General features: G+C 35.3%; 3 protein-coding genes across 3 annotated transcripts; all 3 read right to left on the bottom strand.

Moving 5' to 3' along the window:
- Nucleotides 1–32180: 32180 nt before the first annotated feature.
- On the bottom strand, nucleotides 32181–68914 carry LOC127958430 (neuronal acetylcholine receptor subunit alpha-7-like). Its single transcript, XM_052557332.1, has 10 exons — nucleotides 68771–68914; nucleotides 58330–58469; nucleotides 50105–50149; nucleotides 45962–46071; nucleotides 40474–40553; nucleotides 39166–39333; nucleotides 35681–35875; nucleotides 35505–35591; nucleotides 35273–35382; nucleotides 32181–33489 (listed from the first exon to the last, which is right to left on the bottom strand). The coding sequence occupies exons 1-10, from the start codon at nucleotides 68841–68843 to the stop codon at nucleotides 32950–32952; spliced, it is 1548 nt and encodes a 515-aa protein (XP_052413292.1). The 5' UTR covers nucleotides 68844–68914; the 3' UTR covers nucleotides 32181–32949.
- Nucleotides 68915–73894: 4980 nt separating this feature from the next.
- On the bottom strand, nucleotides 73895–83334 carry LOC127958349 (neuronal acetylcholine receptor subunit non-alpha-3). Its single transcript, XM_052557226.1, has 6 exons — nucleotides 82989–83334; nucleotides 79331–79482; nucleotides 77967–78011; nucleotides 77781–77890; nucleotides 76151–77054; nucleotides 73895–75055 (listed from the first exon to the last, which is right to left on the bottom strand). The coding sequence occupies exons 1-6, from the start codon at nucleotides 83047–83049 to the stop codon at nucleotides 74927–74929; spliced, it is 1401 nt and encodes a 466-aa protein (XP_052413186.1). The 5' UTR covers nucleotides 83050–83334; the 3' UTR covers nucleotides 73895–74926.
- Nucleotides 83335–103977: 20643 nt separating this feature from the next.
- On the bottom strand, nucleotides 103978–118991 carry LOC127958274 (neuronal acetylcholine receptor subunit alpha-3). Its single transcript, XM_052557112.1, has 6 exons — nucleotides 118753–118991; nucleotides 110715–110854; nucleotides 109446–109490; nucleotides 108151–108260; nucleotides 106947–108006; nucleotides 103978–105112 (listed from the first exon to the last, which is right to left on the bottom strand). Exons 1-6 carry the CDS (start codon nucleotides 118808–118810, stop codon nucleotides 104987–104989), a joined length of 1539 nt encoding a protein of 512 aa, XP_052413072.1. The 5' UTR covers nucleotides 118811–118991; the 3' UTR covers nucleotides 103978–104986.
- Between the last annotated feature and the right edge of the window lie 7622 nt (nucleotides 118992–126613).

The raw sequence follows: 126613 nt of genomic DNA, 5'->3' as shown, positions 1-126613 counted from the left end.
ATTTGGGGTTTTGTTTTTTATTTTAAATATATGTAATTCATCGTATCTGTCACTAGGGGGCAGCAGAGTCTCAATGGAGCTCTGTACAGAACAGTGTTTAGTGTTTGCTGGAGGAGTCATATGTCAGAAAAATTCTGACTAGGGCTTAAAACACTCATAGACATTGTTAAATGTTTGTATTTTTTATTCTATCACCGGAACATTATTTTGCTATATAACTCCTGCAAATCATTCCTTTTCCTACGGGTTTGCTTTGGATTAGTACATGGGGGGCTGTGAGAATGGCATCCTGTGGAGCAGTATACTGTTTTTAAACAGTATGATATCAATTAATCCCTACTTAATCATATTTTCCTCCTTAATTTGTCTACAGGGTTTGGACAAAATAATGTGAACAACAGGGAAAAAAGCAATCTTACTTCATTAAGTGTTTTGCAGTTTTGTGTAATACAGTTTCCAATCTTCTTCGAATAGATTGATGCAATGTTTGAATAGTCTCCATTGAAATGTTGACGTATATCAGAACATCTGCCAGCTCCTTCAGAGATGTTGGAGGAGGGAATCCACTTATTTCTCTCTCAAAAAACTGCCCACTGTGGTTTGATCATATTCAAGTTACAGTTCGATTGATTGAATTCTGGCCTTTGTCAATATTTAAGGTGTGATATTTAAGGATAGAGATCTATCTATCTATCTATCTATCAAACTAGAGTGCCATGTTTTCAGAACACTGAGTTATGCAAAAAGAAACACTCAAAAGAAAATACTGCACAATGGAATGCAAAAATGCCTTCTGTGTTACCAGTCCCTACCTCTTATGCATTACCTTTATGTTGTTAAGTAATTTTGTGTTAAGAGGGTTCAATATTGAGTTTGCTGCAAGTGTTAAATTGCACTTGTGTGTTTAGATGATGGGGACGTTCCTCAGCGGTTTGGCTCAGTCTGGTGCTGCTTTGTTGAGTTCAATCTCATCAACTTCGAGGCGCTGTCAGTCATCGCTCAACAACTCATCACTATCAGAAATACACACGCACACACACATGCATTATCATCAGTTATACAGCAAATGTGCAGCTGCATGTGTTCAGATCGTGTTTGTGTTCTGCAGCTACCTCGGTTCATGTTTGAGGGGAGAGAGATAAAATTGGTGATGACATACGCTGGCAGAACTGAACTCCCTGACAACCTGAAAGCCCTCTTCCAAACCCATAGCCATGATGGTGTCCAACTACGCTCTTATCGCTGAGGTGTGTGATTAAACTACCTGGTCTGATCCCAGTAATGATGATAAATCACACCAGGTGAGAAGTAGAGGGGTCAGAGATGCCGCTGCTCCTCTAATGTGATGTGTACTCATTAAATGCTTTTGTTTGTTCATGTGTGTGTGTGACGGAGAGGAAACTGGCGTCCTATCGGTGAGATTACCAGTCTGTGAATTTCCATAATTGATTAGTTGTATAAAAGTATTTTAAAATGTGTGAAATTATGAAATTATTGAATAATTAGAAGTAGAGCAGAGCAGAGGTGGACATGTAGACAGAGGTGCCCAAACCTTTTACAATGAAGGGCCGAAAGTAAATATTGCATTAAATGCAACTGTATATCTGTTTAGTGCATGCTACATAGAAAAACACTGGAAATGCACTGTAGTGTCCTACTACTGTGATATGCTATTTGGAAAATCTACTTTTTACGCATACTAATAAAATAAAAAAATATTGAATAATTTGGCTCATTTAGAGCAGAAGTGCCAAAACCATTAACTACAAAGCACCAAAAATACAAGTTACTTGGTACAAAGTAAATATTGCATTATATCCAGTTAATAGTATTTTTCCTGTTTTTTTTTAAATTTTCTGTATTTTCAGTGTTTTTTTCTTTTTTTTTTTTTTTTGATTGTTCAATTTTCGAAGGCAGGGGTACATAAATACAATGAATTTACATTCTCTACATTTTAATACATTACAGTTAATAGACCAAACACAGACAGTACAGTATATACAGTACAGACCAAAAGTTTGGAAACATTACTATTTTTAATGTTTTTGAAAGAAGTTTCTTCTGCTCATCAAGCCTGCATTTATTTGATCAAAAATACAGAAAAACATTAATATTGTGAAATATTATTAAAACTTAAAGTAATTGTTTTTAAATTCATTATACTTTAAATTATCATTTATTCATGTGATGCAAAGCTGAATTTTTAGGATCATTATCACATGATCCTTTAGAAATTATTCTAATATGATGATTCATTATCAAAGTTGGAAACAGTTCTGCTGCTTAATATTTTTTCAGAACATGTGATACTTTTTTAGGATACTTTGATGAATAAAAAGTAAAAAAAAAAAAAAAAAGCTATGTTTTTAAAATTATAAATATTTTTTTTGAATAAATGCAGTTCTTTTTAACCTTTTATTGATCAAATATATTAGACAGCAAAACTGTTTCCAACACTCATAATAAATCAGAATATTAGAATGATTTCTAAATGATCATGTGATCGACTGATGTTACATGTGACACTGAAGCTGGAGGAATGATGCTGAAAATTCAGCTTTGCATCACAGGAATATTTTTTTTAAAAAGTATATTCAAATAGAAAACTATTATTTTAAGTTGTAATAATATTTCACAATATTACATTTTTTTCTGTATTTTTGATCAAATAAATGCAGGCTTGATGAGCAGAAGAAACTTCTTTCAAAAACATTAAAAATAGTAATGTTTCCAAACTTTTGCTCTGTACTGTGTGTGTGTATATATATATATATATATATATATATATATATATATATATATATATATATATTGATTAAAATTAAACAATGCCAAAAAATATTAGTAGATGAATCAATATACCAATTTGATTATTTTTTTGTTCAATGCAGACAAACACTTTTACAGCAACAAAAAATTTTTAGGGAACTGGGGAAGTGCTCTGTATTCCTCAAACAACACACAATTAACAACAAGTGGTTTGGAAAGAAGAGTAACATGAGTCCTATGAAGTCTTTCAATATTAGCTTGTCTTATCTGGCAGTTCTCCAATATCATTATCCTTAAAACCTCTCTCTCTCTCCCTGAAGGTGATCTTGTACTCTGAGGGCTTTGAGTCTAGTAAGACTCTTGTGAGAAAGATGACTCAGATGTACAAGCTCTGCAGTGAGCAGCTCTCTCAGCAGGATCACAGTGACTTTAGCATGAGAGCCGTCCAATCTGTGCTGGTCACGGCTGAGTAAGACAGATCTCTGCTCTGTTTCTACTGGACAAACACATTTTCACATTACTTAATGATTCTCTGTCCGTCTAACATACACTACCATTTAAATATTTTGAAACAAGTATCACCAAGACTGAATTTATTCAGTCAAAAGCAACAGTATTCATACTGTGATATACAATTACAGTTGAAAATAGTGTAATTTAAAATTTTATTTATTCTTGTGATGACAAAGCTGAATTATCAGCATCATTACTCCAGTCTTCAGTGTCACATGATCCTTTAGAAATGATTTCCTGCTCAAGAATAATTTCTGATTATTATCAATATTGAAAACAGTTTAGCATTTATTTGAAATAAAAATCATTTGTAGCATTATAAAATGTGTTTATTTTAACTTTTAATCAATTAAATGCATCCTACTGAATTAATAAATAAATGTTATTTTTGTTTTTAATGTTGCTGATGCCAAACCTTTGAGTGGTAGTGTATAAATGACATAAAACATAGAAACATATGCCATGTTTATAGATTAAATATATTTATATATAATATCAATTATATGCACATAAATATATACATGTAAATATTTTCTAAATATATACATGCATGTGTGTGTATTTACATATGCATATTAAATATAAACAGTATACACAGATATAGTATGTAAACAAAAACTTTTATTCTGGATGCGATTAATTGCCATTAATCATTTGCCACTGTTGTTTTCTAACAGGTTTATTGTCTTTGCTTTATAAACAAGTCTTGATTGAGAGTTGATTTGCACATGCTCAGTCACTGTCATGAATAAGCCAGTTGGCACAAAGGCCAATAAAATACAGCCCTATAAGCACATAATTTGGCACGACTGTCATGGCCGACAGCAAAGTCTTCATTAGCCCTGGTCTCAGATCAGTGGCTGTACATCTGGACCTCATTTGTATTTTTCTCAAGTGTGTGCGTGTATCACTAGCACATTTTATTAGTTCTCAAGTTTTATATGCAGCATAAATTTTCTTTAGTGTCTCTTTATTTCATCGTGTCCTTCAGTGATCCAAAATGTCTGTCTTTAAATCAATGTGATTTAGGCTGCTAAACTATTGACAACAATGTATGAACAACTGTAGGCAAGTGTGTTTAATATAGAGAGTTAATGTGAGATCCATATTCTGTGTAAAGTCCCTCCATTTGGGGATGCCCTCATTTGTATAACTGGTATAAAAAATAAAGTAAACAAAGTTTTTTTGAAATTATAAAAAATGCAGAATGTTTTCTGAGGGGTAGAGTTAGGGGTAGGGGTGGGTAAAGTGTATAACTATCTGTATATGAAAACAATAGAAGTCTGTGTAATGTAGATAGCTAAGTAAACATGTGTGTGTGTGTTCAGGTCATTAAAAAGAGAAAGCCCTCACTTGAGCGAGGATGTTGTGCTGATCAGATCTCTGCGAGACTCAAACCTGCCCAAGTTCCTCAAAGATGATGCTGTGCTTTTCAGGTGAGCATTCCCTGTGTTTACAACTCATACAGCTTTTAAAATGTTTTTGAAAGAAGTCTCTTATGCATACAAAGGTTGCATTTATTTTTTTTATCAAAAATACAGTAAAAACAGTATTACTGTGAAATATCTAAAACAGCTGCTTTCTATTTTAATATATTTAACAATGTAATTTATTCATGTGATGCAAATTCTTCAGTGTCAGGTGATTGCTCAGAAATCATTCTGCTATACTGATTTGATGCTCAAGACACATTTATTTTTATGTAATATATATATGTATGTATGTATGAATGTATGTATATATTAAATTTTTCTAAGTAGTGTAGTCATTTCACATGATCTATGATCTCCACCCTGAGGGGGAGCCATCATTATGTAAAATAGCTTTAGCCATCTCATGTGTGCATGCATTATTTTATGCATATTTCTTAAAGTATTATTCATTTCTTTAGCTATAATGATCTGGACAGGTGTTTTTACTATCCAAAAATGTATATTATAACAGCTAATTCAGTTAAATTCAGTTAAAGTCCAAATACTGTATATACATATATATGTGTTCCTGTAGCTCAAATGGTAGAGCATTGCCATTGCAAGTGCAAGGTTGGGGTTTTGAATCCCAGGGAACACATGTTAGGAAAAAATTGTTAGCCTGAATGCAATGTAAGTAGCTTTGGATAAAAGCGTCTGCTCAATGCATTAATTTAATTTAATATATATATATGTGAATCCCTGACTCCCTCTTTTTCTTCCCTAAGTGGCATCATGTCAGACCTCTTTCCATCCCATCACCATCCCAGAACATGACTACAGTGTCCTGCACTCCACTATTCACTCATCCCTCTGCTAGCGTTCCCTTTCAGCATTTCCCAAGCACCATAAGCAAGGTCATCCAACTCTATGAGACCGTGCTGGTCCGCCATGGGGTAATGCTCGTGGGGCACACTGGAAGTGTCAAAACCACTGTCTACCGTGTGCTGGCAGACACTTTGGAGACCCTGTATCATGCTGGCCAACAAAATCCCCTCTACCGCCTTGATAAGAACTATGTGCTCAACCCGAAGTCAGTAAGCATGGGCGAGCTTTACGGGTGGAACGGTCTTATGGTGCTTTGTGTGCAGGCAGCAGTCCAGGACTTCAGTGACGACCCCAAATGGGTGACCAGCAACGGCCTCATGGATGCATAATAAGATGCTCTGCTTGGTGAACAGTGAAAGGATCAAGCTCACGTCTTCCATACACATGATGCTTGAGGTGAGATGCTCAGATGTGCTCATGCTCTCCCTGTTTGTTAAATTCAACAAGCACTTTCTTATTATAATTAGGGGCTAGTCACGCAGGCATACATGCAAGATGTGGCAGTGGCATCTCCTGCCATAGTAAGCTGTTGTGGGATGGTGTGCATTGACTCAGAGGAGCTTAAGTGGTGCCATATAAGTTCAGAAGTGGCTCAGAGGTTTCGCCAAGAAGGTCAAGTCAAGTCAAGTCAACATGTTTAGTTCTTTACAGGTCTACAGCCAGAATGCTTTCATATTTTTACATAAAAAGGTAATGGTTATTTTTTTTCTGCCTAGTCCATCATAATGCTTTCTCCGTTGGCTTATACAGTAGCTATTCCTGTTAAATAACTGATGTGGATCACTGAAGACACCTCCTCTAGGCTTTGACCCTGAAACGAGCACATTGACCTGACTGAGAGGTCATCGTAAAAATTACTGGTTTGAATCTTTTTGTATAGACAGCTATGTCTTCTCTGTCTCCAGTGTCTGTTACATTCGTAAATATGACTGTGGAATATTTCATGAGAAATAGATTGAAGGAAAACAATATGTGCCAGCCATCTATATAAGGATAAAGGGAAGCTGTGGTATTTATTTCAGAAGGTCAGAATGCAGGGGAGAGTGTCATTATTAGTATTCCACAGAGCGAGAGAAAAGGGAGGAGGGAGAGTGGAAAAAAGGAGGTGGAGAATTTGAGATGAACAAGGGTGCTAGAACCAGCCCTTATAATAAAGGCTCCAGAAGAAACCTTTAATAGACTCTAGTGGGTTAACAGCATTGCTACTTATTTAAAAAACGTTTGATTGTTACATTACAGGACCCAAGTGATGTTTTGAGACCAGAATATCATACCCTAACTTTAACCCTAATCTATCTATCTATCTATCTATCTATCTATCTATCTATCTATCTATCTATCTATCTATCTATCTATCTATCTATCTATCTATCTATCTATCTATCTATCTATCTATCTATCTATCTATCTATCTATCTATCTATGACAGAGAAAAGTTCTTCTGCAAGGAGATACACGTAAGCAACAGACACTTACAGATAAAAAATGTAACCATGTGTCATGTTTCTTTCAGAGATATTAAAAGATTTGTCCTTGTTTCACTTCACTGGGTCAGAATTGGTAAACAAAAACTATTTCTTATTCATAACCTGTTTTTGGTAATATAAGGAAATAAATAAACAAAAAACATACAGTACAACCACTGTAATTCGAGTCTAATTCATGAACAAATTACTTATATAAAGCACTTTTTTCAAATAAATCTTCCTCACAAATCGATCTCAGTCCAATTAGATATTTTTGAATCAGTCTAAAGGCCCATTCACATAATTACAACGATAACTGAAAATAACTATAACAGTAAGTTTTAATAATCATTCTAATTTTAGAAAAACAGCAAAGTCCACAATGCAACCTAACTATGACGAAACAGAGGAACGATATCATTGGATATTATTTTTTTTAGTGTAAAAAACATTGACAGCCAATCAGAATCTGTCCTGCATTTGGTCTGGATGTTAAGATAAGTCCTATGCTTATTTTACTTTTGGTTTTATTGACATTGTTTTTTTTTGTCATGTCAAATCCAAAACTAACTTTATGTGTAAATCTGATTAAATAAAATGATGATATATATTTTAATACACTATATGTATATCTGTATGGTACCCACAGTTGTAGTGTTGTTTTGATATAGCACTGTATAATTAGCATTAATTATTAAGGGTCAGGGGCCAAATTGTTAAATAGAACCAGAATTTTTATTTTCCTTAAGATTCCCTTCCCTAATCCTGCACATCTGCTCTGAGATCAGTAGTTTGCGTAGAAAGCCTGATGGACTTAATTCCAATTTTATCAAGCATTTTAATCGTTAAACATTTTCTCACTTTCCTCCTCACTGTGTTTCTCTATGGCCATAGAAAATAATGTATGTTGTAACGTTTATCATATAATGAGTGGGAATAATGCTTGATGTTTGAAGTAGCTGCTCTCAATGATGCTTAACTATGTATTTTTCACAAACCAGCATCGAGTAAACCCTGTGCTCGTTGAACACACTCATACACACATACAAACGAAGATAAAAGTGCATAAAATAAACAAGGAAAATTAGGCGATTTGGCAAGGTTACAGAGAAATATGGTGATCTGAGATGTTGTAGTCAACCCCAATACTCATCCATCTCAAATATGAGTTATGATAAATAAATAAAAGACAGAAATATGATGAGAAACGAATCTGCTGAGGATTAAAAGAATGATTCGTGAGTCTCTGATGAGTTTTACCCTTGGACAAACTCATTTGGGTTAGTGTAGCTCTTTGGTGGCTGAAGATGACACTGGTTTGACTTTGACACAGCAACATTTCCTGAATGATTTTTCTGTCATTTGATGAGTAATTGGTCATTAAGTTTTCCAGCTGTCATGAATGCTCCCATTTTAATTCGGGTTTTAATCAATATTACATTCATTTCTTCTAGTAAAGATTTGATGAGATCAGTGGAAGTGTCAAAAAAAGTTAAATGATGTCCCCTTGGATATTTCATATGCACTTATTCGCCGCCTTCTCTTTCCTTTTCCTCACATTAGGATATGACCATAGCTGCATCCTGTGTGCCTCCTGGTGGAGGGTCGAAATCCGGTGACCCCTCGTTTCATCCGCCTTTTCAGCATGCTGTGCCTTCCAACGCCTTCGAGCAGAGCCTCAAACTGATTTTTAAGGTCAGCCATATGGTAGCACTCATTTTGAATGAACATTTTACTTTTAAAGTCAACTTAATAATCAAAATTGACCTATTTTCTGTATTTTCCTAATGCATGTTTTTAGTCTTATTACACTTGATTCACTGGTACATGTTATTCTAAATATAATACATATTTTGCATTAGAAACAACTTTTTTTGTTTGATAAAGTGATGATTTCCCTTGTAACCACCTGGCTATAAAACATCCAGTCACGTCCCTCTGGATGAAATCAAGTCCTGTCCTACTTTTTTCTCATTGAATTTCCTGTTTCACTCCTAATTATGTCACGTAAATGTATGACAGTCAAAGGGTTTCCAATGCTGTTTCATCATGTTGACTTTAAAGCTGATGCAGGTTGTGTCTGATGATTCTGGAGACATCAAAGACTGAATCGTCCTGTTGACTTGGAAAAGTCAATCATCTTGAGCCAATTTAAACTGTGTTCAAAAACCTGGTGAGCTGCCTACATAGACAGCATATTAAAGCTGGAAGTATGCTTCACTTGTGTTTGAAATGATGAACATAACATACGTGGATGAGCTGAGAGATATATCAATAAGCCTACTTGTATTTCATTCAACACTAAAAAGTATAGATGAAAACATAATTGGTAACACTTTATTTTAAAGACCAATTCTGACTATAACTATTAGCTGATAAAAAAACATGCACATTACTTGAAAACTGGCTGTTTATTAACACTTATAAAGCCTGTATTAATGTCTTATTCTGCATGACCATATATTACATCCCTAAATCCGACTCCATACCTAAACATAACAACTACTGCACCTTACTATTAATAAGCAGTTAATTAAGATTGTATTGAGGGAAAACTCTTAGTTAATAGTGAATATGTGTTCCCTAATCTAAAGATTTCTTTAAAATTCTTTCAGAAGTTTTATTCATCCTCAGGCCATCCAAGATTTAGATGAGTTTTTTTTCTTCATAAGAACAGTTTTTGAGAACTGTATCATCACAACAATCTACAAGTAATCTATACAAATCTGCTATCAATTTACATCTTGAAAAAGATGTGTAAGAAATAAATCCATCATTACATAAAGGCATTTTTAATGTCCTCTATCTGTAGTATTGGTCTGAATCAGCAGAGAAATATGCACACATCAAGCACTGCCCCCCCCCCCCAAAAAAAAATAAAAAAATAAAAATAAAAATAAAAAAAATATGGAATGGACTTATTTCATTGGAGGAAGGGCTATTATGGATTATGGAGTAATATTTTGGCCAGAATCAACTATTTAAATTTAAATGCCTAAGTAATGGTCTGTTACTTACAAACACAAAGCAAGTGATGGGATGCTACATTTCTCCAAATCTGTTCTGATTAAACAAACTCATCTACATATTGATAAACTGAGGGTGAATACATTTTCAGCAAATTTTCATTTTGGGGTGAACTATTCCTTAAAAGAACAGCCAGTAAAACAAGCAAAGCACAGCTTTTGTAACCACTTTTGCAATCACCTTTATAAATTAATAAATAAATTCAACACGTTTGAATATTGTTCAGTAGACATGACCTTTCATCTGAGTAATTAGGCTTCCTCATTAGGACAACCCACCAACTAGACAAGTTTTACAATCTGCAGTTTTCCACATCTCTAGGAGCTTCCTATATGGAAAGTTGGAAAGTTAATGGCAGAGTTACACATTAGTTATTGGAACGGAGCTGTCCTTGGTTCTGAAACCATTGCCTGAGAGCAGGAGCTGTCCATGGTCCTGAAATGAGAAGAGTGCAGAAACTGATTACTGCTGGAGCTGTCCATAGTACCAAAAGCCTTCAGACATTTCACACTTTGAAATATTACTCTCATAAGCTTTACATGTGCTCTGTAGACTGACTGTTTTTATATATTTGCATGTTTGTAGGCAATTGTTGGTGCATTTCTCACTGAATTCCCCATAACCGTGAAGTAGGCAGCTGACTGCATTGTGGATACTGCTGTTGAGATCTACCATGGTGTAGACCTGCTGCCCACACTAGCCAAATCTTAGTACGTTTTCAACCTTAGATACCTCTCTAAATCTGTGAAGGATAAGAAACACACAAACAAGTGAACAAAGACATACCTACAGAAACATTTCAGACATTTGGGAAGAATTTATAAAGACTGTCATTCATATATTGCATGCAAATAATTTAAAACCTGGTCAATTTCACAATGCTTTCAAAACATGTGAATCAGTCCATCATTTTTGGAGATTTCATCAAGGGAGAAGTGTTTTGGTGAAATTTCATGATGCGTCTGCATCTGACAGTCTGTCACTGTTTTATATTTTCATTGCTTTCTGTGGCATATTGTAACACATGTCTAGGTACGCAAGCATCTTGCCTTTCATCTGGTGATCACAAAAGCAGGAGTTCAGCTGACCATGCCATTCAAACTGGGCTTCTGGATCAGTTTATTGATGTAATGTTTTGATTTTCCTTCTTTTCTTGCCATTCATCCCTTCCTCTGTCAACATAATCACTCACATGATTTGGCAGGAACATGGAAATGCCCTGTTAGTTGGTTTGGGAGGCAGAGGAAAGCAATCTCTTACACATCTGGCTGCTCACATGTGTGGTTACGGCTGCTTTTAGATTGACCTGAGCTGTGGTTATAATTACGAGAGCTTCCATGAAGACCTTCGTAAACTTTACAAAATGGCAGGTGTGGAAGGCCGGGACATGGTTTTTCTCTTTACAGACACTCAGGTATAGCAAAAGAGAAGTTTGCTGATAAATAACTTCAACTAATTTGTCAAAAAAAAAGATAAAAATGTATTCGTAATATGAATAGAAACTAACAGTATCTTTATACTAAAATAACACTCCTTAAAAAAAAAATAATATATATATATATATATTATTTTTTTTTTAAGGAGTGTTATTTTAGTATAAAGATACTGTTAGTTTCTATTCATATTACGAATACATTTTTATTTTTAAATTGAAATTTTTATGTTACATTTTTAGTAATTTTATTGTGATTTTGTCATTTTTGTTTTTAATACTGTTTGTGACTTAATAGTCTTTTTTCATTTTACTACTGCTTTAGTTTTAGTTGTTTTAGTGCATCAAATTAAACTAAATTAAAATGAGAAATGTCTTGGCAACTAGCTGAAATGGCATATGTGTGTACAGGAGAAGATGAAATATGAAAATTGGCTCATTTTGTATTGCATTCAACGGTAGCATCAGTATCCATGACATTACTGCGCCATTCTTCAAGGACAACAGCCATTGTTTGTCTTCACTGTCAATTCAATGCCAGTTTACACTGTTCTTTTTAATATTTCCATTTCTTTAATGATGTGACTTGAACTAATGTTTTGTAATATGGAATGTTTATCCTATAGTCTAACCCAATAACACACCTCTCCAAAAGCCTCCTGTAACCAATTCACAAGTTATGATTTATTGATATGTGGATATGAATCTGGATGCAGAGAGGTTTTCTCTGAGCTGTGTAATAGACAGTAGGTCATTTCTGTTATGACTCCGGGCTCTCTGCCAGTACTGCCCCATGAAAGCAGAGACGGCTCCAGTTTTGTGATTCAGCATACAGGCTCTGCAGCAGTAATGACCCTCTAAATTATTTCATAAACAGTTCCTAACGAGACAGATGCAAGCTGGTTCTATAGCCAAGAGATAGGTGATGTGAGGTGTGCATTTGTGTGCCCATCTGTAAGGCTAATTACTAATGGGAACCAGTGTTTGATTGAATAGGCTGTATTAAATGCCATTTATTTGAGTGTTTGCATAGACTGAAATGAGTAAATACTCTTCAGTGTTTTCGATAGATTGTTTATTGTTTATTTATTGTTTTAAGTGCCATTAGAGGGTGTTTGACCTTTCAGTTTAAATTCTGTACCTGAAATACCCATGCGTCTCTGTGTGTGTGTGTGTGTGTGTGTGTGTGTGTGTGTGTGTGTGTGTGTGTGTGTGTGTGTGTGTGTGTGTGTGTGTGTGTGTGTGTGTGTGTGTTTTTTATTCTGGATTTAACATATGAAAGAAGAAGTAAAAGATTTTTTAAATCAAAATAATTTATTCTTGCTCACAGTATATCATAAAAGCATGCATGGAAAACAGGTCACAATATTAGGTTTTCACAATTATCATGGCCCAAAGAATTCACTATTGTGGTATATACATAAAATGCTTAAAAATAAATAAATTATGCTATCAATTTTGGCCAGTCTTTTACACTCAATATATGTATGCAGGGAGACAGGGAGAGACTGAGTTTGTAAACCTAACTGTATAAAAAGAACTGTGGACTGGGATGATTGACACCCCATCATTTTCACAAAAAAAACTCCCACATTGCTGATTTTTTTTTTAAAGTGGGTGGAGTGTCTTGCATTAGTCTTTAAGTTTCTCTCTCTGGGCTCTAACCAATTATTAAATTTTTTGACAGGTGGCGACCAGCATTAAGGTGCAGTACCATCACCTTTCAAACAGTAGTAGTATTGATCAGTGATCAGTTTTCAAAATTGCGTATCATCGATACCAGTATTTTGCAACACTTTAAATGAAGAAGCTCAAAAAAGTAGTTCTTCCAACTTTCGCACTAGTTTATGTCCTATGATAGGTTTGCATAAGGAACAGACTGAAAAATAAGACATCCTCTCTGCTTTAATATTTCATTTTCAACTCGGTGTGCTGCTTTGGTTCTTGAAAGTGATGCTGTTTGACCATGCAATTTGTTTTTCTAATCTGTTTTAGATTGTGGTGGAAGAGTTCCTGGAGGACATTAATAACATGCTGAACTCTGGTGAAGTACCAAACCTCTTTGAGAAGGGCGAACTAAAACAGTTGCTGGCTGCTGTTAGCCCCAAGGCTAAAGAGGCCGGCGTCTCAGAGGGAAACAGGGATGAGGTACATGATACAACTAGTAACCCCCCAATCTTGCCACATGACAACAACCAAGGCATTTAACCAAGTGCAAGCTACTTTATCTTTGTTTATGTCTTTGTGTCTTCAGGTCTCCAGTTCTTTATCTCTTGTGTACTTGAGAAGCTGCACATGCTGTGTATGAGCCCTGTAGGTGACTCTTTCCACTCAAGCTGATGCATGTTCCCCTCGCTAGTAAACTGCTGCACCGTAGATTGGTTTGGACAGGTCAGAATCCACCTCCTCTCTTTTAACACTCTTTGTTCCTTTCAGACAGAACATTTTCAAATCAAAGTCAGTGAGCAGTGAATTCATTAAACACGTTACTGCTAAACCGCTGCGCCTGCAAACCCGTGTTCTTTTCACGTATACAATACCCCCCGCAACCAAACCTACCCATGCAGTGAAATAGTGCTTCACTGTGCATATTTAAATTAAGTCATTGTTATTCTTTTTAGCACAAACGTTTCCTCTCTATGAAATCATTTTCATATAGAGGAAATGTGTGCATTAAAAAGAATAGCAATTACTTAATTTCAGTATGCACAGGCACAGTGCATGACAGCTTATTACAGATTGTGCATTATGCGCAAAAATCTGTGCTATTTACAGAAAGTAGGTGGTAGGCAGAGTTTTAAAGTTTTTTTTTATTTTAGTTTTTTTTTTTTTTTTTACAATGCAGTTGTGTTCAGCAATCATTGTTGGGCTTGTTTGTTTAACTTGTTTAGTGAATTTGATGTTAAATCAACAGACAGCATATGCAGACAACACCGTCATTGGGTGCAGTTAATTCTTAGTGAACTCCACTTTAAGTAACTGAAAGAAAATAGAAATTTATTGAAACCTGGAGGCATCCTAAAATACCTGCATTATTTCTAGCCAATTTTTCACCAAGGCATCCTTACTGCCACCCAACATTTTTGAATGGTAGTTTATCTCCTCAACTACTATTATTATTATTATTATTATTATTATTATTATTAAATAATCATAGACACCTAGTTCTATCCCTGTATATCTATCACACTATGTCTGTCACACACTGAATAATTGTGTGTTGCACAAAAATATACAACTGAGTTTTCAAGTGACCAGTCTAGTTTTTTTCTACATTAAGAATATGAGCACATTCTCCAGGACCAATCAGTCCAGAAATGGCATGGGACTTTGATAAGGGAAATTGCTACCCCAGTCCCTAATTTACATATTAAAGAGTCACTTATGCCATACAGGCAGCAATATACCATGATGATAAGGAGCAACTCTCATTCTTGCTCATGTATATATTTTAAAAAGACTGCTTATGCATTTCGCCCTCACTCACCCCTACCAGTCCATCACTGCAGTTCTCTGTTTTTACAGTAATCACGGTTGGGAACAGGGTTCATGTAAGTAGCTGATCTGCTTATGTCTAATAAGAACATATCAGTGTGATTTTTGACTGTTGTTGGTTTAGGCCATGAGAGAGAGAGAAAGAGAAAGGAAACAGCTAAAGAATGCAAACATGCATTGTGCTTTCTCGAGTTTACTTAATAAAATAGATTATGCAGTAGTTCTGTTCCTTGAATCTGATTGGCTGAGTGACGTTCCAAGTGTGCTGATATAGAGTAACTCCATATCAAGTTTTATGTATATGCATTAAAAACACCTGATGTAAATGTTCACTTTTCTTCATTATGCCATTTTAAATTAAAGTAATGTTTAAGTGGTGTAATGGGCAAATCACAGTTTACATATGCAGAAAATGTGTAATAATAATAAAAAAAGATTACAAATTATGTAAAAAAAAAAAAAAAAAAGATCTTCAGTGAATGGCAAAACAAATACATATTTTTAGCAAATTTATAAGCGATGCTTAAATTAAAAAACAAAAACAAATGTAAAAAATAAATTCTACACTGAAAAACTGCAGCAAACAATTTTCCCTTTATCACAATTTTTGTAATTAAATTTCAGTTATCTAACAAAGAAATGCCACTCAAATCTGCAGTCTCTGTCCCTTTTTTTCTTGACAAGAAATGCATTTATCAAACTATGCATGCATACGCAGCACATAAAAACATCTCTCAAATGCATGTACTAAAATATATTCTGTAATTCGAGATCACAATACAGTATAAGGCACAAACAGATATGTATTATTTATATGTAATTTAATGCACAAATGTGAGCACAGTGCACTTATGCAAAAAAAAAAAAAAAAAAAAAAAAAAGTGCACATAAGTGCACTGTGCTCACATTTGTGCATTAAATTACATATAAATAATACATATCTGCTTGTGCCTTATAGTGTATTGTGATGTTTTTTTTTTTTTTTTTTTTTTTTTAAACCATTTAAATGCATAAAATAATTCATTTTATATCCTGCCATTTATGTCTACTGAGAGCAAGACTTTGTGAGTTTTCAGAGGCTGAGTGACTAATAATTCTTTAATGAGCCCTTTTATTAAAATACCTGGAGGTGAGGATTAATATTATTTGAGTATTATTTGATTTAATTCACAAATATCTCAGTTACAGTTAAATAGAAATTAATTGTACTCAGTTGTGTTTTAGGTAGTAAAACAGTCCTGTACATTATAGTCAAACGTATTTTTTATTTTGAAATAATGAAGATTTCTGTGCCACCCCAGACTGGTTACTGGCCCCTCCCTGGCCACCCCTATGAACACATCCTGGCTCCGCCACTGTTTCAGTGATGTCATCGTCCAGCTCTGTGCAGTTAACTTCCAATAATGTCTTTAAAGTCAAGTTAACAATGTAGACTTGTGGCTGTTTGGTTGAGAGGGGCGTTTTGTTAATTAATCTAATGTGTGTGTGATTTGATTTGATTTTATTTGTTGTGTTGTTCGTTGTTGTGATGAGTTTGTTGGTGTGATGAATGGCTCTGTGCTGGTCAGCTGAAAGCTGCTCATTAGTGTAAAGCGGCAAGCCAGTTTGTTTGTTCACTCTTTTTGAACAAAAAAGTTTGTTTCCATCAGCGTGTGTTTGTTTATATACACACCCACAAAAACACACACTCACACTCACCCTTCATATTTCAAGGTGACCGCTATGGTTCTTGCAGAATTAAATAAAAGAATATTCTATTATAATGTCTCCAGTGCAATCTGAATGCTGTTTTTGAATTCGGTAAATTATGTTGTCATTATCATAAGCGATCTGTCAAGGGGATGAAGTATTAAAGTAATTTACCCTTCTGAGCTAGACTTGTACAGGTATGTGTGAAATGTTATGTGTTTGCCTGCATAGACTAGAGATTGTGTATAAAATGGTCTTACTAAACTACAAATTAATCTCTGTTCTTGAGCCCATACTTGAACAGAAATCGATCGAAGTCAGTGCTCTCATGGAGAATCTCACTTTGGGTCAAGGGAACGCTGACCAGGTGTGTGTATTACTCATAAATCAATCATTCCTCCTCTGTTTTCATATATGAAATCCTGATTTTACCAGATTTAGCTCCACTTTGGAAATCCCAAATCAAATTAAAACTTAGATTTTTCATGATATGAACTCAATATTACTTTGAAGAAAAAAGTAAGATAAAGGCAGAGGAGACTCAAGCCATTGCAGATGATTGACAGCGTGATTTAGACTCAACAAGACCCTGAATGCCCTTGATAAAGCTCAGTTATCAGATCCGTGTCTTCACCAAACCACCAGACCTCAACATCACTGTGATAGAGGCAGTGGTGTGCATCCTGCTCAACAACAAGTGAGATCCATCTTTATATTATATTATATTTTTACATGCAGCAGGAAGGAGTCCTAAAACCCAGAAGTGCTTTTCCATCGTCCGGAAGTCAGTGGGTTATTTGAATGGTTTTTAGTTTAATGCTTGAAAAAAAGCACTGCGCTGCCATCGCATTGAGCATGTGATAGATAATAGATAAGACTTATCTAAAGAAACCTAAATGAGCAGAAATTACTGGGGTTTTTTTTATTTATTTTTTTTTTATTTTTTTTACATCTACAATGGCACAGATTCAAAGTAGGTTGATAAAGTTTTAGTATTACATATTTTTAGGTGTCTATTCTAGCGGCTGTGCAACATCAGGGCACGTCATCAATCATCAATATTATTAACTTTATAAGAAAGCAATTTAATGGGCGTTTAAAATGTCATAGACTATAAAATCTGTGCTCCTGTTTCTCCACCTCGCTCTCTCTCTCTCTGCATTTATTTTATCCTTCTAATTGTTCAATTTGCTTATGATATTAAACCTGTGCTATATCTAAGTAGAGTCTAATCTCAATATGATATAAAAATGTACTTTTTTTTAATACATGTTCCTTACTGTGAACAATTCATAAACGTAGTCCACATTCATGATGCACTTAATTTTCAATGGATAAAATCAAGCCTTTTTGCATTAAACATCCAGTTTAACATTACAGACTGAAATGTGTTGTGGATGGCATTTCATATTGACTTAAACATAATAACTTGTAATACTAATATTACAGTGTGCAGTTCATAAGTTGTTTAAAATTAGAAACTTCTAATTGCTCTATATTAACATTTTATATGATTTTAAAATATAAACTCCAGTACATAATTAGATACACTCTCTGTATATTGCCTGTTTTTTTTTCAGGTGTTAAATATTTATGAGTTAATTGCATGTGATTTGTTTTGGTGCGACTGGAAATCACCTGTGTTAAATCATCTGTTATTCTAATCGCCTTTGTATTACAGTTTCAGCTGCGTTCTCATCCTGCTGGTGCTAAATCTAATCATGTAATTAAGGGGTCGGTGGAGAGGATCTGGAGGTGTTGTAATATGTTGAACATTCAGAGATACCCAACCATAATCATTTGTCAAAAGAAAAGACCAAGATTCACATTAAAATACCTCAGACGAGCATTGTAGGATTTGAACATTAATAAGACTTTTTTGTCATGAAACTGAATGTACATCATATTTTTCAGTTTTTACAAATAAGGCAGCTGTATGAATCACACTTTCTGAAAAATATTCAGGAATATAGATACCATTTTAATGCATTTGCAGGATTTGCAGGAGCAGCTTGAGTCCAGTGTGGCTGAGAAAGACATGCTGAGAGAGAGAGAGAGAGAGAGAGAGAGAGAGAGAGAGAGAGAGAGATGAAGAGACAGGTGTAACTGCATAATTATTGAATTTGATAAAATGTGTTACTGAGGGCACTAAATGATAATACTACAATAACAGAAAGCAAGAAATTGTGTTGGGGCCAAATAAAGGGATTTACAATGGATAATGAAATTGAGTAGATGATTGAAGAATGCTATTTTGTGGGTTACTGTACAAAGTGGAGTCAATTAGATTTACATTTAAAACAAATGAGAGTGCTCATGAATAAATGAGAGTGGATTATTCATTTTTGCAGGCCAAAACCAATGTTTTTTTGTACAGGGTTATGGTTAAATGTCAACAAACTCAAGATGTTTTTGGATTATATTCTACATGAAAACGACTTTGATTATCACCACGAATAAATCATAAACTGGCCATGTTTTTTGCAATAATCCAATGAAAAGCCAATGGAAAAAAGGGTTTTTATGTGATGCTAACTTCCCTGCAGTGTTCTGTATTCAGTGTGGGTTTAGTAATTGTGGAATTTTGTGTTTATGTCTGAATTTCTATACATATTTATGTTATTTTTAAGTATATACAAAACTGCATATTTTTTCACGTCAACAAGTTGTCAAAATAAAACTTATCCCGAACGGTGAATGGAAGTAACGTGGAGCTACACTTTGAACTTCATGTTTCGCATTTCATAGCCTCTGTGTTATCAGGACACAGTGAATGTGTCAGGTGAAGGGCTTCTCTAATAGCTGAGTGTTGTTCGGTTGGTTTGAGATGTTGTCAAAATGGTATGAAGAAACAGCCTTTGCAACTCATATAGGAAAAAAACAGCTTCCCTGCATTACCATACAAATATCTTTCTCCCATTCCAGCCTCTCCGTTTTCATTACTGTCCTCCGGTTTCAGCACATTTGCCCGCCGTTTTCCTTTTTTCCTCCTTTCTTTCTTGTCATTTGTGCTTTACTCTCTCTCCATCTGTCTGTCTCTTTAGGGAGACTTCTGTCTTCTGGAGAGACTGAAACAGACATTCAAACATCAGACTGTCACACATTTACATACACACACATAGCATGACACAAACACTCTAAACTCAACTCATCTCCGCTTTACTTCGTGGCATTGATACTTAGATTCCAAATGCACATCACACACACACACACACACACACACACACACACACACACACACACACACACCACACTTCTATATAGTACAATACTTCATTTCAGCAAAATCAGAACCCAGATTCCTTACAAAGGGATGTCTGTCTCATCCTTTCCATCTGATAAAGACGTTTTGCTTTATCTATCTGTCTTTCTAAGTCTTTCTATGTAAAGAATTGTCATTATCTTTATATTATGGCCAATGATGTGACACTATCTAATAAATGAATTACATTTATATCTTATTTTATTTATTTTAATTATCTGTTAATTTATTTACATGTGTTACTGTAAAATCCATAAGCAATGAAATTAATAAACAAGAATGGAATACAGCTCTTCTAGAATGAGCATGTAATTCATTTGTGATTTTAATATTGATATTTTATTTGGATAATTAACATTTTGGGGCATGCAACCATCATAATGAAGGAAAAAGCACGGGGCCAAAAAAAAAATAAAACAATTATAATGGTATTAATGAATCATTAAATTAGTAAAACACTTAAAATGCACAGTTTGTATTCTGTTTTCAAGGAGAAATGAAATATGCTATTGCTTTTTACAGTCATGCAGTTTTGCCTTTCACATTTTGTACCTATAGGAAAATCGTTGGATATGGTCTAAAGAGACAAAGAATGGTCTAAAGGTGATCAAACTTACCGATGCAGGTTGCAGGTGCTGACAACTGATATCTGATTGCCTTTGAATGGTTTAATAAGGTCTTGAATGATTCTGAGGTGAGTTTATTAATTCTGACTCTTGCCAGATGTGACTTTCTGACTAATCTAGTTTTGGTCATGTCTGTTTTCACTGCTGACAACTGAGGCGTATAGTTTTCCCCCAGCATCTATTATTAGATCAGTTTTAAGAAAAGATTGCATCTAAATCATACCAAGAGTTCTAACATAAAAATGAATATTTTTCATATGTGCAAAATGAACATATATCATGCATATATCATACAGCTAAAAGAAACTCTGGACCCTGCTCTGGAGCCCATTGTTCTGAAGCAGACCTTTGTGTCAGGTGGAAGAACATTGATCCGTCTGGAAGATTCTGACATTGACTATAAAAAAGCCTCAGTTTCTACATGACCACCAAAATGGCCAATCCCCACGTCCTCCCAGAGTTGAAAAAAATAAAATAAAATAAAAACAAAAAGTTATATTTACATTTTTTGTTTTGATTTCTTTAATAATATAAATTTGTTGTATGCACAAAATTCGTCTGTCACCACCAGTAAAAAAGAGAATCAAGTATGTGACTGATAATTCATTCTTCATTCCCCACAGTCTTTGTTACATTTAATTAGAATCAATGTTTCATTAGCAGCACTATGTTTAATTCATTCTCTCAAAATTGCAGGGGGGTTTTAGAAAGCATTCTGGGGTCAAGGTTGACACCTGTTTAAGCTCAACTAGATTTGGCCGTGTAGCAAAGTGGACACGGCTGGCACCAAGCCTTCACTTATCTGTTGTGACACCACCTTGCGCACCAATCCCTCGCTGGCTTCATGCCATAGCAACTCTGACTGCAAAAATTCTGGGGTGGATGCGGATCAGCGCCCACCTGCCAAGAGACAATGCCCTCGCAATCATAACAGACAGGGCCACGGGCAACAGTGCTTGCAGCAGGCAGAGAGCACAGAGACAGATACGGTTGTCTGTCAGATAAGGACGTGCGGTTATAAGCTCCAGCATTGGAGACAGGACAGACCTGTCATTTCAGCTTTTATTAAGGGAGATGATCTGTGCTGACAGACCAGTCTGGACAAAAGAAAACATTCTCACAGACAGACAGCAAATACAAAGCACACAGGACCAATGAAAGCACAAAGTGTGCCTCGAGGATTTTTAGAGATGAAAGAGAGCTGCATCTCTTGGGGGATACGTTTAGCAGATAATGCCAATCATTATTGATATGCTCCTTGAGAATACATGTTTGTGCTTTTTAGAACTAGGGGTCATTTAGAACAGCTTTCATCATTGTATCATTAATATCTGAATGATGACGAGCTGGGGGCAATCAGAAGTTATTTGTGTAGCTCGCTTTCAATTAATGTTGATGGTACGAGATATGTAGTTATATTTTGTGCCCTTTAAGCATTGCATCCATAATTGTTTTGTGATGTATTTTCTATGTCAGGTGTGGGTCAAACTTCACTTTTACCAAGTATGAACTGGAGGATCAAATCCTCAGTTAATCCTGTGCTTTAGCTATTCAGATTCAATATGAAAACATTATTTTTTGATTTTTTTTTTTTAATTAAGGTGGGAAAAAATTATCTTATGCTATATTATTGACAAATCTTGGATTCAGTCTTTTTGTCACCTTTGTTTTTGTTTTCATTTAGAACAGATTTTTGGAACTTCGGTTCATACAACTCGTTGATCTGGGCTTATGCACCGAACACACGTCGATAAAAATATTAAATCCAATATTTGAGATCTATAAGCAAATTTGTTTTTAGGCTAGTCATTTTTTACTAAAAAGTGTAACAAGAGGGGCGTATGTTTTAGACCAATGTGGTGTAAAGGTCTAAAATATTCAGCTAGGAGACAGCTGCCGAATCAGAAGTGTTTCTTTCTCTCAAAGCAAGAAGTGATAGAATAATACAGTACCATAAGTGTTGTAGATTTCTGAGTCTTTGCATTTAAATCATGCTCTGTGGATTTGAAAACCATTACCTCCATGGCACCCCTAAATTATTATAGACATTATTATTGATGTATTTTCTCCACTGTTCATCTATAGTTCAGACACTCAAAGCCATTGAGGATCAAATTCTCAAAGTGCTCTTTACCTCTGAGGGCAACATTCTCGACAATAATTTGTTCTTTACTGATTTTCAGCGTGAAGAAAGTATTTAAAGACTTAGACATCAGTAGGTCAATACTTATTATGTAAAGCAGCAGAAGATTGTGCTTGAACATGTGGTCCCTCTAAAGAAATCTGAATTCATACACTACCTTGCAAACATTTGGGGTTGGTAAGATTTCATTTTTTTTTTTTTTTTTTTGTCTAAGTCTCTTATGCTCATCAAGGATATATTTATTTGATAAAAATACAGTAAAAACTGTAATATTTTGAACTGTCATTACAATTTAAAATACTATTATTATAAGAATATAAAATACTGTTTAATAAATAGTTTTCTGTTTTAATGTATCTTAAAATGTATCCTGTTTCAAAGCCATTTGGTGCTCAAGAAATATTTTGGTTGAAAACAGTTGCGCGGTATTTTTGTGGAAACCATTATCATGTTTTCCAATTCATTCTCTGATATATAAATGCAGTTCAAAAGAACATTTATTTTTCTTCATAACAATGTAAGTCTTTATGGGCACTTTTGATCAATTTAATGCATCCTTACTGAATAAAAGTTTTCATTTCTGACAAAAAATAAAATAAAAAAATAATTGACCCCAATTGTTTTTTAACTATAATCTAAATTCACTAACATTCACTTCAATTAAAATGTATTGCAAACTAATCTGACAAAACCAAAGTTTTTTTCTGAAAAGGTCTTGCATCATTTGTTTTCAGAAGCCACTTTGTTTGATAATTTATATAATTAAATTACATTAATTCTTTTTAAGTGTCCAAACTCTTTTATGTTGCCACAGAATTGTCACAAAACCTTTTTTTCCACTATGCTAATGACTGCTGCTGCATACGAAATGGAGAGGTTTACTTCACAAACACTGCAAATGTAACAGTTAACTAAAAAGATTATGTGTTCAGTTATTATTATTATTTTGAGTGAGGGCTGACACATTTTATATCATGGCTTTTCTTCTGAGGACAGGATTTGGAAATGGAAAAAATTAAATGTCTAAATGTCACAAACAACTCGACATGAACATTTTACCATATTTTTCTATAATTTCTGTAAAATTTCACTTGATACTATAGAAACATATACTTCTATAGTTTTGCAGTACAGTAGAGTTGTGCCACGTTCATGTGTTTCAGTGTTGCTTTTTGCTTTCACTGCGCACAATTCATTTTTAGTAAGTTACCCCGACATACAGTAGTGTGTTTACGCCAGACCTGAGCAAGCTGAAGGATCAGAGGCACAGATTGCATGCCACCCACAGAAAGTAATGAAAGGCTGGAGGTTCAGATAGATTGATAGATTAACAAAAGGTTGGACTGGCAATGAATGATATATCCGTCTTAAAGACAAAAACAGCTCTGTCTCAGTCTGACACCTCTGCTACTGTCTCATGCATCTCTGTGACACTGATACTGCTGTCAATGTAAATGGCTTTACATTTCCTTTTGCATTTTAAGAGCTCTTTATAAAACACATCAATCTGTCAAGTCATTACTTTTGTCTCTGTTTGAAATATAACACTTACATTTGACATGCAACAAATCGGCTGACAATTTATATTCTATTCCTCTTGCACAGATGACATCTCATGCCATTAAGTCTCAGCTGGGGCTAAGACAGAGACGACAGAGGAGATGATCAACGCAGCCAGAGAGAAGTATCGCTCTGATGCCACACGTGGCTTCATCATGTACTTTGTCATTGCAAACCTGTCTGAGATTGACCCCCAGAGACCCCAGATCTCCCTGAAGTACTTTAAACAGGTAATTTCAATCTAGAGCAATCATTCTAAAACAGTATTTCAGGATGTTATACTATATAAAAGATGTTATACTATATAAAAGTTTTTTTTTTATTCTTTCATTTAACCCCACTGACCCAAACTGCTTGTCCAAAGGGATTTTCAGTGCTTCAATGTATACATTTTGCCAGTTTATACATTCCCTTGAAATTTCTTTGCAGTTGTTCAACAATACTAGAGAAGCACAAAGATCTGAGCATGAGATGACAGATCCTGTTGGTTCAGACTCTGCTGAGCGCCTTCACAAACGTGTCCCGTGGCCTTTTTGAGCAGCACAAGGCCATCTACAGCTTCATGCTGTGTGTGGAGATCATGATGCAGAGAGGAGAGATCTCCCAGCAGGAGTGACAGTACTTCCTGCGAGGGGCTGGAGGCTTGGAGAAGGTCAGGGAGATCGAAAGAGTATATGTGATGACAAAGAAAGAAAGAACACCTGTGTGTGTGTGTGTGTGTGTGTGTGTGTGTGTGTGAGAGAGAGAGAGAGAGAGAGAGAGAGAGAGAGAGAGAGAGTGCTTATTATAATTATGTAGAAGGCATTTATCATTCTACCAGTCATGAATGCGATTTAATTGTGTTAATTGTTAGATTGTAGAGCTGTTTTCTAATTTTTCCCTTTCCTCAGGGCCCTGCGTTATCTGTCCCCATTAAAACAGCATCTCTCAAATGCCCCATGCTGTTACTTTATATTGTTTTAGTGAAGCAATATATTTTTGCATGTTTTCCAGTAACCAGAGCCTAGTTCTGTTGCGAAGGCAAGCATCTCTGTTGTCTTTGCTCATTGGGCATGGCTTAAGCATAGGGATATCCACAAAAAACCCATTACAGGGATAGCTTTTTTCCATAATTTACTCACCCTCATGTTCTTCCCAACCTGTATAAGTTTCTTTCTTATGTTGAACATAAAAGAAGATTTTTTTGAAGAATGCTGGTGGTAATCAAACAGTTTATGGTCTCCATTGACTTCCATTGTATTTATTTGCCTACAGTAGAAGCGACTTTTGGTTCTTCAAATTCGTCAAAATAACTGTGTGTGTGTGTGTGTGTGTGTGTTCATTATAAGACTTATACAGGCTTGGAATGACATGAGGCTGAGTAAATAAAAAAAAAAAAAAAAATTGGGTGAACTATTCCTTTAAACTTGATATCTCATGCAGTACCATTGGGGACAGGAATGATATCTCAAATCATTATAGGATTTTAATATGGTTTAGACATTTAAAAAAGAGAAATCTTTGGAGAGAAATAAGAGTGTAATAATCCAATATACTGTGCATCATTGATTCTAACTGATTTTATTTGGATGATTTTTTATTTCAGTCCACTCCAATGTTTGTACTCAAATCAATAATGACTTGTTGCTTGATCAAAGTCCCTTATCTCAATTCATGCTGTTTGATGGTGTTCTTCATGCTGTTCTGACATGTATCAGCATGATGAAATATTACTTTCAGCCTTATGCAAACACACACACACATTTTCTGTTCATAACACTCATGTTTCCTACTGGAGGAAGTTCCAGAGAAGCCAGAAGTGCCGTGTATTTTTTTTTTTTTTTTTTTTTTTTTTTTTTATACCTGGGAGACTTGTTCTAACCTAAACTAGAGGACTGACTGTTATGCTTTAACGGCATTAAAAAAGAAATTATATTCACAACTAATTCTATCAAACTGGGTATATTCTTCCCATTTTATTAAAACATCACTCGCTTATACTTGAAATAAAACAATCACAAAATGGAAATCAGACAGTAACTCTTATCGTAACACTATTTTTCACTCTCTAACTCTAATACAATATGACTAACTAATATAAAACTTCAGTATGAGATATTTATTAACCCTCTGGAGTCTAAGGTTATTTTGGGGGCCTGGAGAAGTTTTGTCATGTCCTGGTTTCTTTGCTGTCCTTGTTGTCTTGCAAGAAAGGATACAATCTTCACATTCTGCACAAAACTGGGGTACCACAGGGATCAGTGCTTGGACCTCTAATCTTCTTCAGCTACACTTCACTTCTTTAAATCCCATGCTTCTTTTAACACTGCTGTGCTCATGACATTCAACAGTGTACATCACTTCCTCCTCTTGTGCATGTGCCATGTCGACATGTCATATATGATCACCTCAGCAATATTTGTGATGAGTTCTTCTTCCTTTCAGCCATGACATCCCTCACCAAATCTCTCTCTGTCTCATTCAGAGGTCACATAGTCATTGCCTCCTGGTGCGTATCACCACTTGGTGTCATCCTGGGTGATACACTCTTCTTTTAGGATCACATTATGATAGTAGCAGCCTTACTTGACCACTACTTTAATCATTTTCTTGGCTAGGTTGTCTAGAATTACATTCTTGTTTGCCAACCAGCATCTGCTATACATCTGCCATATTGCTAAACTGGCTCCAAAATCCTTTCACTCAAATGGTTTTTAACCCTCTGTAATCCTTTCATGTCATGCCTCTGCACAGATCGTTTTCTTGCAGCCAGAATATAATAGAAATAAATTCAAGACACTGTTTCGAGCTCACACTGCTGCCAATTTCCTGTACTCCCATTACTTTCAGTCTTGCAGTAAATCGTAAGCCTGAGCCTGGATGCTACTATCGGTCGCTTCTGCTTGCCAACTATGAGAACAGGTGATACATTAGTCATATTCCAACAAAGCCACAAAAATTTCGCATTCTGTCAATGATTTGTACTAGTTTTGGAAATCCAAGAACTATTCTCGAAATAGAAAGAGATCTTTAGACTGGCATGTAAAATATTTTTTATTAATTTATTGTTTGTTTGTTTATTTGTTTGTGTTGATGTGTCATTTAGGCTTGGGTGTATGTGAAATAATTGTAGTAACAATAATTGACCTGAGAAACTTTGGCAAATGCAATCTCTACAATATAAACATGGCAGATAAGTTATTGTGGTTTTCTTGTATTTCAGGGTGAAATCAGTCTCGCTGGGTCAGGGTCAGGGGTCTGTTCCTGAGAGAATGATTATGGAGGCTCTGAAGATTGGCAACTGGATCTTCCTGCAAAACTGTCACCTTGCTGTGTCCTTGATTCTGGCAATGGATGAGCTCACAAATACCTGAAAACCTGGTTGGTTTATGTGTGTGTGTGTGTGTGTGAGGTCTTCAGCAGGGACAACTACAAAGTGTAGAGTCATTCATTGTTTAATATAAAGATCCTTCTTAAATCATTTCCATATGTTGATTTGGTGCTCAAGAAACTTTTTCTTCTTCTTCTTGCCCTTATTTAAATGCTAAACATTTTTTTTCAGGATTTTATCAAGAAAAAAAAAAAAAAAAAAATAGTGAACATGCTTAAAAATCACTTTTGATAAATTTAATGAATCCTTGCTAAATAAAAATGCCATTTTCTTTCAAATATATCTTACTGACCACATATTTTTAAACTGTAGAGAATCATATTTTATTGTCTGTCCTGCATTCAAATTTATTTTTCAAATAGATAAAAAAAAATAAGCAGGGCTGAAAAATGTTTCAAACCTTGCTTAAAGAATTAAAGAATACATCTTTATGGATATTATAATTAAAGACCTGATATATGGTCATTTATAATTTCTCAAGAACCTTGTCACTGAAGCCGACACTGTCAGATTAGAATGATCTGCCAAAGAAACATGTTAAATGAATGACTAGATTCTTAAAAATTTTTTTGTATGTTTATACTTGTGTTTGTGTTCATGTATGGTTCAGTGAAAATATAATTGTTCTGTTTTTGGCAGTCTCACATGTTTTGCACCTACTTCTACCTTATATTACAGATTGTGTGTTGCACTTGTGAATCCATTGTAAAGCTATTTTGTTGTTCTATTTTCTGTTGTCCTCTTCTTGTTTGGGCTTTGCAGACACTGTTATCCACGAGGACTTCAGACTGTTCCTTAGCTCCATGCCTACCTGTGTTTCCTGTCACTGTTTTGCAAAACTCTGTCTAGGAAACTCAAGAACACACACTTACTTTCGTTTTATGTACTTACTTAAAAGCCATAGGAACTGATAAAGTGCTCACAAACAAGTACCAATTTTTCAGGAAAGCATTCACATGCATTTATCTCATTTTTTATCTTTCGGAGAGGAAAACATACATCAATGTAGAGCCTCGTCTTCACGCATCGATGGCATGCATCCATATGCTGATGACATGCACATATTTTTTACCGTTACACGTCATTCATCCTTCTAGCACTGCAATATGTCTGCATGTATATCAAATTACAATTTTAGTCACACTAACACAGTCACACACTCCTGCAAGAAGAAGATAACACTTCACAAGGAGGAGTGCTTTCATATTTTATTCTCTCTCTACCTAATAAATTAACACCCCAGTGCACACATCTCTATCACTTAAACCCCAGCTTTACCAAAACACTGAAACCAATAGTAGTTTATAAGGCCTTAAACAATGTTTCTTTATAATGCAAGTGCACTAACACGGATGTCTTTAAGCAGCTAGACTGTGTAACTCAGTTGATGAATTTTAGCAGTTTTGTCTTTGACTTTAATTTGAGTTCTGTTGTTAATATGCCTGTGTTGCCAGGAACTAATGAGCCTTTGTTTTTGTGATGGTAGGTTACTAATGAGCACCTGAAGGGTCTCAGTGCCAATGTGAGATGCACCTTTACTGAGTTCAGCAGTACGTTCTTTGAGAAACACATCTTTGGTAGGAAATGGAGGATGGTCATATTTGGAGTGTGTTTCTTTCACGCCATCTTTCATGTCAGGGTTCAAGAATAGACAAATCAGTGTGTAGCTAAATTGTGGTTCTGTTAAATTTGAAGCCTGTAGAGATTGTAAAGTTTAGAAGCCTCATGGGAAGACTTATGTTTTTTTTGCTATAAAATATGAGCAGGTCTGGTGTGGAAACCTAATGCAGTTTTAATCATTAAATAAACATTGCTTGTGCGCAGCTTATACTGCATTTTTTTTTTTTTTTTCAGGTAAATTTTTACATTTGTTTCTCTTTATTTCTTTTATCTATGATTTTATATAATAAACTACAGCTGCAAACCACTTATTTAGTGCTAATATTATTATTCCAGTCTTTAGTGTCACATGATCCTTCAGAAATCATTCTGACATCCTGATTCTAAGATCGGTGTTAAAAATGGTTGTGCAATGGTTTTGTGTAAACCTTGAGAGGATGTTTCTTTTTTCTAGTATTTTCAGATGTGTAGAAAATTCTAAAGAAAAGCATTATTATGTACTAGTTTGAAAACTAAATTGCAGAGCAGTAGATACTTAGGGCTTTATTAATTCGCATCCTCTAAATCATTCACTTATTTATTTGTCTGTGTATGTTTTTCTATGTGTGTTTGCGTATATATGAATGAATGGATTATTGATCGCACTAATCTCGCCGCTCTTGATTGTTTGTATTTATTTGTCCATGCATTTCTCTGCAGACTTCTCTCTGTACTCTACAGAAGGCAATAGCAGGTCTAGTGGTGATGTCAGAAGAAATGGAGAAGATTTATAACAGCTTCCTGAATAACCAGGTTCCTGATCACTGGTCTAATGCCGCCTGCTTTGGCAATACCTGTCAGTCAGACTAAAATCAAAATTGCATATAGCTTAGTACAATAATCATCATGTAAAAATTCATGTAAAAAGTTAAAACAGTAAATGCTGCAAAATCCATCCCTGTATGTGCTACCCTGTATTAGACTTTGAGTACACTAGTAAAAAAAAAATTCTTAGAGTTTTTATTTTTTTACTTCATTTTAGGCACTGGAAAATGTCTGACAGACACCAAATTGTTGCATTTAACTTTACATTTTACCAAATTGTCTTACAAGGGAGCATGTCCCTGAAATACCCTAGAGGGTCCACCCACTATAGTCTCACAAAATCCTGTAGAAAACACTGACACATATTTTAAAAACAAATTTTAAAAACGTGCTTGTTTAAAATGTCATACCCTTTGATGCATCTAAATCTTGACTATATTATTCCGATCTAAGGCATTAAAATAGTCTCTGGTTTAACACTCACTCACACTTTTTCCCCTCTGTATTCAGGAGGTTCACCCTCATTGTACATGGACAATTTCCTCTGGGTTGGTGAGTCCAGTAAAGGGCAGTGATGTATGAGCTTGTGTGCTGCTGGTATAATAGTTCATGAATGGAGCCGCAGGGGTTCATAGCCATTCCAAACAACACACTCAGACACTTGGAAATATCCTAATATTCGTGTTTGAGCATAGTTGGATGACAAGTGGTCAGCCCAAGTCATTTTCGATTTCTGGTTTGTTTTTAATTTTTCCTCAAGGATTCTTCACAGGTAAGTAACAAGTTTGAGTTAAATAGTTGGTTTGTGTGTCTCGCCGGTGCAGAATAACGCACGCAAATACAACCTGCCCATAGATGAGCTTAATTTTCGCTTTAACATGATATCAGTGTACAGAGACCAAACCAAACATGCAGGGATATTTCAACATATATTTTGTGATATGACTACAGCAGACACTTTAGATAGTTACCCCATGGAAGTGATCCAGAGATAAAGGGATATAAGTTACGTTTTTCTCTGAAGCCCACTGTTTTAGCACGAATAATAATCATAATTAAATTTTTCATGACCATATTCTTAATTGAAATGTTCAGGCTTGACTTATGCTCCCCTGGGCTTCATTTATTTGATAAAAAAATACAGCATTTTCAGCATCATTAATGCAGTCGTTAGTGTCACAAGACACAATTTTAATACACTTATTTACTACTCAAGGAACAGTTGGTGAGACATTCTCTAATTTTAATAAACTTAATATTAAAATTACATCACAATTGACTTCATGTTTTTATTTTGAAGCAGTAACACGCTTCCATATATTTACCTCCTGTCTGTTTTTAAACCACTAGTATCAGAGCTTTGACATCTTTTATTTTATTTTCGTATATTTTTGTTTTGTCTGTTAGGACACTCCACAAATGTTGGGGTAACTGTGAGGTTGCCATCCAACCGGCCCAGAGACTACTGGATCTCAAAATCATCTGCATTACTCTGCCAACTCAATGAATAAGCTTTACCTCTCCATGCTTTACTTCTCTCCTTTCCCAACAGAGCTTTTAGTGTTTTGAGCATAAGTAACATTAAAGCCTTTAAAAAAAACATAAAAAATGGATTATACATTTTGCAACTTTTGTGTGTGTGTGTGTGTTTGTGTGTGCATGTGTGTGTGCTCTTGTTTTTGTGTCATATCAGGACACAACTCTGTATAATGACATGGGTATGACACAGGTATTACAAGGAGAGGGTGACTTATGAGGACATAACCCATCTCCCCATTTTTCAAAACACTTATAAATCATACAGAATGAGTTTTTTTGAGAAAGTAAAAATGTACAAAGTTTCCTGTGAGGGTTAGGGTTAGGTGTAGGGTTGGTGAAGGGCCATAGAATATACAGTTTGTACAGAATAAAAACCATTACACCTATGGGATGAACACACTTTACACAAAAACAAACGTGTGTGTTTAAAGCTTTAGTAAGCTCTAGTAAGTTGTAAAAGAAACATAACTGGGCCCACAGAATATGCCTGGTACAATCTACAGAAAGTGAGAAGTAAATGCTAGAATTGTTTGTTTTTTTTCTTCTCAAAAATACACAGACTAACCTGGAACTTTCTTTATTGTTTTATTTTTTAAATCTATATTTTCTAACAAAATGACATATATCCACAGTGTTTACATGGTGTTTTTACATAAAACAACAGAGCACAGGGTCAGAATGAAGTCACAAAATAACGCCACTCTGATTATGTGGAAACAAGTGAAAGATTTGAATGTGCTAATCACTGTAATATTTATATATAAAAAAAAATAATAACAAAAAAAAAAGAAAGATGTCAGAAGGATAAAAGTGATTTTCAAAGTGTGTTAATTCTACCATTAACATATGTTATTGTTGCTTTGGTAAGTAAATGTCAGTTCGGTTCTAAAATAATATTAAATGATAAAAATATTAATAAAGCCAAGAAATTAAAAGAAACTGTGTGACTTCCAAAGGGATTCTGGGATTGATTATGCTTGATTTTTAGCACATAAATATCACAGACACATTTGTAGCTGTTGTGACTAACAGTGTTGCACACTGAGAACACATCTTTACAGAAACCAGCCCTCAGGTGCTCAATCCACATACATTATATAAAGACAAGATATCACCCGAACAGCATGTCCAAGGGTCTGTATGTTTGTTCGAAAAGTCACATTTAAAAAATACACAACTTTGTCAGTTTTCTTTTTTATCATTAGTATTGTAACAATAGTTCATGTTGCTCCCAGATCGATGAGAAGAGGAAGGAATCGACTTTGGTGGTAGACACTTCTCACACTCAATCGCGTGGTGTTTCTTCAGAAACAAAAGAAAGTGTGATGCTTTGGCAATTATGTGAAGTCCTTCGAGACTGCCTCGATGAAGTTCGGCGCAGACATGAGAATGGTAAAGGTGCAGATGATGGAGAAAAGAGAAAACGCCACCAGGCAGAGCCGGTCCACGACTGCTGCCGCAAATTTCCACTCGCTGCAGATGGCCTCGGCTTCATCCTGGTCACGGAACCGCTGAGCGATGTACATCACTTCCACTAGGATGCGATGGATCTCCTGTTCGCCTGCAAACATCCTGACTGCCTCCCGCTGTTCTTCGTTTGGTGACCCGCCGACTCGCCCACCGCTGCAGGACACACCGGAGTCACTGCTGGGAGGGCAGCATGCGCTGTCAATGGAGTGGAAGCCAAAGTACAGGTTCATGTGACCATTGGTGGAGTTGGCAGAAGGCGGCTGACCGGGCATTACTCCCATCTGAATGCTGCTGGCGCTGGCGTGGTGCTCTGGAGAGTGCTCGTATTTGTAGCTGGCTTTGCGCTCCTCACCCGGCTTCTTCATGCGCAAGAACCAGGCGCACCAGTTGAGCAGGATCACACGTACCTGAGAAGAACAGGAAGAATGTACTAAAAGATGAAGCCCGTAGATGGGTGCATCATGCATTCCTGTTTTAATAATGATGATATGCTGTATTAAGTTAGTGTATTTCATTAGCTTATGAGAGAAAGTGTCCACTGAAGGTTTCTTGTGTTTAAAGATTTAGACCTGTTTCAAGCATCAGGTACGCGTCCCACTGGACATGAACTAAATAAGAAACACCAGCAAGCTGAAGCGGAGAGCTCTTTTCTTCTCGTAAGAGCAGCAGAGGAGACATTAAACTTTAATACAAATAGACCTCATTACCTCTCCGTGATGCCAAGCCATTCTACATCTCACCTACATTTAGTAAATTCAGGGTTCAGGAAGTTTTCTTAGAGTTTTTCCAAAGCGATTTTATTTTAGTGGATTTTTATTGTAGTTTTGTTTTTGTGGATGCAGCACTGGTTGTTTGAATGGAAGCTGTATTTTAAGTTAAAGATTACACAATTGGTGATAGCTTAAAACAAATATTGCAGTAACAGCGTGCAATGATGTGAAGTGATTTCATGAACTTACACTGTTAAAAATAAAGGTCCTTTATTTGCACCTTTGGTTGCATATAAAATCTTTAACATCCATGGAAACTTTCCATTGCACAAAAGGTTCTTTACAATGGAAAAAAGCTTCTTCAAGCTAATGTTTTTTTAATGCCCTAATAATGCCATTTTAAAGGTTACTTATATTGTTTTGGCAGTGTCCTACAATAGGATTACATGCATGAAAGCAAAAAAAAAAAAAATTGCAATTCGTTCAAAGCAGTTCTAAGATTGAGTCTTTTTAAACCCCACCTTTCGGTATTTTGAACACTCAATAGAAAATATAAACATTTATTATTTACAATAGTCTCAGGTTGTGATTCAGTGGAGCCAGCTGGTCCACAAAAACAGTCAGCAGATCAAGTGTTTTGTGAATCCTGCGCTGAACTCCCCGAGATTAGAGAAGAAGTCATCAGTTAAAGTCATCGGGTCAAGTTGTTCACAGCCAGCCAATGTAGAACATATGTGGGCATTAAGCAAATGATACAGTGTGACATGTAGCTGTCACGGAAGAGGGATTTGAATTACTGTAGACTCCTTTAGGCTGTTCAGAGTCAATTCTTTCTTTTGAGAGATAACTTTATTTATTGGCTTAACAACTTTGCAGATCGTTTACATTCACATACAACTACAGTACATTACACACTGCATCAAAGGAGATATTTGAAATGTCATAATATGGGCACTTTATGAAAGATTATTTGGGGAACCCCAAATTATACAGCATCATTGCAACAACTCCCTTTCGGAAGCTTGTTTTTTTTTTTTTTTTTTAAGAGGGTAGGGTGGATGAGGAGAAAGTCTGAAGGATGGAATAAACTATACTATTTTTGTAAAGATTAAAGTCAGTTTTGTGCAATTGGAGTTGACCAGTTTTACATAAAAACATGCCATGTCTTGAATCCAGTCGGAGGATATCAAGCATGTTTTGATATTTTAGGGTCATTTTAGAACACATTTTCATTTGTGCATCTCCTGGCAATGAGGCAGATGTTTCTGTGTGAGTCTGTTTTTTCTTTTTAATTAGTTATTTTATAAAAAAATATATAAATGTTGTCTTGGCAACTAGCAGACATATTTTTTCATCTTTTCAAGGAATGAACATGTTTTCATGGTTTTAGTTTTAGTAAACAATGATAACCCTGTTCTGATGTCAAAGTCATGCAAGATCTTTTTTAATCTTAAACAATATGCTTAGAGTTTTCACTCACCCATCTTGGCATCTTTCCACCTTGTGGATCGTGATGATGAAACTGCAGAATGAGGACGGTGACAACAACCGACAAACCCACAATCATCATGGTGCTGGCAAAGTACTGAGCTACCGAGACAAAGAAGACACAAGCATTAAAACCTGCAAGCTGTACTAACACCTCATCAACAGCCAAACTGTTCTTCATGTGATTGAGTCTATAATATGAAAATCCAGCAATTTGGACTTGCCTATGAGAGGAACTGAGTCAGAGGTGGCCGGCATGATCTCAGCCACTAGCAGCATGAAGACCGTCAATGACAAGAGGACAGTGATACCTAACAGACGGGAAAGTGGAAAACTAATGTCATTCCTTCATGCATAATTGTGCATAAACTTAAAAAAGAGAAAGCTTTATGGTTCTTACCCAGTGATATCTTCTCTCCAGAATCTGCAGGCAGCAGGAAGACGAGGAGAGCCAGGCCAGAGATGAGCACACAGGGAATGAGCAGGTTCAGACCATAATACAATGTTCGCCTGCGCATCGTTACTGTAAAAGTCACGTCAGGGTACGGCTCCTTACAGCACTCATAATACAACTCATTACGCTTCCCAGGGACCCCTGACAAAACACAAAGGAACACATTCAGATTTATTTCATACCAACAGCAGGTGTTTTCCACAAATGCAGAATGCATTAAATGAAGCACTACTTGCATAAATCCTGTGTTTAGATATTGTCTTACATACTGCAATCAATGCATACTCTGTACATACTATATCTTTGATCTCACACTTAGTCTCTCCGATGTAAACCAGGTATTGCCTCATTTTATTAAAATATGATTCTGCATATGTAATAATAATAATGATTTTTCTTTATAATGACATCTCATAATAATGAGAAACTTTTTATTAATGACTAAACACCTCATAATTACGAGAAGCTTTCTTGTAATGTTATGTAAATATAATGAGAAAATAAGTCATAAATATGAGAAAGTTTATCAAGAGATGTTATTATAAGAATTTGTCATTGTGAGAAACTAAGTAAAAATTATTTAGCAATTTTTTCTCAATTTTGTAACTTATAAGCTCACCTTTTTACATTTTAAATAAACGTAAATACATTTTGTCTATTGATTTTAGATTATTTTATATAAAATGCATTTCATAATTTCAAAATATATTTTTTAAACCATATATAAATGCCTAATATTTTGGTTACAGGGTTAAAAAAGAAAAAACTGATATATAATGAATAAAGGTCAATGATCAATGTGTGTGTCAGAAAACTTTAACCTTTTGTTAAGTTTTAGACCCTACTGTATTTGTTATGCTCTCTTTGTTAAAAGCACTAGCAGATTGGTAAAAGGTCAAAGCTAAGGCAGGACTTCAAAGTAACCCTTCCGCAACAGAACTGAGATGAAGATCTTTCTGAAAACAAAGGCTGTCAGTCAAGACGGGCGTATTTGTTTCAGGACCAAATCTCAGACAGGACCTTATTGACCTTTAAAGTGCATAACTTTTAAAACTTTGTTGAATCTAAAGCAAACACAAAATCCAGCCATTATTTGTTCCGTGTCTTGTCCTTGATCCGTGCATGCACAAGACTAATATTTACTTTCCATTTTCCTAATTTTTTGCAATGCAATCCACTTAATCCTACGGTGCTCTCTAAAGTACGCATACGATTCAATAACTCGGTACTTCACAGTCAAACATGCCCAACCCTAGTTTAAATGACATTGAAACACATATATATTCCAAAATGCATGAAATAAACATTATTTCTACCAGCTGCAAGAGTCCAGGGAAACAACCACATGAGATGTTGCAAATTAGAAAGTCTTGATCTGTCAGGGTCAGACAGCCCTCCTCTCCAATTGATTAAAAATGAAATCAAAATTGTAATTAATCAAACTAGGCAGGCGGAGGAAGAGCTTTCATCAGGATTTCACGCTGGCCAGAATTGTCATGGCACTCAGAGACAATCACATCAAAGCAATTTGCTGGTTTGAGTCATTTAACTGATTACAGAAGACCTACCTGAGTGATGTGGTTTGTGTGCGTTTGCAATCATAGTAATGCAAATTTGTGAGATGAAATAAGGGAAAACAATCTAATAGATTTGTGTTACACATCATATATGTTTACACTTCTCTGCAACAGGCTGAGCAGTTGGTTTCGGCTGTGTGTGTGCAGCGTGTGACTCTCTGCGGTGTAAAAGATACCCGTTCACAGATTGCACAACCTTGGCACACAACTGGCCATTAGTGCCGGCCAGAATCAGTGTCAAATCACTGCCAACTACCATCAGGACCCCATCTGTCGAACAGACCCTGGGTCGCACTGGCATTGAAAGCGAAAAAATGAGAGACCGAGACAGAAACAGAGAGATTAAAAAGCCAAACGTGATCAGATTATGAGATTAGAAAAACTGTGCCAAATAAACATTCATCTCTAATATTAATATTTCTAACATTAGTGCAAAACATCACCTACGGTGTTGCACAACCACAAGAATTTAACACATTAACAATGTTATTTAATTAATCATGTTACTATAGACGCTGGTTTCCAACACTAAATATAGAATAAACATTTTAATTGTTTATCTTTGTATTGCTACATTTTTTCTCAGAACTGCATAAATCGCATGCAATTGTGTGATAATTGAGTTACAGAGTCAGAGTCGCATAATCACTAACTCACACTTCTGAGAAATAAATCAGAACTGCGAGTCACTAACTATCTTTTTTCCCCCTTAGTTTTGTACTTTGTAACTCGCAATAGCAATTTTACTTTATATCTCACAGATCAGAATTTCGAGATAGAAACTCGCAATTGCAAGAAAAGAAAAGTCAGAAGTGCAAATTTATATCTCACAATTGCACGTTTTTATCTTGCGATTTGACTTCATAACTTGCAAATGTGAGTTTCTAAAAAAAAGTCAGAATTGCGACATAAAAAGTCACAATGACCTTTTTTTTAATTCAGCGGCAGAACAATGAAATACAATTTTATCGAAAAGTAAATGACTTTGTTGTGATTGACAGGATGTTAAAATTCTGTATGTCTTAATCCATAAAAACAACAGAAGATATGCTCTCATGAGAATATGAGTCAAGACACTTTCTTTTCATTCTCCACCTGAGAATTGAGATAAAAAAGAAGAGTGTCTTTCATAGACCTTATGTATCGCATACTAAATTGGTGTTCCCTACAGTCCAGCAGCGAGGATGAAATGATCACCTCGGCATTCAGATGAGCCAACAACACTTTCACACTTTTCAATGAAGTAGATGCGGGGGCAGAAATTATCAATAGTTTCCCTCCAGGCAAAGAAACCATTCAAACACACAAAAACACACTAATACATTACTGACACTCATCCTCCAAATGTGTGAAAAGCAAACAGATCTATAGCATTAACAAAAGAATGTGCGAGTCACAGTGTTTGTACTCAATGCTTTCATAAAAATGGATTTGTTTCCTCACAAAATGCTCACTCTAAATCCATAAAACATTTTCATTTCTTGAAATAAAATAAACATTAGCCTAACTACAATAAAATAAAATATATAAAGACTATTTTATTTCAGCTAGATGCAAAGCAACAAAAAACAAAAGATGCAAAAAAAAAGAAAAAAAAAACATATATAAGGTATATATACATATTTTATTAATAATAAATTACAAAAACATACAACAAAAACTATGCAAACTAACGTGTATTTCTCTTGTGCTTTGCCAGTTGTTGAATGCTGCATTTGCTGTTCTTCCTGTATTTTGTTTCATTTTTTGTCACTTTATTAAACTACCTGCACACAGATCCCCGCCTCTGCTTGTTTTCTCCACCTGGTGAAAGCTCTCTGTTATCATCTCAATGGTAATGTCAGGCACTCTTACCCACTAAATCCCATTCTCCATTGGGGATGTATGTGGAGATGTCCACCGCCTGCATCTGCAGGTCCAGCAGCCAGCCGTTATAAGTCCAGGAGCCAAACTTGAGATCACATTTCTGTATATCGAACGGGAACCAGCGCACATCTATGTAACATGTACTCTTCAGAATACCTGGTGATTACATACAAACACACACGTATCAACAAAATCAATCACAGCAATAGAGAAAATTGTGTTGAACTGTTATGAAAATTCTATTAACTATACAACATATAAAACTTGTTAAATCTGCAAAACTAACTGCAGACAAACAACGAGTGTAGAAACATAAAATAATGAAGCAAGTTCTCTCTAATTGAGTTATTCAGTAAAGTACAGGTTAAAATTCTGGGTAGCACTTTAATTTAAGGGCAAATTCTCACTATAAAGCATGCATATTACAAGTGTATTGGCTATTTATTAGTACTTATAAAGCATATATTAATGTCTTATTCTGCATGAGCATATTTTGCAACTACCTTATTAACTATTAACGAGCAGCAAGTTAGGAGTTTGAGGCAAAAGTCATGTTTAATAGTTAGTTAATGCTGATAATAGGACCTTAAAGTGTGACCAATTCCAGAAAAATAGCCAATATGATTTTTTATTTTCATTTTGGCAGATAACCGCTAAATGATCGATATTAGAAACTTGACACTATTTTGTCTAAATAAAGACAAAATAAGTGCATTTTAACTGCTACATGTGAATTTACATCAAAATATTAGAATGTACAGAACGAAAATTTATATTTATTTAGATTTGCTAAAAATTATGTAGCATTGCAATTCAATGATTAGGTTTTTTAAATATGCCCATTATTATTAAGTAAAGCTTAATAAAGAAAAAGAAAATGATAAAGTGACAAAAACTAAATTGCTTTAACAAATTGAAATGAAAAACTGTAATATATGACCAAGAATTATATTATATATATTATATAATAAAAGCATATCAAGGATACTAAAATAACAGTTTAAACTAAATTGAAGTAAGTGTTAAATGTAATCTAAATGTAGAACTGGTCAAAAAAATGTATAGCCTGAATGCATTGTAAGTCACTTTGGATGAAAGCATCTGCTAAATGCATAAATGTAAATGTAAAAACATAAATTGAATTGAATATCTATTATTAACCAAGAAATACAAAAATCTCTAATATTGGTCAGTGATCAAATTAGCAGCAATAAATTGTGTATCCCTAACTAATCTCTTCAGTTTAAGACAAAGGCGTATTTGTGTGGCTGATACAGTGGCAAGAATAAATTGTACCTGGTGGTATGTACTGACAAGCACCTGATGCATTAACCAGGACGTTCGTATGAAAGGTGGCATCAAATCTCTCATCGGCACTGTCGAGAAATACAGAACAAAGTTCAGTCAGAATTTATTTTAGCAACTGCATTCTTGAAATGTTTGCTGCCTTGTAATCTTCATAAAGTAACACACACTAGCCAATCAAAAACCATTTGCTATTTACACAATGTGATCGGTTCCAAATGACCTTCAATTGTTTCAATCCAAGTAGCTCTCTATAGAATAATATATGTGTCCATGTCCTTTGTGTTACTTCTACCTCCCACAAAACTAATATTCTGTTGATTAAAATGTCCAGTTCAATTGGCACTGTGATTACAAGGAGGCAGTCCAGCACCTGTATTATTCAAAAACTTATCCATAATTAATCATACATACCAAAAGTCCCATCAGCAAATGATTATGAAATGAAATCAGGTCAAATCTGAGCAGGGACAGAGGCGTTTGATAATACCTTTGTATAATAATGTAATAAATCCTCAATGACAGTTAGGACTTTTTTGTATGTACCTGTAAGAGGTACGAAATATGGCTTTAAATATTTCATAGTAATTATACACATGTCCTGATCTTTTATTTGGCACATTTGTCATTTAATTAGTATTTGGACAGTTTTTGTAGCTTGCAGTTGTGTTTATGTGAGTGGACAGGGATGTGGGAACACAATGAGCATCACATATATATATATATATATATATATATATATATATATATATATATATATATGTGTGTGTGTGTGTGTGTGTGTGTGTGTGTGTGTGTGTTTAGTACAGTGTGTTTGTTTGTGTAGATGTACTCTAGCTTCAGGCACTGTGGATGCTAATGCAAAAATGCCGAAAAATGCATGTCATGTGTATGTATATATATATTTATATGTGTGTGTTTTGTATTTATATCTATTTATATGTATTTCAGCTTTAAAAATTTGAAATGTTCCCTTAGCAAGTAACTATATGTATATTTATGTTTTCATGTAATATTTTCTTTTATTTTAAGTTAACAAAAATTTACAATTTCTGATAGTTTTTAATAGAAAACTGATTAGTAGTTTTTATTTTTATTTTTATTTTTTTAAAGGGGGGGGTGAAATGCTATTTCATGCATACTGAGTTTTTTACACTGTTAAAGAGTTGGATTCCCATGCTAAACATGGACAAAGTTTCAAAAATTAAGTTGTACATTTGAAGGAGTATTTTTGTTCCCAAAATACTCCTTCCGGTTTGTCACAAATTTCGGAAAGTTTTTTTCGAGTCTGGCTCTGTGTGACGTTAGATGGAGCGGAATGAGCACTGTTGAGCACTGAGAGCACAACAGACTTCACTGATCAGAGCGACAGCGTCGCGAAAAGTCACAAAAGAAGTGTGTTTTTGGTTGCCAGGGCAAGAAAACCCTGCACAGATTACCAAAAAAAAAACAGCATTAAGGGACCAGTGGATGGAGTTTATTTTTACAGAGCATCAACGGAGTTGTGCAAGTGTTTTTGTTTGTTCCCTGCATTTTGAAGATGCTTGTTTTACAAACAAGGCCCAGTTTGACGACGGATTTGCGTATCGTTTATTTCTTAAGGATGATGCAATCCCAACGAAAAAGGGTCACAATCGTGTGTTGGAACCGCATGCGGTGAGTAAAACTGCTTCAAATATCTCTGCCTCCTTGTTAGTGCGTCCCCTCCCATGCCGGAGACCCGGGTTCGAGCCCCGCTCGGAGCGAGTCGTTGCTGCTGCTGCTCTCATTCAGTTTCAGCCTGGGGATCTGGTTCTGGATCATAAATAAACGGCTGAACTACTGTTAGCCATGGTTTGTTTTGGATGATGGTTTTTTCCTCAAGGTAATGTCAGCTCCCAAACGCTCTCAACTCAAAAGCCTATTCGCACTCGTGATTCTTTAGCTCCGCCCACACGTCACGCCTCCAGCTGGTCGTGTTTTTCCGGGAAAAATCGGTACAGACTATCTTTCTCTTATGAATATAATAAAACTAAAGACTTTTTGGATTTATGAAGGGTGCAGTACTACTCTATAGGTACTCAAGATTAACAGGAGATTGAGTGAAAACGAGCATTTCACCCCCCCCCCCCCCTTTAATAATGCTGGGTTTTAACCTTTCAATCTTAAAACTTGTCCTAAAAGGTTTTTTTTTTTTTTTCATAGAGAACATAATCCCATTCTAAGTTCTGTACAGAGAGATTTTAACTCTGTCACTGCTCTTTGCTGTTGGACGTCAAAGATGACCTTTCAGCAGCATTGCCAAGGTAATAATGTCTCTAATCCTTTCCATTTCTCAGAAAGCTTGTTTGACATTTGACAACCTGACAAACTGAAAGAAGGCTGCCAGCCATAGTAAAAAAAAGGGGCAATATCTCACATTATGACAAAGAATAATTATTTTGACACACAAGAACCAGCCAGCAAATTACCAATTTTGCAATACAAATCACCTGTCATGCTCACAATGATGCCTTTGCTCAACATAAAATATCCATTGTGCTTGTACAAGAGTAAGTCAATGGCAAATCTGTTAGGGATTCAAATCAAAACTACGAAAATTAGCCCGTTATTTCTGAACAATGAATACTTACACTTGGCATTAATTATTGATTTGGTTATAATTTTTATTGCATTAATTCAACATGCAGTATATAAACAAAAAATAATTTGTAATTAGTTTTGTCTTCCAGTTTAAAACTGTATTAAATGGCGTCTATGCTTCCCTTAATCAGATTTGAAATCTCACAGAGAGCAGTTTTAATAGTGAATATTCTTTAGTTTGTAGCTGACGTCTTTTTCAGTTTTAAGGTTTTCGTGAACAACAGGTGGTTCATTGTCTAGCTGAGAAAAGAAGCGTCTCTTTGACCATATCCTCTTGCCTCTCTGAGATAACGTGAAATTGACAGCTTTCCATTGTGCACGGATGCATTCTCCATCAATCTTCACTCAAGAAAATCCACACAGACACATACTAAATCATCAGATTCATCCAAATTACCAAACATCTATCTATTCTAAAACAAATAGAAGAATCAATGGATGATCACACATTCTTTATTAGCTACTGTCCTGCACTTTTACATTAGATTGCTTAATTGGCACAATGCACTGCATCCCATCCCTCATTGAATATTGCATCTTGCCTTGTCTTTAGAGGTTTATCCTCTTTTACCTCATCCTCAGAGTCAGACAGCAAAGTCAGCATCTCTTGCATGTTCTCTTAATGTATTCATCTTGATATGACCTGATGTTTTAGCTAATGTCTCCTGAAAAGAGGATCAATGTTATTGATACAAGTGGCCATGCACGGTATTTTAAGGCGTGCATGATCTGGCAGAATTCAGAAGATGCATTAAAAGCTCTTTACATCTTTTCCTCACAAAGCAAGTAAGTTGTTGTAATGCAGTTTTAGGAAGAGGTAACACCTGTCAAGATACGACAAAATAAATTTGCATAATGCAGATTTATGAAGCCTGCCCATAGAGAAGCCAATTACTGCTGTCAGTCACTGACACAAAACACAGCTCCCATTTCTCTATCACACAGACACATTTAACTGCAACTCTAATTATCCATGACAAATGTGTTCAATTAAAACCAATGTATTGGTCAGAACATAATGCTATTGTTAGGATGGTATTATTAACTAATATGGTGGAAATAAACTGTTTGCAGACCAATAGAGCAATGAATAAAGGACACATTACTAAGTCAACTGATAACTATACTAAGTTAGTAGATTTAAATATTACATTTGTTTCCTTCCTCCTACAAACTACTTGATCTTTGAGTGGCAGATGTAAGTTTCTCTTACAGAACCTTCTCTTATTTACCACTTTCAAGGATGCAAACTAGTGAAATGTTCTTAGTGACTTGCCAAATGTTTTTTTTTTTATTACATTGTCTTTCAAGCCCAGTAGTTTTCATCACTCATTAAATCACGCAGCTGTAATCTGCTTGTGTTGCACACAAAATCTGGCACACAATATGTTGCTGTAGTTCTGAACCAAAATAAAAGCTCATTTTAATTATTGTTGTACTCAATCCAGTTATAATAAGCCTGGGTTTATACCCTTTATTAATATACATTGCCAAAAAACACACAGTCACAAGCTCTTGACACACTATCATCTGATGTTAAAGGCCCAGCAAAACAAAACGAGGCACTGGCTGATATGATATAATTCAATATCTATGATTTAAATAATAATAATACATAACCCTACATCTGACATCTCTCGGCACACACAAACACGACAGCATGTATAACAGTACAGATGAGGGGCATTAAGTATGAAGTGAGAGAGTACACTACTATGCATTAATATATGTTATAATTATATATATTTCAATTATGTGCTGATTTTATATTTCCAATGAAAAGTAAGCTGCTAACACTTATTCAGCACATACTTATAATTCCACCCCTACCTGAAAAAAAAGATAATTTTACTGTGTTAAACATAAAAATGTGAGCTTTTTAATGCCCAGTATTTTTAATGCCTTTACAATTTTATCTTTAAATTGTTACTTAAAAGTTTTATTATGACACTCTTACTTAAATTCATAATTCAATATTATGATTAAACCATTCTCAGTGTAAATGTTTTAATTGTTCTGCTGCTGTTGGCAGATGGAAATGTATTAGTTTGTGAGTTATAAATTTTTTTTATTTATTTTTTTACAAATAATTAAAAAATAAAGTTGCCTCCAGTGTCCCCTAATGCCAACTTGCAATGTGTAAACTGATGTTTCACTGCCTGTCTTTATTGCCTGAGCTCTCAATTCTGTGGTAAGATCAACTAGAGTGAAGTATGATGTTATAAAACTGAGTGCATCACATAGACTTCTATTCAGATGGCACAGATGGTGACTCGAATCTACTGAGTGTTGACACGAGGCTTGAGTTTTCAAAGTCCACCCAAGATATAATAATGCCTAAAGGGATAATTCACCCAAAACTGAAATACCCTCATCATTTACACAAATTCATGTCACTGTGCAAACATGAATGACTTTCGTGTTGTGTTGAGATCTGATAAGGAATATCCATGCTGGTTTTCCTCACAGTTTCCTTGATGCACTTTAAATAAACTTGCAATAGTAGATAAAGCATAATTTCAAGCAAATACAACCCTAATTTAACTTATGTTTAGTCTTAACCCTATAGTAAGTACATGTTAATTCATATTACCCTGTGTATATTAGTCTATAATCACACTATAGGAAACCTTAAACTAAAGTGTAACCACTTGAGGTACTCATTAGTGTCTTTTATCATACTGTTGTTGCTCATGTCTTATAATAATTAGCTGGAGTTTGTTGCATGGCAAAATAACTGATCAGCCTCATGTGGCTTATTGCTTTGGTAGAGTACATTTATTAGGCAGAAAGAAGAACACACTATTGTGGGCTACAAGCAAACAAAATGATCTAAATGTGACTATGTGTCCAATACCTGTTGTACAGCAGAATATCTGGTGTCCAGATCTGATTGGACGGGAAACGCAGGGTCTGAACACCAGGGTAGTTATCAGGGTTCCAGCTCAGATAGATATCCGTCCATGACTGAATACACGAAACACACATCAGATTCAGCATCATTAAAATGCTTGATAGCTAGACAGAAACATATTCTACACACACATTCAGAAAGCACAATAACACAGTCACACAGCTGGGGTCTCCCCAGGGTACACACATGCACCTTTACCACTGGAAAATAAGAAAATAAGGACATAATACACAAATAGTATGACACAGAGCAAAGACGCATGCATATGCAATACACTAAACTGTATATAACACCACGTGTTTGCAAAAAAAAAAAATCTCTTAAATGCCAATAATTAAAGTTAAATATAGTCGGTCAAAAATTTGTTGCCTAAAGTTGCCTCTCCACTGTATTATGGGGCAGGTTAATATGTAGCGCCACACTGCATTTAGAGTCTTTTTTTAAAGCTTTATTAAGCATCACACAAGCAGTCTTTCTTTTTATAAGCAACATAAAGCACACTACTATTCTATTAAATGAGTTTAGAGATGCCCTCAACTGAGAAAAGCCGAACAAGACGTTGCATTCTGAAATTAGACTTGCTGTTTTGATAATTGGAACTATGGCTGTCACAATATTTTATTTTTCACTACAATGGCCTCAAAAATTCACAATAACAATATAACATGATATCTACAAATCTAAAAAAAGAACTGCGCTATCGGTCAAATTAATCTTTTGACCACTGAAACACATCATTGCATACAGAAAACAAACAAACCAAAAAACTATTAAACTAAACAGAAGAGACTAAGATGCTAACTGTTTTTTGTTTTTGTTTTTGTACAACAGCATCAAAGTACACTTTATGAGAATAACAACATTTTTACTCCAAACAAGTGTTTTAAATAACTTCCTTTTATGAACTGATTCTCATAGATTGAGGCTGAAATTATATTATTTTGTAGTATTCTAGTGATAAATGCCATGTTGATTAGCAATAACGTATAAATATGTATCCTCATGACAGTACCTGAGCTTGAAGAACACAGATAAACCATCTACGTACATATTGACTTTGTGTTTCATCAGATAAAACATTTCTTTCTGCTTTTTACACAATAGATGGATTCCTACAACAAGAAAAGTTTTTGGATTAATTATGCCTGTAACTCTTGGAAATTTTGGTAGAAGGCATGTGAAAAAAATGTAGTTTCTACAAAAATTTAAAATTCTGTAGTTTGGACATCTTTTTATGTTTGTCCCTCTTTAACTCTTTTATTACATATAGCTGTCATTATAATACAACCTTTCAACTATTTCTGATAACTTGTGTGTGTGTGTGTGTGTGTGTGTGTGTGTTCACTGATGCACAGTTAACTGAGTTAAAACAACAGGGAGAAAATCATGTTTGTTTCATCCTCACAGATCACATCAGATCAGTCAGGAGGAAAGAAGAGTTTCTGTCCCACACATCTGTGTGCGTGTGTGTGTGTGTGTGTGTGTGTGTGTGCGTGTGTGTGTGCGTGTGTGTGTGTGTGTGTGTGTGTGTGTGGCTCAGATGTCCCAGTGTGCTTTAGTGAGCGTATTCCCCGAGGCGCTGCCTCTCTCTGTGGACACGAGGACTTGGTCGGCACTGACGTCTTGATGGGATCAGGGAATGTGCGCTGCACTTATTTCAGAGATGTACTGCAACACATACTTATAGTAGAACATACGGTTTCTACACCATGTCCAATAAAAGCATGGGAAGAAAACAACAGATCCACTTTCTTCACAATGTAACATGCAGTTTCATGTTTTAAGCAAAACTGACGATTTTAGAACCAATAAAAGATGAGGTGAGAAGTAAATTTTTGAACCAATTTAATATTTTATTATTTGCATGCTTTATACATTTTGTATATTAGAATTTAATATTCGATCTTTTAAGATAATGCCACAATTCGACCTTTCACAAAGTGATATCTAAATTAACTGGTTATACAGTTTTATAAGTTAAATCATATAGAAATGATTTACAATTTGAGGCTAGAACTTGGATGGAAAGAGATTCAATGCTTTTTGAAAAACAATACTTTTGAAAACCCTAATTATTATTATTATTATTATTTTAATTTTTACCAGTTTTTCATGCATAAACATGAGGAATGACAGGCAGACAGAAGGTTTTAGCAGTAAAAAGGCTGAAGTCAACAAGACCTCTGCAACAATGCAACTCCTATTCAAAATCAGTTTTTTAAGTCTGCTTTATAATCATATATATAAAAGCAACTGAGGTTTGTAGATGACAGATGTTACTATAGTACTTTGTGCTAAAATTTGAGAGCTGTAAACCACCACATTCGAGTCAGTTTGTGGGTGATCATCTGTGCAAGGTCTGTCTCTAAGCCTGCTCGGAAAGCACTTTGGAAAGCAACTGGTCTGAATGTTGGGTTCAAAATCAGAGCGGCCCCTTTGTGGAAAATTTCTTATCCAGCTTAATTTCATGGTTAAGTGCTCAGTTGGCTAAACTCATGCATTATGGCTGATAAGGTCAATAAAGGTGAATTAGAGATGAGCAATGTTTCAGACAGATAGAAACACCTTTTAACCACTAAAACTCACAGTTGGCACCAGTCTAATTGGTGCTATTTGAGTTTATTCACATTTGCAAACATGCCTTTAATGAAATTTCACACATGCCCGCTTTTAAACTGATTATGTTTACCAAATATATTTAACGTGCTTATGTTTTGCACCTTTAAAACACCTCTGTGCTGTGGCATTTTAGCAATTACTTTGGTTTTTAATGTTTCTCAAGACTATATTGGACAACGCTGCTCATTTTAAACCACTCTTTGGAGCCAAAAACAGTTTGTCAAACTCATGGCATATTCATGCTTTTTTAATGCTGTTCATTTACAGTAAGTCATGCGGTGAAATATAATACCAACATTTATATTTACATTCCTCTGAAATTTGTTAATAACTCTATTCTATTGTTTAAAGTGAAACAAAATATAAGCTGCATAAAAATGCAATCCAACGAAGGTGCACCAAAGGATGGCAGCCATGTGCAGACTGATCCTAATGCAAACAGCTATCTTATGAAGTCAGAAAGCCCATTATAAGTCAAGCTCCCAGACATAGACCTGGTCCTGCTCCACTTCAAGCTGTTATTTTAGTTGTAAATCTGCCTGATGTGCCCAAGGGGCATGACATTTTACCAAGAAGCCATTGAAATGTCATTATCTTGTTGCTCTGAGGTCTGAAACCTTTGTTTGTCACCTGTGAGACATGTGACTGGAACACCGTATTTAAATTTCAAATAATTCTGCTGTGGTTTCCGGGTGATGTCTGAACAATGAGCATTTGAGGAAGACATGCCACTGAGGCATAACTGAGCAAGACAGGAACACAATGACGGTTATGTTTCAAACAAGCCAAATCGCCATTAGACTTTCAAAAATTATCACATGACAGTATAAGGCAGGACATGGACCACTTTGTAGTAAATGAAAGACAGAAATCATAACATCCAATATGTCAGACATAGGAATGGAAGTCCTTTCAGTTAAAAAAAAGTTAAGTCTAGAATTTACTCCGTAATTAAGTAAACAGATCGCTTTACCAGGTGAGCTACTGAGTAAGTTTACTACGAAAGAAAACTCATACATATTATTATATGATGTAAATGCTAAAATATATTAGTTTATAACTCATACAATATGGAAAAGTGCATGGTTTTGAAGACTTACTTAGCAAGGAACTATATGGAAACAAGACTTTGAGAATCAATACTCTGCTCTTGTAATTATAATTCGTGTGAGAGGGTTGTTGGTGTTTTACTGCCACTGGTATTGAGCTGGAAATTGCTGGAAACTGCAGTGAATTGTATGTATAGGTGTGTTTAGGAGCTTTGCAAAAATGTAGATAGAGGCTTAAATCAATGAGTTATTTTTATTGCTGATTTAAAAAGCTTTTTGTTCTTTCCCAAGAAGAGAGGAGATGTGGCTCTTGGTAAAAAGTAAGCAAGCAGCTGCCCGGAAATGTTACCAAAAGGACGTATTTGCCTTATTACACACACATGCAAAGAGTACAAAAGGAAACTAAGTAGAAACTCACCAGCTGTAGCCAGGCGTTGGTTATTAATACCTGATTTTTTTCATCCTGTAGCAGTGAAAGGGAAGAGAAAAAGAGATTCAGTATCAAATGAGGACATAAATGAGGGATTACTATAATCCCAACCCTTTCTATGAACAAAGACTTTTTTCTTTTCTTTTTTTACCCTCTGTGTACCATTTGCTCTCTATCTGTCTCTTTCTCTCACACACTCAACCACAGACTTTGCCTTTTGGAGCATTTGAGATAAGGCCAGAAGAGACCAGCTATGACACCCAATGAATAGGAGCAATCTAACCTTGAAGCAGATTCACAATGTGACAATCACCATTACAATACAGATCTCGCAGTAAACCTCTTGGGCTTTAAAGCTTCACTTCGCCATGCATCGATCTGTGTGTGTGTGTGTGTTTACGTGAGCTCTAGAACATTCAGCTTTAAATGATCAAAGACTTTGGTTTCATTCTGAGAAGTGTCAGCTCACATTTCCTCACATTTCATTCAGTTTGGACCTGGAGTGATCCACAGTGTCATCAATTTACCATTTGATATTCTTGTTTCTGGCTTCAGCTATAGTTCAGTGAGTAACTGCCCAAACAAAAACAAAAAAAGCATCAACCCTGTTCTAAAGACACTATAATAGAATGAATACCATTTTTTAAAAGAAAAATGTTTAGGAATTGTAGGGAATGTTTCACTCACAAAAAAGTGGTTTTTATGTGCTAAATCAGAAAGTTAGCAGAATGTGTCTTCGGAAATGTGTGTAGACTTCAGTCAGTTTTTCTTTTTCATCCTAAAGTAATAAGTACTGATTATTTCACAGAAAACAATTATCTTTCAACATCTTTTATCATAAATCAGTGATTAGTGCATTTAAAGCTTAAGCTAATTGCCGCCAAATATATTGTAAACAGGAGTACTGTGCTTAATTTTCAGAAACACATGACACAGTATACAGTATATTACTGCATTTACGAATTCGACCTTCACGGCTAAGCTAATCTATTCATGCATATATGTGCCAGTACTCATAAATCACAGTTTCACACCCAAGTCTAACTGAAACCCACTGAAACATGAACACAGCTTCAGGCAGCTGCCAAATCTGAGCTTCAAATCATTTTGCTTGTCTAAAACAGATCAATAGAATGCTTTCTAAAGAAACCTTAAAATACTAAGAGTGCTGTAAATGTAATTCTGAACTAGAGAGTTATTAACTCTATACACAGATTTAAGTGATGAAGATGCATTTCATTGACTTGTATTTAAGTCACCTTTGTGAAAAAGAGACCACATTAAGAAACTTAATGATTACATTTGTAATGAAGTTGCAATTTATTATATTTAAATCATATCTGAGTCAATATATTTAATATATAATAAACTGCAACTTCATAAAAAATATAAATACAAAGAGTAAAATATATTAATTATAAATTAAAATGTATAAATAAATATAAATATGATACATTTAATATTGAATAACACACTAGAGTTTAAATAACCAAGCAGTAAAAAGTAAAACTCTTAATTAAAAGTGTTTTTAAAAGGTGTGCTAGGAAAGTGACATAAAAAAAAAAATTAAGCTTAAGAACACTACGAGTCCACATTCAATACAACTAAGCACACTTTTTTCACAAGGGAATTTGCTAATATCTCCATCACCTTAAAAAATTACCAGGATGTTACAGGATTTAAAAGTCATTTGCTACAGTAAAATGCTGTATTAAGATTATGATACAACCAATTACAAAAAAAAAACAGTTTATGTAGTTCTTGATTGTGGGGTAATAATGTGTTTGAATACCTTACTGCAGTAACAAGTGTTCCATTTGACTGGGAATTTGGACCTTATTTACATTTGATTAACTTTCTGCCAGCTAGTGTAAATTAGTAATTAATAATCTGCCAGCTAGTGTAATTAATTGTAAATGTTAGTGTAATTACAGACTAATTAGTTGCACTGTATGCTGCAAACTATAAGCTGTTAATCATAGTCACATCATTACTTGTACTTATGTGCAATTTTGTACTTTACAGTTCATGGGAAATGTTATTAAAATATTTATAATATATATATTTTTTCATAAATAATTAGGGATGAGCTATTTGTCTGAGGGGATGCTATCACCCGTTAACATGCGGTTATTAACTAGGCATACAAACTTGTTAGCATATTGCTGTGATCACTAATACACAGTTAATCTGCCAATTCACTAGAGCTCCCTGTAATGCACAGCTAATCACTGTGCACATGCTAAACATTAGTGTTTCATCACAGTCTCTTGCATACTGTAAACTGTTTGTATTTCGTTCATTCGTTATATCTGCATCTCCAGAAAGCAGACACATTTAAGATTAAGAGTTCATAAACTGCTTATTTAGTGCTGATTTTGCTCATCAACCCATTCAGACTGTATCACAGTCAGTGAGTCTGTCCACCACAACTCTGAGAATGAACACTTTTACAGTACATAGAGGAAATGAAGCACATGAAAACCTGCGGTAATGAGCATTGACTGACTATTGTGATCGCACGGAGATAAAAGGGCGTGTGAACGTTTTTGCTCGGTGAACCGATAAATTTAATCTTTCATATGGAAAACTGTGAAATGAGCATGCATTGCAGATGACAGGAGATTATCCGTAAGTATGGAGGCTCTTTAAATAGAGAATATAATAATAACTGTCACTTGAGGATGTGACTCTAGCAATATTCGCTTGATACGAGGAAGTGAACAGTGAAGCAGAACTATGAAGAATTGGAGCTACTATTCTAGGCCCTATCTATCTATACCCTCGCTCTCTCTATCTTTCTCACTCTTTACACCACAGTATGTGAGCAAAGCGTACATGATTTTTGCTTGGAGCGAGGAACATTTTGGAAGGCTTTGAGTTTTCTCACTCGTTCGAGGATTGTATTAATCATGACCATAACATGTTAGCAACCCATACTGTAGTACAATAGTAAGTGAGCAATACGAGGAAGTGAACTGTTGTACACTTTCTTAAACTGTGGTGTTAGTGACATAGAAATAAAAATATTGATATAATGTGTGTTTATAGATTTATGTTTATATGGATATATATGGATTCCTACTGGATTTCGCCTGCAAAAATGTAAAGGCAAAAACTGTTTTTGTCTAATTTAATGGATGAATGCAATGCTAAACACAAGGTTTGTGGAGATTTGAGATTTGTTGAGGAAGTAAATGAGATGTGCTGAAAAAAAATGTATGTTAATATATGGAATAAAATCTAAAGGAGGGTAATTTGTCTTCTCAGATGTGTAGTCAAATGAGTAAAGCAAAAAAATCAACAATGATTCCATAATAGATATAGAGAAAATGTAGAGAGGTATCAGTGCAAATGTGTGATATACAGTAGAGAAAACTTTTTCAGTAGAGAAAAGTTTTTTGTGTGTTTTTTTTTGTTTTTTTACCAGTGAGCAGGAAACAAGCTTGGAATGGGAAATGGAAAACCTGAAGTTGAATGATTACAGAATGCTTTGAGAATGAGAAATTGCAGTCACTGTCATGTACTGTAGTGCTCAGTCTCGAGTTCAAGATCTTATTCTTCTCATGGACTGGAAGTATTTAAATTCAATCTTGACTTGGATTTTAACAAGTTTGGAATCTGGCTTATTCCTTATACCAGTCAAAAAAGTCAATTAATTAATAGACCTGTGTTGAAAATAATGATAATAAACGTGAATGAACATCAGAAGGTATGTTGAAAGAAACAGGACAACTTAATAGTCCAATTTAATAGTTTGTGCTATGTATTTGACTTCTGATTAGCAATATATTGGTTTAGGTAGGTTGTATGGATTGCATTAATATTTATTGAGGAATGGAGATTATGAATATTACATTACTTTGTTATTTATGAATTAATATTGCAGTACTTTCTCAGAGAATCTGGTTTGCTCTGTGAACAAACTGAAATGTATATATATATATAGAGAAAGAGTGCATGCAAATGTTGACCGAATTTGTGGAAAAACTGTTTTATAGAAACTTCCACAGTTTTTCCATTTATAGAAAGGGACCCTGTTTGAAAATTAAACCCACTTCTGGTCTCGATCTCATCTTAGACTCGACCCAATCCTGGTCTCAGACTTGACTCGGACTCAACAAGTTTTTGGTCTTGGTCTGGACACAAATGAGCTTGTCTTAGCTACTGTATAACACTGGTACTAAATATGACCTGTGAACAGATTGGTCTTTCTCTGAAAAAAAAGAGTGGTGGTGAGAGAGACGGGACTGTACAGTATGGAGGCTGGAGGACAGCAGGATAGAGGTCACAGGTTCTCTGGGCAGATGGTGAGTGTGAGAGATTCCTGCCCTGAATTGAACCTGCCCTCATATACTGCTGTCTGCATTCCCAGAATTCACGTTAGATGTCTGCTGAACCATTATAAAGACATGTAAACACATACACATAGGGTCAAATCTAATACATGGTGTTTGCCCTCCACAAGACCTCTTTTAAAGGAAAGTTCCCGGTTGAGAACAAGTTAAACCTTAATATTAGTTGGTTATCACAGAAAATTAACTGAACCTGTCCCTTTGTCTAATTTTAATTTTATTTTTTTAGTAGCTTATAACTATGGATACAGTGATACTCTGACAACACAAGTAAACCGGGCCAGTGCTGCAGGAGGTATAAAAGTGGAAATGTGAACCTCATGTTTTTGTTAAAGCACTCACATGAATTATTCAGTAAAAAAGCTGTTTATGATTTGAGCTGTACATTTGCCTAAAGTCAGCATTTTTTTGAAGTGGGAAAACTATTCTATGTGGATGAACATATGCAAACTGTGTCTCCCATCGGATCTGATGTCTGACCGTACATTTGAATAAGATTGCATGCCAAAGTATTATTATATGTAACACAACATAGCGTCACGTTAGAAAGTGAATGTCGATTGGTTATTTTACTGGCTTCATGTCACAGTGGCTTGTCTTAAGAGGAAGTATGATATGGTGCCATAATCCATTTTAAAAAACATCAGCCACATGGAAAGACTTATTGGCCGATATTTAAAAAATACCAAATATCAACCGATATATCGGCTAAGGCGATATATCGTTTGACCACTAGTTATAGTTATAGTCACTGACTATAAACAGTACTGACTGTTTAACATATTTGAGTATATACAAATTATCGGCATTATGTGGTCGATTAACACTATTCACACACCCTCATGACAACATGGATAATGTTTAAATGTTGAAACAATGCTTATTTGAATATTAATTTGTCTGACACGCTGACCCAATAGGTTGATTGGGTAACACTTTAGTATAGGGTCTAATTCACACTAATAACTAGTTGCTTATTAGCATGTCTATTATTAACATATTGGCTCTTTATTAGTGCTTATAAAGTACATATAATGCATGACAGTTAATAGTGAGAATTGGATTGGGAATTGAACCCTAGAATAAAGTGTGACCGAAAAATCTTTTTTGAAAAGGAAAAATTGTGTTTCTGGTAAAACAATCAATGGTCACACTTTATTTTAGGGTCCAATTCTCACTATTAACTAACCATTAACTATGACTTTTGTCTCAATTAACTCCTTATTTGCTGCTTATTAATAGTTTATAAGGTAGTTGTTAAGTTTAGGGTATTGGGTAGGATTATGGATGTCATGCATTATATGTACTTTATAATCACTAATAAACAGCCAATATGTTAATAACAGACATGCTAATAAGCAACTAGTTATTAGTGTGAATTGGACCCTATACTAAAGTGTTACCGATTTTTCTATGGTAAACAAAACGGTCGTAGGGTCTGTCCACAGAGCTGAAAGAATATCAACCTTGAATTTGAACCTTTGTTATGTTTTCAATTCTAGATTATTAACTGTTTGGCTTCCACTCCCCTATCAAATTCCAAACTTCTGTATTGTCCTCTAAAACTACAGTCTGTTTCCAATTAAGCCACTTCTGATAAAGGAAAGTTTTCTTCCACATCAACTCTATTCTATGTTGCAATGTAATGGACAAATCAAACAGGCCTTTTCTAATGCCAAGGATTCTTCAGCTTTTGTTTCTCACAGTCCACCTATCCTCACACTCATATGGTGATGTAGAACGGTGTGGCAGCTGCCACCCCAAACCCCCTTAGCTGATTGAGAACAACTCATGCGTTCACAGTTTCACAGCATCCCAGTCATAGCCTATGGGCCTCCCGCCATCTGGGGTTGCACAAGAGCCATGCCACAGCAGCCATGATTGAACACACAGGATAAACAGATATTTCATAATTCACACACTGTGATGGGTGAATGGAGATAGATTTCAGCTGGGTGATGGGGCCTTTGGGACCGGAGAAATGGGAAAGTCAGGCATGCATACTTTTATTTTTTCATTTAAATTTTCTTCTCAAGTTTTTGTTTGCATAGGATATGGTTAAAATCTAAATTCAACAAAAAGCTTAAAATACATTTTGACAGTTTTCTATACAACATCTAGCAGGTTCAAAGAAATGATACTCTTTGACCTTCAAATCTTTTAAGTGATCTGCATACATATTTTATGCTCATCAGCTGTTTCACAGGATAATCTGTCATGCAAACGCATTGCACTCATGATGTACCCATATTCCAGGATGATAAAGTTAAACTGCATGCTGTTAAGTGAAATTCAAGACTCTTGTAAACGCAAGGATGGTGATAAATGCCTGCGATGGCCTCACAAATCAGCAGACCTAAACCTCATTAATCCTTTAGGGTAAAATCTAAAGTGCAGAGTATGTATGATTTCACTGATGTTGCAATATCAAACTGTGCATAGTTTTGGCCTAATGTACTAAGAAGCTCCAAGTGGATTAACCATATGTATACTGAAAATGCTTTCAGAAAGTTGGAGATGCAGCATAATGGGGAAAGACTGAACAAAAATAGTTCTGAAGATAAAAAGTACAGTGTCTACTAAATAATCTCTTTATATTAATTTATTTTACATATTTTTTGTCCACTTTATTCAATGCCTACATACTTACGTGATTAATATGCATAAACTGTCAAGAGCAACGGCTACTAAGCCAAAATGTTATTAATGTCTTATTAATGTTCCATGTTGTTTTTGTCATGCTCAGGGATTCCTGCTGAGAAGTGACACCAACATATGTATTCGTCTGGCATATAAAAGGGCGAAATAAAATGAAAAAGGAAAATGTGTCACACTGTCTTCAAAAAGACTTTGAGAAAAAATTAACTTTTCCCCTGGAGCTGGATGCACGAAGCTATTTCAAGGAAAAATAATCTTCTAAATGGCATTATATTGTCTAAAAATAAAAAGAGTTTTTATAATATTTTGTATTGCTCTTAACTTCCAATTTGTCTTTTATCCTATCTGTGCAATCTCCAAAGGTAAGATGTTATATGAATTTTAAGGGTTGCTTCAAAATAATTATTGTGATTATGCATGATGTAACTTGCTGAATTTTAAACTTTTTAAGTTCATCTATTATCTGGTAAGTTAAAGCTGTTTTGTTGTGTGATATTGGGGGGGGGGGCGATCTGTAGTTGGTTAAGGAAATCAAAGTTTTAACAATAAAGGCTTTTATTAAATTAAATGGTTCAATAAAACTTGGCAATAGGCCTTGGTTGCCTTCAGAAGTACATAAAAAATTGCCTACTTTCAGACAGTTAAAGCCACAAACACCTGAGATAAATTTTTGACATCCAACTAATTTTTTGTTTGATATTTTATTACAGAATGCATATATATAATGCATCACTATGTTTATATGTTGGGGTTGTAAACAAGAAATGCAAATTATGTAACCAACCAGCTTTGTCTGTGAAAAAGACTGTGGATTTTTACATCAAAGGCATTTTTAGTGCTTTTGCAAGAATGGCTGTAAATAATGTACATCTGTACCTATAGATACTATAATGGAATAATTTGAAAATAGATTGTTATAAATTTTATAAGGACATTTTTAAACTATTGTATTTTGCCTGTTCTGGAGTACAACTTGAATCCACATTTCAGTTCAAGACTTTTTAATTTGATTTTGATGGTGAACCATAGAACAATGACCTTCATCAGACTCCATATACAGACTTTTCAATCAAACTGAAATCAGTGGATGCTGTAGTAAAGGATGGATCCAGCTGCAAATCACCTCTGAAAACACTGGGAAGTGGAATATGCATGGTGTGATGAAGACTGCATGAAAGAGAAGCAGATGCAGACACTCACCACGTCTATGATCTGAAGCAGTGTGAGTCCCAGCTCCACCACTATAGGTGCAGAATCATTGAGCACAGGCCTTTCCAGTCTGTTATAGCTCTCCATCAACTCCTTATACAACTTCCGCTGATATTCCCCCTGTAACGAGTCTATAGAATGAAAGAAAGGAAGAGATTAAATGCCAATATTATTTACTGACTCTTGTGTAGTTCCAAAAATGCATGAGGACAAAAGACATTTTGAGTAATGTACTTATCACTCTTCCCCTGCAGTTATAATGACAATTTCAGAAATGAAGAATCATTAAAGTATTATAAGATGTTTCATATGATCTGTGCATTGATTAGAGCTCATAAGTAGCGATGTTGTATTTATGAATGAATTATTTTTAGCTGGATCTTTTCAAAGAGTCATTTTCTCTAGTTAAATTATATACCACAAGTGTTAAATTGCTCAAAAGAAGGCAAAAAGATCAGTGGATAACAATATAAACTTTGGACTGTTCTTCACACAAAGCTGTCATGTGACTCCTAAAAACAGCTCAAATACACGGACCACATTCATGATACTTTTATGATTCTTCGACAATAATTTGCATGGCCATTATAATTCTCCCTTTATGTGTCATAATGGTTTGGAACGAGTTTAAATAATGAAAGACTATTGTTAACTAATTCACAGACAGATGGTTCAGAGTTAAATTATGAATTAATCGATAGACGGATTTGATTTCCACATGCTCTGATAGGTGACTAGGAGACGGATACAATGTTGTCCTGTAGATAAAAACACATGAAGGAAACATTCTGAGAGAAGAAAAGAATGTGTAAACCTGCAGCTTATGAGCAGGATAAAATATTGATAACGAACACACACCTTCCAAAGATGTACTAAAGCTCCCTGACGGGATTTGCTCAAATGTAAAAATATAATGAGATGGAGAGATGAAACGGAAAGTTCCAGCAAAATAATGAATGACATGATATTAGCAGTCCGGGATAATTCAGTGTGGAAAATTGAATTTTCTTGGAACATCTGTGATGATGTCTATGTTTAGATTCAGTATGGTTATGCTGTCATATAATCAGAATTTCCTTCATAATTCAAAGGAACCATTCACATTCTAAGCGAGAGGCATCATTCACACACTCCTGACTCATAGTATCAGTTGAGTATCAGACTGTGCGTGAGCTTGAAGTTATGACGGAGAGAGACAGAGCAACAGAGCAAACCTCACATGCATCTCACAGAAAATCTGTTCAACATGAATCAAGTTTTGAACGAATGCACTGATGCAAACTATCAGCATTCTGATGTAAGATATGCATCATATCCATGTCAAACCTGACTTTAATCTCTGGGTACACATAAATCATCACTATTGTTTTTGAAACAACAGTTCAAATAGAAAAATCTTTGTTTAAGAATTAATCCGTCAAATTATGTAAGAGGACAGTTTTTAAAGCTGGCACTTGCCAATTAGAAGTCCTTAGTTAGCTTCTTCTTTTTTTTTTTTTTTTTTTAGCTAACTGGCTTTTTTGCACAGACAGATAAAGCAGCCAAACCTTAAATGGGCAGATAACAGAAATAGAAATCGGCTGGGTCATAATTAATTTTAATAAGAGCACACATAGCCCGTACTTTTAATAATTACCACTGAACCATATACTATTAAACATCCTTTCCTGATTCAGCATGATGTTCTTTTCTCCTGGCATTTCTAATGGCTGATACTTGCAGAAACAATTACACAGAAGTCATAACCACACCTCTGCCACACTCTGGAGTTTTATTGAAATCCTTTCCATTAAAGGAAATGTCAGGCATGCATGTCAATGCACGGGCATTTGTTAAAGAAAGAGACCTCAGGCAGATTGGTAGTTTCTGGATACCGGACAAGCCAAGCAGCAGCATACAGGCTGGGCTTGTAAACACTCAGGATAGAAATCCTATTGGAAGGTTGCTTTAAAAGTCTACTTTCTAAAACACTGGTTCTTCAATAGTGTCACTCACACATACACACATCAAACACACCGACAATAGAGTGGCAACAGAGATTATGACACTACAGGATTACAGCCCATGACGAGAATGACTGACACTGAACGAGGTCCCTACTGCGAGGAAATGACAGATTCCATCAAATGCAACACATTCATTTCTATTTCGTTCTCTTATATAATCAGCGCAATCTGGGACCTTATTTTATTTTATTTTTTTGCAAAATACTATGACGTCACCAAACTCTTTACTGACAAATAGAAAAAAATCATATTTCTTTACCATTTAAAAAATGAAGACATAAACATCATGCTGATATTGGATATTTTTCCACTTTTAGTGTGCGTTGTGCCTTGCAATTTTATGAAAAAAAAAAAAGTATATATATATATATATATATATATATATATATATATATATATATATATATATATATATATATATATATATATATATATATATATATATATATATATATATATATATATATATATATATATATATATATATATATATTTGCTTGTTTCTCCTTGTGGAAAATAAGTACACTTTAACTTAATAGGAAAATAATATTTAGAATTTAAAGAATTTAAAGAATATTCTTAAATTTGTTTTGTAAAATTGCATGTTAATTGCAATCAAATTAAAATGAAACTTTAAATAAAAAGAAAAATGATCATTTAAATTTATTTAAAGCAATTAAGTGAACAGTAGAGTGCTTTCTTACCCTCTTAGCTGCATATTTATATGTAATTTCCTAACTACTTTTATTGTCTTTGAAATATTAAGTGTACTCGTGAAAGTACTGACAAGCATTATGGTAAACTATTTTTTTCTATTGAAACTAGAAGTGGATATTCAATACAATTAAGTCCTTTAACAAATGACAAAAAATGCAATAAAAAAAAATAGATTGAGATGAAACACAGCAAAAAGTAAATTCTTACCTAAAATTTTTGTTGTGCATCTAGATTTAATAATATTTATATATTTGTAATGAATGATATTTACTTGAGTTCATCTTAAAAAATCACTTGAGTTGAATAAGCCTGGTTTTATGAAAAAAGTATACCTTTTGTTCAAAATTAAATAGATAAGTTGCCAACGGGGCAAGAAAAATAAATTGTTTTGCTCTTTAATTAAGATTGTTAACCCACTGGCAGATATATTTCATGTTTTAAACATCTAAAAATGTAAACATAATATCTGAAGTCTTAAATGTTTCTGAATGTTTAGAAATATATATGTGAAAACAAGAAAAAATGCAAATTTAAAATCTTGTTTTGCAGAATAAGTTTTGAGATAAAAAATCTGCACAGATGGACCACTGGTAATCACCACTATTAGTTTGATGCCTATTCTGAAATGCTGTCCGACTTAATTTAACTTGAAGTCAAATATTTTAACTTGACGATTAAACTTGTCAAATATTATTTCAGAGCCAGAAGCACCAGTTGCTTCTTAACAATCACACAAAACTATGAGTGGAAACAAAGACAGATTCTGGTGAAAGCTAATAAATAAATTGGACTACTTGTTCCACTGTATGCACTTAATTGGTCAGAAAGAATAATGCTGATGTAGATTGTTGATCCACATGAGATGCTCTTTTTTCCATTCCTCCCCAGATTGCAGCCGTCTACTGACTCTCATTTATCCTGAAGCAGAGGCATTTGGCATCTCAAGTGAGTTTAGTGTTAACACAGACTTCATTGTGAAATGTACACATCAGAACTTAGGTGTTACAGAATACACTAATTCATCCTAATGGAATAAGTATTTGGGCTTCAGGCCTGGTGCAGTAGCTGAAGAATATGATTCAAATGCACATTTCAGGTATAGAAAAGACTTAAGATGGAGATCAAGAAAGACATCTGTGACCAGCTCTATCCTTTTCACCATTATGGCACATAAAAGCCTTTAAGTCACGTTTGTTAAATTTCATTACTTATCTAAAACCTTTTTCCCAATTGGTCATTACAATGTATGTGACGTCATTATTAACCCTTTGTTGCCTTGGGTTAACTAAACCATTTTTCAACTTCACAATCACATGATGTTTAAAAGATAAATAAGGCTATAAAATGGCTACTTAATTTCAGTAATTAATTTTAATTCATGCATTTAGCAGAAGCTTTTATCCAAAGCGACTTACAGTGCATTCAGGCTATCAAGTTTTACCTATCATGTTTTCCCAGGGAATCACTACTTACAAAGGAAAGACTAAAATAACCCAATAAAAATCTATTTTGTGGTAACACTTCATCCTGGTGGACAAAAAAAAAAAACTTTTCTGGCAATGCAAACTCTTTCCAATAAATAAGCCAATCTATTAGTTTCTGTCATGCAGTTTTGATTCAAATTAAAATGTATCATTGCTGCCATAATTCGTGTGGTGGAATATAAATAATTCTACAAGTAAATAATTAGAAACATTTAAACCAAACACAGAAATAAACACAACTCACTAAGAAAGTGAGTAAATAAAAACAATAGATGAGGTGTAAAGTCAAAGCTGAGTAAACAGAAGCTGTGAAACACAACGTGGGACGAGTGATATTACATATTTACACAGACTGGAAAAAAGCATGTGCCACTTCAGCCTGCCTCGGAAACAAGACCTTTCTGAATTTTTCCTCACATTCGTGTTCTAGCATACGGCGCTAAACCACAAACAACAGTCCAGGAGACTCCAGAGGGAGATCAGCAAGCTCACAGAGAGTCTGAACCTCACAGAGATGGTGTGCTGGGTGATTTATTGAACTTCATGCAAATGCTGAAACATTATAGCAAAGAGAGCTCAATGGATGCTTTGTAACAGAGAGACTGCTAAAAAGGGAAAGCTGAGCATAATGTGAAAAGAGAAAAAGAGAACTGAGAATAGAGAGAGAGAATGTGTTAATGCAGTGTCTCAACGGGTTGTGCTTTAAGATTTGAGATTGGGCATGAAGTGGTGACGTAATTGTTAATTGCAAAAACAAAACAAAACAAAAATGTCCTTAAAAGTCAAACTTTGAAATTACTCATTATTAAAACATCATTATATTAGAATTATTAAATTACAATATTTTCATTATAATAAGAATTGATTTTTCTGTATTTAAACCATTGCATTTTTATTTTTATTTTTTTTACTTTGCAAAGGTTTGTTAATGGTTTTTGAGGGTGAAGGGATATTAAGTCAGTTTTGCATTTAAATGTTTAACTCTCAGGTTACAAATCAATTTGTGACAAAATGCTGTAGCATTTGATTGGACTTATAGACTATGCATGATTAGACGATTATTCCCATTTTATTATTTGCATCTAGAAAATATTATATACTGTTTGACAAATTTTGGGGGTCTTTGGTCACCAGTCAAGAACCACTGTAGTTAAAGAGGGAAATGTACATACTGTAAATCTAAATGAGAGAGAAAAAAAAAGATCATTTAGGAGAGAAACAAAGAAATATTGAAATAGACAGACTTTGTTTTGCTTTTTTAGATTTCTCAAGCTCTTCTTTCTCTAACAAAAGGATCAGACGCAGATGTTCTTTTGCATGTGTGTGTGTGTGTGTGTGTGTTAGCTTACTCACAGTCCAGGCCTTTTATGGGGATTTATGTCAATCCAAGTATGATTATTGCAGAACAAGTTAGATCGGAATCAGAAACGCTGTACATTACTCTTCTTCTCCACTGAGGATAAAGAGTAAATCTTTTTATATGGAAGCCTGATCAGGAACAAGATATTCTTTGACTCAAACATCAAATCATCCGGTCTAATAACAAATCAAGTTTCACCCAATGCCTTTGGAAAAAAAGCACATGAGGAAAAAAGAAAGAGACAGAGAAAATCCCTGTGGAATAAATGGGTCAGCTCACGCTCTGTAGGATTGTGTTATAGTCCAGATTAGTGATGAACATCTGGCTTAAAAGATGAATTGCTATCACGCCACTCTTTCCCTGATGAAAAACAAGATATAGAAGGGGGAAAGGGCTAAACAAAGCACGCTTTCCCAATGAATTCATTCAGTAATGGCAGTACTGGGCTAAAGCGGACCGAGGAGACACAACAGGGCTGAAGAAAGTCTCTAATCCTTTATTCTCATGCTGTTTTCTAGTGCCTACATAAGGACACACGTTATTTAGAGGGTGAAATATTAGCTTTACAGTACATTAACTTCAACACTTTTGCAACAAATCATCGCTTTCAGATTTTTCAGCTCTGGCTAAGATCAAGGGTAAGGTGGTAGAAGTATAGGGCTGTAGATCGATTTAAAAAAAAATCGAATAATTAATCAAACAGATTTTTTGTAATGAATCACACCAAATATGGCAATAGCATTAATGTGGAAACAACATACAGTACAGACCAAAAGTTTGGAAACATTACTATTTTTAATGTTTTTGAAAGAAGTTTCTTCTGCTCATCAAGCCTGCATTTATTTGATCAAAAATACAGAAAAAAATGTAATATTGTGATATATTATTACAATTTAAAATAATTATTTTTAAATTCATTATACTTTAAATTATCATTTATTTCTGGGATGCAAAGCAGAATTTTTAGGATCATTATCACATGATCCTTTAGAAATCATTCTAATATGATGATTCATTATCAAAGTTGGAAACAGTTCTGCTGCTTAATATTTTTTCAGAACATGTGATACTTTTTTAGGACACTTTGATGAATAAAAAGTAAAAAAAAAAAAAAAAAAAGAAGCTATGTTTTTAAAATATAAATATTTTGTAATAACAATATACACTACTGGTCAGTAATTTGGGGTCAGTAATTTTTTTTTCTTTCTTTTTTTTTAAAAATAAAATCAATACTTTTATTCAGCAAGGATGTGTTAAATTGATAAGAAGTGATAGTAAAGAAAATATATTTTGAGAATATATATTATTAGATTTTTTTTTTTTTTGAATAAATGCAGTTCTTTTTAACCTTTTATTGATCAAATATATCAGACAGCAGAACTGTTTCCAACACACATAATAAATCAGAATATTAGAATGATTTCTAAATGATCATGTGATCGACTGATGTTACATGTGACACTGAAGGCTGGAGTAATGATGCTGAAAATTCAGCTTTGCATCACAGGAATAAATTATTTTTTTAGAGTATATTCAAATAGAAAACTATTATTTTAAGTTGTAATAATAATTCACAATATTACTGTTTTTTCTGAGTTTTTGATCAAATAAATGCAGGCTTGATGAGCAGAAGAAACTTCTTTCAAAAACATTAAAAATAGTATGTTTCCAAACTTTTGGTCTGTACTGTATGTTAAAAATGTATATAGTCATAAAAAATATTTAAAAAATTCATAGGAATGCATTTATTGAATGGACATTGTTTTATTTTATTATATTTTTATTGATCATTTATTAACAATAACAGAACACTAAATAAGTCATGTGCGTTACATGACTTATATTTTCAGGCACATTTTTTGTTAATAATCATTGTTTATAAATTAACCTTGATATCACATATATATTTTTTTCTGTATTTGAATGTACTCAAAAAATAGTACTTAATTAGTAAACTGGTAATTAATGATTTAAGGTGAATATGAGATGCTAAGTTTGTGCAGTTATATCCATGCATCTTCCATACAATAGTTTCTGTACATGTGTATGTGAAACAATAATAAACCCTCTAAAAGATCTTGGTGAATCCAAACATAAAAAAGTTTGGGAACATCTGTTCTAAAATGTTAGGAAAATCAAATCTTTCCTATCTTGGCTGACAACTGCAATGCTTTTTCCTTACATGCACAATCAACTTTTGAAAATGATCAATGTAGATGACGGTATACACTTGGCCTTCAACAACCCCAAGAGAGTTTAAGTTACTCCTTTCTTTGTCTCAATCTACTGGCTACCAATTGCTGCTTGCATTAAGTGACGATTGCATACAGAACAGTCACTGTATGTGCACAGAGAGACACAAAAATGCCTTTGCCAAAACCTTTCCTTCAATATACCACTAGTGGAATGTTTTTGCCAAATTAAGCACATCAGCTTCAAAATGCACTTTTACTGTTAATGCACTTTTAAACCAAAAACTTAATTCTCTTTATGTTGTCTCGGTTGTTGTCTCACGTCTCATGTAATAAAAGTAGTATACAAAGATGTATACTATAAGATGAAGTAATCACAACATTTTATTTCACAAATGTTGCAGAATTGCAAGATACAAACTCTGAATTTCTCTCTTGATAAATATTGAAATATAAAAATGGTAATTGTCATGGAAGAAATAATCTTCAATAGAAAAATACATGTGAAAATTGTTTCTACACCATTTTTTTTCCCTGAAAGTAAACATTAAGTAAATTAGATTTTTTTTTTCAATGGCAGAAATGCCACATACATTTAAAGCTGCAGTCTGTAAGTTTTTTTGATAATTTGTTTTTAGCAAGTAGGCCTAGAAAACCAGCCAGTGTTCAAATCTGTCTCCTTGCTTTAGCCAGATTCATAACCGTATGCTTGTACTGTAATAATGTGTTCTAATTTGAGTGGTACTGGTCGGTTTTCGTGAGAAATACATGCATGCCACTGTTCGTCTTTGCATCATTACATCACGTATGTAAACATAAAGGAGTCCCGACTAGTAGGCTATTTCGCATGTTAGGATGCTGCAGGCAGCAAATCATTTATAGCCTTTTTCTCACAGAAGCTGATATAAATAATTAATATAATTTAGATTTTAATCCAGAAAGGATTATGTGTTAATGAAACATGTAAGTGACTGAAATTAGAATCCATTCCAGTTTAAAAAAAAAAAAATAGCCTTTTAAGGAACATTAATTTGCTCTTTGGGTCAGATGCTTCAGCTTCTGAATAAAGCAAATCATTGCATCTTTGTTCCAATACATAGAAGAAACGCTTCCAGATTCGATGAAGCTAAGGGATGGATTAATGTTTTTTTTGTGTGTGTGTGATTTTGAATATTGGTACAGTCAGTGAGTTGCATTACTAATCTGATGATGAGGTCATGGTTCACTGTTCAAGAGTTCAAGTCTAGGTTTTATGAGTTCACATGTTACTGATGCAAAACATATGACTGCCATCTCTCATGCTGACATTTTCTCTCATCCAAACAGTGTAAGCAGCTGGTCTATGGGATTTTAAGGTCATGGTATAAATTCTAACCCTTCATGATGGCCGTGATGTGTGCTGTGAATATTGTCAGAATGTAAAATAAAATGACATTTCTGCCAATGGAAAATGCCCATGCTGTTTTGGTCTCGAGATATCAGACAACAGTGGTCCAAGTGCAACTGTACCTTTTAAAGAAATCTGCAAACTCAGCCTTACAATATTTCCATATTTGACACAGAGCTGACCAAAGTCATAAACTGAAGTAATTTAGCTGAAATATTAAAGGCAATGAGTGTGCATGACCTCTGTAAATAGTTTTAAGGGAATCCCAGACCTTAAATGGCAAGAAGTGAAAGCCACACACACCGAAATGTCCAGACAAAATCAATCAAGGAACTTTAATAGCTGTAAGGGAAATTAAAGTACACCAAGATCCCACCTTCATGATCAGTAACGGAATGTTATTTATCCAAAAAGTCACATGTAACAAGTTATCTCTTTGACAGGTTATTATTCAGAGCAGTTCCAGCTCTAATGCTAATGTGTAAGAGAGGTGGACTATACAAAGGTAGTTCCATTCCACAAATTTGATTGGCTGAGTGATGTTTCAAGAGACCTGATTTAATTCAGTCCAACAGCCATGGGTTGTTTCACTGTTTGTATCAGTCTGCATGTCTGTGTTTACACACAAAGGTTGATGCTTTGGTTATTTTTTAAATTATTTTCTGTCAGCTAAGAGATTTAGGAACTAACTCGCAATTTTTTAAAGGTAATCAATGTTAAATGTCATTCAGATCAACATCACTCGCGAGAACAGATTTATTGCGCGAGGCGTTAATTGAAAGTATCGAAAAGAGGTCGTGCATCGATAAGCACTTGATGCGCGCGCATACTCATACACTCGTGCAGTGAGTTAACCCATAATACACTAAACTTATAGGTCGTAAAACATGTCTTTCGTCCCGTCTCACACTGGCGTGTTAGCAAGCAGACCTAAGGATGCTGTGCACTATTTTTGACAGTGCTCATGCTTCAGTGCGATAGTACCAGATGTTAGGGGTATTAAGAGGTCGAGATGCTGCAAGGCAAATCGCACACAGACACTCTTACAAGCTTACACAAAGATAAACAAGCTTGCTCATATTTTTATACAGTGAAATTACCAATCCTCGTTTTTAATAACTCAGCATTGTCTTACTTTACACTTTCAACAACACAGAAGGAAAATAACCTCATATGATGCACCTTCACGGAGTTAACTTTTTCGATTACAAATCTACGTCAATTTTGTGAAAGGCAAATAACCTTAGCAAATAAATGAATAAATAAAATAATGAAAAAAAGCCTACCTTTAATACAAAATGACATCCATATAAAAAATCCAAGGTGTAGAATTCCAAAATATCTTTGATTCCCCATCATTCATGTAATGGGAAGTTGTCCTTATACACACAAGCCGACGAAACTTTAGTCTGTCAGCATCTGAGCTGTGTGCTGAGATAAGTAGCACTTGCCCTCTCTCTCTCTCTCTCTCTCTCTCTCTCTCTCTCACACACACACACACACACACTCTCGCTCTCCCTTTGCTTTAATTTCTGAAACACATTTTTGACCGCAATGCAATAGCAGTCTGTTTATAATCAGCATGCCATGCTGATTATTAACTGTCAGCCAAGAGTCTCATTACTATGCATAACACTACATACCCGATTGATGGCACTGGCACCGTTCTTATATTATGCGTAAAGACGCCATCTGAATAGCATTTCATTCACTGAGGATAATATGCTGAAAGCGCGACATGATGCTTGTGAAATCTAAATGTAAAGTATTGAATCCCGTGATTTAAATAGCTCTTAATGAGCAGTGTTCTTCATGGATCATTATTTGGTTCAGTGAGGATTTATAAATATGAGTTTGCAGCCCGAGCGCATCATGAGGTGTTTGTGATGGGGCACTAAGTCTGAAGTATTACATTCCTCTAGTTCAATTTTTTTAAAGGGGGGGGGGGGGGTGAAATGCTATTTCATGCATACTGAGTTTTTTACACTGTTAAAGAGTTGGATTCCCATGCTAAACATGGACAAAGTTTCAAAAATTAAGTTGTATGTTTGAAGGAGTATTTTTGTTCCCAAAATACTACTTCCGGTTTGTCACAAGTTTCCGAAAGTTTTTTTCGAGTACGGGTCTGTGTGACGTTCGATGGAGCCGGATTTGCACATCGTTTATTTCTTAAGGATAGATAATGCAGTCCCAAGGAAAAAGGGTCACGATCGTGTGTTGGAACCGCAGGCGGTGAGTAAAACTGCTTCAAATATCTCTGTGTTGTTAACTTAGCTATCAGCGCTTAAGCACATCAAGTAAACAACATGCAATGTTGTCATCAAACTGCACTTTTTCACATGTACAGCTTAAAAAAAAAAAAAAAAAAAAAAGATGACAAAGTGGAACTTAGTCATTTTCCAAAGCCAGCTAAGCAAATATATACAGTTTCAGTACATACCACATAGAGACGTCGTTGCTGATGCTGCTCTTGTTCAATTTCAGGATCTGATTCTGGATCATAAATAAACGGCTGAATCTGACTGTGAGCCATGGTTTGTTTTGGATGATGGTTTTTTCCTCATGGTAATGTCACAACTTCCAAACGCTCTCAATGCAAAAGCCTATTCGCGCTCGTGATTCTTTAGCTCCGCCCACACGTCACGCCTCCAGCCGGTCCTGTTTTTCCGGAAAAAATCGGTACAGACTATCTTTCTCTTATGAATATAATAAAACTAAAGACTTTTTGGAGTTATGAAGGATGCAGTACTACTCTATAGGTACTCAAGATTAACAGGATATTGAGTGAAAACGAGCATTTCACCCCCCCCCCCCTTAAATTTAATTTTATTATTATTTTATTGTTTTTGAAGGTCAAAGATGTGAACTATTCCGAAGTCACAATGAGAACTTGTTGTTTAGACACTGATTTGAGAAGAAATCCCTTTTTTTCTGAAATGTGGAAAAAAAAAATCTGTCTATTTCTTTTCTGATTTAATTAAACAAGCTACTTTTTCACTGGATAATGCAATATTATGGATGTGGAATGCAAATGCATTCACGATTTAAGGAATACAATGCATTCTCTGTCTAATAAAGTATAATCACAGTCCTCACATGCAATAAATAAACAAAAACCTGCTTATCACATATTATATTTAGTTAATAGGTTAAAACGAGACCTTTCAGAACACCACAAGACATTTCAGAATCAACGAAAAGTGTGATATTTCAATTTCTCCAATTAAATCTATTTTTCTAACCTCCAATGATGCATTTTATGGCTAAAGGAAATGTTCAGTAAATTATAATTGTATTCAACCGGATGCAAGATTTCCATGGCTGTAGGCTACATGCCAGTAAGGGTAGATTAAATGACCTGTGACTCTGACAAGACGAGAACAGTAGCACAAAAGTTAGTTCATGCTCTCTGAGTGGAGCTGATGGTGCGTGAGGCACCAACTGTTCTCTGCTCTCGTCTGATGCTGAGAGACAGTTGTGCAAATCTTGTGGATGCCGTGAGAAGTGGGAGAGGTCATACACTGGTGTCTGCCACCGACAGGGTTTTGGGGACTGTCAGATTTAATGTCTTGCTCTCTCAGTCATAGTCCTGTGTGAGAATGAACGTCTGCTGAAGCACCAGTGTGTGATGAATCTGTTTGCAAATCATACGGCTGCAAAGTGCAGATCACTATAAAGGCATATATGATCTGGATGTTTGCGAGACTGTAACCTCAAGCAGTATAATGTGTGAAATTGTTTTCAATGATGGGTAAAATGTAAAAAGTTTCTATACATTCATCAAGCAATCAAAAGATTTAGTTTTATGATAAATCTTTTTAAAATCATCATACTTTCATAATTTTTTAAATACTTGTATAAATTTAGAATATTTTATATTAGAACACTTTATATTTATAGATGTTATTAATATGGAATCCTTCAAAACTATTTTTTTGTAATAGATTATAGCCCCAAACTGTTTTTTTTTTTTAGAATGACATTTTAAACATCAAAGTAAATGGAAAAGGTACACCTCATGTGTACAAGGAGAGAACCAGAGATAGCAATTATAGGAAGTATTACAGGCTCAGATTTATATTAAAAGACCCTAATAACCTCTGGGAAGACCCTAGAAGGCACACTATCAAGGTTTCCATATCTTTCTCTTTTACACTCTCACTCTCTCACCTTTCATTATATGAGGAAGAATACGAGTGTTCAGAAGATTGGAGTTAAAGCTCTGAAGATTGGAGGACAGCAGAAGAAAAAAAGCTGTAGAAAAAAAGAGGAACAGACTTGAACTTTTCTGACCCTCAGTCAACTCAAAGAGAAGAGATGCATGTGGAAATAACAGCTTAACAGCAACCCTGATTTCACTTTAAATGAAATGCATTATTATTTTTTATACATTTATACAACTTAATGAATGAGACAGCCCAGAGCACACAGTGCATTTTATATAGATTTAGTTAAATAAAGACATTACACTGAGATGTTATATGTTCTGTGTTAATACAGACTGGCATGATGATGTCCCTTCAGATGAATTGAGTTTGCTACCTTTAGCAGATGACACTGATTCCATTTCAGCTTTCATGTTACGACTATTGACAAACTATTGAATCACTCAAAAACACTTGAATAAAGCATCAAAATATATAGAGAAATAATATTCAATTGGTTGTTGCTTTCCTGATAAATGCAGTTCTGTTATTCATAATTACTGAATTTTCGAATAACTGAAGTGATTGAAATTGTTCTGTGGATGAGATGGGCAACATGTAATGTTAGTGTATTATTATGATTGTGTGGGAATTATATATGTTTCGGAATGGTGTATTTTATTTTATTATTGTGTGTGTTGTTTGGATCTGCTCTCCTGGTTGCTTATAACAAATTTCTCCTAAAGGGCCAATAAAAGAGAACTTACCAACTTACTTAATGTCTTGAAGACATTACATTAGAACTGCACAACTCGTAAATATCAGTCATACCGGAACAGATCAGACCAGGAATGAGAGCAGAAGGTTAGCTTAACTACTTGCACTGTAGTGTGTTATCTCAGTAAACCACACAAGTTTTATTTTTAACCAGATTCATTAACATTCCTTCACGACGGATGCTGGTCATAACGATGAATGTTATTGCACCAGTGTCATTAGAGTGGAATATGCTGCCATCTGTTGGAAATGTTGTTATGAGTATTAAGAATTAAGAGGAGAAGATGAAGTCAGGCTACTCAAGAGCTGAGGTTGCCTGATTTAAGTTAGTTTCAATTAAAAGACAGGCCACGTATGCATTTGCATCCATTTTTCACAGGAGAAGACTTTTGTGGCATCCTCTAAGGCTGCATTTTGCATTATTAGAACAATGCATCCATCCATTTATTATGTAAAACAAATCCTTTAAAAATAAACCCAATCTACTGTGATTTGAAACTATTAGGAAGCCCTGAACCTTGCATACAAAATCTGTTGCACAGGCCTAGAGCCTCATCTACATCTCTTCAAGTTTTACTGAAAAGCATCCTTGAGCACTGGAAAGGCGCTTTATAAATAAAGCCTCTTATTTATTCCCTGTAAAAACCTATGGTAAAACCTGTTGGCTGGTTGATGGTAAAAAAAAAAAAAAAACTGTACTAAGTCTAATGGGACTTCATATAATTTTCCTGTAAAATAGTCCCGCTCTTACATTTACAGTTTTTTGGAAGTAAAAGAAAAGTCATCTTTAAACATTGAAAAACTGTAAAAATACATTCTCAGAATGCCATGTGTGACATTGGTTTTTCATTCAAATAACAGTCTCTTAGTATAAATTTTTTTCTTACCAATTATGTAAATTAGGGATTTCTGTTATTAAATTATTGCATTGCATATAAGTCCAATATACACACTCTAAAAATGATTGAAATTGTAAATAAAACGAAGATTATTAGAGTGTAAACAAGACAAAACTATTTCAGACTTTCTACTTGTTTATATTTGTGTTGCTTGCCGTATTTCTGTAATTATTTGTGATATTCACTGGCATTTTTTTTGAGTGAAATTTGTTCTTGAGTGAAAATACTATACCACAGTTTAATAATTTATCTTCGATGCAATACGAAAGCAGCATTCAGGGATGTAGAAATTAAATGCATACTTGAACCCAAAAGGCAACATGAAACGATATTCACTCATTCCTTCTGTAATCATATTCTGAAGTCTTTGGAGAGGAAGAGCCTGATGAATCATGTACAATGAGTTTTCATGTTGACATTAATATATGTGTCATCAGTAAAAATAGAAATGGTTTAGAGAGGGACTATATGATGTCATTACATGTTTCTAATGTGACACTGTGGTGCAGAGTAAAAGACACGTGATCAGATCCCTTACAAGGTTATTTACATGAAACACATGTTAGACATTCAAGCAACAAAAAACTGATACAATGACATTTCCATTTACTGACCAGTGTGAATCAACAGAAATAAAGATGGATATCATAATAAAGTCCTTGCTTATGATGCCAAACACAAGCTGTGATCAAGTAATCTCTCCCACTTGAATCAGCGACAGTATCTCCAAGGATTTAGGGATAAGAATGTTTAACATGTGGTGTAGACTTCATCCTATAAGCACAAATGGGAGATATTGAGATTTATAAATCCATATATGCACCATACAGTATATGCATCTGTGTAAATGTCTTTTTTTTATAAATCCCAGATTGTGGAAGATTGTAGATACATACACATGCACTTTGTATTATGCATGGCCTCATCTGCATAACATTTACATATGCATACTGTCATCCAAAGGCATGATACTACATGCATTTAACAGTACTAAAAACTAGGACAATATATGCAAGACTGTACAGTAAGGAACCTGTCCCAATAATAGAGATACTGTTATAATTTCACATAATTACTATCCAATCTACTAATCTTCTCCATGCTATCATCATCCAGAGTAATATCTGTATAGTGTAAAAAATAAATATTTATTGCATACAGATTGAAATTTTAATCTATTGAATAGGTTTGTTTCCTAATGACCGGAATGATAAAATATTACTGTAAAATATAACGTAAATGAACACTGACACAATTTTTACCCAACCTAAATAAATAAAAGATAAAGATGTGGTTACACCTTTTACATCACAGTAAAGTCAAATTATTAAAGATCTTTAAACCCATGACCCATTTGGAGAGATTACACAAATCCAAACAACCCCAACTTCATAAGATGATTCTTAGTTATGTGTTAAACGGGCTGAAAATGTTTTAAAAGTTTGACTTTTTTTTCACAGTTGAAAGGAGAGCTAGGAGCTGAATTTTAGGAGGATTACAGATGTGGCTAGGTCAGAAAATGACGTTTAGAAGGATTCCTGTGATATTGTGGGAACTATATATTTCAGAGGGGTCATAAGAATGTTGTCGAGGGTAAAGGAGATTTGGTAGGCTGTTTTTTTTATGTGCTGAGGTACATGTGCAGAGCTGGGGTGAAGATGAGGATGGTCCCAAGCACAGAAACTGTAAGAAAGACCCAGAGGAAGATCCGGTCCAATACCTGAGCCACAAACTTCCAATCCTGAACAACCTGAGAGACAAACAAGACACAAATACACAGCTAGTCATTGAATTGCTTTTTCACCTTTCATAGACGACCTCTAACATTGAACTGTCCCAGACAATAAGCACACGGGATATATGTTTGTCTTAATTTGCACTACTTTTTATTTCACAATTAAATCTTTGACCTCTTTTAAATCTGAAATAATATATATATATATATATATATATATATTTTTTTTTTTTTTTCTTTTTTTTTTTTTCTTGGTGATTAATTTGCTGCACATTTTTAAATGTTCATGTAAAAGCAATACTTTTCTAAAACATTATTAAATTAACATTTTATATCTCCAACCACTTTTGCCTTTGCAGGTGGCTATATTGTCAAAACGGTGAGTCTAAGTGATGGGCGCTTTTGAAATACTGCTTCAGGCTTGGAAATATTCGTGAATCTTTTGTTTCGAATCAGTTCACCTGAGCATGTATCAAACTCACCAAGTCACGTGATTTAAGAAAATGAGTCTAGAATTTAATAATACACTACACTAATACAAATAATACAAATTAATAATACGAAAAACCTTATGCAGACACTTCTTTTTAAATGGAATTTGATTTCATTTCAGATTTAATTTAAAGCTTCAATTAATTGACTGGAGTCATGACTTTTTTATCAGCTGTTTGAACTCTCATTCTGACGGCACCCATTCACTGCAAGAGGATCCATTTGTAAGCAAATGCTAAATTTGTGTTGTGATAAAGAAACAAACTCATTTACATCTTGGATGGCCTGAGGATGAGAACATTTTCATCAATTTAAAACAAAGTTTCAAGAAAACGATTTGAAACCGTAAACCATTTGCAAAGCAATTGGTTTAAATGACTCAGATTTGAAAGTTTGCATGCTTATATTACAGTTTAGAATTGTTTTATTGTTACTGAAAACATAAATATTTGTTAATTTATCTATTGTTTTGTCAATTTGATTTATTTTTATTTTCAAATTCATCATTTGATAACCAGCTGCTTCATTGTATTTTTACTTCTCTTAGTCCTGTATAAACAGTGTCCTGAATGAACAAATCTTTACTCTAAAATGTAAAAAACAAAAAAGCCTAAACACCTCTCTGATGAAGTGTTCCTTCTTGATGTGTCTGGAAATGTAGTGCACTGAGTGAGTGGCTTTCTCCAACAGAGCAATCCAGGCCTGATTCTCATCTTCCTTTAACCCTCCTCGCCCTCCTCCGGCACTCTTCTGTTGCCCTTTCTTCATCCCTCGTTTTAGCTCTGGGCTCCGCAGCTCGATGTCTGGGTACTGATAGCGATCAGTATGTCCCCTCATGCAGAGCAGTCTGGGTAATCTCTGAAGGAAAAGACTCTTAACCCACGGCGCCATTGGATGGTACGTGGCAGAAGAACGATGATGGACGTTGATGACGAACACAGTCACGATGATCGAGAATGTGACGAAGATCATGATAAAAAGCAGATACTCTCCAATCAGAGGAATGACTTTAGAGGAAGATGGAATGATCTCTTCGATGACAAGAAGAAACACAGTGAGAGACACAAGGACGGAGGTGGAGAGGGACAGCTTTTCTCCTTCATCCGAGGGGAGGTAGAAGACCAGAACCGTGAGAAACGACAGACCCAGACATGGGATGATGAGAAAGAGTGTGTAAAACAGAGGAAGACGTTTCAGAATGAACGAATATGTGACGTAAGGATAAGAGTAAATGCCGTCACGCCGACTTCCTCTCTGGCCGGTGGCGTTGAGTATTTCCCATTCGCCATTGTCAAAGAAGTCTTTACGGTCTACATATGCGTCTAACAGAGTCAGGTCCACCATAGTGCCATCGTATGTCCACGATCCAAACTTCATCGAGCAGTTCTGCCTGTCGAAGGGGAAAAAGGTGACATCCATGGTACAGGAGGATTTATAGCTGGCAGGAGGAGTCCACATGATGGTACCATTAAACCTTACAATGGCTTTGGTCATCAGAGAACCCTCAAATCGGCCATCAGCACTAGGAAAGATGGAGAGAGGGACACATGATATTTATTTTTTTATAAAATGTGTGTTTTTGATTGCCCATGCTGGTGGAGACTGACTTTTCATATTCAACATACATGCTCACATCTTTTGTCTCATAAAAACACAATTGGTAAGTTAAAAGATGGCGTGTTAAATCAAAGGAAGTGAATATAAGCTGTTTTTGTTGTTGTTGCTTACTTAAAGCAAGTCTAAATCTGTCTGAGTATGCAGGGCACAATGATTATGAACGTTTGAGAGAATAAATACATAGTGTGTCACCTCTGCTTTTCAGATCAAGTGCACAAAAAAGAAACCAAGATACATAACACAATGTAACAAAAAAAAAATCGTTTTTATGTTTATTCTGTAATTCTAAGGTGCTAATTATTATTGTACTATCTATATTCACGTAGCATCAATATTTTGGTCAATTTTTCGGTCAGAACTTCTATCACTAATTCTGAAACGATGGTTTAGTACAGATATATTTTGATTTTGCAAGGATGCACACATTCTAGAAGTTTAGCTTATGTAAGTTTTTTTTAGCTTACGTGATCACTGTTAATGACACACAAAAAGTCATGTGATATTCTGAATCTCAAACGTCATGAAGACATATAAAAAATAAAGCCAAACAAAACTTTTATAAAAATTAGTTTCACGGGTTTATTTAATGCATGCCTTTGTGACATTAATACAGGAAATGTATGAAACATACTTCTCGTAAAGGACAATGTCTGGTAGCCAGATGGTTTCTGAGGGCACTCTGATGGATGTGATTCCACCGTAATCTTCCGGATTCCACCGAAGCTTATAGTCTGTCCACTCCTACAGGAAAGAGACCGGGATCAGGAAAATATTTGGGGACATTCTTAAAAATTAAAGCAAAAGATCTTTGAGTTACCTGCCACAACCAGACATTTGTCGTCATTAGTTGATTCTTTTCATCCTGAAATGAAAAATGAAAGGTGTTCCATATCTATAGCTGCTAATTTGATTTAAGTGCATCACATCATACATGAGCTCGGACCAATTGTCATGTGTCAAAAATGCAATACTTCTCTCAAAGCCTCTAAAAATCTCTCACCTTTGACCTACTTGTGCCATACAGATGATTAACTCAACTATTTATATATGCAGCTGAGTAGATAGTATCGTTTGTCCTTTGTTACTCGAAAGTTAAATTCAGACTCTGAATAGGAACCAATAGACTGAGATTTAACTGTTAAGGAATGGCATGAAAATCAATTGTTCCCACAGTGTTCAGTGTTCCACCAGCCAGAAAATTCACACTGCCAAGTGAAGACAACAAGGTGAGCACAATGTAGTGCTGATTCCAGGATATGACCAGTAGGTGGCTCTGCAGAACTACTATACTTAAATTGTGGCTGAATCCCAAACCAATTGATTTGTATCCTCAATGTTCAGACTACTTCAAACTAAATTCCAACAAAGCATCATACTGTCACTCTAATTAAGTGCACTTTGACATAATTAAGCAAATTTAATGACTTTTAAAAATGTGTTTATAAAAATGCAAAAGCCATGGAAGATGCCTTTTTTAGTCTTTCCACCAAAACGTTAAAGTGGAAGGGAAACTCTGCTCAAGCAGTAAGACATAATTACTCCCACACTTCCTGTACAGTGCATTACTGCATGATTTATGGGCTACAGAAATTGGGTTTGAAGAATAATGTGTTATGGTTAAAGCATCTGAAAAATTGGAAATCCGCTGCCTACGGTCTACCTGCAAACTTGAATTTTGACACATTTTACACAAGATTTAAAATGCAAACATAGTTCTGTATCAATCTTTCAGTAAAGTTATGCCTTTTTATGTAACTGCAGTATACTTTGTTATAATCAATGCAATATCTTTCTAAACAAACTTAAATGTTATTATGTTATTAAATATGTTAAAGTTATAAAACTGAACATTCTATCATCATTAACTCTCCCTCACGTCATTCCAAACATTTTTTATTATTATTAATATTTTTCTTTAACAGAAGAAATAAAGTCATGCACGTTTGGAACAGAGTTTTTTACAACAGCAAAGCGACTGACAGCATTCAGACAGCTGTTTTTAAGAAGCTTCTGAAGAAGTCAGAAGCCTTGGGATTCACATACTTTTTTCTACTTTTTTCTTGCATGTTTACACGGTGTGTGTTCCAGAAGGATGCATCAATGTTTGTGTGCTATTTGATTAGGCATTTGGTGACTTTGTTAAAGATCAGATGTTGTGGTGCAAATGTGTGTGTCTCTCACCACATCCACCAGCTGCGAGATCTTCAGACCAAAGCGAACGGTAATCGTGTCGTTGGCGTGAAGGATAGGTCTCACCCACTTCTGATAGCCCCGAAAAAGATTCCTCAACAACGTGTCCTCCATCTCAGCCAGTGAGACAAACTCCTCAGGAGCTAGAGAGATTAAGGCTGGATTAATTTAAGAACAATTAAAAGGAACTAAAATGACACAAGAGCCTCAGGTGGCATGTGGTGATAAGGTAAAGCATAATCTAAAGCTACCATGCTGATTACCAGTACTGCAGAGGCCTATACATTCACATACTGTCTCTGTCTGGTTATGTAGGAAGTATGTCCATATTTGATTTTCCGTCTAGAGAAATCACAGGTTAAATTCAGAAACACTCTCCCACGAGTGTTAGATGAGCACAGAGTCATGAAGTGACAGCTGGCCCAGGCTCCTCAGAGCTTCTTCTGCTGACGCAACCATTGCTTTGACATGATGACCTCAGACAAGCACACTCCAGAGAGCATCAGGACAACAAGATGAGCCCGTACACATTGATGACACACACATACACTGACTGAACTATGTATCATAGGAGTATCACCAACATATATATATATATAGATGCATTTCAATATTTTGAAAATTCTTGATTTAATTCATTTAGTAACATGAAATAAATACTAATATATATATATATATATATATATATATATATATATATATATATATATATATATATATATATATATATATGTATATATATATATATATATATATATATATATATATATATATATATATATATATATATGCTAAATTATTTTAAATGCAACATTTAAAAACTGAAGTCACCTAAATTTAAAATTCTGTCATCATTTATTCATGCAATTTTAAAACCATAAGACAAAGAGGTTTGTTCTTGTGAATTTATAATGTATGTGCATTTATAAATGTTTATATGTGAATAAAAACCTAAATCATTTAAAGTGATCATGTCTCTTGAGAGGACTTGAATTGAACTGTTTGCTTCATATGGATAGCGTTTATAATGTTTTTATGTACTTTTGGAAGCCAAAAAATATTGATTATGTAGACTTTCAATGGATGTAAAAAATATATGTGATAATTAAAATAATAATACTAATAATAATAATAATTAACATTTGTGTTTAAAAGATGAATGAAAGTTTAATTTATTTTGAGAGTAAATAACAACAATAATTTTAATTTTATTGTGAACTATGACTTTAAATTCCATTTTCAATTTGCTGGTTTTTATCTGTCTGCCAAATGCTTTTCTTATCGTAAAAATTGTACATGCTACCCATTGACATTCTATTTAATAGTAAATAAATATGTCTGCACTATTTCAGACATGGGTACGTGACAACAAATAAATAAAAAAGGGGCATTTACAGATAATAGGCTGCTTTCTTAAAAAAATATATTTCTGATTGGTTGAGTTGCAGAATAATACAATTTGAAAATGTAATTCTCAGCATGAATATTGTTACTCAGAGTACTTCCAGAACATTCATGCATGAACTGAGAGTTCATAATTCCATTATACAGTATAATTCATAATTCTATTTTAGGTCAATATATTCTAAATACACAATAATTTAGTGTAATATTATATATATATATATATATAATTTAATTATTTTATAAAGTAAATTTAACAATGTATATTTACGTGTGTGTATTTAAAGAACAATAATACGTTCCATTAAATAAAAATTGAGTGTGTGCATTTGGAGGTTGGGGTTGTTCATAAAATTCTTCTGTAAGCCACCATTAGTGGCACAGCAATCCAGCTCCTCCACATTAATGACGTTTTTACAGGATGTTATGCCCATCATTGCTGAATGACCAGCTCTGCTTCCTTCCTCAGCGCAGTCGGTCATCCCCAAGCAAAAGGCTTCTCTGCTTGGCTTGGGGAAGCTGTTTTTCCCGCTCTGCAGGGCTGTGGGTCTTGCTACAGCAAGTATATGAAATTACATCATAAATAAAGACCGTGTGAAGGGAAGGCCATCTCTCCTGGGTTTATGATCCCACCAACCAGGGAGCAGACAGGGGCGTGTAAATCAAAAGATAATAAAGGGGAGGAGGGTGCATGAGAGAGTGTGAAAAACAGAAAGAGTGTGTTTGTGCATTCTGAAGTGTGTACAAACCTACTTCAAGGTAACAGCAACACTTAGGATTATGCAAGAGGTTGCTGGTTCTTCATTCATTGTGTTAATGAGTTCCTTTTCTCCTTAATAGAAGTAAGATTACTGCCAATTGCATCAGGATATTCAAAGCCACTTTAATGTACTCAAGCATACTGCAATTCTTAGGTCATATCTACACAAAGTGTAAAAAAACGAACTATGACTAACGCTCTCAGTCAATTGAATTAATCTGTTGCTATGGTGTATTTTTATTAACTCTATGTAAAATGACATTATTTCCCTCTTATAGTATCAAATTAAATATCATGAAAAATCTTGGCTTTATTTGCATAGGTGGACAAAATTCACAGACGTAACCTAATTAGTCACTGGCTTAAAAATTTGAACAGATGACCTCTTGTCCTCCCCGACAGCAAACCATCTGCTCTGGTCTTTTACGGGTAAAAGGTAAATTTAGGGTAAATTCAAAAGATAAGCATGTTAATGTTAATTAGTGTTCCTGTAGCTCAAGTGGTAGAGCATTGCATTAAAGTTGTGGGTTCGATTCCCAGGGAACACATGATACACGTGTTAAAATTTGTTAGCCTGAATGCACCAGTAAGTCGCTTAGGATAAAATCCAATGCTAAATGCATAAAAAATGTCATTACAGATTATCATAATAACAATTAAAAAGTTACTTGATTTTAACTACTTGTAGGATTTTTTTTTTTTTTTTTTAATTAACATCACACTCAAAGTCAAGCTGTTGTAGTGAATATCAGCATGAGAATATTATTCAGCATATGCCATGCTGATTAACAAGATTGCAGCTGTACTATCGCCTAAACAGGCCTTGTGTTACTGATATAAAACAGCATATCAGATTTCCTTTACAACACAACTGCAATTCAGTTTATCTATCAATGCCAAATTTGATTGCAATTTCCCTTGATTAAACAACTTCTTCCACATCAGTGAGCAGAGAGAGAGAGAAAGAGAGATGTCAAGTAAGATATATGAAAATCCAGTCCAGCGGCTCCATTTTCTGATTAAAGCTGCAGATGAAGGCTCTCACTGCCTCAACACTATGCCAAACCCAAACAAAACACATTTTCTTGCATTAATGCTTCAGTGTGACACATGGCAATCAATGTGAAAAATCTTCTCTTAAACTGGTCCTAAATGCATGTTGGAAAACCAGTAAAGCTGGTCGCACGCGACACTCAGAGAGCCAGTGGAGGGCGCTAGAAGCCAAGCAATAAGCGTAAATTAAACGAGCGGAATTCTTTTGTATCTTTCATTTGTTGCAGGCATGAACGCACAAGATAAAACGGCTTACAATGCTTGAATGCACTGGATGCTTTCTGGGAATTTATGAATTCGTCTAAATAAACATTTTAGGTCACATATAGGCTATTGGATAATATACACAAGTAAATAAATATGCAACCGCACACGGAGAAATGCAGGAGAACTCTTAAAGATAATCAGTGTCAAGTGCAGTAGGTTACTCACCTTCTATCGTTGCATAGGCTACTGCAGTTACGAGCAAAAGACCGGAGATTTGTAACTTCATGCTGTCTTTCCCGGCTCCAATTCCTTCATGCAATAGAATTATTTCATGCTGGTTGAATAGCGAGTCCCTGTCATCGACAAAAAACGGGGTATACTGTTTTTTTATTCATATGGCTGGAAACCGGGCCGTTTTGGAAAACGATCAGATTTTCTGCAACCTGCTGTGTGTTAAAGCTATAAATTAATCATCAGCGGAGTGGGGTTTTCAGCCCCGTGATGTCGAGAAAGATGCCATTCGTTGACCGAGCAGCTGCAGCGGAGCAGGGCCAGATGAGCGCTAGAGAGCGAGGGGAGGGGATAAACATACGGACATCCTCAACCAAAATAAGAAATTCTATTCATATTTTACTCTATGTCCTTTGTAGAGGACGCCAGGACTAAGTTATAAATAAAAAACAGACATGAAAAAGCATGTATAGGCAAAAACAATGTTTAATTTTTTATTCACATTTCATTCATTTGAATCTCAACTGTGCTATGAAAGACATAAAATAATGATTTGATATAATAATGTACTTTATGGAATATGTGCATAAAATAAACTGGTATTGCCATTCTATAATCTAATATGCATATGTTAATGTGGTATTAATAATGTCATGAGCTGTGTCCCAATGCACTATTTTTTATATTTGAATTGATGCAAATATGTCTTCATTATAAATGTACTGTAACTAATATATTTGTATGTATATTTGTATGCCATGGTTTGTCTGAATACTCCATTCTGATTGGCTGGCAGGTATGCATTAAAACCGTTTAATGCACAGGTAGTTTCAAGTCAGTTTAATCACTGTTTTATATTAATGCACTGCTTTCATTGTAGTAGACGAATACACCCCCCCACACACACACACACACATCACTCGGACACACACAGAGAGAGAGAGAGGTCAAAGATCACGCTGTGTACACACAAGCACTCAGGAGCACAGAAACACTTACAACTCTCATCTCTCCCTCCTTTTCTCTCTCTTGATTGGTCAATCAATCAATCGATAATTAATTCAAATAAATGTAATAATTCATTATCTAAAATAAATGTGATCTTTTTCCTCTGCTTCATCTCTGTGTCTGATATGAAGCGGGCAGAATGGTAGAGCTAACGAGCTGTAACGGATGAAAATAACGTCTTGGTTACGTATGGTAACCCTCGTTCCCTGAAGGAGGGAATGGAGACGCCACGTCGGTGACCTACGCAAAATGGGATATCGCTTCGGTAGACCAATCTTTGAGTGTAAACTAAACGAGCCGATGCACATTGGCATGCAATTACTGCATCCAGCTGCCGTTGATCACAGCGTGAGTATAAGAAGGCAGCAGGTGCAATGCATACCAGGTTTTAGCATGGTGACGGGACATGGCATCTCCGTTCCCTCCTTCAGGGAATGAGGGTTACCATACTTAACTGAGACGTTCCCTTTCAGTTGGTCACTCTCGATGCCACGTCAATGACCGACGCAAAATGGGATCTACAAATGCGCCATGGTTCCTGCCCCTTCTGGTGCCCTGTGTGAGCCGCCTGCACCCCTATTAGGTGAAGGCCAGGGCTCAGAACAAGTAGTTCAACTCACCATTGTCAAAGCACTACCTCACTGGGTTTGTTTGGATAAGACTGGGAAAATGTACCCGTTCTGCTTGGAACAGGGATGCTGCGGAAGCCCCATCCTTCCCAAAGGAGGTCTCGGGGGCAAATACACATATAGCATCCGTTTAGGAGTATATGGAGAAATTTGAGGTGATTAAAAACCTTATTGGGAAGGCAGAAGTCTGCCGGGGAAACACAGGCTCTAAGGCTATACCGTGGACTATACACATACGAGTACTCCTTAGGTCTCAATATGGATCCTGGCCTTCATCTTGAAGGCCTGGCGTCGGATGTTCTGCCGCGTCCAGCTGCCTAGGGTGATGGAGGATCTCAACAGGGTCTACAGTACAGACACTGTGCAGCAGTTTAAGCAAGCCGACACTAACCAGAGCCTCTCAGTGCCACTACCCCTTTGTGGTGAGAACACAGGAGGATACCGGGTCTACACGAAAGCTATAGAACCTAGACACGTGTTAGGGGTCGCCCAGCCCGCAGCTCTACAAAGATCTGTCAGCGAGGCGCCACGAGCCTGCGCCCAGGAGCATGCAACACTTCTAGTTGAGTGAGCTCGCAACCTGAATGGGCAGGGCACACCCTGAGCCTGATAAACCAGGGCTATGGCATCCACAATCTAGTGGGCCATCCTCTGCTTAGAGACGGCACTCCCCTTCTTCCGGCCTCCGTTACAGACAAAGAGCTGGTCTGAGGTCCTGAAGCTTTGTGTCCGGTCTACGTAGCACCTTAATGCTCGGACGGGACAGAGCAAAGCCAGGGCTGGGTCTGCCTCCTCCTCGGGCAGCCTTGGGAACTTAGCCAGCCCGGGGCCTCAGAATTAACTAGGAGTCAGCCGGCCCAAATTCTAGGCACAAATCATCAACCGAAAACGCATGCAGGTCCTCTACCCTCTTGATGGAGACCAGTGCAAGCAGGAGCAGAGTTTTCAATGAAAGAAACTTTAGCTAAACTGAATGCAAAGGCTCGAATGGGCCCTACTCTAGTGATTTAAGCACTAAAGTCAGGACCCAAGAAGGTATAGAATTGGGCCGGGAAGGATTTAACCTCCTTGCCCCTCTAAGGAACCTGACGATGAGGTCATGCTTACCCAAAGACTTCCCATTCATGGGGTCATGGTACGCAGCAATAGCGGCCTGTAATGTAAACGGCACGAAGTGACCTCAGAACCTTCCGACTCCAAAGGAGGCGGTGGCGGGCGAGTTGTGACATGCGACAGGAGCGCAGACCACCTTGTTGGTTGATGTACGCAATTCTTGCCTCATTCTTGCCTCGTAAGAGACCTTTGAGACGGTTCAAGGCAAGGTGCACTGCTAACAGCTCTAGGCAATTGATGTGCCACTGCAGCTGGATGCAATAATTGCATGCCAATGTGCATTGGCTCATTTAGTTTACACTCAAAGTAGATTGGTCTATCGAAGCGATATCCTATTTTGCGTCGGTCACCGACGTGGCGTCGAGAGTGACTGACTGAAAGGGAACCATAATTTTCCCACTAAAGGTCAAATATTGTGCTGCAAACATCATAAATAGCTTTAACTTGTCAATGCTGGCAAGTGATCCTGGTATAAGCAGGATAATGCACGCTGTGCTTTAAATTATTTTAATGCCCTCCACAAAGGCAACCTTGTCTTCCACATTGTGTATTGCATTCGCTAGCCATGGATTATCCCTTACGCATATCATTTAGCTCACAATGTTATGTTAAGTAAACTCAGTTCATTAAATTATTATTTAGTCAGCTTGTGCAGGAAAGGATTACATCTTAATAATAATGCCTGACTAAAAATAGTTCCTCTTTAAGAATTACTTATTTATTTATATTCTGCCATCAAGTTTATATCTACCCTAATAATTCGATTAAGGCAGTACTTGAAGCTAATGCAAACAAAATACTGTGATTATGCTAATGTGATCATGCTCATAATTAGAAAAACCCTACCCATAATAAAATATAGAGAGTACTGGCACAGCTGCAGAGTACTCCACAGCTTTGAAAATATGCTGGAATAGGAAAGGACAGATATTTAAAAATTGTATTTACTGATACCAAGGAATGTTTACCACTCCTATCGTTAGAAACAGGGCCCAGTCAGGATTTGTATTAACATTAATATAAGTTGCCTGAAAAATAAAATCTAAGACACGGCCAAACACTTAATATCCGTGTAATGAAATAAGAGATTAGCCTTCCAGCTGGTCAAAGATTTAAAAACAAGATACAGTAGCATGCTAACACTTGGCACACTGACTAGTTAATGGAACAATCATGGTATAGAATGATCATGTAATAAATATAAAGATTACATCCAGTGTACATGTGTACATGAGAAAATAGATTTTCCAAGACAAGAAACATAAGAACATAAAGGTAAAATAGGCAAATTGTTCTGTAATGTCATCACAAAGCTATAATTTATACATGAAGAAAGACAAAAAACTGAAGTGCGTTTTGCCACAAAATAAAAAAATAAACAAAAAAGGTAATTGCAACTTTTTATCTAACAATTCAAAACAAAGAATTACAAGATATAAACTCTCAAATCTGATAAAATAAAAGTGATTGTGACATATAAACTCACCAGTTTACATCTCGCAATTCTACAGTTATATCTTTCAAGTCAGAATTTTTTTTCTCAGAATTCTGTCTACATCTATTTATTTTATGCAATAATAAAAAAATGTATCTAAAAATTCTGACTTTTTTTTCTCTCAATTGCTTGTAAATCTGACTTTTCTGATAGAAAAAATTGTGGGGGTAAAAGTCTATTAACCTTTTTTTTTTCTTTACCTGCAATTACCTTTTTATACCATGGCAGAAATAACAAACACAGGGCAACATAAGAGAAAAGAAAGTAAAGGAGAGTGAAACTGCGAGAAAGAAGAGAGACCAAAGTGACATGTGTTTAAAGGAGCATGCTGGGTAAATCTCCCATAACTAATTAAGACTCTCTGCAGAACAGATCAACAGAGACCAGCAGGGGTCCTGGTACGCACTTACACCTTTATACAGAATGCATGCTTGTGTCTGAGCGTACAGTACATGTGTGTGTGACATGTGTTTGCCTGCTGGGCCGCGAGGGAGCCTCATACTGATGGGCAATGGCAAACCAAAACACGCGTCGGGCATAAACCCACTAAGAAAAAGGAGGTTCAGATTTTTGATGTGTGAAATGTGAGTCTAATTAAGCATGAAAATCTCATCAAACAGCAAGAGAATCCAGCACCTGATATCTCCAACACTCTCTGCCAAGCTCATCTTCATGCTTGCAGACACACATTACACAGCACAGCAGAATTCAGCTACTCCCATTCGTCTATCAATCTATTATTTCTTTGGTTAACCAGAAAAGGTATCATTGATCCTGTCGGAACACACTGAACTTAACTAAATGACAAGAGAAAGAGAGATAGAGTGAGGGAGCTGTGTTTGTGCACAACTTCAGTTAGTTTAAAACATTTATGCAACACAAAAGACTTTTGATTTCACCAAGAAAGACTGAGAAACACAGAGACAGACTGGCCAAGGCCCTAGCTGACACAGCACTTGAACAGTTTGTCTCTTCCAGTCAATGCTGACACACAGATGACGTGAAGGAGAAAGGGAAATTAAATGGAGATGTACAGAACACTATAGCTACAAAGCTGTAATAGCAAGAGAGTTATTTGTAGGATAATGACACATTTATGACATGATGGACTTCTTTATCCAGAAATGAATATCATGGATATCATACCAAACCCATTTCTTTCTTCTGTGGAACACAAAAGAAGAAACCTTGAAGAACGTACTGATGAATGACTATTATTAATGGTGACTGGAAGATTAAAGCTTCAAAAACTATGCAAAAGTCATATGACCTAATATCAGTCCATATAACCTAATATTCCAATAGTTCTGTATACGTATGTGTTATTTTACCAATGTATGAAAACAGACTGAAATTTAAGTCATAATTCACTCATAATGTTCACCTCTATATTCTAAGAATCTGATCTGTAAAATAGAACATTGTACTGTGTCAATATGAAGGAATTTTACAGATTTTTCACTGGTGCTTTACCCCTTTTTTATTTAAACATTGCATTGCATTTTGTTTATTAGGGTTAAAGGAAATGTTGCTACACTTAATGGATAACATCCTGGCAGAAAATCACCAGTAACTTTTTTTAAAAATTTTTCTACTGATTTTTTTTTTCAGTGTAGTATTATGATAACTGTAGATTACTCCAAAGGGTCAATGAGATGAACTCAAGTATTGAACTGGGTTTGTGAACAAAAAATGTAGAAGGGTTTTGAGATCTGGATCAAACCTGAACAATATTCAAAGTATGAGAAAAATGATCTTCTTCAGAAGGATATCAGAGATTCTTTTGAAATCTCAAATAATGATTCAGTCAAAAAAACTTTGCTTGAAAACGAATGAATGTGCCACTGAGAGCTTGGGCTGATATCAATATTTTTAGTAAATGATAACTTAAATTAAAGTATTTTTTCAACCTAAAGCTCTACCATGCAAATTAAGAAGACTTCAAATATAGCACACGAGTTGTTTGCAACATTTCTTTGATACTATGAGTCTCTATTCATTACGATTGAATCTTAAAAAAAGTTTCATGGAAGAAAGTCAAACGCTTTTTAAATAACAATTAATAAATAATGACAGGATATTAATTTTGGGGTGAATTATCATTTAAACTCTCTTTAATTACATATGACAAGTTGCCTCACTGTTGTTCCAAGCCTAATAATGTTCAAAAGAAAAAAAGAAGAAGATAATTTTAGTTGATGCACAGCTCACCGCATTCCCTCATTTCTGCACAGATAATTAAATATATAATCATCAAGGCTGGAGTCGATTCTCATAAACCCAGCCTGCAGGGCAGCAAACAGTTGTTCATCCTCACATGAGCTTATACTGCAAGATTAGATGAGAAAGAGAGAGACCAACAAAGCAAGAGCAGCAAGAAAAACATAAATACACATCCACACATTTATGAAACGTCTGTTTAAATTGTTTATAAGAACTCAAGAGGCTAATGATGACTCAAGTCAGGGTCAGGAGAACTGATGCGAGAAAGCCTGTCATAAAGCATTAGCTTTCACAGAGTGAGTGTGTGCATGTACATATGCTGCAGTGGCCAGATGCAGCAAGTGGCTGTGGAAAAAGAAAAAGTGACATGGATGAAAGGTTTTGATGTAAACGCATGAATGTGTCATACAGAGTGCAAGCCGAGTTAAAGTCCATCCACAAATTGACTCACATTAATGTTGTTCCAAACATGTGTGCACTTCTCTCTTCTATGGAACACAAAATAAGTGTAGGTTTTATACATTGGTCACACTTTAGTTTTGGAACAGTTTTCACTATTGACAAGCTATTAACTCCTTTGCATCAATAAACTCCTAATTTGCTGCTTATTAATAGTTAGCAAGTTGTTAAGTTTAGGTATCCGGTAAGTGGTCTAAAATATGCTCTTGCAGAATAAGGCATTAAAGGGACAATAAGTAACTTTTTAGGTATTTTCTTATCTAAAATCAATATTTTTATTCATAAATATGCCCTCATTGGTGTACAAATACCTATGCCAATGTTTAAACTAATCCTTGTAAATGAAGAATTTATTATCTTTATATACATGGGACGGGTAGGTCGACGGAGGCTTCCATGTAGTTCCGCCATCTTGCAAAACTATAATAGCAGAGAGGGACAAAAAGTACTAATCCAACGCGTTTCCACAGCGCGTTTTCGGTCAGAGCCAGAAACGCAGGTGCAGAGCAGTGAGAGGCGCTTGAAACTGCACCGGCAAGTTTAAAAGTCTGGATTGCATTCTTATTATGGACCATACATATGCCGCACCACAGGAGAAGAAAACATAGTCGCCAAAACAGTAAAAAATAGAACGTAAAAGGAAATGTGACCGTAGATTACAGAAAACAAGAGTTAATGTCGGGGAAGCTTTTTCTAGGTGGAAAGAGCTAATGCTTGATAAAGATTTCAAAAGAGACGCTGAAGTGGCCAGTTTTCTTCTCGACAGGTAAGTCAGTGTTACAATCTATATTATAATATTTTTTTATATCTAACAATGTATATAATTCAGAAAATATAACGAATAAATTAGACATAACTACTAATTACAATATTTCATGTTTTCCACAGTCAGTAATTCATACTGTAACATTCGTTTGTTAGTTGTCATGTTGCAGTTTGTTTGAAATAACACACCTGTTCACCTGAAGGAAAACTCGACGAAGTGCTATTAGAAGACATCCTGTCAAAGCTTTTTGGTACATATCGCCTACCGTAGATGCAACGCGCATTTGAAAAAGCGAGGCGCTGGAGAGCAAAATTAGTTTGAATGCAAAATACAATTTCACCACTAGATGGGAGTAATTCCTACTTAGTGTCCCTTTAAAGGTGCTGTAGGGAACTTTTGTAAAAAAATATCTTTTACATATTTATTAAACCTGTCATTATGTCCTGACAGTAGAATATGAGACAGATAATCTGTGAAAAAAATCAAGCTCCTCTGGCTCCTCCCAGTGTCCTATTGCCATTTGCAGAAACTCAATCGCTCCCGGTAAGAAACAACCAATCAGAGCTGCGGTCCGTAACTTTGTTTGTGTTCAAAATGTAGAAAAATGTATATAATAAGCGAGTACACCATGAATCCATTTTCCAAGTGTTTTTGGCTTGTCCTGAATCACTAGGGTGCACCTATAATAAGTGTTTATATTCGGACTATTTTAGATTGCTTCGGGGGTACCGCGGCGGAGTAACCCAGTACCTTTGTGATTCTTCATAGACATAAACAGAGAGAAGTAGTTCCGGCTACGATGTTCTTCCGCAAGACGCGAGCAGTTCTGTTTATTAACTGCTAGAGCGTCAAAAGTTCCCTACCGCAGCTTTAATATGTGCTTTATAATTAGGCTAATATTAAACAGACATTAATACACATGCTAACAAGCTTCTTTAGACTCTTCAAGTGCTCCCTGGTGTTTCCATTTGCTTAATGTGTATTTATTAATGCAATAGTTAGCCTTTAACATCACATACAAATTTCTAAGATATTTCCTCAAACTGTAATTAGAATTCCCTTCGTTGATGTTTGCTGGTCGTCTGATATGAAAACATGGGGAGTTAGCAGCATGCTCTTTTGGTTTTACAGTGGAAACACGGCAAATGAAAGCCAGTGTTGATTTGAAATTCAAGGACAAAGTTTTGGGGTGCATTAGTCCTTTAACATCAGTGGAACTGGTCTTGATGCAGTCCTACTGCGGAAACTACTAAAACACAAAGCATTTTAACATCTAAACCTACAGGAGGTTTGCTCTTTAAGAGCAAATGTTTTCAAATATCTGGAGCATTGGTCAGAATTTCAGTGTGTGTATTTTCTGTTCATACAGCTGGTGCTTTACTGCTTAGCCAGCTGTGACTATGTTCATGTAAAGGCAGGTGGAAAGGAGAGAAAGCCCTCCAAGGAGACCTGTGTGTGTGTGTGTGTGTGTGTGTGTGTGTGTGTGCGCTTACTGGAAGATGAAGGGAAGTGGGTTCTGGCAAGGGATGCATTAACTCTTGTGGGTTTCATGCCAGTGTTTTAGAACGCTCCTTTCAAGCAGTGTTCAGAAGCAATATATTCTTTTTGATTGCTGTCTATTTTTTTGTTGTCTTCAGTGGAAACATTATTCCTGCTCTTTAGCATCATGTCAACTGCTGTACATGATTCATAAACATAGAATTCAATCTAAAAGGTCACCTTTCTTGACACAAGAGAGCTTTAATAGGAAGTTATGTAAGTAAAATCCTTTATGTAAGAGTTAGTGATCCTTGTAAGCTTACTTTTATCCAAGTCTTTGACAGCTGCTGAGAATAGGGAGGATGAGAAAGCAAGAATCTTGTGTGGGGTTAAGGGGAATATCTGAGTATTGGATGTAGGACGAGACCGCAGCTAAGGAGAAAAAACTGGATACAACATTTGGACATCATCCATGGGATGCAATCATAAGACATTTGGCAATGCCTGATGACACATGACCAAAGATTTCTTGCTTAGGCTTGATACCCTTGGACCCAGACAAGGTTTCCTGACATGTGTGCTTAGTACTGCACAGACCGGTCCAGACTGAAATATAATTTCAGCATAAATAAGAGCAATTAAGGAACAGTTCATGTCAGATTCTGCTGATGATTTAAGATGTTATTGAGTGTGGAAAGCAATTTTTGAGATTTCAGGATTTCCCAAACAAAGCTGATAGGACTTCATATTGGATGCTTGAAATAGCTGTACGGTGACGATGCAAATAGTGTCACTTAGCTTAAAAGAGGCTTTGCATTGTGATTCCAATTCAACATTTGAAAAGTAGCAACAGCCTTTAGACACAATTTTATGATTTAGACACAGCTTTTAAAGTCACCACTAACATCTAACAATTCTTATATTATAAAATGTTGCAGTGTGTGTTATAAATGATTTATACATGAACATCATTATTATTGTTTTAGTGCATTTATAATCTTTAATCAAAAACATCAATGACCCTCCCCGCTCACAACAGCGTGTCTTCCCTAATGATGTGTATACTGGCATTATAGTTTCAATCCAGCAACACTGAAACATAAAGCTTTACATATTGTCAAATATGTCCTGACAAAGAACAAAGGGAAAGTTAGTGCTAATGTGGATATACATGGGTAAAAGGGCATAAAAAGATAAAGGCACAAAAGAACAGTACAAACTAAACGTCTCAAATACAAAACCAAGCAAAAAAAAAGAGCACATCACAAACATCCTGTGTGGCAGCATAAATAAATAAATTGATTTACTGACCGTGCTGTGGGACATGGCCAATCGAATTCAAATTCCATTCATCAATTGAAAGATAGCCAATTCTTACATTTTGCAGTAGGCCTAGTTAGTTTCCAAAATAATTTGATTTTAGAATTTGCACAAACCGAGCCTTTTAGTCGGCTGGAAATGCAATTTATGTTTCAATAAAGCATGCTCAGCAGAAGTTAAGCAGTTCAGTAAGTCTATAAACTGGTACTAGTACAAATGCTGTTAGTTTAACTCCATCATTACAGTACATCCATTAGATTTAGATTGTTACTGTACTGTATATAACTTTAAAGACAAAATGGGGTGACAAGAAATAACATGAACTGTTGAAACACATGCAGTCTGTGGAGAAATGTGGAATCTGAACTGCGTGATGAGATGATTTTCTGCTCCAGTTGCTGCAAAGGCACAGAGTGCAACGGTGTGGCTTCATTAAAGACACATGCACTTCTCCACCACACCACGATACTGTCCCGAAAACAGGACGATCACAAACCAGCTCACACTGATGTCAGTGCAAGATGTTCACACCTGTTTTAGTAATGGACTGTAAAAAAAAAAGTATTCAAATGTTTATGATGACAGATTTTAACATTTGTGATTAAGTTAAAACTTGTTTTTCTAATGAGTAACAACTTTGTTGCAATTTGCTGTAAATGACTCAATTAAGGGATTCAGTCTGTGATATTACAGGACAGCAGTGAATAACAGTCGAGAATAGTAAGTGAATACTAAAAGGTATTTCAAAGGCATGTGATAGAAGTAAAACCATTGCAGAAACTGAAAAAAAGGTACCAAACAATTTCCAAGTGTTTGGAAACCCCACTGAGCCCTGTTGATGCAACTGTCAGGAAATGTAAGTTACATGAAACAAAACAAACGCTGCCTAGAAAAGGTCAACCTTCAAAACTTTTCGCGATCAAAGAAAGAAACATGCGAGAGACAGTCACAGATGATCACTTTGAAGGAGCTACAGAGTTCAGTATCAGATTTCAGACTGAAGTTGCTCCAGGAAACCACATGAATCTGTCTACATAACACTAGGCTTTATATATAAAACACACAGATCCATGTGACAATAAATGACATGGTGTTTGTCAGAAAGCTTAATAACGGCCTAGTTGCAAGATGAGAAAGATTTGGTAATCGATGTGCATTTTAAATCTTTTATATTTTTTCTGTGTAAAGCATCATGTAAGGTCAATGGTGGTAGCATCTGTCTGCAGAGCTGCTTTTCATCATCAGGGACTGTGTTTTATTAAAACAGTCTTATACAAACTTGGGTGTAAATCTGTCACCTGGATTGAGGCTCATTCACTAATAATTGTAGAAGTTGAGTTGCTGTACTCGAATGCTCACTACACAAAAGTTATATATTTGATATGTTAACTGTTTTTGTAAATATATGTTAAAATGTATTTTATTCATGTGATCAAAGCTGAATTTTCAGCAGCCGTTAGTCTTCAGTGTCACGTGATCCTTCAGAAAACTGAAATCAAATTAGAAATCACGCTAATATGCAGATTTGCTGCTCAAGAAACTTTTCTCATTATTATCAGTGTTGAAATCTGTTGTGCTGCTTCATATTTCTGTGGAAACCATAGTACTGTACATTTAATGATTCAGGAATTTTTGATTAAAAGAAGAGAACAGCATTTTTTATTTGCTTGTTTTTTTATCAATATAAAAGTATTTTCTCTCAAATCTGTCACTTTTGAACAATTTAATGCCTCGTTGCAGAATAGAAGTATTCATTTATTTAATAAGAAAAAAAATCTATCTGAAACTAATCATTTGAATAATCATGTACATGTATAGAAAAAGTTCTCATGTTAAATAATTCATAGCATGATTCACAACAGGTGCACATGTACATTTGTTTTCACCCTTGCTTTAACCTGGATGAATTAGGACATTCCAGTGAGGAAAATTATCCCTGCAGTTAGTAACTTAAAATAATTACTTTTGACTTTTAAGTGCTAATCTTGAGTGCTCTGATACTAAAATGAGAACAATATTTTGATGTAGTATTTGTTAAGTAAGCCTTAAGAATTTGAATACTTTTGCATGGTGTAACTTTGATGTTTTTCTGCATTTAGACTTGTTTTATGTTCTGAATGTTACACATGTAGTGATGCATACTGTACATACTGACACACACACACACAAACACACACAGAGAGAGAGAGAGAGAGAGAGAGCTGCAGGGCACAGTGAGAAAGTTGGTGGATTAGAAAGAAAGGGTTTTTGAGGGAGTTACTTTCACTAGATTCACCCTGTGGGCAGATGAATTGTGCTGCATTGCTCCTCAAAGACGTTTGCTGTGTGTTTGTGTCATTGTGTTAGTGTGTGTGGGGGAGCTGTGTGCCTGAACTTTGTGAACGTCAATAATTCTTTGATTTAACTATCAATAGCAGCGGGACTTGTTCAGTATAAATAGACATGGACAGCTCTATTATATATAAAAAAGACAGCTTAAAAGAACTCCTCATTCATCTAATCATATAGAATTATCAAGATATTACAACCTTTTTAATTTTGTCGTCTTTTATGTAATGTTATTCAATGATGATGTCTTGTTTATGGCAGACTAAGGTGCTAGCTATCACTTTTAACTGCAAAATTTCACAGGGTAAGTTTATTTTGAAAGTCAGTTTTTATACAGTCACATGCTGTTTCAAAGTTACTGAATTACTGCGCGAAAAAAGAAATGTTGATATTCAGTGGTCCAATAATAGGGTATGCTATATTCAAACAATTATGAAAAATAAATCAATTCGCAAAACAGCAAAATGTAAAAGAAAAGAGAGTTGCGTTAAACCATTTTTGTCCTACAAATATCGTATTAAATACAATTTATGAATTCATATCATTTAAAATACTTGTGACTACTTGCTCCAATAAACAGATTTTTTTTTTTAATGCAATTTTAGCCTGGAGAACGGAATACACAGAAACCTTATTATTAAAAAAAACATGTCTGATTGAACTTTTGACTCAAAATCGTGCCCCGTGATCACTTATTAAGAAATAAACTATCTATATCTCCTCAGTAAAAAATATTACATAAAACTTTTAGTAAAAAAAAAACACTTCAAGCTCTAGAAATGCACTGTAAAATATACAGTTCCAAAATACTTGAACTGCCAAACTGTGCTTTTATTATATAACAACCCTAATAATACAGGTGGTACATAAAAAATATTTTGATAATAAACTGTGATGATTCTAAATATGTTATTGTAAGTGCATACAACTTAAAATTAGCTTAAATGAGCTAAGCTCATATGTGGATGGTGCACAGGGTCATACACAATAAGACAAAATAGTAACATATGACACTAAAATAATGCAACAAACATAAACAGTAAATGTAACACAAAAATCCCTAATGTAAAGTACTGATAACAAAAAGAAGAAACCAAACTATTTAAATAAAACAATCACATCTTATATAATTTTGTAGAAATGTCCTTTTATAGTTTTTCACCTATGGCAAATATTAATTCAGTCAAAAGATATTTTACAGTTAACCAATTAACAATTTTCGCATTTGTTTTATATATATTCATGTATTGCTTCACACAGCATTTCAACATTAGCATGCAGCTGGCCATTACAAATGCAGTCTTGTTCAGATTTGACTGTTTTAGAGCACTGGTAAAACAGAATGAGGACACCACAGATAGATAGCCTTGGCCTAAATATTTTTGTTACATACTATTTTCTAAATAACCTACGAACTCTATTTTGTTTTTCGTAAAGTGTAAGTTTAGGGAATCTGGGTTTTAAAAAATAGCAGTAATATCATTTTTAATGGGGCATATTAAACATTGACTGTTATAAACAGAAGACTGAAGACTGCGGCATTGACTAATACTAAAAGCACAAAACTAGAGCTTTATTAAAATACCAATGTTTACATAAAAACACTGACCTGCAGTGCAGAGATGTAATAAATCACATGCTGTCTCCACCACAGGTCATTAAGTCATACACAATACAGTAAACAGTAGGTTTAGAGGCCTGTAATCATGATGCTGCACTGCTGAGCCTCGGTCACTATGTAAGTGGCATTTAAAAGGCTGTTAGTGTTAGAGGAGTTGCAAGGGGCATGTGACTCATCGTTAGCATGCTGCTAATGAACAAAGTGCTCAATGGCCAGATAATAGCTCTCTGATTGTGAGAGAGGAGTGAGCTGAGCAACACTGCTTTAACAGCAGGGAGAGGACGAGATAAAACTGAGATTCAGACTCTCTCTCTAATGAAATAAAGAAACTATTTGGGACAGAGTTGTTTGGGACACTGTGAATACTTTTTTTTTTGTACTGTGAATACTAATTTCATATATAATTTTTTTTCATATATCATGCATTCACCGTAGCAGCATGTAAAAAAGTGAGTTTTGAACAATTTTTGATAAAATAAATATTGTAAATACAATGCTTATATATAATGGAATTAAACTAAATATATTTTATAATAAAATATATAAAATGTATATTGACGCATTGTAACTCCTGCTGAGTGGCATCAAATGGCTTGAAAGATCAAAGACAATTTTTTTTTTTTAAATAACTCTGACTTGATTCATCTGAAAGAAGAAAGTCATATACACATAGGATGACTTCAAGGTGAGTAATTTATGGCCAAATTTTCATTTTTGGGTGAACTAACCCTTTAAGTAATGGCTTTGGCCCTGCTGTACCCTACTCTCCTGTAATTTTAACAAACACATAAATGAAACAATCCGAACATCACAGCTGTTCAAATGCTTTCTGAATAGCAGCATAACACCATAATCAAAGAGCTTTATGATTATAAAGAGCTGATTCATGAGAGGTTTTCTTGCTAGTAAAACAAAAGCTGCTGTGTGGCTTGGATAAGCATAAACTATCCAAAGCTCTGCACACTAGGATGAATTATTGAGTGATAGCTTCTTCCCTTTACTTCCAGTCGACTGGACTGAGATGCGTGTGAGTGAATGTGGCCACAAGTTTGCATGAGTTTCTCTTCCTTATGTATTCTTGCTGGCCATAAACAGATATACACATAAACAAACTGCTTTATGTTTCCTGTCTAACACAAATAGGAATGAATGACGTATGAATGTATGTGACTCTGCATCTGTTTTTGTGCTTGTGTGTTTTGGACTGTAAACCCTTTACGCTAAACACACAAGAGGCTGTAGCAGATGAACCATCCAAAACTCACACCTGGGGTCCTTTTATACTTTGTGTGTGCCAATAGCTAATATTCTTCCCCCCTGTAATTTTTCCAGAAATGACTTCAGTGATGAGCACACTGCTTTTAGAAAGAGTGTTTGCATTGATTTATCTGTAAATCATCCTTGATAAAGCCTACTGAGAGATCCATTAGACACTTAAAAGCTCTCCATCCCTCCAATGTGCCTTTATGTGCTTGTGGAAGGCAACAAACATTCCTCAGCTCTGCCTGTTGGAAAAAAAAAAACAAAAGAAAAAGAAGTAGCAGCATAAACACAAAAGACATTGGGAGTACAAGGAGCACCCGGTGAACAGGTGATATTAAGTCTTCATTTGCACTATTTGAGGACGGCCCTACACAAGCTCAAATACATAGATCAGTGCAGGATTTTGTGCTCTGCCAGTTGAAATAAGGTGATGTCCTTGAAAGACCGGCAGTGACAAGATAAAAACCAAGCCAGTCAGTCAAGCTTAGGAAATGATTCTGCATGCCTGATCAAAACAGGGAGGAGAGAGGATTTTATTATGTTGTTTGGAGAGAAAGCGAGACAGAGCAAATGAAATGCCTCACTGCTAATGTAATTGACAGGCTGTCCTTATAGATCCCTAAAACTCCCGGAAAAATGACTTCTTATCATGTGCCACTCCTTGAAAATATCACAGATAAAATGGGGATTAAAGAAAGCACCGTTCTTACTTTGCAAATAAATGCTCCACTTTTTAAATCTCTCTCCATTTGATGGAGAAATGTTTATTATTCAAAAAACCCAATGGATATTGTAGCTGTAAACTGTAATAGACCATTTCTATTTAGAGAACAAAGAGGGATATAACTGTGCTTCTGTGAGGTGACAGTGATTATTAGTGGACTAAACAAGATGTGAAAGCATATGCACTCACAAATCGAGTAACAATTCTGCTTTTCAGGCCCATCCCTATTTAAAACCCGTTTGATAGTTTTGAACACAATGTTGAGCAATGCTTAATGCATGATACACCTCTGAGGTATGATGTTCACACAGACATTTTTTGCTATAATTGCTATACCATTTTTACAGATAGGGAAGTCCCAGGAAAAGAGGTTTTGTCATATTCAACTCAAATCTTTCTTTAAAAAAAATGCTTAAGTTTCATATTTGTTTGTTCTTATATCTTTGTAGGGACTTCAATCCCTTTACCCCCTCGAAGCCTTATTGCATTTTTACTATACTATAATTTGAATATTATTAAGTATGTTTATTAACCAGCTCTTCTCATGGGGACCATCAAATATATAGCTGAGGTCCCCATAATAAAGCTGAGCTCAGGTTTTACTGTTCTAGTGGGAACCACAATTAGGGTTAAACATGTTCACTCACACACACACACACACACACACGCACACACACACACACACACACACACACATTCACACACACACACACACACACACACACACACACACATACTTCCATGTTTTATGGGGAAATTCAATAGACTTAATGGTTTTTATACTGTAGAAACTGTATTTTCTATTGCCTTATCCTAAACACAAAACTCTCTGCTGTTTTAGATTTTCAAAGCGCTTCATTCTGTATGATTAATAAGCTGTTTTCCTCATTGGGACCAAAAATATGTCTCCACAAGGTCAAAAATGACTGAATTGAATTACTGTCCTTGTGGGGACATTTGGGCTCAATAATGTATGGAATATCACATACACACACACACACTAAATGAGGACAAACTGCAGATTTAAACATGGTCAGCATTTTTAGAATAAAAAGGTACTTTATTTATGAATCATTTGACTTTTAAGGGCGTCCCAAGAATTCCCCTAAGCAAAGTTTGTCAGATTTAGCTCATGTCTGAGAACAATATTGTCTCTGAAGCATAGCTAGCTAACATAGAGTTCCTTGGACAGACACATATTACAAATAGGTCAGTCCACTATGAACCAACCTGACAGCGGCAGAATCTATGTTTGAGTTATGACTGTACTGTGCCGCTGTAGGAAGCACTATGATTGGTTCTCTAGTGTTTAATGTCATACTATGATGACTAGCCTTGAGTTTTGGCATTAATTAGAATCCCAGGTCTTTCACTATGAGATTGCACAATATAATCATACATTTAAAAATACAGCAGATGCACTATAGGTCTGAAATCATATAGTATATAGAAAACCTTCCTATACAGACTCTTATACACTGTCTAGGTGTTTTGCTTATGTCCTGTTCTGCTATGTCTCTTCACGGTCATGTGTCGTGTTGAGCTTTTAGTGGCCGCTGTCCTTGGTGTTGAACAAAGGCCTTTAACAAAGTGACTCAAGTGTCTGCTCCACTACGAAGCAAATAAGTAAGTCTCTCCTGAAAACATCATCTTCAGAGACACCAGAACACAGTTTAAAATCTCCGGTTCAATGTCAGGGTAAAAACAAGTTCAGGATAAACCCTAGAACTGAATGTCAAATGCTATTGGTGCTGAACGCTGCATACAACAAGCTTAATCAAAGAATTTGGATCAGCTGTGAAAGCTGTTAAAATGACAAACATTTCAAAAGTAAAAAAAAAACTGTGAATTGCTTAATGGTAAGTGCCCTTATGGAAAACTGTAATCGAACATTTCATGTAATTTTACATTAAAATACTGTTTAAACATTTTTAAAAGTAAAAAAAATAGAAGAAGTCATCCTGATATATAAATCACATTGAAAAAAATTAACCTTTTGTACAATGATTACTCACTGTTCGATAAATCGCTTTGTTCCTCTTTGGATAAAAACATCATGCTAAATGCATGAAGGTAATGTAAATGTAAATTTAAGTGTGTTTATAAATATGACAATGTTTTGTATTTGTGTGTTTGACACTGGACCTATTATAAGTATTTATCTCAAGCTACTTGTGATGAACTTTGATTCTTCATGTAGCTTTCTCTTTAACACTTGTGTTATTACAGTCTGTCAGATTATGTAAAGCCTTATTTATTATTATTATTATTATAGCTCTAAACTGTAAATTTACAGGTTGTCCTCTAAGTATGTTTCCATTTTTGCTGTGTTTTGGGAGAATTATTCTTGTAACCACAGCTGAAAGTTTTGTGGTTGTTGTTTTTACAGTGTGTGCTTTGCATTTATATTTGGCAGATGCTTTTATCCAAAGCAACTTAAACTGAAGACAAAATATACATGGCCTTGGCATTGCTAGCACCGTGTCCTACTGCTTTTAGTTACAAGAACACTCTCAAAAAAGATCAAAAACTACAGGAACCTCAGTTGCCTCAGCCCAGTTACACCAGCGGGTTATTTGTTAGAATAGACAATACGCTCTGGAGAAGGAGGCTTTTCTATTGGATTACAGGCTGCTGTTGCCGTAACAAAAGCGTCAGATTCCATTTATAGTGACAAGGAGGCTATCGCCTGGACCAAGGCACACCACAACAAAGAGCTAAGAAAAAACTATAAATAACAAGAGTAACAATAATATGACAACAGCACAATGTTGACCGACTAATCCAGGGAGGACAGAAACGTTGTATTTTGAGGTAAGCCTGACCTCAGAATTTAAGCACTGCAAAATAAGAGAACAATATCAAAACTACTATCCTCTAAGAGAGAGGAAGATAAATGTGTGCTATTTATGTCAAGATAAAGCCACACATATCCAGTGTGGTAAAGAACCAGAGGAAAACTGACAGAGGGAAAAGAATACAAATGCAAAACCATGCAAATGCTTAAACAAATGATAATTTTGGATATGGTGGCACATCCACAGTAATCAGTATAATAAATCAGATGAACACATGGAATGGGAGAGGGTAGGATAGGAAGAGGTTTTGAGGAGCACTCTTATGCAAAGTTGAACTTAACTCGAGAAAATGAACTTGACGTTCATCTAGAGTAAACATGCACAAACAGAATACTCTGATCGTTCATGTTATCTCCTCATGAAGAGACATGAATAAATACATTTATTATGATCACTGAATAAACACAGACTATTTACTGTGCCCCAAATTTCACTAGACTGCAATATGAGAGACAACAACAGTAATCATTATTTTTTTTTTACCCGTGTGATTGTGTGAAAAAAAGTGTATTGCATTCTGTTTTGCATTAGCAAGTGCCAGAAAAAGCATTTCACTTACACCCCAAGTGTTATAGGTATTCTGCTTTAAAGTGTGTATTCATATATTCTGTGATTTTCCATACACATAAACCAAGGCAGAGGTGGTGCATTTACCCCTTTATAGTCATCTAATGCTCAAACAAATGCATTTTCATGCATTATGCTGTGATTTTTATAAAAACCTACGATAAAGTGTCTGCTGCCTGAAGCTAATATATCAATAAAGAGCCGTTGTGTGCAAAATTGCAGATTAAAGGACAAGGCTTCTTTTGGTTATGCTAATTTCAGGCAAATGTTGGTAATCAGTCGGAATGTAAACAGAAGAATTTTTATTTGGAATTAATGCATTACATGAGGCTTTGGAGCTACAGCCAAATGTTGGCACATATCAAAAATGCTATTGCAGTCTGTATGCTTAAGATGCTATTGATTCAACACATTCTGCTGATATAAAGAACACAACAGACATTCCTGAAACCAATGCAGACACAGCACAGTCTCACTATAGTGTTTCTATTATATTACATTTGGGTTTTTTCTCTTTCAAAGGATGACAGTGAAGAAACTTTGAGTGCCCTCAATTAACCATTTACCATTTTTTTTAAAAATCATTATCATTTGGTAATTTGAAAATGGAATTAAAAATTAATTGCTGCAAGATTAATGTGCATTAAATATAATATACCGTGGAAATTATTAATTATTCGATTTATCTAATGATGTTTTCAACTTTTAGAGCTCTTCAACTGATCTAAAGTCATATTGAAGAGTTTTAATTTTGTAGTATATATATATATATATATATATATATATATATATATATATATATAGTACATAATTCATTTTTTGCAGACTGACTTGCAAAATCACTGTACTTTGTTGCATTTAAATTGCAAAAACTTTAATTTCCACACACTATAAACAGTGCTCCAGGATTATGACTGTGCTAGAATTAAGTCAGATCGTTCTGAAATTATTATAAAAAGATGCTACTTCAAAAGACCTGATACTCATAAAACCAGAGGCACTTTCAACCTCTGCTTTAGCAGCCAAGCCAAAATAAGCATGTGTGTTTCACAGACATAAGCCATGTGACATGCACCACATACATACACTCATTGCTTGCTGAGTTTGACACAGAGGCAGTAAGACAGAGATCATAGTGTGTACAACAAAAAATAACTTTTATTTGAAAGACATCTTTTTAAAAAAAAATACAAAAGTGTCAGAAGCTGACAAGTGGAAGTGGAAAAAAATGTAAATGGTGATATTAAAGAGGGGATTATGTATCTGGTAGAGCGAGAGAGAGAGAGAGAGAGAGAGAGAGAGAGAGAGCATGAGTGTGAGAGAGGGAGGGAAAGCAGTCATTTTAATAATCTGCACAGCACTCAAAACAGTTAAGGATTAGGACATACAACTGCTTCAAATGAAAAAAATCTTCAACATGCAGTATCATAGGAATAAGACAAAATAATTCATTAATCTCATTCTAAATACAAATTATTTGGCATAAATGGGACTCGTTTAGTCATTTTTATTCTGGACCACAGCCATAACACAACTCTAGATAGACACTATGTTATTTATAGACCACCCATATTCTTGACTAATTTCGTCCCATAATCACACGGCTCAGTGTTTATCCGTGAAGGTTTTGGTGAACTAATCTACACAACACATTTTTTTGTGCTTAAACTGGATTTCCTCAACTCTATTGCCACCTTCACTGTCTTTTGCAGATTTTCCTGAGTGACTGCTGAGTTGAGAGAAGATGGCCATGTTGTTTGGTATATAATGCATGCCACATATCATGTGTGTGCAATCAGATATTGTAAGTGGTGTTTCATTTTGAGTAGTGGACACAGAACACCAATCAGTCTGATTGGTCTTCTTATGGACATTGTAGTGCTTCAGGAAGGATGGTGATTAGAAAGTTCAATTGGAGTCACTGATTGTTAAAAAGGCAAAAAGCAATCTCCAACTGATTAGTGGCAGAGAGCGAAACAGACCACCTGATTATTATTATTATATTTTTTTGGTTGCTGTGCAAGGACACCAGTAAATAGTTTTGTTGAATTGATGGAACACTTGTGATACTTATTAAATATGTAGCATGTCAGTAACTCAGATAATGATTGGTTGGAACAGGCAAGCTGGCACAGTAAGTTACGAGAAGAAGCCAATCAGAGGTTGCAGGAAGAGTCCCAAAGTTCCCAGCACACACACCAGCACAAAGACCCAAAGGAAGATCCGGTCAATCACCATCGCAACATATTTCCAATCATCCTCCACCTAAGAGAGAAGGGGCACACAATAAACAGAGAAAAAGAGGAGAGACGGAAGGTTAACAGATGAAAGAATAGAGAGGTTAGCGGTAACAAGGAAAGAAAATGAGAGAAAGAAGGAAAAATTGAACATGTCAGAGCATGGTAAATTGAGGAGAAAATGGCAACGAGAGGATGAGAATGAGTGAAAAGAAGGCCTGTCCAGAATGCTTTACTCACACTACACGGGCATAAGCTCAGTTAGATTGTGCTACTATAAAACATTTGCTCTCCGCATCTTTAGGCACTGGGTGCATTACAATGCTAATGTGATTCAGTAGTGAGGCTCTGAGCCAAGATGAAAGATGAAGTGGTGAGACTTTCCATATCAAAGTGTGATGTCTCCACCGAGGGATCTAAAGCACTTATTGCCAGTGAAGCACTCAGTAAACATTTCCACTGAGAGTCGCCGAGTCGTTTCCATAAACTTATGCTAGATTTCTGTGATGTATAATCTGTCCTTATGAGGGCATTACAACCAAAGCATGATGTTGGAATTTGAGTCATACACTAAGTGGACACCTTTTTTTCAATGGGCAATGTGTTTTTTTTTTTATTGTGAAGACATTTCGACTTGTGAACAGACCAGCGGATAGATCAGTGACAGACAGATTAAGAAACAAGGTACAACACATCGACTATTAGAAACCAGACCAGAAATGCATCCCTGAAAAGCCACTAACACACAGTGATACCAGGGACTTCTACCGAGGGGGACCCCTTTCCCAGAACACGACGAGACTATTTGTGGAAATACAAATGTATGCTTTAGCACCAGTAGCTCAGGTAGAATGGGACTGTGATATGTTGAACATTATTATCCCGCTTCTGGGACAGGAGTTATGTATTCATGTTTATATATAGTTGCAACACATTGACAACAAGACCAATTCTCACGCCCAATGAATCTAGCAAATATAGAACAGGAATTAATGCGACAGCTCAGAAGCAGGCATCCCACGAGTTGAATGACTTGCACTCCCTCAGGCTGTTACATGCCAAGAGATAGCCTCCACAATTCAGTGAGAGAGACGTTTGTTAGACTGCACGGTACAATGAGCCGGACTAGCAAAACCGACAAATAGTTGATCCAACAATCGAAAAGGTCTACGACTTATAGTTGAATGGTTAGTGTGATGCACCTCAAAGCTCTCGAGGCAACCCCACGGATTTCCTTATGACATGAAGAAAGTTCTGCTAGACTTTCACAAGTATGAATAATAAAGACTTTTCAACTTTACCATAATGAACTGCAGAAACAATACTGTGCCCACAACACTGACCTCAAAGCCCACAACTCTGGTCAGGGATGCATAGCGTCCGCTTTTGGTTGGCTGAGCATATCTGTGCGCAAATAGGAAACACCAAGGCTGTGCTACTAGAATGTTGATGATGTTAGCATAGCATGTTTTTGACGGTACAGAAAGAAATGCATAAATGAATAGCCTAGGGCCACTGATGTACGGATGCATCTTTTTTCTAGAGAAGCACACTGAACTGTTATGGACAAAAACATAGGACACCTGACATTTCCGTATAATACGAAGAGACGTATACTGGAATAAGAGATCTGTGTTCAATCGTGACGATGCCATTCCCTGAAACAGGGTCCTCCCCCGGAAAGGAGGTCCAGCCACTAATGTGACTACTCTCTCATGTGACAGAAAAAGTTCTATTGCATGTGGATTCAAGTTCCAAGAAATAAATAGAATAGAATTTTGGCAGTGTCTTTATCCGGAGAGCACAATTCCTTATAATCAATGTGTTGTACCAAGTATATTGACTGATTGGGAAACACTTACCTCTTTGGCTTTGTTGCGGCTCCTCATGTTCTCAGCAATGTACTTCACACTCTCAATAGCCTGTTTGATCTCCGGTGACACCACAGAGAAAGTCACAACTGTGTTAATAGCCTGTGGGGTCAACTGACGACTCACTTTCCCACAATCCCCCTCGATTGCCTCTTTTATTGGGTGACATGGGCATCCCCCTTTCTTTCCTTCTAATGCTGCTTTCCCCTCTCCAAATTCCAAAGAGTTCATTGCTCCCTGTTGAGATGCACTGCTTTTCATCTTCTTTCCCTCTGCTCCTCGTCCTCCTCCGGTCCCGGATGAGCCCGCTATTTCCCCTCCTCCTTTTCCAGAGGACTCTGATAGATCGATAGGCCGACGCATGAGCATGACACGGGGTAAAGCCCGGAGGAAGACGGTACGGACCCAGCTAGGCATAGTGTGGGTCATAGGGGTGCGATAGTGCACGTTCAATACAAAGACAGTGATGACAATGGAGAGGGTAACGAAAATCATGGTGAAGAGAAGGTACTCGCCTATCAGAGGGATCACGAGTGAGGTGGATGGGATGGTTTCCGTAATGACAAGAAGGAACACAGTAAGAGAAAGGAGCACAGAGATGCACAATGTCACTTTCTCACCACAGTCTGAGGGAAGGTAGAAGACGAGTATTGTCAGAAAGGAGATGAGGAGGCAGGGGATAATAAGGTTGATAGTGTAGAAGAGGGGCAGTCGCCGAATGTAAAAACTGTAGGTTATGTCTGGGTAGATCTCTTCACAGCAGTTGTACTTGATGTCGTGCTTATAACCGGGTGCATCGATGATCTCCCACTCTCCACTTTCCCAGAAGTCTTTAAGGTTTACCTTTGAGCCAATAAGAACCAGGTCAATCTTGGCTTTGTCATAGGTCCAGGAACCAAACTTCATTGAGCAATTCTGATAGTCGAAGGGGAAGTAAGTGATGTCCATAGGGCAGGATGATTTGAAGATTGCAGGAGGGACCCAAGTGATGGTTCCATCATATTTCAAAAGAGCTTTGGTTTTGTCCTCCACCAAGAAGTCCCCAACGGCACTGTGTCAGAAAAAGAACATTTTAATATTATGACTGCTTATTCAATCATAAATTAGTTCTTAGATCCAACCATGTTCATTTGGCTTCAAATAAAAAGGACCTTAAAATGTTTCTAAATTTTCATACATAGAAGACTTGACTCACTTGTTGTAAAGTACAATGTCAGGCCTCCAGATTTTATTTGATGGGACTCTGATGAACTCAATTCCATCAAACTCTGCTGGTAACCACTTCAGCTTATAGTCATTCCATATCTATGACGAATTCACAAAATGTAAATTTTTTATTTTATTTTTAAGCCATGATCTAAAGATGAATACACATGCTCTGAGCTTTGGTGCACATACAATTGACACAATATTAATATGGCATTTACACTTGTGTACATACATCATCTGTGCCATGCCATTGCCTCTAAAAAGAGTGTGTTTTTGTTCATTCTGCTTGAGCGGGTATGTTGTCATTTGAAGTTTGCTATCAAATGTGTAGGAGTGTATTTGCAGAGCTGTATGTTTTTGCCCATATATGTCTCATTTTGTGGTTTGTTGACATGTCAGTGCAGAGATATGTTATTAGGCCTGCTGATCTCTCTGTGTCCAGTGATATGGAGCGTCCTGCTATCAGGCATTGCACAGACTTATTGTACAATACTGCAGGGCTTAACAAAAGCACATACACAATCTCAAAAAAATCCTACAATATACATTCAAATCTAGACCCCCCCCCCCCCACCACCACCACCACCAATCCTTTCAAAGCACAATCCTGCTAGGGCAACACACTCAATACCAATCTTACACAATGCAGCGTACATATATCACTCTTAACTATCAACACAAAATGCTGATTTAAACAGTAAATTCAGCAGTAATACTGGGGCATCTTGTACTCGTTATTGTAAAACTGAAATATATAATATATGTATAACAAGAAATTAAAGCACAAAAATTATTTTCAATATAAAATAGTTAATAAAAATATAGCACATTTTATATATATATATATATCATTGCTGACTGTGTGATAACCACTCACAACAGAAGTTTTTTTATTCTACTGATTTTAAAACAATAAAGTGAAATGTTTGATCTCACAAGACTAAACTCTTTTTGCACATATATTACCATCTTTTTAACTTCTTTCTTTCTTTCTATTTTTTTTTTTGGCGATAACTACTGTGCTACCTTTGAGTTTTCCATTATTTTCATAACTTTTCTTTTCCATGGTGTCCTGTTTCCACCTACTCATCTTCTCCATGTATATATCTACTGTATAGTTCTTCCCCTGCATCACTCAACCCCATCCTTTGCATGTTTATGCTACACACATTTTCTTGTTACGTTCTTACCAACAGCAGTACAACAAGACATAAAGAAGATGAGCTGTTAATGTGTTAACACATTCACAAACCCTACATGCTGCAAACAGACATCACTTACATGTCTCAGCCAGAGATTTGTTTCCATGATCTGATTGACTTCATCCTAGAGAGAGGAAGACACAGGCAGAAGCAAAGACAGAAACAATCAGAAAGAAATAAAATCAATACAGTTCTTGTCTAATGGCAAAAGGAGATCTGATAAAAAAGGGGGTTTGGACTACTTTCATCTACTAGCTTCAAATGTGTACTGTATGGCATTCATCACAGTATTAACAGCTCCTGCATATCCACAAGAAAACATCTGAACAAATTATAAAAATAAAAAAAAATTAATTGCTTTTTGCGCAAATTTTCTTTAATCCTGTGAGAGAGTGAGTATAATCTATAATCCAGGATTGTATCCTCTAGAGTGGTGGGTTATGGCTTGTTAATCTCTCAGGTGTCTGTCTCCGGGAAGCAAGACTAAAGGTGTGCTGATAATCTTGGCTGCTTTCCCAGGGCGAAGTGGAAATTTAATCCAGGAGTTTTAAGAGGAGTGCTGATTTGTATGACGCCGGCGAAAGCACAGAGTCTGCTCTACTTCCTGTAACAGTGGGGCGCAGAGGCTTTTAACTCAATTGCTCTCTCTGACCACAGTAAATGAAACAAAAAGCCCTCACAACAACTGAAAACAGCCCAGAATTCCACTTACAGAAAGCCACCTGCGGAGCAAATCCTCCTTTTTTCCATTTTGGAAAAAAGACCGCACACACTATTCCTACATTTATCTTTAAAAAGGGGTCAAATGTTCTTGTATTTGTTTGATTTTAAACTTTTACACCTTAATTAATGTGACTAGAATCCTTTCATTTTTATCTGAGATGTCTCAGTTTTGCTTGATGTTTTCCACAAGTATAATGCTAAAAAGTATGTTGATTTGCAATAGACTTCGTACTGAGTTTATTCTTTAGAAAAAAATTCACTAAAGATGCACAAAAAATAAAAGTATGGCCATTACTGATAAGTTTATGTCATGTCAGATGAATAGTCAACACTGCATTCCTATATATATTTAAATAAATGTTAAAATAATATTAAATATCAATAAAAAAATCTGTTGTTTTAAATGCCACAAGTGAATTTAGGCATCACAACATTATAATGCAGTACGAAAATATCTATTCATATTCAGATTTGCTAAAGATTGCAATATATTACGATACCCTATTGATACTGACTGCAATTCAGGCCCGGAAGCATTTCTACAGGCTTACATCTCATCTCAAATGCAATTTATGGACAAAAAAGCAGGTCAAGGTTCTGATACAGTGGACACTGGTTTTCTTACCACTTTAACAAGCTGTGAGATGGAGACCTCAAATTCCACAGTGACGGGGTCAGACACATTTTCCACTGGCCGAATGAACTGATTATACCTCCTGAATAAACGACGAAACAGCCTGTCTTCTCCTTTAGATGAGAGACACTCTGCACAAATAGAGATAAACACATATAGGAACAGAAGTCTGCTTTAGTATGCAGCGCACTGGGTGTAACCCAGGGATTGACTTCATGTATAATACAGTGGATGGTGAACTGGCACTACAGAGAACGAGACACGTGGAATATAACATTCAGCATTGGCAATGTAATGTGCTATACATTACAGTGTAATTTTTTTATGGTTCTTCTGTAACTCTGTGGTGATGATTATTATTGTATTATTTATTTTCAAGCAGCATTAATATTTTGGTAAATATTTAGGTCATGTAATTTTTAGACTTTCTATCATTAATTATAAAACATTGATTTAGTACAGATTATTTTTTGTACTCATTTTTGTAAGCTTTATATTTATACAGATTGCTTTTGCAAGTATGGGAACATTCCAGAAGTTTCTGGACCATCCTGGTACTTTCTGAAACACACCAGACAGAAATGATCCTTCGTACACTTCTGAGGTTTTAGATTAATACATTTTTGTTAAACTGTTGCTGTTAGCTCAGTATTGTGCATGTAGCATGTCATTTTTATGCATGAGAAATAACAGATAAGCATGTATAAGTGTCAACATATATTTTTAGATTTCATGAGAACTGTTAATGATTTACAAAATGTCATGTGATTTTTCGAAGTCAAACTTCATATATATTAAAAATAAAAACCAAACTAAACTTTTATAAAAATGTGATTAATGGTGCAATAATACATTAAGAAAGAAATTTATTGTTTTTGTGTTTAGCTGTTTGGTTTTTTAAATACTGTATGTGAGTGTGTTTACTTTTAGTGTGTTTGTTGCTTTTAACACATTCCTGAGGGTCAGAGCCAATTTCCTACCAGACAGTCTAAGTGCACCAAACATAGCTCTCAAGGTTAGAGGTCATCATCAACTATCACCAAAGAGACCAGGTGTAGTCAAGTGGAAAATATGGAGCTAGACAAGTCTGAAGGAACAATACAGAACACTGGAAAAGCCAAGAGCAGGTTGGGGCAAATTTAAATGAAATTAGTTTTTCTTAAAATGGGATATACAATTTTACTCCACAGGACTACTAGTTAGTTTGTAACTTTGAAATTAACTTGTCTGCACCAGTTTCTCTTAAGACAAGTCTGGTTGAAAGTGTAGTCACATATGATCTTTGACTTTACTGAAGCAAAATGTACAAACAGAAGCAACGTAAGTTACATCATTTGCTCACTGTATGCTCTACAGTGAATGGGTGCCATCAAAATGAGAGTCCAAGCAGCTGATAAAAACATCACTTGTAATCCACAAGTAATCCACAGCACTCCAGTGCATCAGTTAATGTCTTGTGAAGAGAAAAGTTTGTAAAAAAACCAAACAAATCCAGCATAAAGGCATTTTAACTTTCTCCAGTGAACAAATACATTGCCTGTTGTCCTTACACATCAAATTACACCAACTTATTTGTTTAAAACTGCTTTTGCTCGTAAACTGAGCTTGATCTGTGCATATTTTTCTCCTGATTCAAAAGTGATTAATTTGACTGAAGAATGCAGTATTATGAAAAATATACAAACTTCGGTATTATAAAATATTACTTTATACAAAAACTCAGCTTGATGGACTGGAGTGGATTATTGTGATGTTTTTATCAGCGGTTTAAACTTTCATTCTGACGGCACCCATTCACTGCAGAGGATCCACTGGTGAGCAAGTACAATGCTACATTTCTCCAAATCTGATGAAGAAACAAAGTCATCTACATCTTGGGTGGCCTGAGGGTAAATACATGTTTTGGTGAACAATTGCTTTAAGATTTATTTAAGAATTTTAAGTTTTATGCTATCCTGTAGCTGTCATGTAAAAAACTCAGACAAACAGTAGAAACAGTATACTAAATAGTATTATATGTGGTTTAAAGAAATAATATAATGATAATCAAATGGCATTATGCTCAGTATCAGCTTCGGTCATATAACTGCAACATAAATGGACTTAAGTTTTTGTGAACAGTTATTTGCAGTTATGACCTCTGTAACAAGCAAAAATAATAGGACTGAATGCAGCGAGTCTTATATAAAAGTCGGTTTCCAGAAACTTTAAACACCCATACACACTCAAACACTGAGAGTTCAGTGCTGCTGTCTCATGCATGTATGGCTCTTCTTTTACTTTTCTCTTCTAATTACTTCAACTAGTTAACTCTCCAATGGCCCTTCTGTTAATGGGGTTAGCCAAGGGTTGCAAGCCCCTTCTTCCATTAATTAAACAGACTTAACCCTCATTCAAATTCATAAGATAGAAAGTGGAGAGTTGAAGTTAAGAGTTAGCTTTCTGAACTCCATCAAGCTTAAGATAAATTAAAGTAGAACAGTTTCCACATGGACCACAAAGTCTCTCAAAGTTGAACTCTTAAACAGACGCCTGTGGTAAACTTAAAAGGATAGTCCACACATAAATGAAACGAGTCTTGATTTACTCATTACTTGTACTGTCTTCAGAAGAACACAAAAGAGAAGGTATTTTGAAAAATGCTTGTAATCTAATGTATTGCTATTGACTTCCACTATATGGTCAATATAAATATTTTTCTAATATACACAAAAAAGGTTTGGGGTGTCCAGTGTGGTGGTGAATTTGGAAGACTAAGAATAGTTAAATTGGCAAAACAGGAAAATATTTTCCAATTGATAATATGTTGAATTAACACTGTCAGTTAAAATTAAAATAAAAAATAGGATGAATATTGTATGTCCAAGATACTATACAAAATCTGGCAATTAGATCAAATGTATTCCATTTCAAGACCCAATTCGCAATAAAGCATAAGAATGGAGCAGAGATGACATATATTACCATAATTGCAAGAGAGCTGTCCGTGGCCACAATGAGGATGGAGGCTGTTCAAAAATAGAAGCGGTACTTACTTTAAATTACAGTTCCTAACAGTTAAGCCCAACAAATTTGACTTGGTCCATTGGATTCTGCACTGAAGGCCATTAAAAATGCAATTACAAAAAAAAAAAAAAACACGAGTCACTGTGGAATTTATTCCCTTTTTACCGAAATTAGTTTCTTAGAAAAAAAAAAAAAAGAGTACCTGAGATTGTGCACGTGTTTCACTTTCACAGAGGCATGCTTTTTCTTTTTTGGTAAATTTGTATTCAGTGCACAAATCATTAGTGATGTAAAAATTATTCACAATATGTGCACAATGATTTATATATATATATATATATATATATATATATATATATATATATATATATATATATATATATATATATATATATATATATATATATATATATATATATATATATATGAAATACAGGCACTCAGACTATTGTTTTGATAGCATCTCTATCTTAAAATTCAGTAGCAAAATGGTTTTAGTAAAATATGTTGCACACACACTGGTGTTTATTAGCATGTTTTGTTATATTGGTGCAATATATATAAAAAATAAAAAAGTGTTTCCAGTGTGGGAAACATACATTAGTTTATAACTGGATTTTTTCTTGCATTAAACATTTTAATCTATTTAGCAGCAACAACTGTTTGATCAAACTTATGGTTGATTTATAAATGTCGATATATATTGATTATCATAAAAATGCAAAAAAAAAAAAAAAAACAATATTCATATGTATATTCATAACTATATTTCCTGACCTTATATTATCCAAAGTACATTAATATTTCAATAAAAGGCTTTGCTGTAAATGAGAGAAACACCCAAGTAGCAGCAACGGTGATGAAGACGGTTCAATCAGTTGGAAAGACTAAAGAATCCTCTTTGATAATATAAAGCTATGTGCAAGTCACTTGTGAACTGCTGCTGAGCACATATGCCCTCATGCAGAAGTAATGAGAGAAAGAGAGAGAGAGAGAGAGAGAGAGAGCGTGAAACACTCTTCTCTGTTCTTTCTCTCAGAGTGAACGGGACACTAAGTGTGTTTCTCTGTCGGTGGAGAAAAATCATTACAGATATAATCTGACAGGTGAGCTGTTCTTGTTGCCCAGGGACTTGAGCCTGCAGCAGCACACACACACACACGCCTGTTCCCCGCTGCAGGCTGTGTGTATGTGTGTGTGTGTGTGTGTGTGTGTGTGTGTGTGTGTGTGTGCGTGTGTGTGTGTGTGTGTGTGAGAAGCTGTCAGGACATGCGTCACTGTCTGTGTATGTGGTGCATATGTGTGCCCTCGCTATCTGGAACAAAGAGTATGGCGTACAAATGTGTCTGTGTGAGTTGTGACTAATTCTGAACACAGGAAGAATGACACTAAGCCACCTGGAAATCATATTTCCAGCACTGTCATCCATTCTTTTAGAAGCAAGCTTCTCTGATGGTCTTAAAAAACTTAAAACTTAGGGTGATCATCTTCTATCATAACTTCTTGTTCTATCAGTTCATCCTAGAAATGAGTTGGAGCATTACCTCACATCTCACTGAAACATATCAAATTGTGCAACCGCAGGGTTCTCCAAGACCTTTGACATCATCTATATACAGTAAACCTGCCTTGGGAAGACAGAAGAAACAGAGGTGGCAAAACTGGGATGAGAAAGAAAGAAAAAGAATGGGAAACTATTTCAAATGTCTTTACACCCATTCTTAAAGTGAGGAGAATTATTTTCACTTTTTGTTTTACTTTCTTTTGCTTTCTTTCCTTTGGAGCAGAGGGGTTTACCTCCAACAACCGCTCTCTCTCTCTGCTGGAACCTCATTGATTTCTCTCCTCAGCACCAAAACACAGATGTGAAGCTATTGAACAAGAGAGCTTGAGTGGATAAAAGAGCAATCCTCCCCAGAGGATGTTCCTTCCCAGAGATCTAACATTGGAAATGTGTAAAACACTTTTTACACACACACACACACACACACACACACACACACACACACACACACAAACACACACACACACACACACACACACACATATTCTCCTGTATATTACATTGTCACACCAGGTGTGATCAAGCATGTCAACAAAATGTACAAACTGCAATACATATTTATAGTATATTTCTCTTATTTACTATTCATATATTACTATATTTTATAATATACTATATACTATAAATATATATATATATATATATATATATATATATATATATATATATATATATATATATATATATATATAATATATATACTTTCATACTATAAGTTATTTTTGCATGAAGTGATAAAAACAATAATATAAATCCATGTTTAATATATCTCATGATTCATATTTGTGATTTTATTTATGCCTACACTAAATGAATATGGATCACAAAAGAGGCGAGGCACTAAGTACCTCTAAAATGTGTACCTTTTATTCAGGCAGATTTAAATAAAAAAGATGCAATAAAAAAGATGCAAGAATAAAATATATGCAATACTTTGCTTCAGGTATTATTGATGCATGTCTATCGTGACGACTCTCTGAAGATTTAAGCATGGTAATGGATATGGCGATGTTAATGTATTTGGTCTTGCCGGAATAGATCTGCTACGCTGCTGCTGCTGTTGGTTATTGCTGTTGTTGTAGAGTACAGGAACTTGCTACTGACAGTACATATGCCAATACAGTGCTGTGATTATTTAAGAAATACTGCTGCTGCACAAATAGCATATAAAATAGCCCATAGCAGATCTATACAGGTGGAGCTGGGGAAGGTGGAGGGTTTCAGAGGAACTCTGAAAGCGTGCTGTGAACTGCTCTAGTGCATACTAACCAACCATTTAAATGTACAGCAGTAGACTCATTGGCTGTGAATACAATATGAATCAATCAGGTTGTGCCAAGTATAACAATGTGAATATCATCAGTTTGCATTAAAGACTCATCAGCCTGCGCCATCTAGAGATCCGTGACAGGACTTGGCATTTGCTGTGGTTTACATTACATTACATACATCAGGCCATTGTACTAGCCTCCATTAATTAAAACAGTGGTTCTCAAGACCCAACTTAAAATTATTTAAAATAAGACAAAAGTTTTAAATTAAGCTAAAAAAATAACTTTTCAACAAACTTTTTTATTTTTCTTTGAAGAAACCTAGTTCCCAATGTCTTGCAAAACATTTATATTAATTAATACTAACTTAATAAAATTGAATTACTTTTTGAGTACTTTTTTTAAAATTAATATTCTTTTTTTTTTTTTTATGTGTATCAGATAAAATATGTATCAGGTAAAAATGGTGAATACATGTTTTTTATGTTTTTGTTTTTTGTTTTTTAACTGTTAACCCTTATCCATTAAACACAAACAACAGGAATACTCTCTGAATCAAAAGTGTTGAGAATCACTGAATTGAAAGTTATTTGTTAATTGGGCATTTTAATGGGAATTTCTTTGGTTGTACTACATTTAAAATAAAACAATTATTCTATGTTCACAAAAATATTAGAGCGAGAAAGAGAGAAAGAGAGAGAGAGAGCATGCTTAATTATAAAAAAAATTGTATGTGTGATTTAAAAAAAGTTTAAAAGTTTGTTTCACAAACTTTCTTTCTCTATCTACGTATGTTATGTCTCTTCCCTCCTCCTTGTGATCAGTTCAGCATTCAAAGAACGCTTGCAGTGAGAATGACGTGCAGCTGAAGCTGAACACAGGCTCAGACAGCTCCTCTTTTCCAAGCTCAGAAGAGTATAAGGAATTTAGCAATGTGAAAACTCGACAGGATGCGAGCGGTGTTTGCCTCTTTCTATGTGTGTCCCCTAAATGTGTGACTCACTCTTGGCAGAGAAAAAAAGTGAAGCCTCGTGTTTCTTATTTAGATACAGATTTACTTGCTAAACCAAACAAGAAGAGGAAGAACTTAAAGCAGACACTTAATCCATCATGTAGTTGTTGCTAACTTCACGTAAAAAGCTTTCTGTGAGTCGAGAAGAATTTAAATATTTTATTGCTCTGACGCACATGCGGATGTTGACGAAAGTGGAAAACGAAGCGAATAACCTGCATTGCATTGTACAATGCCACTGGGCTCACCTACCGGTTTCCTTCAGCCGATGAAAGGCTTTAAAGCGATTAAACTAAACTGTGCTACCGTGCTATAAATATAGCAACAATTGTGCTGTAAAATAGCCGTCGGATTCCGCGCTGGTAGCGTCTCCAGAGCGAGACGAACATGCGCCCGACACTCCGCGTTCCGCGCGCACACCAGCAGCGTGAAGAATGGATTTGACTAAGCTATAGCCTACTAAAACGTAATGCTTTGCAAAAAATGTTATTATGACTATTATCAAAACAAAACCACTAACCTATAGACAGATACGAAGTCAATACCACAGTTTACAAACAGACTTATCACCCATTTAAATGCACAAACCCAAGACAATCAACTTGAGCTAATTTTTTATTTATTTTTTTATTTTATTTTTTTTTGCATTACAAATGCGATGTGATCATTTGCCCAAAAACTAAGGCATGAATTATTCACCACCATGAGGTTCAAACTTACTTTCTTACGTGGAACACAAAGAAGTGCGGTTGGCAGAATATTCGTGACTGACAACAATCAGTTGTCATTCATTTTTTTAACCTCTACAATGCAGTAAATAGTGACTGAGGCTGTCATTCTGCCTAATAAATCTTTGTTTTCACAGAAGAAAGTAAGTCAAGTCTTAAAAATGTAAGGTGAATGATGACAATTTGGGCGAACTATTGCTTTCAAACACATGATAGCTGAGAAAATGTCCTTTAATAAGGAAAGTAGTCCACAGGTAGGACAGTAATGTCCATTAGTTCACGACTGAATATTGTATGGGCTTTTTATAGGCTACTTTTTTTCGCTTCATCTCAGTAATACCATTTAGGTGAATGGACATAAGTGACGTAGATAAAGTAATATATCTATTTTTTTCAAAGTTAATGCATGCATAAAATGTATTAATATCTTGAATACGGCGGGACTTACCTTGCGCTATCAGGACAGTTAAAAGAAAAAACAAAGTGATTCTCGACGCAGAATTCATCGAGCGTCGCAGGTGGGGAGCGTGTCTCCCTTTCCAAAACAAAGCAACAAATTCGCAAAAGAAGGAGCAAACTGTAGAAAGGATGTTAGTGGATCCCGGTTGCGTGGCTGGGTTGAGTTGTGATTTCCGCGAGCAGAAGAAGCGCGTGAGATGGATTTGGTTTCGTCCCTCCCCCTGGGCACGTGCATCCGTCCCCACGCGTGTCTCCAAGAAAGAGTCATTAATAAGACGCACAATTGCAAGTTCTTTTATAGGCTACCGCATTTTAAATAGTTGTTTGTACAAATATGACAATTCTGTCATCGCTTACTCAATTTGACGTCGTTCACGTTCTGCAAGACTGAGAACACAAACGCATTTTAAATGGTGGGCTGCATTTAAATGAATGGTCACTTGAGATACAAATCCTCAAAAAGTTTGCAAACTCACTATAAATGTTGGTAGTCAATGTACACTTGCTGTTTTCTAAAGCCATACCATATAGCGTTGTGTGATGAAAAGTCTGAAAGTGAAGTCTGTTTCGTGAATGAATCATTTAGATCCAGTTCTGAATCATTTAAATCATTGATAAGATCGACTCTAAACCGTTCCTTCAACTGGTTCGCCCAAAAATGAGAAGTCACTCGTTTTCTCATCAATGCACCAACATTTTCAACTAATAAAAGTTGCATTTCAGCTATTGTGATTCCAGAAGACTACAATTGAACCACTTTTTCGAGGCTTAACATTTCCAGCTTTTATGTAAATGCATGTAAAAAGTCGTTTAAGTATATTCAATGTTTCACATTCTGTGTTCCCCAAAGGAAAATAGGTTTAGAAATTGAGTGCAATGATGACAGGATGACCTTTAGAGGGATAGATCATCCAAAAATGGAAAATATGATTATTAATTCACCCTCATGTCATTAGAAACCTGTAGGACCGATTTTCTTCTGTGAACCCCCCATAAATGGAAACATTTTGCTTACCAGACTATTTCCATTGTATATATCAAAAAATATAATGGAAGGGAATAAAAATGTCTTTATTTGTGTTCCAGAAACAAGAGAAAGTTATACAGAGTGAGTATTAGTAAATTATGATAATTCTTGGTTAGACTTTGCCTTAAAGGTTGTTTCACTCAATTGTTTGTAAATCCAAAGCTGTTTGTGAAGCAAAAACAAGTTTTTTTTTTTTTGCATTTAATGCAAATGTCACTGGAATTAATTACTATTTCTTTAAAAACATCATCTTCCCTTTGTCCCTTTATCGCAATAGAAAACTTACAACATATTTTCATATCAGCCTAGGAACCACAGAAAATCAGACAGAAATGTAGCCTGTGTATCTACTATTAATTGCACATCGAAGAGGCTTTCTAAGGTGCATAAAGTTTTGTTTCAAGTTTTAAAAGCAGGTCCAGGTTACAGCAGGTGACTAACAAAGTGCCGCTGGAAAAGCCTCAGGAATATTGATTACATTTAGCTTCCCATTATAAATGCCTGGCCTTTGACGTAAAAAAAAACAGAGTATTTATGAAAATTTAGTTTAAATCTCACTTTATTGATATAGTGCAAGCACAAAGACATCACAAGAATTAAAAGATGACAGGCTATCATTTATGTAAATCCATGTTTAACATTTAAATGTAAACACGCATGTTTATGCCAGAGGGACACGCATGGCTCAGTATGCAGCTGTTGATGTGTTACTGTTGTTTTCCCATCAAACGGCTGTGTTTATCTGTGTATTTGTGAAAGGGACATTTTGATGTTTCAACACATGTGCATGAGCAAACAGACCATAAAACCTACCGGCATCCATGTGCAAATGCATACACACAGAGAGAGGAATACACATTTTAAATTTAAAGTCTAAAGTGGATAATGGCAGGATGAACAAAAATATCATGTTTATGTCGTCTGTCAAAGTGCTAATAGCAGTGTACCTTCTCACAAATAAAATATGATCATGTCTAAATCTTGTTAAATGAAACAGCAGTCTACATTGATGGAGATTTCATTGTATGGATTATCCTTTCTCTGTGAATGTGTTTCAGATTCAAACTTCTCAAGAAATCACCCAGAAATTAATATTTGCTGAAAATTTACTCACCCTCTGGCCATTCATGAAGTCAAAGAGTTTGTTTGATTTGGAGAAATGTAGCAGTCAATCACTTGCTCATCAATGGATGCTCTGCAGTGAATGGGTGCCGTCAGAGTCCAGAATCCAAACAGCTGATAAAAACATCACAATAATCCACAAGTAATCCACACCAACTCCAGTCCAACAGTTAATGACTTGTGACATGAGAAGTTATGGTTACAAATAGACGATTTTAACTTTAAACCACTGCTTCTGCTAAAAAGTCCTTCATATGAGTACATTTTCAGCAGATTTGAATCGTACTATTCCTTTAATACATGTAATAACAGGATTTACATTGCTGAACATTAACCATCATAGATATGTACGCATAAAATAAAGGTAGTTATTTATAGCATGTCCCAATCCTTCTCATTTGGTTACTCATATCTTGTCAATGTGGCTTTTCACAAGTGCTGGGAGTGTATAGGTGTCAGGGCTTCATTGAAATTTTTTTGGAAAAAAGATATTTGTAATTTGAGTATAGCTTGGGCACCAGGTCTCTCTCTCTCTCTCTCTCTCTCTCTCTCTCTCTCAGAGTGTGTGTACACTAGAGGGAGCAGGTGCAGCAATTTGGAGGCCTGTATCAGTCTTTACACAATTGTTTGTTAAATCATGTGTTTTTGTCTTTTCCCTCATGCACTTATTTTCATTTCAATTTAGATTTAGTTTGGGTAATTATTTCAGCAAAATATGTGTATAAGTAGTACACTTAAAATTTATTTTTTTATTTTTTTAAATACCCCATCCCCGTTACTCTACCTTTTGTAATTATATGAATGTGATTTAATTTAATCATCCGTTACGTAGTAGTCTGCGGTACAAACATAACACATTAATTTAGATACATACTGCATATTTGGTTAAATAGCAACTACAACCGCAGAAAAAAATGGTCTGTCTGTGGCTTTGAAATGGAAAATAGGAGAGAAAATGTGTGTGTTGGTAAGGGATCACTGTGTACACATGCAGAATTTTCGGTATTGTTTCCTATACTTCAGGAGAATCATACCATTTAATGGCTACAGCACTGGCGCTGTCCATGGTGCTAAAACATTGATTTGTGGTCAAAGCAGTGTCTATGAAGCTTTTCTGTTTTTGAAGAAGCATTTATGTGTCTGTTAATATAAACTGACTAGTACTTTGGGGTTGGCGTGTTGATGCTTTAAGCTTTCTGCCTTTAATTAGACAAGAAAGTGAGTGGTGACTGGAAACGATTGGAGAGCGAGGATCAGGACATGACACCAACCAGCATCCCTAGGAGCTCTGCAGCTCTAACGTCACAGTACTGACAACACAAATCTAATCGCATTATGCAAAAGCACTATATAGTTTATCAAGATTATAGTTTAACAGTTTTGTTATTGCTAAAGGGATGGTGCACTCAAAATGATGTCTGAATCTTCAATTTTGGGTGGATTATCTCCTTAACAAAAACTGAAAATAAAATGTAAAATAGTTTCCATTTATTAAAATAAAGCTGAAACAAAATACAAATTAAATTAAAAACTTTAAAAAATTAAAAATATATATTTTAAAAAAATGTTGCTTTTGCAACTAATCAATATTAGTACTAAAATTACTAAAATTGAAACTGAACTAAAAATAAATTAAAGCTAAAAAGAAAGGTTAAAATATTAATAATAACAACCAAGACAAAATCACATAAAAATACAAAATTGTGACCTTAAATTTAAAGGGGACATAACACACACAGTTTCACTCAATCTCATGTTTATTATAGAAGCATAGATTTTTTACAGCTCCAAAGAGTCTTTAGTTTTATCATATTTCTAAAAGAAAAATACAGCTTTCTGAACCTCTCCAAAACACAGCCGAGCTCCTGGGGGCGCGCTCTGGGCGGAGCTAAAGAGTGATGAGAACTTGCCAGATTCCCACCAAAACACAGACATTTTGATGCCGTACACTTACTGTCTGCAGTTCTGAATCATGACCGGGATCTTTTATAGCTGGGACGGCTTCATCTTTCAGTATCAAACATTGTGCAAATCCAGCGCCGAACTGGGCCTTGTTTATAAAACGTTCATCAACAAACACATTTGCAAAATGTTTAGCATTCTTTCACAGCGTAAATACAATAACTCAACGTAGCATTAGACCTCACCTTTAAATAAAAAATGTATGTATATATATATTAGGATTTAAGGAATTGGTATATATCTGTATAAAAATATGTTAAATCCGGACAGAGTGAATAGGTGATGTGTCCATCATAAAACTAAAATCACACCATGATTTTACTCTTTCCTCGTTTCTTCTTTTCTCCATCTTTAATTCATGGCGTCCTAAAAGCAAGACATAGTGAGTCACAGAGCCATTAATGTCTCACTCTCCTCTCTCAAATCTGTGTGTCTGCTTTTCCTCTCTCCATCCACCCTGCCATGTCCCAAATACTCTTTTAAAAGCTTCTTCTCTCTTTAGAACAGGACTGTCATCTTCAAACGCATATTAAAAATAGAAAAATAAAGTTGCATTCCCCAATAGGACTTTTATGGCCTTGTGAATTATTCACTTCAACATCTACAAAACCTAGATGATTGTACCTGAGTGCTTTTATTGTTCAGTGGGAATATCTGGAATCACGAAACAGGGCGCACTGCTGCAAAGTAGAAACCATCTTCACAGCCTCTGACAAAACCAACAAATCCAGTTGCTCCTGACAAGATCTTAGTAAATGCAATGATCTTTTGGAAGACTCAGAGTAAGCACTCTTAATAGTTACTTACTGATATTCACCTGTTTACTTTTCCGAGAGTCAGTATTTGGAACTGAAATCTATATGTAATAACAGGTGTGACTCAAACTGTCTTAAATATTCCATCACTTGCTCATCAGTGGATCTTCTGCAGTGAATGGGTGCCGTCAGAATGAGAGTCCAAACAACTGATATATGTTGCTTTCTACAGTGAAAATGTCGTCTCACCTGAATCAGGAGAGATATATGTACAGATCAAGCACCAGTTACGAGTGAAAACAGCACTAAACAAAACATATGTGAGTAAATTTTATGTGAAAGAACAATTTTCATTGGAGGAAGGATTATTACGGATTATGGACTAGTAATTTGGCAAGAGATTACAGTTAAAATACCTAAATGCTGGATTTGTTTCCTACAGACACATTTTGGGTGAACAATTAAACAATTAAATATAAGGATTTAGTGTATATGAATATACTAACATAAACATAAATACATAAATGTACATAAAAGTTGTCACTGGGGTGATACCGCCAAGTAAAAAAGGTACATATTAGTACGTAAAGTTATAAAACATCCCAGTGACAGCTGTTGTACCTTTTTTTTCTGAGAATGTATACAGATAATACGTAATATAAATACGTTTTATAATCAATAGATAAAGCTTTAAAAATGACTACATGTGATCTTGCACATTTGAGTCTCTTTAAGTGAGTGGGGACTTGCATGAGTTTGTCTAGTAAATAAAATCTTTAGGGATAGCTGATCTTAAATGTATCCTTCATGCAAAAAATGTAAATTATGTCCTTTTTTTACCCTCATGTCATTCCAACACATATGTTTTATTTTTTCTTTGGACAATATGGAATGACATGAGGGTCAGTAAATGATAACAGAATTTTTATTTTTGGGTGAACTCATCTCTCATCTCTTTAAAGGAGGAAGAGAGCGTAGTTACAGTAGTTGAGCAAAACATTTATATATCTAATTTCAACAACATTTTATTTCTTTCACGTTTTCAAATTTCAGCTTCTGCACATTTCAAGTGTGTTTTTGAATAGATTTTGTTGTTTCACCCTCTGTTACAAACTCTGACATTAAATCTTAAAATATGATAACTTTAAAAAATATATATATGGTAAATATATTACATATATTAATTTTATTTACATTAGGCTATAGCACTATTTGCAATGAAACTGATTTACTGTATAAAAACATCTACAAATAAAAACACCTTTAACAATTTTCACTTTGTCAAATTATGCCAAAGGTGTGAAAATGGTTATTTATGATGCATAAATTCTGCGTATTTGATGTGTAAAATTCTAGCTACGATTTTCAGTCATTTTATTATAAAAATTTTATTTATAATGCCATTCCCATTACAGAATGATATTAAACACAATCATTTGCGGTGGAAATGATACTAGTAGAAATCTTAGAAACATTGTCAGAGGAATTGAAATAGTGAGACTTTTTTACTGAAATGAATGCATGACATTTAAATGGAGACGAGAATAATTTTGAATTTTAATACATAATATTTACTGAATTAAAATAGCAGTTTTGTTTTTTTTGTTTTTTTGTTGGGGGGGTTCAATCGAGCAGCACAAGGGCAGCAAAAAGGGCAGCAATTATCCAATCAAAGCAAGCCTGTAAATTTGACCTTGTGATTGTAGACTATAGAGGCCTAATAGTGTTAAGGAGTCCTTGTGTGCTGTTTTGAAATGACAGCTGTGTGTGGTTAGTGTTATTTTTAATCTTCAATGGCAGTAAGAGTGATCAAACGCATGCACAGTCTCTCCGTATGCCTCCGGGGACGTGCGACCTTAAGACAATATTTAATGAGAGAAATCTGGGAGAGACTCACAAGCTAATGAAATTATGTGTGTGTGTGTGTGTGTGTGTGTGTGTGTGTTGCATAGGCTTCTCAGATTACCTCTTTCTAATGGTATTTATAGTTTTCTCTCATTTTAAGATGGGCAGTGTTCCAGCTGTAAAAGCACAGCAAAACAACAGGCAAAGAGCCGTCATACTTGACCAAAACAAACATTCTGGAATAATCTAAAGAGAGGCTCTGGAGGCTTTGTGAACTTTTATACACTTTTTGAGAGTCTTTAATTCCTTCTATCATCTATCTATGTTTACATTTGGTTGTATTTTTACAGACATTTCTGTATGTTTTGTGAGAGTATATTTTCAAACATAGTTTAAAAGGCTATTAGGTCAAACTATTGCAAGTGATAACAATTTAATTGCGCAAACATAATATAAAAAGCAGACTGAATTGAGCCAAAAATAAATTAATTAAAATTAAACTTAAAATTCCTAAAAAAAAAAAAAAAAGTATGACCTTGTTTCAAGGTGATATCCCCAACACACACAAATTTATACTATGTTTAGATAATAAAAACTATATTTGAGCATAAATCTGTATTATTTGTTATTATTATTAAATCATCATCGCTTTTATTGTATTGAAAACAAACAAATGCATCCCTCCTCTCCACATTTCTAAATGCACCATTGCATATTAGAGAATCTGACAGTAAATATGAGAGACGTCGATATCTCAGCACGCTATAAGCAATGGAGGGACATTTCTGCTGATCAGCAGCATTGCAGACAACAGCAGCCATCTCTGCTGAGGCAATGAAGTTTCCACCATGTTAAATCTTTCCTCCGACATCATCGCTATGGGCAGCTGAAAATATATGTGCAAATAAAAAAATAAATATATAAATAGACCTGACAGCTCTCAACTCTTGACAAATAACATATTTCATGGATTTTCTTTCATTCCTCTTATTTTACGGCCACAGGTCTCTCATATTGCTCTAATTGTCTCCTTATTTCAAATCATTTTTAGTGAGTCAAATTAAGATCAGCTTAAATGCATAACAGCTTCTTGTGACGCTCCTCAAGATGCTATGAATACATAAAAGATATCTAAACAA

This window comes from Carassius gibelio, chromosome A1, assembly GCF_023724105.1.
Source record: "Carassius gibelio isolate Cgi1373 ecotype wild population from Czech Republic chromosome A1, carGib1.2-hapl.c, whole genome shotgun sequence".
Lineage (NCBI taxonomy): Eukaryota > Metazoa > Chordata > Actinopteri > Cypriniformes > Cyprinidae > Carassius > Carassius gibelio.
The sequence above is the reverse complement of the archived record's forward strand: the minus strand, read 5'-3'. Positions and strand labels throughout refer to the sequence as shown.

Bases quoted from the DNA above. Each gene is read 5' to 3' on its own strand.
- LOC127958274 (XM_052557112.1), bottom strand. From the start codon at position 118,810: ATGAATTCTGCGTCGAGAATCACTTTGTTTTTTCTTTTAACTGTCCTG. The intron at 108,261-109,445 runs GTAAGTGATGTC...AATTCGTCATAG, and splicing joins CAAATCTCTGGCTGAGACAT to ATATGGAATGACTATAAGCT. The intron at 105,113-106,946 runs GTAAGTGTTTCC...CTTCTCTCTTAG, and splicing joins GCCGCAACAAAGCCAAAGAG to GTGGAGGATGATTGGAAATA.
- LOC127958349 (XM_052557226.1), bottom strand. From the start codon at position 83,049: ATGAAGTTACAAATCTCCGGTCTTTTGCTCGTAACTGCAGTAGCCTAT. The intron at 78,012-79,330 runs GTGAGAGACACA...TTTTCATTTCAG, and splicing joins TCTCGCAGCTGGTGGATGTG to GATGAAAAGAATCAACTAAT. The intron at 75,056-76,150 runs GTGTTTAGGCTT...TTTGTCTCTCAG, and splicing joins AGGAACACTTCATCAGAGAG to GTTGTTCAGGATTGGAAGTT.
- LOC127958430 (XM_052557332.1), bottom strand. From the start codon at position 68,843: ATGATGGGGAATCAAAGATATTTTGGAATTCTACACCTTGGATTTTTT. The intron at 58,470-68,770 runs GTAGGCTTTTTT...TTCATTCTATAG, and splicing joins GATGTCATTTTGTATTAAAG to ACTCGTTACAGGGGGAATAT. The intron at 35,876-39,165 runs GTAAGAGTGCCT...GTGTTTTGTCAG, and splicing joins TGGAGAATGGGATTTAGTGG to GGGTCCCTGGGAAGCGTAAT.